This window comes from Brachypodium distachyon, chromosome 4 (genome assembly GCF_000005505.3).
Source record: "Brachypodium distachyon strain Bd21 chromosome 4, Brachypodium_distachyon_v3.0, whole genome shotgun sequence".
Taxonomy (NCBI): domain Eukaryota; kingdom Viridiplantae; phylum Streptophyta; class Magnoliopsida; order Poales; family Poaceae; genus Brachypodium; species Brachypodium distachyon.
The window spans coordinates 5,411,733-5,532,405 of record NC_016134.3 but is presented as its reverse complement, the minus strand read 5'-3'; the positions used below and the strand labels follow the sequence as shown (position 1 = coordinate 5,532,405).

The 120,673-nt window shown below is 45.1% G+C and overlaps 15 protein-coding genes and 3 long non-coding RNA genes across 25 annotated transcripts in view; 11 read left to right on the top strand and 7 right to left on the bottom strand.

Annotated features, from left to right (window-relative positions):
• Positions 1-6,229: 6,229 nt before the first annotated feature.
• On the top strand, positions 6,230-7,698 carry LOC100821427 (transcription factor bHLH84). Its single transcript, XM_003575440.4, has 5 exons — positions 6,230-6,755; positions 6,834-6,896; positions 7,199-7,264; positions 7,342-7,407; positions 7,504-7,698. Exons 1-5 carry the CDS (start codon positions 6,486-6,488, stop codon positions 7,573-7,575), a joined length of 537 nt encoding a protein of 178 aa, XP_003575488.1. The 5' UTR covers positions 6,230-6,485; the 3' UTR covers positions 7,576-7,698.
• A 14,862-nt stretch (positions 7,699-22,560) lies between these two features.
• Positions 22,561-25,756, top strand: LOC100821129 (anthranilate N-benzoyltransferase protein 1). The gene is made up of 3 exons (XM_003575439.3): positions 22,561-23,487; positions 23,615-23,715; positions 23,834-25,756. The coding sequence occupies exon 3, from the start codon at positions 24,102-24,104 to the stop codon at positions 25,578-25,580; it is 1,479 nt and encodes a 492-aa protein (XP_003575487.3). The 5' UTR covers positions 22,561-23,487; positions 23,615-23,715; positions 23,834-24,101; the 3' UTR covers positions 25,581-25,756.
• A 3,246-nt stretch (positions 25,757-29,002) lies between these two features.
• LOC100846634 (hydroxycinnamoyltransferase 1) lies at positions 29,003-30,762 on the bottom strand. The gene has a single exon (XM_014902267.2). It carries the CDS (start codon positions 30,748-30,750, stop codon positions 29,218-29,220), a length of 1,533 nt encoding a protein of 510 aa, XP_014757753.1. The 5' UTR covers positions 30,751-30,762; the 3' UTR covers positions 29,003-29,217.
• A 1,149-nt stretch (positions 30,763-31,911) lies between these two features.
• LOC100835351 lies at positions 31,912-33,138 on the top strand. Its single transcript, XR_732097.3, has 3 exons — positions 31,912-32,111; positions 32,260-32,418; positions 32,844-33,138. It is a non-coding gene; the product is annotated as an uncharacterized LOC100835351 (long non-coding RNA).
• A 1,291-nt stretch (positions 33,139-34,429) lies between these two features.
• Positions 34,430-35,793, top strand: LOC112268769. Of its 2 annotated transcripts, none has more exons than XR_002960219.1 (2): positions 34,430-34,902; positions 34,977-35,793. It is a non-coding gene; the product is annotated as an uncharacterized LOC112268769 (long non-coding RNA). The 2 variants fall into 2 exon arrangements; XR_002960218.1 differs by having other exon boundaries at positions 34,430-34,907.
• Positions 35,794-40,719: 4,926 nt separating this feature from the next.
• Positions 40,720-41,703, bottom strand: LOC100834735. The gene is made up of 3 exons (XR_732096.3): positions 41,448-41,703; positions 41,174-41,324; positions 40,720-41,025 (listed from the first exon to the last, which is right to left on the bottom strand). It is a non-coding gene; the product is annotated as an uncharacterized LOC100834735 (long non-coding RNA).
• A 1,475-nt stretch (positions 41,704-43,178) lies between these two features.
• Positions 43,179-45,774, bottom strand: LOC104584392. 5 transcript variants are annotated; one of them, XR_002966069.1, is made up of 3 exons: positions 44,297-45,774; positions 43,817-44,173; positions 43,179-43,539 (listed from the first exon to the last, which is right to left on the bottom strand). XR_002966069.1 is itself a non-coding variant. In XM_024462951.1 (2 exons), the coding sequence occupies exon 1, from the start codon at positions 45,552-45,554 to the stop codon at positions 45,174-45,176; it is 381 nt and encodes a 126-aa protein (XP_024318719.1). In that variant the 5' UTR covers positions 45,555-45,766; the 3' UTR covers positions 43,179-43,539; positions 44,297-45,173. The 5 variants fall into 5 exon arrangements, 1 of the variants encoding a protein (XP_024318719.1); XR_002966071.1 differs by having other exon boundaries at positions 43,817-44,170; XR_002966068.1 differs by lacking the exon at positions 44,297-45,774 and having other exon boundaries at positions 43,817-44,286.
• A 1,920-nt stretch (positions 45,775-47,694) lies between these two features.
• Positions 47,695-52,818, bottom strand: LOC100833510. 2 transcript variants are annotated; one of them, XM_010238927.3, is made up of 4 exons: positions 52,553-52,818; positions 48,816-48,924; positions 48,655-48,704; positions 47,695-48,127 (listed from the first exon to the last, which is right to left on the bottom strand). In XM_010238927.3, exons 1-3 carry the CDS (start codon positions 52,669-52,671, stop codon positions 48,690-48,692), a joined length of 243 nt encoding a protein of 80 aa, XP_010237229.1. In that variant the 5' UTR covers positions 52,672-52,818; the 3' UTR covers positions 47,695-48,127; positions 48,655-48,689. The 2 variants fall into 2 exon arrangements, with proteins under 2 accessions (XP_010237229.1, XP_003576029.1); XM_003575981.4 differs by having other exon boundaries at positions 48,651-48,704; positions 52,553-52,817.
• Positions 52,819-55,147: 2,329 nt separating this feature from the next.
• Positions 55,148-58,567, bottom strand: LOC100846330. Its single transcript, XM_003575437.4, has one exon. It carries the CDS (start codon positions 55,999-56,001, stop codon positions 55,330-55,332), a length of 672 nt encoding a protein of 223 aa, XP_003575485.1. The 5' UTR covers positions 56,002-58,567; the 3' UTR covers positions 55,148-55,329.
• A 1,991-nt stretch (positions 58,568-60,558) lies between these two features.
• Positions 60,559-62,377, top strand: LOC100829830 (LIM domain-containing protein WLIM1). Its single transcript, XM_003575978.4, has 5 exons — positions 60,559-60,961; positions 61,073-61,169; positions 61,268-61,311; positions 61,571-61,654; positions 61,888-62,377. Exons 1-5 carry the CDS (start codon positions 60,821-60,823, stop codon positions 62,110-62,112), a joined length of 591 nt encoding a protein of 196 aa, XP_003576026.1. The 5' UTR covers positions 60,559-60,820; the 3' UTR covers positions 62,113-62,377.
• A 1,815-nt stretch (positions 62,378-64,192) lies between these two features.
• LOC100828016 (F-box protein At3g12350) lies at positions 64,193-67,966 on the bottom strand. The gene is made up of 2 exons (XM_003575977.4): positions 67,072-67,966; positions 64,193-64,930 (listed from the first exon to the last, which is right to left on the bottom strand). Exons 1-2 carry the CDS (start codon positions 67,792-67,794, stop codon positions 64,493-64,495), a joined length of 1,161 nt encoding a protein of 386 aa, XP_003576025.1. The 5' UTR covers positions 67,795-67,966; the 3' UTR covers positions 64,193-64,492.
• A 1,054-nt stretch (positions 67,967-69,020) lies between these two features.
• Positions 69,021-73,955, top strand: LOC100846023 (heptahelical transmembrane protein 4). The gene is made up of 3 exons (XM_003575436.4): positions 69,021-69,615; positions 69,741-70,032; positions 72,973-73,955. Exons 1-3 carry the CDS (start codon positions 69,383-69,385, stop codon positions 73,642-73,644), a joined length of 1,197 nt encoding a protein of 398 aa, XP_003575484.1. The 5' UTR covers positions 69,021-69,382; the 3' UTR covers positions 73,645-73,955.
• Positions 73,956-75,359: 1,404 nt separating this feature from the next.
• LOC100845717 (putative disease resistance protein RGA4) lies at positions 75,360-80,038 on the top strand. Its single transcript, XM_003575435.4, has 2 exons — positions 75,360-79,209; positions 79,642-80,038. The coding sequence occupies exons 1-2, from the start codon at positions 75,474-75,476 to the stop codon at positions 79,722-79,724; spliced, it is 3,819 nt and encodes a 1,272-aa protein (XP_003575483.1). The 5' UTR covers positions 75,360-75,473; the 3' UTR covers positions 79,725-80,038.
• A 227-nt stretch (positions 80,039-80,265) lies between these two features.
• Positions 80,266-84,897, bottom strand: LOC100824931 (putative disease resistance protein RGA3). Its single transcript, XM_003575974.4, has 2 exons — positions 80,969-84,897; positions 80,266-80,850 (listed from the first exon to the last, which is right to left on the bottom strand). The coding sequence occupies exons 1-2, from the start codon at positions 84,502-84,504 to the stop codon at positions 80,844-80,846; spliced, it is 3,543 nt and encodes a 1,180-aa protein (XP_003576022.3). The 5' UTR covers positions 84,505-84,897; the 3' UTR covers positions 80,266-80,843.
• Positions 84,898-98,888: 13,991 nt separating this feature from the next.
• LOC106866799 (RNA-binding protein 2) lies at positions 98,889-101,129 on the top strand. The gene is made up of 5 exons (XM_014902610.2): positions 98,889-99,237; positions 100,192-100,262; positions 100,368-100,449; positions 100,619-100,741; positions 100,849-101,129. Exons 1-5 carry the CDS (start codon positions 98,958-98,960, stop codon positions 100,914-100,916), a joined length of 624 nt encoding a protein of 207 aa, XP_014758096.1. The 5' UTR covers positions 98,889-98,957; the 3' UTR covers positions 100,917-101,129.
• A 7,511-nt stretch (positions 101,130-108,640) lies between these two features.
• LOC100823089 (DNA replication complex GINS protein PSF1) lies at positions 108,641-111,485 on the top strand. Of its 2 annotated transcripts, none has more exons than XM_010238925.3 (7): positions 108,641-109,000; positions 109,568-109,635; positions 109,763-109,876; positions 109,993-110,155; positions 110,233-110,379; positions 110,458-110,507; positions 111,080-111,485. In XM_010238925.3, the coding sequence occupies exons 1-6, from the start codon at positions 108,926-108,928 to the stop codon at positions 110,482-110,484; spliced, it is 594 nt and encodes a 197-aa protein (XP_010237227.1). In that variant the 5' UTR covers positions 108,641-108,925; the 3' UTR covers positions 110,485-110,507; positions 111,080-111,485. The 2 variants fall into 2 exon arrangements, with proteins under 2 accessions (XP_010237227.1, XP_003576019.1); XM_003575971.4 differs by having other exon boundaries at positions 108,642-109,000; positions 111,074-111,485.
• Positions 111,486-112,080: 595 nt separating this feature from the next.
• LOC100821841 (protein CLT2, chloroplastic) lies at positions 112,081-115,985 on the top strand. The gene is made up of 10 exons (XM_003575968.4): positions 112,081-112,448; positions 112,564-112,709; positions 112,786-112,823; positions 113,876-113,991; positions 114,187-114,286; positions 114,369-114,404; positions 114,501-114,551; positions 114,655-114,778; positions 115,191-115,316; positions 115,440-115,985. Exons 1-10 carry the CDS (start codon positions 112,312-112,314, stop codon positions 115,592-115,594), a joined length of 1,029 nt encoding a protein of 342 aa, XP_003576016.1. The 5' UTR covers positions 112,081-112,311; the 3' UTR covers positions 115,595-115,985.
• Positions 115,986-119,115: 3,130 nt separating this feature from the next.
• Positions 119,116-120,673, top strand: part of LOC100845109 (indole-3-pyruvate monooxygenase YUCCA6) — a 5,660-nt gene continuing 4,102 nt past the window's right edge. The window contains exon 1 of the mRNA XM_010240632.3: positions 119,116-119,969. Coding sequence (XP_010238934.2) covers positions 119,151-119,969 — 819 coding nt within the window. The 5' untranslated portion in view covers positions 119,116-119,150. The remainder of the gene's footprint in view (positions 119,970-120,673) is intronic.

Below are 120,673 nucleotides of genomic sequence, written 5' to 3'. Positions count from 1 at the left end.
GGAAGACCTTCTGCAGATATAGTGCTTGATGCGTCTGGAGGAAGAGAAGGCATCTAGTACGCCACATCTGGCACTCAGGGCCCTCCTAGCCTGAACTGTCGTACCGTATAATAATACACGGCACGCTGCCGAGTTCATATACATGTATAGAGCATTGTGCTTCCAGACTCCATATATATACTTGTCCGTGCTCATAAAAAAAATCCTATTTACGTTGTGTTATGTACACATATATACTTAGAGTTGGATGTGTTTGTGTAAAACACATCCAACTAAGTATAAGTGGATGTAAAGAGTAAATTTCACAAAACCACTAATCTTGGGATCGACTAGGGTTTCACGGAGCTACCATTTCAGTGGTTCGTATCAGTTTACTACTACTCTAAGAGTAATTATTTTCTGTTTGTCCAAATCTGCATGATTAGTCTATTTGACAGTGAATCTGACAAAACGGGCCCACATAAGACAATTTGTGTCCACCTCATTTTTTTCAACCAGCCCCCTCTATACTTTATTTTTGCATTTCTTCTTAATTTTCACCGTTAGGCAGTGGTCAAGTCCACGTGGGCCACCCTTCTTTACCGTAGGCCTTTCTTTGCCGGCGGCATTTTTATTCTTTGCCCGAGGCCTTTTCTATTCTTTGCCATAGGCATTTTCTTCGCCGGAGGCCTCTTCGTTTTCGCCGTCGGCAAAGCCTTCTTTGCCGGAGGCCTGAAGAAAAGCCTCCGGCAAAGGCCCAAGCCGCCGGCAAACTGGGATTTTCCCGTAGTGGCTGCTATAAGTAAATCAATTCATATCTTTTCTTGGTGCTAATTAATAACATACATATACTTGTCCGTGTTTGTTTCCATAAACACTCACCAACAAATATCTTATTTAATTTGTGTTATGTACACATATATAATTATAGTCGAATGTGTTTGTGTAAAACACATCCAACTAAGTATATGTAGATATAAAACACATATGTTCATATACTTGGTTGGATGCGTGTGTAAAACTTTCCTATGTAAATTGTGTTATGTACACATACACCCAATTGTGTTTGTGTAAACCTTCACCGACAAAATTCTGATTTATATTATGTTATGCCCATACAATTGATTTATATTATTTATGCCCATAGAAATATCTCTCATGGCACGCTTGTGCCAGATGTAAGCTCTAGGGCTGATACGCCGCAATGGCGGCGGCTCGTCGCAGGCTTGACTCCTCCTGTGGATGGCGGTTCGTCCCGGGATGGCCTTGAGCTAGCCTTGAGGGGCTATGCCGACATGCCACCTAGGCTTAATTAGCTGATCCATGACTCTGTGGAGCATTGACGACACTGCTGGCTGCAGTCCTAATTCCTGAACTTATTTTAAAGACATAAACGCAAGCTTAAAGCCTACACGACATCAATCACACACTAACACACATGTTCAGGATAAAAACAAAAACACGACAAAAGCTGATACATTTCCAGATCCCTGTGCTAAGGTGCATGCCAAATAGACTAGTGATGCGGTGCGGCCCCCTAAATTTTCCTATGATCGATCAAGCAGCAGGAGTAAAATCAAAACAACTAACAGAGGTGGGTAATCTTGGGCAGTAAGCACAAACCAAAGTGATCAGAACGCCGGCGCTTGTGCGAAGGGGAGCCGAAGGCCAGAGGTGGTTGCGGCAAAATAGCAGGTTGGGGGAACCAGTCAGGGGACATGGGCACCACTTCCATGGGCAGCCCTCCCACCATCATCACCTCCACGTTCGCGCCCTGCACCGGCGGGACTATTTCCGTCTCAGCCACACCTTGCAGCGGCGGCGGCACCGTGACGGAATCTTTGGCCTGCAGGTCACGACGAAGGCGGCCGATTGTGTTTTGATGTAATTGATCACATAGACTACATTTTCAGTTGGCAATGTATTCAATGCACTTTATGGACTTGTAAGTGAGAAACCCACTTTTCGCCTTAAGACAACTTAGGTTAACTGTCTGATTTAAGTCTACTGGATTTGTTAAGTGGTCTCGATCAATGGCTTCCAAAACTAACGTCATGATGGAACAATACTTGCATGAGTACTACTCGATTACAAGATTTAATGCTGCATATGCAAATCCCATTTCACCACTTTCAGACCACTCTCAATGGCCTGAAGTTTGACATAGAGTTTACACTCTGCATGCGGGGGGAGGGGGGCGCAACAAAATTCTACACATTGGCACCATATATTTTGCCGCTTACCACCATATATTTGCCGCTTACTTGTTGCAGTACTCGTCTGCATCGAAGATGGCGGTCTTGGGTGTTGGAGCAGCAGTTGTCGGTCCACCACTCGCACCGGCCGCAGTGGACGAGGAGGGCGGTGCATCTGGGGCAGTAGTTGGGCTTGGTGCGGGCTGCCGGAGTTGGCGTCGCTGGGCGCCGCCGGCCTGCCGTTGGAGTCGCGCCGGAGTTGACATCACCGGTAGCTATGTACCGTATAATAATACACGGGTGTGCCGTTTAATTGCTACCGAGTTCATATACATATATAGAACATTGTGCTTCCAGACACCATATACTCGTCCGTGCTCATCAACAAATATTTACATTATGTTATGTACACATATATACTTATAGTTAGATATGTGTTTGTGTAAAACACATCCAATTAAGTATATGTCGATGTAAAACACAGTCTGTGTTAGATTGTGTTATGTTCGTATACTTAGTTGGATGTGTGTGCGTGAAACATCCTATTTAGATTGTGTTATGTACACATATACCCAATTGTGTTGTGTAAGTGTTGTTCTATCATCAAAAGCATCCAAATTAGTCAGGGATGAATGAAAAAAGTTTTAGAATGAAGTAGGGACTTGTTGGAGGGCATAGTCATACCCAGCGTATGACTACACATGCCGTACATAGGACTAATTATGGGTATGCATTCTCTTAGTGGGGACCACACGAGGTTCTCAAAAAAGTCTTGCAGATATTTGGGAAGGGGGACACAATTTCTACAGGGATACTCCCTGGAGTTCTACCTATACGCAGCATGGAGTTCTAGTGTTTCTTGTTTTTTTCAACCAGCCCCCTCTGTACTTTATTTTTGCGTTTCTCCTCTTTTCTTCTTCCCCTTCTTCTTCTCCATCTCCGGCCATGGCAATATCTGAAAATGGGCCGACAACCCAAAAAACATGCTCATTTAAGTGGGCAAAAATGTGTTTGTTATGGTCCAAAACTGACAATTCTGGCAAAACCCTCAAGTGCCTCCTCATCCCGTACACGGCCTCTAGCCGTCTCCGCAAATTCCTTACCAACGATGAGATCCTGTGCGGCGGCTTCCACAACACCGGCAAGGACGCAAGGCTGATTAACTAAAGCTGAGTTCTCCCTGCCCTGCGCCGACCCACCTGCCCGTGCCTCCCTGCCTAATGGACGGGCAGGATTCGGCTGCCATGGGCCTGCTGCCGCCGGATCTGGTCGCCACCCGCCGCCGCAGCTCTACGTATTTTCTCTCCCTCTCCCTCTTACTCTCGGATCTCTCCCTCGCTCTCTCACTCATGTAGACGAGAGCTCGATGATCGCCGTGGACGAGGAGGGCGGTGCATCTGGGGCAGCTGTTGGGCTTGGTGCAGGCTGCCGCCTGCCGGAGTTGGCGTCGCTGGGCGCCGCGTGCTGCTGGAGTCGCGCCGGAGTTGACGTCACCGGTAGCCGTCTATGTACCGTATAATATAATACATGTGTGTGTCGTTTGATTGCTACCGAGTTCATATACATATATAACATTGTGCTTCCACACTCCATATACTTGTCTGTGCTGATCAACAAATTTCCTAATCAACAAATTTCCTATTTACGTTGTGTTATGTGCACAATACTTATAGTTGGAAGTTTTGTGTAAAACACATCCAACTAAGTATATGTGGATGTAAAACACATACTCTGTGTTAGATTTTGTTTTATGTTCATATACTTAGTGTGTGTGTGTGCGCGCGCGTGGGTGTGTGCGCACACGCACGTGTGCTTAGTGTGTGTGTGTGTCTGTGTGTGTGACCGTATAATATAATACACGTGTGTGTCGTTTGATTGCTACCGAGTTCATATACATATATAGAACATTGTGCTTCCACACTCCATATACTTTTCCGTGCTCATCAACAAATTTCCTATTTACGTTGTGTTATGTGCACAATACTTATAGTTGGAAGTTTTGTGTAAAACACATCCAACTAAGTATATGTGGATGTAAAACACATACTCTGTGTTAGATTTTGTTTTATGTTCATATACTTTGTGCGCGCGCGTGTAGTGGTTTTATGAAATTTACTCGGATGTAAAACACATATTCTCTGTTAGATTGTGTTTTGTTCATATACTTAGTTGGATGTGTGTTTGTGAAACATCCTATTTAGATTGTGTTATGTACACATATACCCAATTGTGTTGTGTAAGTGTTGTTCTATCATCAAAAGCATCCAAGTTAGTGAGAGATGAATGAAAGAAGTTTTAGACTGATGTAGGGACTTGTTGTAGTCATACCCAGTGTATGAATACACATGTCGTACACAAGACTAATTATGCGTATGCATTCTCTTAGTGGGGCCCACACGAGGTTCTCAAAAAAGTCTTGCAGATATTTGGGAAGGGGGACACAATTTCTACAGGGATATTCCCTGGAGTTTTACATATACGCAGCATGGAGTTCTAGTGTTCTACTCATGGAGGAGGAGGTCACCTCCGTACTACCATCAGGAGAGAAAAATCTATAGGATCAATCAAGTGACTAGAGCTATAGAGTCTGATGTAGCTAATAATCTGTAGCTGCTAAGTTGCCTCCCAAATTGCACAACTACAAACCCGCATACTTGAAAGCTCATCACTGATGGTGCCGGGCAGACCCGTCAGTGGCGAGTGTCATCACTGACCATGGAAGGAAATAGCGCGCGCTTTGGCCGCTATAGCGGCAAGGAAGTCAGTTTAGATATGGCGCAATAGCGGCCGCTATTGTAGCTGGAGGATGCCGCCGCGAAATGATTTAGTGCGCGATTTAAAACCTTGTCACTGACGTGTCGTTATAAGACCCATCAATGATGGATGCCCATAAGCCGCCTTGACGAGTCATCACCGAGAGTCTATATATAAACGTGACCGCCAACCTCAGGTGACCCATCGCCGACAGAGCCACCATAGACGAGTCGCTAAAAGACCCACCAGACGTGTCCGAGTCACCACGGACACGTCCAATTAGCGAATCGTCAGTCGTGACTTTCGGCGGCTCAGCTAGTGTCAGCACTGACGGGTCTTAACCTGTCAGTGATAACTTCTCTATAAATCCCACTTCGGTCGTCTAGAACAGTACCCATTTGCGAGCTGCATTGGGTGTTCCTGGGATCCGTAGTTACAGCCGCTGCCCGCTGGCCGGGCACCCTCCTCTTCCTCCTCCAGAAAGATAACCTCCATCCATAGCTACCTCGTCTACCAAGTCCTGATAACGATGACACGGCCGTCGCGGGCACGAGGTTTCCCTCCATTCTGTCGACTGGGACTGGGAGTTTTTTTTTTTTTTGAGAGAGAAAGGGGACTGGGAGTCGAACACAGTGATAATCTATCCTACGCGGGGATCGCTGGGATAGTGGCAAGGCCCAACCTTTTTGACAATTTGAGCAGGCCAGTGACGTCCTTGAAGACAAAAGAAGCGAGAATGTGGCCCACGATCTGAACGTCAGCATGGGCTAGGCCGGATTCATGAAGAGAACCATGTCATCCGCACAGAAGGAGGCCCATATGGTCGCTGGGCCTGGTCGAGCAAACGGTACAGGGATCCCATTGACTAGAATCTTTGAGGAGGAAAGGATGGTTGAATTAGTGCACATGCAGTCCTCAGTTCTGGTTACCGGCCTCGCAGGATTCTGAACATCTCCGCCCCCTGATGAACACACAAAGTGGCTGTATGATCTGCACAAATTCAGGAATCCTGCTGCATGATCTGCACCGTCCTTAATCAGCTGGATTCTAACCGTGTATGTATTGTATCTTATAAAGAAGCAGCTGGAGTATTAATTTGGTCTTATAAGAAAGGAAGGCAGATAAGCCAAAACGGCGGCGTCATGATTCATGCAGCACGCCCAAGTAGCAGTACTCTGTGCTGTTTGTCGTAGCTGCGCTATTGTTATCCAAAAGAATCTTCAACTTACATATATAATCGTTTATGATCGATGGAACACACCAGAAATATATTCTGCAGTGTAGCATTTAATGACCTGCCAGGAGCTAGCTAGCACTTCCCCTACATGATCAATCAGATATCATCTTGTCTTACTGGCAGTTTTTGCATTTTCATATTCTTGCAACATCATTGCCGACCTCAAGTCAAATCCAAAGAATATCAATAAGAAAAAGACTTTGGGAAGCATATATATACAGTAACATTCACACTCCTTATCTATGCACAATACTAGCCAAAGGATTGCTCAGAAATCAGAAGCATAGATACCACACCAGAGAATTCAGAGATCAGCAGACATGGAGGCGGCAGAATGCGCATCCTACTGGAGCTCTCTTGACGCAATCAGCGAGGAATCGGAGATGCTCTTGCATTTGCAGTCACTGCTCCGGTGCAGCAGTGATTCCGATACCAGCTTCTTCTCCTCCAACAATGAGAGCGCAAATGCATCATTCGATCATCAAGTGGATAACCTCAGTTCACCGGATGAGAGGAACATCGGTATCAAGAGAAAATTTCAGGTGGATCAGGAGAGGGATCATGACAATGAAGTCCATGCTGCGCTATCGGTAAGCGGAGACTGGTCCAATTTGGCATTATGATTACGTAGTAATTCTTAAATTTCTTGAATGCATTCGATTTTGTAGGCCCCAAGGAAGAATGGCAAAAAGTCAAGAGCTGCAAAGGACTCACAAAGCCACTATGCAAAGGTTACTATTTACTTATGCATAAGGCATATTTCAATTGATTAACACAAGCCTTTGAGCAACAGTTATTCTGTTTAATGGGGATTGCTTGATACAAAATTACAATCATAGCCCTGTTTTGAATACGAAAGTAATGGCATCAATTGCTTATCACGTAAGTTGCATATGTTATTGTTGATCAAAGTCTTGTATTAACTCGTCTAAATACGCGCTGCAAAAAGAGACAGGATGGATTCATAGCTTTTGTTTTGATCAATTATTTACTTTTGGTGAGTTCTTGATGACACTGTGCAATTTTGGAACAGAAAAGGAGACAGAGGATCAACGAGAGGCTGAGAATACTGCAAAAGCTAATCCCTAATGGCACAAAGGTAACTTCTTACATCTTGCCATGGATTGTTAATTTGCACGTGGAAATGCCAAGTGTGTTTCTTACATGTTTTTCCAGGTTGACATCAGCACAATGCTGGAGGAAGCAGTCCAGTATGTCAAGTTTCTGCATCTGCAAATCAAGGTATGTACTCACCTATGAGACTGGACATCAGCAAGAAATTCAGTTTCCGTGTGCAACTGCCATCGACTCACTTCTTCCCATGTTTGTGGCACACAGCTCTTGAGCTCTGATGAAATGTGGATGTACGCGCCCCTCGCCTGCAATCAGGAATCCCTGTCACGAGAATGACCATTTGATCTGTGACTTGCAATTTAACCTGACCTTACATTATGTGGCATTCTGGATTTTGCTTGTCAGTTCATTCTTGATTGTTTCAACAATGACAATAATGAGAAGTATTTGAAACTGGTATTTCTTCTATATTTAAAAAGTTGGCTTTTTTATTGGCTCGTAGGCCGAGCCAAACTTTGACTCGGGCACAAATTTCTTTCACATCCGCAGTTGCGCTGGACAGCCGGTGGACAATTTTTTTTTTTTGAGAATATAAGTCAGTGGACAAATGAACCCAACTTGTCGAGCTGGACCGAGCCCATCACGAGCCGGGCCAGCTCAGCCTGAGCCAGGCCTCTGAAACAGGCTAGTTTGGCCTTCGGGCCGAGCCTGGCTCGGCTGCTCGGCTCAATCCAGCTAAGAAAATTTCGAAGCCCAATAAGGAAACAACTCTATCGCGAGCCCACCACAGTCCACAACTACATCGCGAGCCTGCACGTGAGGGGAATTAGGCCGAGCGAAAGACTCCACCCGACTACGGACTACCCAATCCCCTCCCAAAAAAAAACAGAAAATCTATTTTCCAGACGTACGGCAACTCACCTTACGCGCGTACGTCTCGTTCGCCGTTCGATCGCGATCATCCCGTCTACAAAATTCCCGAGCCTCCTTTCTTCCTTGTTTCTTCCACCCGCTGGCTTTGTCTTCCTTGTTTCTTTCACTGGCAGCCCCCAACCCCATTTCAAATGGAGGGAGCTCCCTGACCTGGCGGCGCGGTCGTGAAGCAGGAGCAGCAAGCGGCGGCCACATGCAGGCCCAACGCGCAGCTGTACTTCGGGGCATCCTTGTCTTCATCTTCTTCGTTGTGGCCTTCCTCTGCCTCGAAGATGTGGTCGTCACTCGTCAAGCATCACCCACTCACCATCCCGGGGCCGAGTGTGCTAGGTCTTCCCCCAACCTCCGCCTCCTCCAAGGGGACGCCCTGCCCCACGTGAGGTCGTCAGCTCCCCTTCTTTGCCCCAGCAAGAGGACGAGGAGGAGCATCGCCATGTTGATGTCCAACGGGGAAAGAAGAAAGGGCCAGCCGCAACAAGCAACAACGTGCAGCAGGCCGAGCTGACCCGCCTCCTCGACGCCCGTCCAAGCAAATCATGGGTAGCAGCAACAACAGGGCAGAGGCTCGTACCAGCGCTGGCGTCGTTGCTCAGCTCCCCAACAGAGTCGCACCGTACCTGTTTGATGAAATGCCAATTACACGGAACACACTGTGCAACCCATCCAGAACCTTCTAATTATTCTGAACGTGACAAAGAGCACCATACGAGGACACAGTGACTTGCGACAAGTTCCTGCGACTCTGCCACTGCACCACGAAGACGACGGTTGGCCATTTATCGCGTGTTTGCTTAACAAGTCCGGGTCTATCAATGTGATTAGCAAGACCATCTTCACCATGGCTGAAATTGTATGACTCCATTCCTTCTTTCTCTCAAACATTTCATTGCTTCAAATTTATGTGTGTTTGCTCAATTGGTGGACTAGGCTTACTTTGCAGTCGAAGACATGCTGTATTCTCTTTTCTGCACTATGGTAGTGATAATTGTGAAGTGACTGGGCTAGAGATTTCACAAGGTGTGTCACCTACACTTAATTTTTCATGGCATGGTGGTCTTCCTAGCAGTTATAATTCGGCGATTGCTTGGTAGTTAGCTAATTACTCGTGGAGTGGATCGAAGAGCCATGTTGTCGTACTAGCTTGTTTTTCTCCAACTTGATTGATCAAGACATTATTTAGCATTACCACCATACGATGATGTATGGGAAAAATTACAATGTCATTAAAGTAATCAAGTACCACCATAGCATGTCAAGCTAATAGTTACCATCATGGCACTAATTTAGTTACCGAGTTGTTCATGTTGCAGTTATTAACGCATCACCAATGTAGTTATCCACATGTTGTAGTTAGAGTTACCCAGATAGTACTCATGTAGTTCTCCAACAGTTTTAGGTTACAGTTACCATGATATCATTGATGTAGTTATCTGTCTGTTTGAGTTATAGTTACCACAGATGCAGTTACCAACATGTCTAGGTTATAGGTATACCATGAGCTGACGTAGTTACCTGATGTTCTAATTATAGTTACCATCAACGCAATTGATGCAGTTACCAACTTGTGTAGTTCAGTTACCACCATGACGCAATTCATTCATTTAGGTCACAATTACCACCATGACACTCATGTAGTTATCCAACCGAATAAGTTGTAGTTACTGTCATGACCTGATTCAGTTATCCAGCCGTTTGGAATACAGTTACCATCATGACACTCATGTAGTTATCACGTCGTGTAAGTTACAGTTATCATCATGGACTCACGTAGTTACCTAGTCGATTAGGTCTCGGTTGTCATCATGACACACATTAGTTATCCAATCCTTTAGGTTATAGTTACCATCGTGACACTCATGTGGTTATCCAGTCGTTTAGGTTAAAGTTACCATCATGTCACCCATATACCTATCGATCTATCTAGGTTTCAATTACCACCATATCACTAACAGAGTTACCAGGGTTTTTGTGTGGTAGTTACCACCTGCATCATAGCACTGATATAATTAACTAGGTTTCGTGTTACAATTACTAATGTGGTATTGATGTAGTTACTCACCATGGCACAGCTGTACGTGATAAAGAGTTGTCCATTTTACTGTTCATGATCATGGTACCGTTGTAATTATCGAGCTCTCCAAGTTACCGAGGTGTTCGAGTGATGATCTAGTTTTTTAAACCGGTAAGTACTTGTTCATATGTTGAGTAACTCACGTATTAGTGGTTGGTTACTTTTGAGCTCGAAAAAATATTGTCGAAATATACCCAAGTGGGATCTAGTTTTGAAACTCTCGTCGTCACAAACCCAACGGTGAAAACGAATCATAAATTCGTTGCACCGTATGAGCGCTAAAACATTTTCAATTTTCGGATCATGAAGGAATCTTGGCTGACATGAGCATGCATCATCATTCTTGTTTTTTTCATACGAGAGGGGTTTTAATTCTGTTGTGCATGCTTGGGAATAGATTTTTGCCGTGCGCTCAGCTCGCGGAACCGATTGGGAAGGGATTGGCGGGAAATGTGCGGTAGCTTATCTAGCTACCGCACGGCTGGCACATAGTCAGGTCAAAAAAAAGAGAGACTACCCGATCTCCTCCTCTAAAAAAAAAAGAAAAAAAAATAACTACCGATCTCCTCCTCTCGCCATCTCCCTCTAGCCCGCGGCCGCGCATCTCGTTCTGCAATATCCCGAGCGAATTTGGAAACCGATGGCGACGCACCTGAGGCTTCGCGTGCCGCACCGTACTGATCAAGCCATATCTTTACTACTACTTAATTTGCAGTTTGGTTGGTCGTCGGTCCGTCCCCCCAAATTCACATAAATTACATCCGTATGCCACCGCCCGAACTCCCGATTCGTTTTTCTCTTTCCTTTTCTCGCATCTCGCCTAGCCCGCATGCCACCGCTGCTCCCCGCCCCGCGCGCCGCCGCCACCGCCCACCAGCCTCTCCTCTCCCGAAATCTCTCCTCTCCACCGGAAATCACTCGATCCCTTCGTCTCCCTCTTGATCCCTTCCTCTCCCTCACCATCCCTCTCGCGCCCATCCCTCCATGTGCCGGTCCACGCCGCCGCCGCCATGGGACGCAGTCTTGCCGCCGCCGCCATGGGGTGCCGCACTACCGGTCCTCGTGGACGCCACCATGGGACGCAGTCCCGCCGCAGGGTAAGTTCCACAAATTAAGCCCATAGCAAGATAAGTTACACAAATTAAGGAAACCATGCGTAATCTATATTTGAGAAAATTAAGCCCATGTGAAAGGTAAGTTTCACAAATTAAGGTAAGTTCTGTGTTTGTCAATTACGTTTTGGAAAGAAAAAAATTCGATCGATCGATGGACATGCGTAATCTATATTTGAGATGTAAATCATTAAAATATTTGTGTCTCCGTTGCAACGTGTACTACTTTATAATTTGCAGTCTTGGTAAGTAGGTTGGTACGTCGTCCGCCCCGAACGCAAAATTGCGAGCGATGCCACCGCGCTAAATCGCCCGCGTGTCTCTTCAGTCTTCCCCGCCCCGAAGAAAGAGAAAAAAGACCTTCGTCTTCACCGACCAGCAGCCGCCACCCCTGCCCTCCTCCTCCAACGAGCCACCGGCCCTCTGCGGCTCTGCCACTCTCCCTCCTCCACACCTCGCCGTCGCCCCTCTGTCACTGGCATTGACCCGCGCCGCCGTGGATCTCGGATCTGGTGGCCGCCGCGCCTGGCATTGACCCGCGCCTCGGAGGAGGGAGGACACGCCGCGCGGGACCCGGGAGTGCTGCCGCCATACCGCCAGAGTGCTGCCGCCATCTCGCCCGCCCCCCTCCCGATTCCGCGCTCGCCAGCAAAATCGCCCCACTGCCCCCTCCGTCCCTCCGCCTTCGTCGTGAGGACGCGCCGCCGCCGCCGCCTGCCTCTTCCTCCCTGCTTCCTCCTGATCCGCTACACCCCCCCCCCCCCCCCCCCGCTTTCCTCGCGAGGACGTGCCGCCGCCTCCCTCCCTCCCTTCGCCTTCCTCGCGATGACGCGCCGCCGCCGCCTGCATCTTTCTCCCTGCCTCCTCCTGATCCGCGGCGCCGCCTCCCTCCCACCCACTTCCCCGCGGTGGTGCTGGCCGCGCGGGCGGAGGCAGCAACGCGGCGCTCTCCAAGCGGCCGCGGTGGCTATCCGACGCCAGAGGAGGATCGGACATTGACGGGGTGGCACAGCAGGCCATCGGCCGCTCCGAGGGCATGCCGCGCTCCTTAGCCGCGTCCCACGATGGGGCCAACTCCGGCAGGTGTAGAGTCTGGCCCTGCTCGCCCCTCTTTGGCTTCCAAGCAAAAATGTGGTTTATTTTTAGGTTATGAGTATGGATATTTTTCAACTGGAGTTGTTGAACCAGTATAAATTTCTGACAACTTCTCTCGCTGGTCGCTGCCATCTACAAAATCTCGATACAGGTATAGACATTGGAGCTACAAGAGAAGAAGTAAAAGAAGAGAAAGGTGTATGCATACTTCCTTGATTTTTGTCATGAACGAACACCTATATGCTCTGCCTTATAATTACAGTTTGTAGGCTTTGGAGTTCCTGTTTTTCATCTAGGCGTGGATGAGCTTCAGTGCTTCATAGCTCAGAGCTTACATATGAAAATAAATTTATACTATCTTTAGTTGTCTTCTCTGGAAAGTTCAGTGGTTTCATGTTTTATCATGATTGGTCTACTGTACTGTTTGAGAGCTACGGAAGTGTTTTCCTGCTGGTTCAACAGGTAACCACGTTGTTGATCTATTAGTAATTCAGTTAGGCATGCTACTTCAAAAGAATATGTTATGTTCTTCATAAAGAAAATACTAGTTTTCGTAGATGCAGTTCCTTGCATTCAACGGAAAAACATAATCTTAGAAAAGTTGGGGGCATGTATGTCTTATTTTAGAAAAATTGGGGGCTCACTTTCTGTGCTTTTTTTTGTTGTTGCTACATTTGTCTTACTGGAAATGTCAAGTGTGCTCAAGAGTGTTTATGGGCAGGCAAGAAAGGCATTTTTTTTTTGACTTTAAACTGTAAGAGCTGCGCGATTGCAGTCCGACAGTATATAGATATATAATTTTAACAAAGTGAGACACCGAATTGCGACCTTCGAGGATCGAACTCTGGCGGGCTGCCAGCACACCTGGCTGGCTGACCACCCAAGCTATGCTTGGTTCTCGCAAGAAAGGCATTTGTTCAGCAGAATAACGAGTTATCCGAAATGAGGCAGAGACTGCAAGCACATGCTGATTTTATGTGGGAGTTGAGAATGCAAACAAAATAGCTGTTTGAGGATCGAAGAGAAGCTTTGTGTCAAGATCAGAACGCTGACAGTAGAAGAGCTGTCAGCGCAGCACGAAGTAAACTAGCTACAGGTATTCAATTTTGTGTGCGAGATCGATAAATGGTTGCACTTTTTTCTTAATCTATGGGCTATCAGCTTCATGATATTATACAGCTGTAGTGCCAAATTTTTATCTAATGTCTGTGATTTATCTTCCTCTATTAAGAAACCATAAATTCTTAGCGCATCAAATTTTCTATAGAAAAGCATCTCCTTCTATGCAGTATTTTCATTTTTTGTACTGAAGTTGGAAATGTGATAAGCAAGCAATAACTCCAGGAGAACTGAACATTGACCATTTACTGATGTTTTTCCTTTAAGATTAATAATAATAAATCTATGAATACCTGATCAGTACAGAATCCAAAGGCTACATAAATCTGCAGCGGATTGAGGCATGTATGTTCCTATATTAAACGTTTACTTTGAGTACAGGAGAAAGGACATATTGTAAGTTATCATCTGCTCCTGCTCTTGTAGTAAATCTGGTATACAATATACATGCACCCTCATGATATGGATTCTAGAAACAGAAGTTTTATGTGCTTCCAAACTGGATTATGATGCTTTATGTGAAGTCAGAATAGTTTCTTGATCAATGCTTTCTGTGAAGTCAGCATAGTTGATGAAAAAGTTGTTTTCGTTTTATAACTTGATCAATGCTCAGTAATTTTTCCAACTTTTGCAGCAGAAGGTTTAGATGCACTTTGAAGCTTATGGGCCTATTAAAAGGGTAAGCGTACATGGCAAATCCCAGTAAAGCTGAAGTGATTCCTCATTGGTAAGGATTCCAATTTTTAAAATTGATAAAGCATGGTTGAAGTCTGCGGAAAAAATTGTTTCACTATATTATATATAGCATCCTGGTAGTTCCTGTGACAAAGTGCTATGGGAATGAGTGGTTCTAGGTTCTCTTGTTGCTTGCATAATTCTACACTAAAAGCTTTTCTAAAAGGTGTAGATTTCTATTTGCTTTGTTTTTTTAAGGTAAAAGGCTGGAAGTGTTCTTTTTCAGAAGAATTTCTTTCTCTTTTTTAAGCAAAAGTAGGATTACTATATGTTTAATTCTTTTAGAGCCGACAAAACATTTCTTGTATATGCATCGTTCGCCTTGGGAGGCTCTTACATCATTTCTCCATGTAACACATCGTTCGTCTTGGGAGGCTCTGACATCATTTCTCCATCGTTCGTCTAGGAAGATCGATAGACCTGAATGACTCGGTGGATATGTAAATGGAGTTCAGATGTGACGGAAGTTGGTTGTTCACAATGACGGAGCCTAGCAGATGGGCCACTTCTAGGCGCTCCAGCAGAATGTCCACTGTCTCCCTTACCCTAAACCCCTAAACTGTTCGATGAAGCTTCTTCCTTGGATACTGGATATTATTATACTGTAGAATCCCTCAAAACATCAAACTACAATGATTTTATACTGGTAAAGAGTAAAGGGAACCTGCTTTTTACTGGCATTAAAACTGTATAAATACATATTGGTTCCTGTGGTGAAAAAAACAGCACTTCCTTTAGTGGTGATAATAAACACGGTGAAATTTAGAACTAACTGATGATAAAACTGAATAGGGGTGAACCGTAAAATTGACATTGTGAAAGAAAGGTTCCCGGACACCAACCCCTTTTTTTCTTGTACGATTGAGTCCTTGGAACCTTTTAGATCTACGGAAAAAAAAGGGCAGAGCAGATTTTGCTGATTGTACTTCTAGACAGTGATGGCGGGTGAAATTTATTTAATGGGAGAGCAGGTTTTGCTTGCAAAAGTTTTCGGTTTCATTTCAATCAGTATAAGTATAACTGTTTCAGCTAAGTTATAGCCAGCTAAACATTCTCTTTCAGTGTAGGGAGCATGCTTGCACTGGATAGTCATTTTATTGCAAATTTCTGTGGAGAGTAATCACGAGGAGTTGATACCAAGGTCACCATTAGTAACAGGCTAATGGCCAACTATGGATTCATCAAACAAGGACTGCATAGGTTGATATATTTCACGTCACTATTCAGAGCTTAAACCGTAGAAAATATCAACATATTTACTTTCGACTCATTTTTTGTGGTAGAGGTGATGGGGTCAAATGAGTTGTCACTTGTGAACTGCAGGCTGCCTGTCTTGCGTATCCTCCACGTTGTGTCAAATCTGAACCAAAAGATCGCTCAACTAGAAACTAACTTACTGAATTTACACAAGCTCTGTTTGTTGGTCATATATTGACTTATGTAATCTCGTACATCTTGTGAAACTTCCCGTTATCTTGTGTGCTCCTGTATGTACACACCATTCTTCAATCTTGGGATATCTTTTAAAGTGTCCAGGTTACATGGTTCCTAAATCTATCCAGATTTGTTACAACATGCCATACGCATCTCCATCTCCAGTAATTTCCATACTTTACTTTTGCTTAGAGTTGGATGTCGTTCTTGCTTTTCATTTATACCTGCTGGTTCTGGTTCCACTTGAATTTTGACTTTTAGAAATCTTTACATGGGTATTTATACCGGGACTGCAACTCCTGCCTTAATAGAACTTAAAGAAAGGTAAGAAATAGTTCCAGTCCAGAGAGTAATTCTTTAAGATGGAGGAAGACTCATGATTTTGTACTTAACTGTTGAATGCAACATGCTATGTTTCATAAAAACTGTGGATTTATAGTTTCATTTGAGGTGTGTTGTCAAATGCCCTGTTCTTCGAAGTTTAATTGTGCCTACCTGGAATATGTTCTTCACCATGACACAAATTCTGTTGACTTCGAGCATTTGTGTCAATTTCTACATTGTTTCTTCACTTTGCATTTGCAGGGAATGGGCCGCTCTTAATGCACCATTGTTTGCATTGTTTGTTGAAGAAGTTTCCATACGATCTTGATTATATCGACCTGAGCAGAGATGAGTTCTTGGACTGCAGGAATGGAGAACCACCACGATATAGGGATGATGCTGTTGAAGAAGTTTCCATATGCTAGAGCCAGTATGTTCTTCAATTATCTCCGCTTTTTATTCTGGGAGTTCTCCTCACACTATTGTGGGTACCTTGTTGTGTTCCTTATGAATTTAAGGATCAGAATGGTTTGATACTGTCTGGTTACTTGCTAGAAATTAATCACTTTGAACGATACATCGGCACTTTGCCAAACAATTCTGGTGAATAAACACAAGCATATCAAGTTTTCTTATGAATGCTCAACTACTTTCTATTATTTTATATGTGGTTCAGAGCACGGGTACTCTGATGACTTCATTTAATTTGTCTTTACGTTTATTATTATACCTTTTTGCTTCTTAGTATGTTTGTTTGAGGTGATGTGCACAGTGAAGAATCATATTCCTCCGTCTAACAAAAGGATGTTTCAACTTTGACTAATTTTGAATGAATCTATACACCAAGTCTTATCTAGATACATCCAAATTTTGACAAATTTGAGATGTCTTTTGTTGAACGGAGCGAGTACATGAGTTTGTTGTTGATCCATAGCAACGCGCGGTCACTCCACCGACTCCCCGATCCAGGCCCACAAGAAAAACCAGCGAACGAAAATTCCACCGATTCCCCAAATCAATCACGCCTGCGCCTGATCCCGTCTCCCGATCCGGGACTCCTCCCCGCAGCCCTCCAGATTGGCGCCGCCGCCCCATCTCCTCCCGAGGCCTCCTTAACTGCATCTAGGCCTACAACACCGATGACTCCGGATGGCACAGAAGCAGGAAGAAGACAGAGGGAGGAGCAACAAGAAGAAGGAGCAGCCATCTTGCTCTGCCCCTCCCCCCCCCCCCCCCCCCCCCCTTCCTCCTCCTCCGGCGCCCCCACCCTCTAGATCCATCGCCGCTCCACCCAATCTGCTCCCGCGCGCCTCCCGGTCTCCTGCTCCAGTGTCTCCCCATCCCCCAATCCACCGCGCCGCCATAGTTGCTTACGCTTCTGGAGTCCAAGTCGTCCTCCCCCTTCTTTGCAGGTATGAACAACAGTTTTGAGAACTTCTCAGGTACCCTGCGCCCTCCAAGTAATCATTTGACATCTCAAAGTGCTTAGCCATCATAACTCAATTATGACATTTCAAAGTACCCTCCAAGTAACTCTATCGCCAGTAAGTTTGTGATGTGTTAATGAATGTCCATCAGTATCCTAGATAGACCTTTGATGATAAGCAGGCAAACAAAAAGAAAATAATAGGAGTAGCAGTTTTTCAATACATGTAGCTGAGTTATAATTTTGAGAGCATAAATTGACAAAAACGAAAGCTCGGATTCGGTTGACCACGCCCACATCCGCTTCAGACATAAAGGACCATGTTATGCCAGTCTATACTGCTAGCACGTGAAAGCTTGCCATTTCGCAAGATGGGAAATGGTTATTGATCAGACATTATCTATTGTGTAACATTCTGTTTCATTTTCTGTAGATGTGATAAATTCACAGCTCATGAGCTCATGCCCGGATTCGTATTTTTTAAAATGAATCCAATGCTCTTATTATGTATATGGTGGGAAAGCTCATCTGTGAAGTGATTTCATTGTGTGACTTTCATATGGACATGGTCTGGTTTTTAATTATCTTACCTTGTTGATAGAGCTTTGTTTCTGCAGAGAGAAAGCACCTGTATGTGATTACTTGTGAAGGTGTGCTTCAACAGTGGAAAGAGTATTCTTAGTTTTACCTTGTTATGCTTCTTAGTAATTTTTTCTTCCTACATATGTTAGTGTTTGTTGCCTTCCCGAGCTCTTGGTAGCTATGAAGAAATAAAAGCAAATGGTCAGAAAATTTCGACAGAGAACTCGAGGATATGATAGATAGGGTCATTAAGGAGTGCGAAAAGAAAATTCAAAGGGCGATCAACCAGGAATTGAACTATGAAGACGCAAAACTCTACACAGGCCACAGGATACCTGTTGTGCTTCTTCTTTGTTTACTGTTTACTATCGTAGCTTAAACTGGTTGTTCATACAAGGTGATATAATCTGAAACCTGCAGGTTTACATAAGTCTAGAGAATACTTATTGAGTAAGAAGGATCCATACAGATCCAAGATTCCTACGGATGCAATTTTTATTTTTTTTGCTATTTTTGAGTTACAATGTAAATTACGCAAATTTTCTACAGATTTTGCTCTGTTGGTATTCCTGATGAAGAGCAGAACCATGGTTTGAGGGAGACCCTCAAGACCTACATCAATTGGCCAACTTCCTGAACGGAACTTGTGGGCTGGTATTAATTTAGTACTGTGGACGGCTGACTCTGATTGCAGATATTCCACAAGGAACCATTTTTGTAACTTGTTAGGATTGCAAAGTTAAATGCCCTCCATATTTTCTCTTTTTTTTTTCCTTTTGAACTCTCAATGCAGAAAAGGTTCTTTATTATTTTTTCTAAACATCGATGCATATGCTGGATGGCTTCAGTAGCCATAGCAACACCTGAGTTTGTTTCAGTAGCCATTACATGATGATTTACACTGATTGCTCTATTTCAATCTTTTGTAGGTAGCTATGCTGGCTACCAGTAGCCTGATGGCAGCATGTTTTATCTTCAAGCTGACGTATGATTTCTTGATTTCCCCATCCAAAATCTCAAGCCGTGTTTCATTTGGTAGTTGTGTTGGTGACTGAAAAGTAGAAACACAAAGGAGATTTCCAAGTCATAATGACGAAGCATAGATGGAATAAAAACGAGGCAATGATAACAATGGAGCATAGCTGAGCGATGATGTAGCAATTGCAGAGCCTGACCACAAAGGCGATGGGCACATCTTGAAGGGTTGTGAGGGTTGAGAAGAAAACACACAATATAGTTGAAGAAAAGACCAAGACACAAAGTCACAGAAATATGTTTTTGTTAACAATTTTGTTAGTCAGATAACATGATACCATGTTTCTTGAAGGGTGTCATTTGCTAATGAGGTTTACGATGAACCCAATCATTTGCTTATGCATAGAAATCTGCTCGTTGTCAGATGGGTTGGTAGTATTGTATTGGAATTGATTGTCATTGAGTGTAACTGGATTGACCACAGAAATTTAAATTGAATACTGAATCACAACCTTATGTTACTCCTTACACGATTATTGCTGCCTGACTAGGCTATCGCTTCTCTGTGATACAGTTGTTTCTTTTTGAACAGTAATTCTAATGAAAAATATTTCCTGTGAAATGGTTGGCTATGCTTACAACCATGTACCAGTAGCTCACATGCATTTACATGTTGTGCTTAAAGAGGCTATTTCGGGAGCTCCCAATGTGTCTCCGTTGCAACGCACGGGCACTTAGCTAGTATGGTTATAATAAAGACTAAACACAAACTTTATACTACTAGCTCTTAACATGGATCACAGGCGCCGGCCCCGAATCCCCTTGAGGATCAGCTGAAGAAATCTTGGTGGTCGCGGGCTCCGAATCCCCACGACGATCAGCTTACTGGCGAAAGGAAATCTTGGTGTTCGCCGGCCCTGAATCCCCACGAAGATCAGCTAACTGGCGAAGGGAAATCTTGGTGGTCGCGGGCCCCGAATCCCTACGAAGATCAGCTAGCTGGCGAAGGGAAATCTTGGTGGTCGCCAGCCCTGAATCCTCAAGAACATCAACTGAAGAAATCTTGGTGGTCGCCGACCCCAAATCCCCACGAACATTAGCTGAAGAAATCTTGGTGGGAGCCGGCCCCGAATCCCGATGAAAATGAGCTGAAGAAATCTTTGTGGTGGTCGGCCTCAGATCTCGAAAAAGAACAGCTGAAGAAATCTTGGTGGTCGCCAACCCTGAATGCCCACGAAGATCAAATAAAGAAATCTTGGTGGTGGCCGCCCCCGAATCCCCACGACGATCAACTAAACAGCGAAGGGAAATCCGGGTGGTCGCGGGCTCCGAATCCCCATGAAGATCAGCCGAAGAAATCTCGGCATGTGAACGGCGAAGGGAAGTGGTGGTTGTCTCCGGCGGCGAATCCCCAAGAATATCAGCCGAAGAAATCTGGGCATGTGAACGGCGAAAGGAAGTGGTGGTTGTCTCCGGCCACGAATCCCCAAGAATATCAGCCGAAGAAATCTTGGCATGTGAACGGCGAAGGGAAGTGGTGGTTGTCTCCGGCTACGAATTCTCAAGAATATCAGCCGAAGAAATCCCGGCACGTGAACGGCGAAGGGAAGTGGTGGTTGTCTCCGGCTGCGAATTCTCAAGAATATCAGCCGAAGAAATCCCGGCACGTGAACGGCGAAGGGAAGTGGTGGTTGTCTCCGGCTGCGAATTCTCAAGAATATCAGCCGAAGAAATCCCGGCACGTGAACGACGAAGGGAAGTGGTGATTGTCTCCGGCTGCGAATCGGCATGCCGACGGACGTCGTCGTAGGTTTCCAAGTACATGTTCTGCACGTGAATATAGTAGACGATCACCGCGGCAGGAGCTTCGACGGCGAACCTAAGGTCCTCGACGCATGTGTCGATCTTCTTCTCGGCGGCCTCGAGCTTGGCGAGATCCCGGTGGTCAAAGCCGGAGACGGCGGCCAAGGCGAGGCCGACCACGCCGCTCTGGACGTGCCGGTCGCGGCAGGACTCGACAACCCGGAGCACGCCGCCGAGGGCGGCCTCGAACCCGCGCAGCGCCGCCGCCGCCCCCTCGTCTTCGGCCGCAGCCGACAAGTACCGCGGCAGGATCTTCTGGTGGATCTTGACGCGTTCCGCGAGGTCCTCGCACTTGGTCTTGACCTGGGCCGATGTGCTCCTGAGCCCTGCCACGAATTTCAGCGCCTTCAGGCACGCGGTCGCCAAGGGGATGATGCTCGTCTCGATGACCATCTTGATTCGAGGACCCCTGAATCGTGGCCGGTGGGCAAGTTATTTGGAGGATGGGATCGATCGGGAATTCAGCCGGGGTGAGGAAGGATGAGAGAAGAGGACGGGGCAGATTTTTCTTCTTCCACCACACGCAGACGGCTTGTATGTATAAACAAGACATGCACCAACCACTCTCATGGAACCCACGGCAGCGACCACTGAACCACTTTTGCTCTACTTTCTGTAAAAAAAATTTGAGAGGACTATACTTTCTGTAAAGAAGAGTCGTCCTCGTTCCTGCTCTTTCAGGCAGCAGGCCCGCGGGCCGGCTGCTGCTCTGGCTGGCGCAGCAAACAGGCTCTCTTTCAGTTTCAGTTTTTTTTCTTGAGAAAACTTTCAGTTTCAGGTGGTGTCGAGGCACGAGCATTATGGGCCTCGGGCCAGCGCTCCTCCGGCCTGGCTGCATCTTTGGGCCGTCATGTTTGTTTGCCTGGCACTGGCAGATGGGCCACACGAGAACCGAGGGAAACAACAGGCGGCCAATCGTTGCATGGCACATTGGCACCCAAGTTGAACTGCGTGCATGCTTGTCCTGGAGTGTCCATTTACCTCCTCAAAGGTTCTTAAAAAAAAAGTTCTCAAAAAAAAAAAAGCTGTGTCCACTGTGCACGGCCCCACTGTCCACTCCACCACATGCTCTCTTCTTCTTTTTGACAGACCGTATCCTGGTCCTGAAGCTTACGGGTCTCAGCGTCACCAAATAAGAGTCAATTCTATTTTCTAGCCCCCAAGTTTCAACTTTTTGAGAACAGCTTTTGCCCTATTTAGTGAGGTTTTCGGATTTTTACCTCATTTAACAAAACTTGTGACACTTTTTATCTCATTTTACAGTTTGGCCGAAATCCCCTTTTTCCCTGTCACTTGGGCTCCACTTGCAGGCCTATGTGGCGTGCCAACTAGGAGGCTGAAGTGGACTGAACCGGTCCAGCCCGTGATCCAACTGGGTTCACCCCCTAAACCGAGCCAATTTCACCCGGCCACAACGCCGACAAGCCTGGTATATAAAGTAAAACATTTCATATAGGGTTATATGTAGATACGGGGAGTTCTCTTCTCAAAAGAATGTAGAAAGCTATGAACTAGCTGTTAAGAGTATTAGAGTATTTCTTTTGTATGTATTTATGCTTTATATTTTCCTGTAGTCTAGTCAGGCCCAAGGCCCATGTAAGCTCTTGTATATGTTTCTAGTCAATCAATCGAGAAACTGATTTGGCCTTCAGACATGGTATCAGAGCGTTAGGCCATCTCCGTAGCTTCCCCTTCATGTCCGCGGCCGCTGCCTCCGCCGGCGAGTTGCTGGCCGCCGTCTCCCGTCACGCCGCCGGCCGCTGTCTCCCGTCACTCCGCCGGCCTCTTTTCTAGTCCCGCTGCCGCCACCGCACCGGCCGCTGTTTACTCGACCTCTCGAGTCCAGGTCGGACTTGGCCGTCGCCGTCTGCCTCCGATTGGTTTGCTGCTGTTCTGCTGAACCTCCGTCTCCACTGGATTCCCTCTCCTTTTCTTCCTTTTCCGCTGGTCTGCTCGTCCCCTGCCTCCACTAGATTCCGATTCCTGCTGCTGGCTTGCTCTGTTCTGTACATCCTTCACTCCTTCAGGTTCTTGTGTGGCAGATACAGGGCGATTAGGATTTCCTGCAGTTTGGTCTGTTCCTACACAAGTATAAGGTAGATTATGTGCTGTTGTTAGCCTTTGATTGCTGCAGAATTGGAGTGAGCTCGTTGCTGCAGTATGTGTGCTGGTTACGAGCAGAGAAGCAGAAGGTCTTTACTTGTGGGCTGATTTGTTTGGATAAGAAGTTTCATTACTGGCTGCACATCATGAACTCTGACGGTCAAAGAGCTGATGTTGTTGTTCCCATTTCAGCCCCACCAGTTTGCAATGTTTTGCAACTCAATTGACTCAGTTTCAGAACCAACTTAGCAATCTTCAGACCCAATTGAATCAGTTGCAAGCATCGTTGAATGGATCTATTAGTAGTCATGCTTAATCATGCTCTGTGTCAAGTGTTGGTGCTCCTTGGGTGTTCGACTCTGAGGCTTCTTTTCAGGTGACATCTGATAGCTCTTGCCTTACATCATGTCGACCCATTGTGGATGGTATATGTGTTCATACAGCTGATGGTACTCCATGCAAGGTCACTCATAAGGGTACTCTGTCCATCTCTCAGTTTGCAATTTCAGATGTGTTCTTGGCTCCTAAACTCTCAATGAATCTCATGTCCGTGGCTGATAAGAATTATTTATTGGATTTGATGATGTCTCTTGTTATGTGCAGGATCGTCAGAGCAAGAGGATCATTGGAACTGGCCGTCGTCATGGAGGATCCACATCCCTCTATGTCCTTGACACCTTGCACCTTCCTCCATCTTTTGCTTCGTCTGTGTTTCTCTCTGCTAAATCTATGTCGAGATCCATTTTGCCTTTTTCTTCCGCCCAGTGGCATCATCGATTAGGTCATTTATGTGGTTCTTACTTATCTACTCTTGTTCAGCAGGGTGTTTTGGGTCGTGTTCCCGTTGACACTAGTATCTCCTGGTTCTCCACTGCGCCTGCGTCGCTTGAGCCTGCAAGTTGGGCTCGCGAACGCCTTGGACCGAGCCCAGCTCGGGTCGCGTCCACTCTGACCAGGATTCATGGAGCCCGGTCCTAAACCCGGCTCGGCCCGGCGTACGCTGTTCCTGCTCTAGTATATGTAGGCGGCCAAAGAAAGAGACGCTCAGACGCAGGAAGTGCAACGCATACTTCGCCTACACACGACACCAATGGCGGGGACCGAGCACGGCAGCGTGTGTTCCGGCTCGTCCATGCGGGTCGTGAGCCGGCGTCTCGTCAAGGCCTCCGACACCACCACCACCACCATCTCGCCGCGCGTGGTGGCCTTCACCAACCTCGACCTCCTCAACGACATGCAGCTCTACGTCGCCTGCCTCTACCGGATGCCCGCCACATCAACCTACAGCGCCGTCGCCGCCACCTTCGAGGCCCACATGCCGTCCTTCCTCAACCACATGTTCCCCATGGCCGGCCGCATCGTGCGCGACCCGGTCTCCGGCCTCCCGGAGGAGCTCCGCTGCGGCAACCAAGGCGCCGAGCTGGTCCTTGCGGACGCCGGCGTGGCCCTGCGAGCCCTGGACTGGAGCCTCGCCAACGAGTCCGTGAGGAAGATCCTCGTGCCGTTCCCCGACGAGGTCCCGCTGTCGCTGCAGCTCGTGTCCTTCACCTGCGGCCTCGGCTTCGCCGTGGTGTGGGGCTTCCACCACCTGCTGGGCGACGGGAGCTTCGGGGGCATGCTCATGAAGACGTGGTGCGAGCTTGTCATGACCGGAAGCATCTCCGGCGGAGGGCCGAGCCATGACCGGGCCGTCTTCTTCCGGCCACGTGACCCGCCGTCCTACAGCGCCTCCTTCGCGGCCACGTTCACGCCGTGGGACCACGAGCACCAGGTGAACGGCCTCACCGCCGAGGCGAGCTTCGTGCAGCGGCACTACTACGTGGAAGGGCGCGACGTCGCAAGGCTGCGTGACACGGCGAGCACTACCGAGCCGGGCGGCCGCCGGCGTCGCGCGACGCGCGCCGAGGCCGTGTCCGCGTACCTGTGGAAGGTCCTCGCGGGCGTCGTGGCCAGCCTGACGCGGCTGGCCGACGACGAGAAGCGCTGCCGCATGGCGTGGCTGGTGGACGGTCGTCGGCGGCTAACCTTAACCTCGTCAACCCCGGAGCTCCGCCGCGCGCTGCGGAGCTACGCCGGGAACGTGACAACGCACGCGGTAGGGGACGCGGCGGTGGCGGCGGTGCTGAGCAGGCCGCTGGCGGAGGTCGCGGCGATGGTGCGGGACGCCATCACGGCGCCCGACTACGACGCGCTGTGCCAGGAGACGGTGGACTGGGTGGAGGCGCACAAGCGGACCGGGCTCAGCTATGCCCACACGGTCGCGCTCGGGCTTGGCAGCCCCACGCTGGCGATGACGGTCGTTTCGTCGGAGCACAACAGCGAGACGGATTTCGGGTTCGGGCCCGCCGTGCTCGGGATGCCCGTGGACGCGAGGGACGGGCGGCTGTGCACGGCGCATATGTATGTCACCACTCGCCCTGCCGACGGGTCGTGGATCGTCAATGCCTACGTGTGGCCGCGCCTCGCGGCGGCGCTGGAGGCCGACGAGGGGCGCGTCTTCAGGCCCATCACGGCGGAGTACCTTGGTCTCGGCGAGTGTTTGCCACCAGAGGCCAGACCTCGTCTCTGAGTTCTGATCTGCTCTTTTTCTTACTGCCTCATGAGTTCTCTACTCGGCCGGCCACTGTGGGCTGCAGTGGCCATACTGTTTGCTTTACATTTCCCAATCAATATTTTCCAGTATATGTTAGTAACTTTGTATTTTTTATGGAAATAACCCCGGCCTCTGCATCGGACGGATAACTATGTGCTTGATAATTCGCGAAAACATTTTACATTGCACATGCAATTTACAAGGCTATTGAAACCTGAGATAGTCTGGCAAACAGAGCCTGGCCTTAGTGATGGTTCATAGTCCAATGCAAACGTGTGTTAATTTGCAAATCATACATACCACCCGCGGCACCTACACCTCGCGCGAAACAACAAGTTTAATTTTAACAGTTTTGCTATATACAAGGCGATTGATTTTTAGTTAGAGATAACTCGACGTGTTAACCGTTAGATCTTAATTCAATGACGGTGCGTGAGAGATGAGAAAATGAGGATGACATATTTTGCGTTACCTCAGTGTGGGCGCTTTGCCTATCCGGCCACCAGGGTTCGGGTTCCTTTTACCCCATCTTATTCGGGTACGGGAAATAAACAATTTTTTTTGGTAAAAGCCAATAAAAATTTGTAAACCCTTTGTCGCAATTTTTTTTTTGTAAACCCGGACGGCCCAATTACCTGCCCTGAGCCCAGTCCGCCGTGCTCCACATCGCACTAACCCTTGACTCCCGAATTTCCAATTCTCCACTCGTCTCCGCTCTTCATCGTCAACGCTCCACATCTATCGCCAAGCTGCTCGCGACGGGCGACGATGACGGTGACCGCGACACCATCATGCAAAGCCATCTTAGCAGTAACCATCCAAGGCACGCTGGCAGCTTAGCCAGGAATCCTGCAACGTAAGTCCTTTAGCATCTACTCATCTTCTCTACTATCTTCTCTAGTCTTTGTTCCCGTACGTGGATGTAGTGTATGGATTCAGATGCATGGATGAAGTATATGGATTTTGATGCGTGGATACAGACATACAGTGTACGTATGGATATTATTTGTTGTCATGTTTGCATTGTACGTGTCGTTTGTTGTGGTATATTATATTTCAATAATAAGTAACGAAATATTACATGCATTTAAACGTTTTTTGGGTATCGATACATTCATATTTGGACAAATTTGATTCACTTAGTATGGGACGGAAGGGGTATATAAAAACTCTGCGGTTTGTTAGCAAACGCACGCGCACGCACACACAGTCAGGCTAGTTTAAATTAAGAATAACAGAAAAACACCAACAGTCCACACAAATTGACAACTAAACCTGCCGGCCGGTAACAGGGTCAGCTACGATCCTTACACCTCACGCCATCCCAAGAAAAAAGTCACATCGTGCCGACTGTCAGGGAAAAAAAAGTTAGATCGTGCCGTGCGGCAAAGGGGTTACATGGCATCGACCGATGATACCCAATTGTTAAAGAGAGTTAACACTATGCGAACAAGATTATTTTAACACAAGCAACCAATCCTACAAATGCTAAAGAACAAACAATCCAAACAATCCTTCCGTTTTTTCGCAGAAGAGAAGATGCCGAGACACACGAAGATTATACTCATTCCGAATATCATGCAACGGGAGAGCTTGAAAGAGACATTCAACGGGAGAGCTTGAAAGACTTCTATCCAAGCGATCAGATTGTTCAACGTTCTTCACATGAATTTACATGAAGAGTAAATTTCACAAAACCACACTTTTTGAGGACAGGGTTTCATCGGGTCACAGTTATCACTAAAGTCTCACAGAACCACATTTTTTGGGCAGTCTGTCTCACAGAACCCAAATCAGGTAGATTATGTTGTAATGGTTTTTTTATAAGTGGAGCCCACCTGTCACACGCCACCTCAGGCGGGACAACCCGTTTCGTTGCCATATCAGCTCCCGGACTCGACCCGAGATGACAATTTAGGTTGAGAAATAACCCTTAACGGGTCCGGACGGGTCCAGAAGCTGTCGTGACAACGAAATGGGTCTGACTTGGCATATGACACGTGGGTCTCACCTGTCAAAAATACCATCAAACGGCCCAATCTACCCAATTTGGGTTCTGTGAGACAGCTTGCCCCAAAAACTGTGGTTCCCGTGAGACTATTAGTGATAACTTTGACCCGAGGAAACTCTAGCCCCAAAAAATATGATTTTGTGAAATTTATTCTTACATGAATTTGTGTCGTCCGAGTGCATGGTGGACCAGTTGAGGCCATGGCTGGCCTGATGCCAGTGCCCGGATGGTATCATGTCCTAGAACAAGAGAAACCCTCATCCTTCTGCACATGCGTACAAATTGCACTTTCGAAAAGGTATGACTGTGTTGATTGTTTTTTTTTTTGAGATGGCGATGGCCCGTCGACTGGAGTTCTCAGAAATATGGATCCGATCCTCCTCCTCTTTAGCTAATTTGTCCGAAAAACCATGGTTTTTGAGTTACACTGTAACAAAAAGCCTAAAATAACAAGGTCAGACAATCTGACAGTATTCCTTACAGGTCGGGCTCACCTGTCAGACGAGACGTCGGACAAACCCGACCCGACCCTAGCCCATTCCTTCACTTTTGTTCTTCCACGAAGCATTAAGCGGATGTTGACCCGAAGCTCGCGTACACCAACCGCGTCCACTTCACCTCCAAGCAGGACATGAGCCATGCATGCCCGTCGCTGGTCAGCCTGCCGTGATTAATTGCGTGGGCAACAAGCTTACAAGCAGTAGATTGGTTTGCGCTTTGCTTGCTTGCTTTGCTTACCGAGTACCCGTTGCCGCGGGCCGCTCATGCCATGGGCTCCGACGCCGACCGCGCCTCCGATATTGCCGGTGCCGACCAGCCACCGCGGAGCTCCGCCAACAGCACCTCCGGTACCGGTGCCGGCGCCGCCTCCACCACCGTCGCCCGCGTGCTCGCGATCCAGGCCCAGCTTGCTCTGGACGCGAACGGGTCGAGTCGACGACGGCAGCGGCGACATCGGGGCTGCTCGCGCTGCAGGCCCGCTCGGCGGCTTGGCTTTGGCGTCGCCGGAACCGGAGATGAAGCCCACGATCCTCTTGGAGCCGTTCGGTATCAAGGATTCCACCGATGTGCAGTCCAAGAGGCTTGCCATTCCGTCGAACACCTACAGGGCAGTCCTCAAGGTGCAATGGGCAAGCCATCAGGCTATGGGGTCGGATCGGGTTTGTCGCGTCTTACATGTGGGCCCTGGCTATAAGAAAAACTGTCGCATGGTCTAAACTCGGTACTTTGGGCTCATTGGTACACTGAAAAATTGTGATTTTTCAGACAAATTAGCAAAATAAAAGACTGCATGAGAAGATTGCTCTGAAAAATGTGCTCTTCTGAAATTTACTCAATTCAAATTCAAAGGCTACTGGATGGGTTCTCGTCCTCTCGTGTCCTTCGTATCACTGTGTTTTGTGGCTGACTCCCTCTCTTCCTTACCCAACTGATGTACGGTCACAAAGGGCCGCCGGTGCCAAGTTTGTACGTGTACGCCCATCTGCAGATCAAGGCTACTCCTAACAGAGAAGAGACTTAAAAAAAAAAAGGGATAAACTTGGACACTATCTTCTCGATGTCGTTTCCTGATCTCGATGCGCAAGGGAAGAAGTCACAGACTCACAGGCGAGGTCTTTCGGCGTCTTGACGCAAGTAGTCGGCACCACCACTACACGTGAGCCCAAGGTGCTCTGCCGCGAGTGGCTGAAAGACTTTCTCCCGGTCGGACTCCAGCGCCGCGGCGAGGCGTGGCCATATGCAGGCGTTAACGACCCACGACCGGTCTCCGGTGCCCGGGCTCGAGCTACTAACATACAGGTGACCGGAGCACAGGCCTCCTTCCTTGGCATCCAACGGCACCGCAAGCGCGGCGTGGCCGAACCCGAAATCGGTGTGGATTCTGTAGGACGCCCACACCGTCTGGGCCAGCGTGGGGCTGCCGAGCCCGACGGCCGGCGTCTCCACGAAGCTCGCCGGCTTGTGCAGCTCCACCCAGTCCACCATGTCCTGGTAGAGCTCGTCGTAGTTGGGCGCCGTGATGGCGTCCCGCGCCATCGCCGCCACCTCCGCCAGCGACTTGCTCAGCACCGTGGCCGCGGACGCTTCGGCGAGAACGTAGGAGGTCACGTTGCCGGCGTAGTTCCGCAGCGCGTGGCGGACCTGATCCGGCGACGAGGTTAGCCGCGGCCGCCCGTCCACGAACCACAGCATCCGGCACCGCTTCTCGCCGGCCGCCGCCTCACTCAGCAGCCGTGCGGAGCTGGCCACGACGCCGGCGAGGAGCTTCCACAGGTACGCCGACAGCGCTTCGGCTCGTGTCGTCGCACGCCGCCCCCCGGCGGCCGCTGAAGCCATCCTGCGCAGCCTGGCTATGTCGCGCTCGTGCACGAAGTAGAGCCTGCGGGTGAAGCTCTCCTCGGCCGTCAGAGCGTTTACATGGCCGGCGCCGGCGCTGTCCCACCGCCTGAACATCCCGTCCACGGCGGCGCCGTACGACGGCGGGTCGCGAGGCCGGAAGAAGGACAGCGAGCGGTCGTGCGTCGGGATTCGCGCCGCGCCGATGGCCCCCGTCCGCACGAGCTCCGACCAGGTGTTCACGAGCATGGCCCCGAAGCTCCCGTCGCCGACGAGGTGGTGGACGCCCCAGACGACGGCGAACCCGCCGCAGGCGAAGGAGACGAGCTGCACCGACAGCGGCAGCTCCTGGGCGAAAGGCAGCGGGATCTTCTTCAGGGACTCGTTGGGCCGGCTCCAGTCCACGGCCCACAGCTCCGCCGCGCCGGCTTCGGCAAGGACGAGCTCCGCACCTTGGTTGCGGCAGTGGAGCTCAGGGAGGCCGGAGGTTGGGTTGTGGATGATGCGGCCGGCCAAGGGGAACATGTAGTTGAGGTAGGATGGGAGGTGGGCCTCGAAGGCGGCGCAGACGGCCTTGTAGTAGTCGCCCTCGCCGGCGCCGGTGGGCCGTCTGGGCCGCTTGTAGACGCATGCGATGAATAGTTGAATGTTGTCGTTGAGGAGGTCGAGGTTGGAGAAGGTGGCCACGTGTGGCTCCATGGAGGAGTCGGAGGCCCGCACCAGGCGCCGGCTCACGACCCGCACGGAAATAAAGCCAGAACCAGCATTGTTGGCATTGCCGTTCTTCGTCGCCGCCATTGATTTCCTTGATTTGCTGGGCGGCTGGTTGTGCGATCGATCGAGCAAGGATCTGTTTGATTCTTTTGTGTATGGAATCATTTGCATCTCTCTGGCCGCCTATTTATACAGGTATATCAGTATATGCGCGGCATCTCCCGTGCGAATGCAGATGCTCTATAGGCTCTAGCTGTATCTTTTTTAGAAATTCGATTATTTACTGCCTACCACTAGTAATGAGATACTAGTAGTACTCCGTACTATTTTTCTTGATTCGTGACACATTTTGCCATTTTCAGTCAAATTTTACCATTTGCGTGAGATACAAACTTTTTTTTTAGAACGCGTGAGATACAAAACTATGCAACCCATTCGGCGGCCAACTCGCAGAGCTCGGGGGTCGAGATGGGAAACACGGGAACGAGAGAGTTTGTATCGGGCTGTGCCCTGGGTTAGCCAGGCACCTGGGGCTGGGCCAACTGGCCCAGAAGGCAAGGGAAGCAAGGCTGACCGCCAGCGTGGGCTGCACCGAGCTGACTTGGGCCTCGGCCTGACGCTTTAACGAGCTGGAACAAATGGGCTTTGCTTAGGCTGCTTTGCTGCTGGGCTTACGCCAAGCCAAACTGTGACACCGAGCTGCCATCACCTCAGGCCGAGCCAAAAAGCTCGGCCTAAGCGTCCACCTTGAGTTCCACGTTTCAAATGATTTTCTTATTTACCATCTCAACATACCCCTAAAAAAAATTACCATCTCAACATAAAAAACATTGGAAAGGTTGTTCAACTTCAACCCACCTCACAACCCGCATGGACGGGCCAGAAAACATACAAAAGTGTAGATATGATTTATTTTTTAAAGTTGTGTTCACTTTCTGCGTATTTATTTTTAGTTGTTTTCACGTCATAGCGATACGACTTCATCCGTTCCCTCCTTTTAGGCTTTTAATCAAACAAGTTTAGATACTCAAGTTGCAATAAATTAACTAGGAATGCAAACCAAATATCATGCTGAAACCAAAAGACAAAAATGGCAGCGGCGATGCTTCCAAACATGAGGCGGCACACTTCATGCATGCATACCCAAAAGCGTAAAAAAAGTGTAGAGCTAGTCGAAAAGTCTTCAGCACTTTTGGGCCCTTTTTGGAATTTTATATTTCAATGAGAGCTCTTTAAATACAGATGTACAATGCACTCCAAGTAGCAAGTTAGCAACACGATCGAGAAGAGCTTGAGCGTCAGGAAGGGAGAAAAATTAGTAAGAAGACCAGCTAGAGAGAAAGATCATATATATCTTAGATGGGTCAGACTCAGAGTCCCTTCATGCGACTGCCGGAGGCGGAGCAGCTACTTGGGCCAGTGGTGGCTACCAGCAGTGGCAACAGGTGATTTCCTGAAATATGTTGAGTATTGCACAAACTGAGTCCGCTAACTGCAACAGCATCTGGTGGTCAACGACGTGTTCTACCTTGTTTAGTTCTAAATTGATAGTCTGGCACAATGTGGTGACATTTTATTGTTTGCAACTTGCAGGAACAGGAAAGAGCAGTTTGGCAAGTCTACAAAGGCTAGGAACAAGTACTACAAGAATTCAACCAAAGATGATTTAGTTCTTCGGGTGACGCTGGAGTCAATCACTAGAATCGGATAAAACTGTAAATCTGATGACAAGAAGAACGTACATGTGATCATGTGAGTTTCTTCCAATTCAATTCCCTTGGCCATAATACAGATACATATTGTGAATCCAGAAAGGGTTCGGATTTATCTTATAACAAAATTAGATCGTTTGAATTGTGCGATTTAAAACCATACTTTTTTTTCTTATGAATTAGCTTGCATGTGCAATTCGAAAGGAACTTTTTCATGAGATCCAACCTTACGGAATATTTATTTTGTTTCTACGAAAACCATAGCTAGCATCTAATCCTTCAAGTAATTTTCTGTATTTTTTGTGTTGTGCAATCAAACAGCTTTTATTGCAAATTCATGTGTTTTTTAATTCCTCTAAGACTCATCTGTGACATGACATTCAATTTTGATGTTTTTTTATTCCTTTGTTTTTAAATTTTGGAAATCAAAGAGGCTCTAAAATTATCATCTTGGTTCTCTGTCAGGCACTGGATCAGGGTGATCGATGGACATCGACTTGACTGCTTATACGGAGTAACTTCCAATTAAAAGGGTGCAGCTCACGGCCGGTCCTGCTTGCCATCTATTTCAACCAATAAAAGAAATTTCCAGTACTTAATTAAGGAGTACTGAACTAAATTATGTACTTGCAGATTCGCCATTTACTATTGTACTAGTTCATTGATGTATATTGTACTATATATAATCGATATGAAGCAGCAAATTAGAAGAAATGAAAAAAGTGTCATACAACTCGGCAATCATTTCTTTTGCCATTCACATCTTTATGTGCATTCCAATATATTTGGTAGACATGTCAACTTTATCAGAGAGGGTTCTTAAGAGCAAGTACAATAAGGGCATATCTTTCTTTTCCCATCATTTGAATTTTTGGTGAACTGGTTCGGTGCATGAAACTCAAATATGATGATCTTTTAAATGCACCTTACAAGCTTAATTTGTTGTGATTGGCCTTCAGAATTTGATCTACATCTCAGTGAAAAACATATTTACGAGCTTTACAAAATTGTGAAAACAAATCCAAACACGTATATTGGATAAACAAATTGACAAACACAGATTTGGTAAAATAAAACATAAGCATTTGCAAGTTGAAAATAACAAAATGATGTTACTGTACAGTTACCTACAATAAGAGCCACGTAACTTGCTCAATAAAAAATACTCATCTGATCCATAATAAGTGTCGCAGACTTAATACAAAATTAACTAACTTTGCACTAAATCCCCAACACTTATTAAGGATCGGAGGGAGGATAAATTTACTGCAAGTACATATGACAAGCAATCTTGTATGTTTACCAGATTCACATGTGTACTAGCTAGTTGTTTCTACCCGTTCTGTATGCAACATGTATGAACAGTAAAATGGTATAATTAAATCTTCCGTGAAACATATATATGTGTTTAAATTCTTAAAGATATGACAGGTGCATATGAATGGCACACCAACCGTCTCTTGCTACAGGGTTCCCCTTCGCCTAACTACATGTATGCAATACCTTTCATCAGCTCGCTGATATATATACGCAACAGGCTCGAGTGTTTCTCTCGGTGACACTTGACATACTTATTTGCTCTCACTCTTTCCACTGATATTTTAGTTTATGATAATTAAATAGTGTTGTGGAAGGGGGTCCACGCCCACCCTGAATCGAAACAAATTATTCCGACTCTAATGAATATATCCTAATGACCCGTGCTACGCCTCGGTGCGTCACGTCTGGCCTCGTCATGCCATGGTGCCCGGCTTCGTACGAGACCACGTCTCGCATTGTCTCATTGCACCACTACATACCACATCATAGTAGTTAGTTCCCAGAGTGGTATAGTTGTAATTAGATAAGAGGCAAAGATGTACTTCTCCCCATCCCTAGGATTTCTTAGAATATTCCCTAGATATAGAAAGGAAAAGACACAATTGCCTTGAGCCAAGCATAAGGACTGAGGGCATGAACGTAAATTGCCTAGGGGCAATCTTGTAATATTTCAACTTCTAAACTCTATAAATAGAAGGGCACCCCCTCACATTTGAGGTGGGTGGCATTTGCTTGAGGTCATGCCTCTTCTCTTGTCATCCCAGGTCACAAGACTCCGACTCCTGCAGTCGTCGAGTGGTGAAGCCTTCAGAACCACGTAGTCGTTCCGACTCTCAAGGTCGCTCGACTAAGACTCCGACTCCTGAAGTCGTCGAGTGGTGAAGCCTCCAGACCCACGTAGTCATTCCGACTCTCGAAGTCGCTCGACGTAAGACTCCGACTCCTGCAGTCGTCGAGTGGTGAAGCCTCCAGAACCACATAGTCGTTCCGACTCTCGAGGTTGCTCGACGTAAGACTCCGACTCCTGAAGTCGTCGAGTGGAGAAGCCTCCAGACCCACGTAGTCGTTCCGACTCTCGAAGTCGCTCGACGTAAGACTCCGACTCCTGAAGTCGTCGAGTGTAGAAGCTTCCCGACCCCCGTAGTCGTTCCGACTCTCGAAGTCGTGACCCAAGCTAAAGGTTGTCAGAGTAGCCGAACACAACGTAAGGTTGGGATCTTAATTAGATGAAATCTCTTCTTGGGAGATCTCCTCCTCTTGCATCTTCTTGGTGTGCAGGAGGCGACATGAAGAGCTTGGGCGCTTGTGATGTCAAGACCACGCGAGGCGGAGGCCACTTGAAGCCAGCACAACGCGGAGGCGACGACCGAAGCACAACAGAAGAAACACCAAGACCGCGAGGGAGCAAAGGAGCCATGGACGTGATGGGGACAAGATATTGGTGTGAAGCTCGTTTCCCCGTATGCACACCTTGTTGAGCCAAGTGTCCAAATCAGGGTGCTACAAGTTTACTGTTCGGGATTTACCCGCCAACAAATAGTTTGCAGTGGTCTACGTAAACACCATAGAGGCAGATAGGATGACCATTAAAACACACGATTAAACAAAATCTAGGAATTTGAGACATTGGGAAAGTAATGTCTGATACAAGTCTCCAGATGTGGAGTTGCGTCATCGTTTCTTGGAGAACTTCAGTGGCGCAAAGGAATCGTTTGATTCCTATCGGAGGAAGCTTATTTTGTCCAAGATTCTTGCAAGGGTTGTCGTCACACCTCAATGGCGAACAAGCAGGTAGCAGAGAGCGCCCAAGTTCCTCCTTTGATTCTGGACCAATCCCACAAGACGACATCCAGCGGAACTGCGGAAGGCCTGTAACCTCGAGCCTACCGTAGAGACTCAGAGGAGATGAATGGGTCATGTAACTAGGCTTGTAAACGGCTCTGCCGTCAGCTAGGAAGTTGACGGCATTTATCTATCACTAGACAGAAAGAGATCAATGGCTAAGTTGTAAACGGGACTGCCGTCACTCCGTCAGCTAGGACGAACAAGCTCATGTTCTTCTGAACTATCAGCATATCAATACGAATTCACCCTATTTCGTGAGCAATCAATAGCAGTAGTCTCGGGGTGAAGAATGACAGAAGGAGCAAAGTGGGCTACGTGGCCAAGGCCAACCTCTTTTTGCTTGATTGCCGGACAGATTGGTCGCAAAAATTTGAGCAGATCAAGCGTTTCAACCGGAATATGTAAACCGAGCTTGCAGAATACGCTCTAGCTGTAAACGTTCATGATGAACGAGTCGTGGAAGTCTTGTTCGCTAACTGCAACAGCATCTGGTATTCTGGTGGTCAACGACGTGTTCTACCTTGTTTAGTTCTAAATTGATAGTCTGGCACAATGTGGTCACATTTTATTGTTTACAACTTTTTGCTTGATTGCCGGACAGATTGGTCCCAAAAATTTAAGCATACCAAGTGTTTCATGTTGGGTTTATACGCTCTAGCTGTAAACGTTCATGATGAACGAGTCGTGGAAGCCTTTCATTCGTAGGGACCATGTTGACTTATATGGATAGGACGCCAAATTATATATGGTTTCCATTACCAGAAAGAGTTCACATGAAACTTAATTGATCCGTGGTGCCTGCGGGAGATAGATATGCTAAGATGATGAGTAATTCTTCTGGTCTAAAACCAATTGAGTGGGGTGGACCCAATTTCAATGTATGATGGGTAATTCTTCTGAATTGTGCTTATCAGAACAGAGCTGGCACAGGGTTTCTAATGTGATTGTTTTTATATAATGGACAATATAAAGAGTTTTTTTTTTGCACAATACAATATAAAGAGTTATTTTTAACAGTTACCGATCTATAGAAACTGTATATGTATATGCTTGAACAATTACTAGTCTACTGTCTACTATGACTTTTTCTTTGGGCTAAAGAGTTATTTTGAGTATGAATAATGGATATGCATGCAGCGATTTGCATGTTTCCTAGAATCACATTGCTGAATAGAAAAGTGTCATCGGTCTTGTCAAAATTTGGGATAGGACGAACAAACTGCAAATTTACAACGGCCTGTTTGCATTACCACCTTGTTCATTTTCTGTATTTCTATACAAATCTACGTCACTTATTTTGTAACCGAGGGAATAGATCCTTCATTTTTATTTTAAAGTTGTGTTCATGTCGCAAGGGATATGATTTTATCCGTTATCACATTTAAATCAAACAAGTTTAGACTTTAGATACTCAAGTTGCAATGATCTAGGGAGAAATGGCAGCGTCGATGCTTCCAAACATGAGGCGGCACACTTCACGCATGCATACCCAAAAGCGTAAAAAAGGGTTAATATAAAAACCAAAAGCATACAGGGGAGGGGATAGACTTAGTAGAAAAATCTTCATCACTTTTGGGCCCGTTTTGAAATTTATACTCCCTCCGTCGCATATCAAGACTTAAATTTGTCCAAACTTAGATGTATCTATGCATAAAAAATGTTTAGATACATATAATAGAAAGTCATTTGATATAGAACGGAGAGAGTATCTGAATATGAGAGCTCTTTAAATACAGTTGTAACATCCCACCATGACGGCTCCGATTCACTTTAACTATTCTTTTGCTCGCATTCACTACTACAAAACAGTGTATATGTAACGAGTCATCAGTGACGGGTATTTCACGCCCGTCACTGATGACTACTCATCAGTACGGGCGTACCACGCCCATCACTAATGTTTCAGTGTGAAAAATGTGAAAATTCACTCAAACACTCATTAGTGGCGGTCCTTTCATCCAGGCCCGCCACTGATAACCATCTCCTTAATTGGGCCGGCCCAACATTTTCTAGGGTTTGTGTGGACGGTATAAATACCTACTCTCTTCCTCCCTCTCCCTATCTCAGCGCTGTCTCCAACTCCCCCTCTATCTCTTCCCGAGCCCCCTCTTCTCCCTCTATCTCTCCTAGCTCGCGCGCGCCACCAGCTCTCGATCTCCCTCTCCCCGTTGCCCACTGGTCTCCCTCTCTCTCTTCCTCGTGCCGGCCGCTCGCTCCCGCACCGTCCCCGCCGCCGGCCGGCCCCGCCCGCCGACAACGGCCGCCGTCCTCGAGCCCTTCCGTTGTCATCGCCCTCTGCGCGAGCTCGCCGCGGCTCCTCCTCCCCACCGCCCGCCGCCATCTACAGCGGCGCCATCGGATCCCCCGAGCCGCCTCCGCTAGAGCCGAGGAGGGCGTCGCCGAGCCGTCGGTAAGTTCCCTCTCTCCCTCTTCGTTCTCTCTCTCAGGCTCTCTTTTCTCTCTCTCATGCTCTCTCTCTGCAGCCGGAGGGAGGCGCCGTCGCCACCGACGAAGAACCGCGCGCGAGGAGGAAGTTCCGGCTCCGGCCCGCCTCGACCGCACGGATCCGGCGTTCACGGCCTCGACCAAGGAGCCATCGCTGCCATGGAGGGCGATGCGGCTGAATCCGGCGAGGGAGAGCTTCGGATTTTTTTCGTTATTTGTTTGCGATTTTTACTGCTGTAATCCATGATGTGTGATTTGGGTTTTATTTGGCCACGATCAAAATATGCCGGCTTGTGGCCAGCTTTTTTTTTAAATCATGAAATATGTATTAGTGTCGGTCGTGGGGTGTCAACCGCCACTGATGGTGACATCATTAGTAACGGATAGAATGACCGTGCATCATCAGTAACAGGAAGTTAGTGATGGACGGGACGTCCGTTAGTGATGCACTTTTTCGACCGTTACTAATGACCTTTTCTGTAGTAGCGATTGCTCGTACGGCTCCACCGTACGTCCGTACCAAAAGAAAAATCTACCTTCACCACCCTCCCGTTCTGCTTGTAGTTTGCCTCAATGCTGATGGTTTTTAGTTTGATCTTCTGTGCACTGATCACAGTTGAGAGATCCCAGTAGCCGCAAACAATATCTGTTCTTTCACTAAGATAATTTTTTATTAGAGAAGTGCTTCTATGCTTTTCCGAAAATAATTCTGCACAACTATTATAAGCAAATGAACGACTACGATTAAACAGGACAGATCCGCCAATCAGTTTTAACCAGGGGTAGCATTTGGGTTAACACCCAATTACCCATAGCTATAGCGGCAGTCCACTGCGCAACATGCATGAACGGTGAAGTAGTAAAATTAATCATTCGTGTAAAATTTGTCTTTAAATTATTTATGAGATGACAGGTGCAGATAAATGTAACACCAACCTTCACATGCTACAGGGTATCCCTTTGCCATACACAACTATCTTTTTTTTGCCGGGAGTATATACACAACTCTTGATCATATACTGATATATATGCAACAGGCTCAGCTTCTTTCAGGGACACTTGACTTACACTTATTTACTCTCATGGCTCTTTTACTGTTGATATTTTAGTTTTCGAAAATAGGTTGGAGTAGTCTACGTAAACACCGGCAGAGTATTACAAAAACGCATGTGTAGGGATTTGAGACACTGGTAAAGAAGTGGCAGGTACATCACTGAAACCTGTGCAACTTCATTGAAGGAGGAAGCTAGCAAGTTGGAGATTGTTGCACTTAGTGCCTTCTGAAGCATCCAACATATAAGCATGACCTCGACTTTCGATCACTTGCCCCTGCACTGCACTCGCGGTGAAGTGTGTGGCAACACTATGATGTTTAGGCAAGCCGATGGAGGGTTTTACGTCACATTTCAGCGATGCTCCAACGTCGTCTTTCTTTGGGCCTCTAGATCCAGTTCTCAACCTCGGAACATTTAATGACAGATCGGTACTCTCTCATGTTATCTCACCTCTCGAGATTGTAATTTCAGAAGATTGTGCAGACCTTGCGTTTGAACCGAAGTCGGTAAACCGAGCTTGCAAAACATGCTCACTTAACTGCATGAGGGAGGAATCGTGGAAGCCTATCAATCGTAAGGACCACGTTAGTTTATATCGATACGATGCTGAAAATATGGAAATTGCCGGCACAAGTAGTACGTGAGGATGGTGAGCTGGGCACTCTTGAATGCTGATGCACCTAGGCCTAAAAGGAATCGAGTAGGAAGGTCCTAGATAAAAATTAGTTTTGTTTTTGAGGGACTAGATAAAAATTAGTTTGTTGAACAATCAAAATTTATTTATTTTTTCTTGAAAAGGAGGTTGAAATTATTGGCATTTACATCAAAATAATGCACACAACTATTTTTCATTAATTTATTTAACAAGTCTGACAAAAGCCACCACGCTATGCCTACAAGCCTGGTAGAGGGGGTGATCATTATCCGGGCCGTATGCCTTGGCCACACATCACCACCCAACATCTAAATCCGGAGGCTGAACCGGAACACAACAGGTCAAGCAAATCCTCGGCGTGTGTCCATGCGCACGCTTCAAAATCAGCCGTCACCGTCTTCCACCAATCCTTCTTCAAAGACAGGGATCGAAGCATTGAATTTGCCAGGCCTGATGACGACAACGCCAGAGCCACCGACTAGCACACACCCACCTAGACCATCTCACCCACTAATCTAGCGTTCCCTCGACAGTGCCCGGCCCAAGAGGAGGAGCGAATACATATAGCTATCTCGTCTCTTTCTTATACACCCATTTACGAGTTGAATGAAGGCCCGGATCAAGCTCTTTTGGCAACCAAACTAGCCGGTTGGACCCACTGATCAATAGTCACCTGGCAAAAGAACCTAGAGACATGGCTCTGTACCTCGAACCGCACTGAGACCCCTCTTTTATCAAATGACAATTGACTGTCTTTTATTCACACAAATGGCAAAAGAGTTGTGGTTATATGAAAAGGACAAAACTTGTCGTTTTCTGAAATCAAACATTAAGGTTGTAGTTATGTGATGTTTATTCAAACATACACCCCCGATCCTAAATTCTTGTTCAACTTTGAACTAAAACAACGACGAGAATTTAGGATCGGATGGACTATTTGTCAATATTAGCATGCTGCAGACTGCACACTTCTGAGTAAATCTACTGAAGTATGGAGTTGGAAAAAAGGGATGTTTGATGCTTTTTGTCAAAAATAAAACTCATATGAATTATTTATCTAAGTACAATAGGCGAAGAGTAGCAAAGTACATTTAAGTAGTAGTACACATTATATTCCATTATAAGTACTGATGAGTCTCTAAAATGCCTGAATTAACACGCCAGTTGTTAATAAGCCAAAAGCTTGAGATTATAAGTACAAAAGGCCATAATAGAGACACAATATTTTTCCTTTTTCTTGATAAACTAATAGATAACACACGGGCAGCTCCATCCTCTTAGAAATTATCAGTAGACAAGGTGATATTAGTGCGATCACCATGATTTCCTGAAATAAGGGAAAGATGTCATTGTTAACACAAAAAATAAACGAAAAATGTAGTGACAGGAAAAAGATAAATAAAATCCAATTAAAACAAATAACTCGATCAGAAACCTCTCTGTGTCCAATAATACCAGAAGAGAGAAAAACTCACGTGTTCTTTTCTTTTGTTTTTTGGACCAGATTTTCACTTTTATCCAAGTCTAGTGATCGACTCCAGCGTCGCCCTTAAAACAAGGTCGTCTTTGCTTGAGTTCTTGTAGTACTTATTTGCAGATTTTGTAGACTTGCCAAGCTGTTCCTTCCTGTAGGCCGTGGACACAAAATTGTTAGCATAGTGCCGGCCGGACTATATGTCGGAGAAGAATTAACGCCTTAATAATACTAGCTCATCTTGTATGTGGATAAACGAAGAATTTGGGGATCACCTGTTGCTTCCACCGGTCGTCGCCTCCACTGGCTGGACCTGCTCGGCCACCGCCGGTAGCCGGAGAAGAGGACTCTGACCCATCGTCGCCCGTTGCTCTCTTTATCCCTCACTCTAACTTTGGTGCTCTTCTATGACCGGTTGCTGTTTTCTGCTTTGCAGAGCGCTGCAGGTTGCATCTGTATATAAAGAGCTTTTATTTCAAGTAGATTAGAATATAAGATTAGGGATAACGATCAAAAGTGCAGAGCCTTTTTGGACTAATTCTGGGGTTGTTGCTTGTGCTTTTTTGTTTTTATAATCTACTCTTTTTACGACTCTCCTGCGTGCAGGCATGAAGTGTGCCGCTTTGGTTCAACTGTCAACTGTGTCATTGTTTACCAAGGGCAGTGCCATATGTTTCTCAGTTTTTAGCCTGACGTAAACAGGATTTGAGATTTCTAATCTGTACGGCGTCAAGTTGAGATTGCTGCTGCCCGTTAGTATTGTAAATATAAACTTTGTGCATCCACATAACTCCAGGTTTCTCAACAACAACATGAGCTCTTCCGTCCTTTTCTGAGAAAGAGGATAAGCTGGTGACTCTGCTTGACAGTTCGTCGATGACTTAAAATACCATCGCTTCCATGCAAGTTGGAGGTGTAATCAACTATCATCCAAAAGAACAACAGCACGGAGACTTAAAATACTCTTCCATTGGCTCTTTTGTGGTTGAAATTTACAATTATCTCAACTAACTCCAACCAGTTATATTGGCAACTTGCCGGCCTCCTTGTGAAAACTTGCTCTAAAATAAAGAGACTTCCCTAACTATGACCACTTCATTGTGAACGATCGCTTGGCATGAGCTGTCCTTCATGCACTTTACTATGTATGAACTATGACGAATGAATGCCAAAAGATTTCAATATGAAGATTAATTTGACCATTGATTGATTCGCTGCAAGATCACCATGGATTGTTTTCTTGGCCTCACAAGACTGGATGGCATAAGAAAACGGATAGCAGATAAAATTATAGGTTCCAGTGGCAAAGAGTACGGTTCCTTTTTTTCGAAAAGTACGGTGCCTAACAGCCTTAAACTAGATCTCTATTCGCAATATTGCCAGCTAGATCGACCATGGCAGCAGAACAGAGGAGGGTCAAGGGTTTTTGTTTAAATATAAGTTTTTTTTAGGAAATTTAGTGGATTGAAATCCTTCGAATGTTTTTCCTATTTGTGTCGTCTGATTTGTAGGATTGTATCCTATAGAATTTTTTACACAACATTTCATAGAAAACTACAATCCATTCCATCCTCTCGGTAAGAATCAGTTGTTTTTCTTATGGTTCAATTAAACAAATTTTGGTGCAGCGGGTTGTTCTAATGTATCTTCCATACCATCGGATTGTTCTAATGTAGCTCTGGTGTTATTTGACAATTTACCGATGTATTTAGGTTGCGAATCTGTTCGAGTGCTAGTGTAGTTGTTTGGCAATTTGCACCTGACCAACCAGGACGCGAGCCTATTTTTATCATGCCTGCCCTTATTTTCTTTGCAGGCATGATAAAAATAGTCAGACAACCTTACTGGTTGACACGGTGAAGGGGGATGCAAAAACTTAACAGCAAGAGTGTTTATAAACTGTATGGTTTGGTTTACCAAACTGTATGCATGGCCTAATTATGCCGTTTTAATGTTCAAAACGGAGATGAGGTCAGTCGAACCAGAATCACATTTAAAGTCATGTCTGAATCACATCTAAAGCATAGATTTATGATAAAATTCCCTCAAGTATTGTATTGTCTGATACATGAAATTGGCACAGTGGGGATTAATATTCTAGCAACATACATGATTAGCATGAACCAGAAAAGTGTTGCGTATTTCCTACATTTACACCTCTTCTCTTGAACGTTTGCGTGACAACATAGAGAGTCAAGTTGCTTCTCTAATTGTCAAATTAGTGGTTCCTTCTCTTTCAGAAGGTCGACGGTGGAAGCCAACGTTTCATGGAAACTACTGTTTGAAGCCTTGTGCAGTAATTGACCATCTCCTCTGCATAGTTATTAAGAAGGTCCTCCCTGAATACCTGATCGAGAAACTACAACCCTGCAAACATTAATAATGTACAAAATGTTAGTGGCGGTGCCACATTTAGAGCTGTCACACAGTTTTGTCAAATCCTTTGTATACAAGTATAAATCATGAAGAAAAATTTATAAAATTAGTAAAAGCACATGTATTTGACATCATCAATTTGAAATGACATCACAAGTTTTAGATCCTGGCACCGCCAGCAACAAGTGATAATTAGTGACAATTAATAACAAGGAAAATTTTAAATTTTAGAACGAGGTATTATTTACGAGTAGAAACAATTAATCACCATAGGCATGTTGCATTGTAGAAACCATCAGCATGTCTTATTGTCGGTGTAATACATAGCGCGGGCTGCAGACTTATGGCAAGAGCATTGTAAGTTTGTAACACAGGCAGATCACAACCACCTTCTGTTGACATTGGTAGTACATCTGATTTTGTAAATACACAAGGTTAGGTTATTACTGAAAATGTTCTTGAATATGAATTCCTCACCCAGAGGGACTAAATTTCAGAAGCTGCCATGTGTTATGTGTAGCATCGGAGCCTCATACTTTTGTGGCCTGTCTATGCCAATTTTGTCGATCTGATCCAATGTTTGATGACGTTCTTGGTTTCATCTGAAATACTCCGTGAATCTCTACTTAAACCAAGGTTGCATGACTAGTCATTTGACAACATGGAATTATCGAAGCATATGGCTACAGGAAAATGCGAAAGAAACTGCATAAGAAAAGCTTCAGAACTGACATAGGAGTTTCCGTACCTAACCGTAATGGTGATCACGCTGCGATGACGCCAACACAGCCGTGCTGCCGCTGCTTGCCGGGACGCGCCGCCGCTGGCCGTCGCGAGGCTCGGGCCACCGAGCGCTGCCGAGCACCGCCATCGCCGCACGCACCACTGGACACTCCAGCGCGCAGCCGCAACCGTGAGTTTTTAGCTGCGATCCTTTCCGTCTACGGCGCAGCGCCGCTGGTCCTTAGCCCTTGGGGCCTCTGCAATGGGGGCGGGAGGCGTGGCAATGGGTACCTCGACGGACAGCTTGGCGGCCTTGAGTGCCGGGGTGGGGGCCGCGGCGACGGACGCATCGAGTACCGAAAGTAGGCGTGCCGGCCTTCGGCGCCGGAGCAGGGGGCGGCCTAGGTCGCTGGGTGGGCGCGGCCGCACCGGCGGTGGTGGGATCGGGGGAGAGGGGGCGCGGCCGCGCGGGGACGACGGGTAGGAGAGGAAGCGTCGGCCCAGTTTCTCACCTATTGGGCCGTGCGGAAACGAGTGTTCCGAAAATACCCCTCTATTTGATCCGGCGATGCAATATACTGCTGACCTTGTGAGAAACGGTATAGATCGATCTGGACCCTTAGATTGACGGAAACGGACGGCCCGTATCGATTTCAGGGTACCAGAGAAGAGCTCGATAAAAAATCTCGATATATGAGATCATCTGGTGCATGCTACTCAGAGAAGAACTTGTTGCGCGCATCTCACATTTGCTAACAGAGAATGCATAGATCCAACAATCCGATCCAAACCACCATGTTGCATGCCATGCGACGCCTAATGCAACTTTATATATTTCCTGCCACAGGAAAGAGCTCTTCTCTGGTCGATCGATCCTCGCGCTTTATTTATCAATCAATCAATCAGCAAGCCGGGGCAGCGTTGAAGACGCGGAAGTTGACGGGCACCGCCGACGAGTACTTGAAGACGGCCGGCGATCCCTTGGAGACGGGCCGCTTGAGGACGCACATCCCTTCGTCCACCTCCACGACGCCGGCGTCCAGCGGCACGGCGCTGTCCTCGACGCCGCCGCACCACACGCGCACGTCCTTGAGCGGGCACGCGCACGACGTCCTGATCGTCGCCACGTACTCCCGCTGGCCCCGGACCACGTTCCCCGCCGCCGCCGCCGTCACGGATATGTCGGACTTGCCGCAGGACGACGATGGCTGCTGGGCATTGCCTGGGTGGCAGAGAAGAAGGGCGGCCAGGAGGAAGATCAGGAGAGCTGTGGCGTTGGCCATTTGTTAGTTCTGAGGTTTCGAGGATATACTATCGAGGATATACTAGCCGGATAACCTCAGGCCGAGCTAAGGATAGGGACGACTTAGTGTCCAAGTCGGCCCCCTAGGCCGGTTTAGTAGAAATCTTGTAAAAAGGATTCCTAATAGATTAGGATAAAAAGAATCCGTGTATGAGCCATCAAACTATATAAAGCTGGGCTAAGTGCTCTCGATAGGGCTGACAATTTACAATTTTACAGAATGTAGGTTTACATCAAGAAAAAAGGTAGCCGAACCTGGATAAATCTCGTGTTTCTTGCCTGATAAGCCTCGGGGATGCCGCCGTCCGAGATCCCCAGGCCAGCCACACCACGAGCACCCTGGCCTAGTGCCCCTGCCGGGCAATACGAAGGAGGATGTCATGGGTCAAAGCCGAAAACCTAGGGCCTGGGCCGCCTGCCGCCTGCCGCCGCGGCCAGGAAGACATGCCGCCATGTTATGTCACAAATTTCATTTCCAAATTCAAACCACATATCAAGAATAAAAAATAACAAAGTCAACTAAGTTCCAACGAAAATTTTACAAGTATGAGGTATATGAAATTTCTACAAAATCTTCAGAAATGCACTATCTAACCAAGTACGTACCGGAATCGATATGCATCAACAGGTGAACGTTTGGAGGTTCTCGTGAGCCGTGATATAAACAATCATGCTGTAGTGGCATAAGTTAATTAGTGACACAGCTAGCTAGCTTGTTGATGACTTGAAAATACCATCAGCAGTTCAAGTTTTGACTTAAAAATACCATCAGCACTTCAGGTTGGAAATCATCATGACATCATCATCGCAGTGTTTTTCTTTTTAATGAAACACGCTTAATTGATCAGTTTAGACCCGTAGAACACGGGTCCTCAGAAAAACAGATGCTGAGGCAATCTTACACAGCGTCATTCCGTTTATCTTATGTCGAAGCAGGATACTAGCTTATCAATATCAGATAAAGCTTATCGGAATACATAAGCTTATATCAGATAAATTTGTGCGGTCGAATTTGGCCTCCTTATGAAAACTTCCTTTAAAATAAGTACACTTTCCTCACTTCATTACGATGAATCTGTTGGCAAGGAACATATGGTTGTGGTTCATGCATGAGTTGTCCTTTATGCACTTTAATTACATGGACATTTCCAATGATCACTTTAATTATAGAGTGAGCGTTTGGAGTGCTCGTGAGTCGTCGTATAAACAAGCATGCTATAGTAGCATCAGGATAAGCTAGTGACGCAGCTAGATAGCTTGTTGAGGACTTAAAAATACCATTAGCAGTGCAACTTGGAAGTCATCATAGTTGTTGTACGGACCAGTATTTTCCTTTTCAATGAAAGCGCGCTTAACTGATTATTTTAGAGCCGTAGAACACGGTCTTCAAAAAACTCGATGCTGAGGTAATCTTAGACAGCGTGATTCAGTCTATTTTATGATGAATCAGAATACACAAAGTTGACAAAGAAAGTTGACTTGAGACTGGAATCTGATCATATCCAGTCCATATAGGCCCTGTTTCTGTCGTTACAGTTGCCACTTACCAGCCTCCAATTAAGTTCCGTTGCCCTTAAATAAAGTTTTTGACAACATTTCATTCGATCAAATTTGAATAGTGAATTAAAAAATTATGTTTGTCTGCGACATGGATTTGTAAAATGCAAGACAAATACAGAGGAACGTTGCATTTTAGAGCAAAACAGGGGTCAGGTAAGAGCACAACCAAACAAGTTGATACGTTGAATTGAAAATAAAATTCTAATATTCTAGGCCCAGCCCAAGTGATGAAAAAAACTTAGCCAGAGAATGTTTCAGAATTGCTGGAAGAAATTTTCAGGAGTTGAAGGGCGAAGCTAGCCGGTTTCAGAGTTCAGGGAAGAATCTACAATCAGAAAGTGTTTGATAAACCAAATATACACCTTTTCTTTCTTCAATGGGAAAAGGGACAATTCGGACTGACACGCTTGCACTCTCCCAGGATAGGAACAAAACTGTATCTGAAATTTCTTGAACATGTTTCTCAAAGGTGTGCCCTGGATACTGGGAGCAAAAAAAAGGGCACCATCGGTGTCAATTTGCAGTAACCCTGTATCTCATATCGTGAATGGCCTAAAGACGAAAGGCATGAACCCTCACCGAGTTTATTATTTTAAACAGTACGGAGTAGATTCTTGAGGGGTCTTACTATCTATACATTGAAAAGGCCATGGCTCAAATGGCAGCCATTTGCATGAGTTTTCTGCATACTTCAGCAACAAAAACTGCAGTACAGTACTACCAGTCTTCGGTATAAAGAACTGGGTTGCTCACAGGTACCCTAATAGCTAGAAAGAAAAGATACCTACTTTGCCAGACAACCACAGTCTATGGAATGTACAGTAACACAAAACACGCTTGTAGTTGTGGAAAACAAATTGGGCAGTGCATAAGCTATCCCTGAATAGCAGATGACTAAAACGATATGTACACTTCACTGCCAAACATCACAAATGAGTTAGGAGACTAAACTGCATCACATAGTCAGCAGGTAACAGAAGGTCCATCAACAACCTGAGAGAGGGCACAGAACAAATTGTAAAGACAAAGGCTCAACCCTGAACCAAAAATATATAACGTGCAATGGAGGAGAATTATGGAACTCATAGAACAAAACAGTGACAAATCGTAATTGAAATTCTGTTCTAGACAATCTCCATCATTCCCAATTTTTGATTCATAATTCGTGATAGGCCACAAAATCAAATACTGTTACAGAATTTCTCCTGACAAACTTTACAAAACAAGCTGGTCAATTTTGCTCCTCTTAAATATATTGACCCCTTATAGTGACAAAGTAGACGAGAAAAATAATGGAAGAACTAAATTCCAACAATTATGACACACCACCCTTAACTGCACTACTTGTTTTCCCTCCTAAACAGTTAAATATCCGAAAATGAAAATAAAACATGCTTAGACAGGCAATGGCTAACTATGAATGTTCTTTTACACTTTTTTTACAGTACTAGTGATCATATCACCAATCACCATAGAAAAGAAAGGACGACCTTGAGTATTGACTACGTATACTTACTTACACGCTGAGGTATGCAAGTCAACACACATGAAGAATTTAACCCATCTGCCACTGCAAAAATCAAGAGATTAAGAGATAAATACCCAACCATGCAAGAAAGAAGTCTCATAATGTTTTAAGTATTTACTTCAACCTAGTCAGTACTCGGTGGGACAATGATACCTTAAGAACCGGCTCTCCTTGCCCTTGGTTTGACGTCTTGGATTCCTTCATAGCCTTTATCTGTGCTCGCGCTGCTCTTCCAGCTGCTGACTTCTCATACTCCTGCTGTCTGAAGGTTGAGAAAAATGTCACAATTGGGACCAGGCTACTTTAGATTGGATTAATCAAGCATGGATAGTCGAAGTTGTCATCTGACTTTGATGACAACGGAGACAGTAAGTCCAACCTATTTCTAACTCAAGTCCACTCAAGTGTGCTACAGGTAAACGTGAGTCAAATTTAGGGAAGTCCGACTACTCGTATTCTAGGACTTCATCTATTTACGAATGGTGGGATTATTTAAAAGTAAGTTTATCAATTTCAAATGTTAGTAAATAAAGAGACTAGCAGACCAGAAAAATTAGTTAACATATAGATCAAGAAATCTCAAGACCATAAGAAATTGCACGCCACAAGCCTCCTTTCTTGTGAGCATGACATAGCAAAGAGCATCCTTGCTTGCGAAATGCCTTTTAGCACATGGATGCATTTTCTCTCAGGTAAAACGTTTTAAAACATCAAGAATACCATTTTTTATAATAAAAAAAAACTACTCCTGCTTATTATACTCAATGCTCTTTACACGATCCTTGGCTGTTTCTTGCTGTGGCTCTAGCCAACTCTTTAGTACTAGCTTGTTCAAAAGGAAGACCAAGGGCGCAAGGCAACAATTCTGGCATTGATAGGAACAAGGTACCGTACTACTTATTTTAAATTGTACTGGTTGCAGCAGCAATATGATTCACCCTGCCCTTAGCCCCTGACAGGTCATTCAGTTGATAACTGCTCCCGGAACATAACATGTCTAACAATTTTAAGGGCACGTGCTAAAAAAAGTACCCCTAATCCCAAGACGCCCTAAAGGCGTGTAAATACCATATTGTATGCCCAGTCCAGTAGCATCTAATACAACTGACTCATAGCAAACTCAAAATCTGAGAGCGCGACGACGGCGTCCATGGACGTCGTTTTCCTTCTTGAAGGCGTCGTTGTGCAGCTCCGCCACAACCCACCCTTTGCAAGCGAGGTGCCTCCGAGCGAAAGCTCTGAGGCGTATCCTCCTTGGAGGCGTTGCCTTTGGAGCCCTCGTTTGGCGGCGGAGTTTGCTCGCTGCGGTGGGCTTGGTTTGTGTCTTGGCCAGGGAGGGCGACTTCGTGCTACACGGGCTTGCCGATGCGCGAACCGCTCCCGTCGAGGCAACCTCTTCTATCTCCTGTCGTCGAAGAAGCCCCGCTCTGCCTACCTTCTTCTGGCACAAGGAGCGGTTCCCTGTTCAGCGTCGTTGGGAGCGGAGGAGGTCTTTGTCTTTGCGGTGGCGGCTTGTTTATTCGGTCCCCATGTATGCTCTTTGTCAGGGTTTTTCGCACGGCTTTCCTAGAATAAGCCGTGCATTTGTATCGGTTTTCGGGCCCGGTTTTCCTCATAAACAGGGCCAATTCTATTCTTCTAATCGAATCGCGGGGATCGACCGTTGCATCCTCAAAAAAAAAAATCTGAGAGCAATTCTGCTTCAATACTTTAGTTACCTGATACCTCCAGTTAACCCCATTGCACCAATTAGAGTAAATTTCACAGAACCACACTTTTTGTGGCAGTGGTCTCACAAAACCACAGTTGTTGCTAACAGTCTCACAAAACCACAACTCTTGGGGCAGGGAGTCTCAAAAAACCCTAATCTCAATGATTAGACGGCTTGATGGTGTTTCTGACGATCCGGGCCCACAAGTCAGTTGCCACGTCAGCCTCCCCGACCCGTCTCCAATGCCACCCGGGCCCACAATTCAGTTGCCACGTCAGCTTTCCCGACCCATCTCTAATGCCACGGCCCACAAGTCAGTTGCCACGTCATCCTCCCCGACCCGTCTCCAATGCCACATTGTGGGCCTGGGTCGTCAAAAACACCATCAAGCCACCTAATCATCGAGTTTAGGGTTTTTTGAGACTCCCTGCCCCAAGAGTTGTGGTTTTGTGAGACTGTTAGCAACAACTGTGGTTTTGTGAGATCACTGCCACAAAAAGTGTGGTTCTGTGAAATTTACTCCACCAATTATATGGATGCATGTAGTGTTTAAAATTAAGTTTACCAAATTCATGTCTCCATTTATTAAGAGACTAGCTGACGAAAAAGAAAAGTATAGTGCAAAACTAACTTGATTCATTTTGACAAAACATAACAATGAGTCGATAGGAACCACTGACCATCGGAAATGACCATACTCTACCATGTCAAACATTACAGAGTTTTCTTGACACAAAAGTATTGAACATCTACACTTGAACAATGAATTCTTAATTTTCTTCATAAGCATATAATACAACTGCAGAATCTTTATGTTACCATCTAATTCTGCTAAAGATAATACAATGAAATGAACTTAAATCAAGAACCAGATCCACATATCCTCTGAAATTAGTTCAAGCATCCAAACACAGTGGCGAAGCAACACTTGGGCTGTGTAGTCGCTTGACTACACAAGTTTTTGACAAATTTAAAACCCTCAACTAGATATGCTCAATAGATTAGCTATGAAAATTGACCACGCAGCCCTATTGGACCATTAGGCCATATAGCTTGACATAACAGAGTTTGAATCCTGTCACCGCCACTGTCCAAACATAATCATCTTAGCAAGTTCCAATCCTAATCATTAGGCAATTTCCAATATACGATTTGGAACCATCTGCTAAACATAATAAAATTAAACAATGCAACATAAATCAAGAATCAGCTCCAGAAATGCATTTTTTTTTCAAATCAGTTCAAGTACCCAGCACAGCCGTATTAGCAGGTTCAATCCTAATCATTATGCAATTTCATGTATATGATGTGACAGACCATAAACACTACTCCATGAGGAAACTAAAGAGCCGACGATAACAGTCGACAGAATATTTGAAGAATTGGAGACACATAATCACTACTCTTAGAACTTGATGACATGGCTGAACCATCTTGTGATCGGTACCATTAGTGGAACAAATGCCTCTTGCAGCACCAGCTGGTAAGTTGTACATGCCGATGTGGTTGCCAGAGCAGTTGGCAAATGTGAGGCCAAATATATTTGCAGATACAAATACAAGGGATGGCACGATAAAAGTTGTTGCTCAGAGGAAATACAGGTAGAGTTTCAGCCCCCCATTTATGGGCAAGCCTAGCATTGACATCTATGAAGGATTAGGCCTACCACAATAGGAACTGAACCACGTATGTGGTAATTAGAGAGTATATGGCCTTGCAGTTGTACCAATGATGAACACCAACCAATCCATTTTAAAGGAAGATTGGTTGTAACATTTTCCAAGCTCTCCAAGAATGATGGCACTCCGATTCCTCCCTTCGTCCTGCAGCCATCAGCTTCACCTGCACGAGCATCGGCTCATACCATATAGGACTAGTAGAACACACCCATTTCTGGTTGAGAAATCTCTCTAACAGGGGCGGTGCGATTGAAGAAGGGGGCAATTCTCGACCCAATTCAATGACCTGCTCCCAGCACGAACAACTCGATCCAACCTGGTAAACCCTCGCAGGATCGAACCAATCCAATCGATAAACCTCCAATCCAGCCCGGATTCTTCGTCCTACTAATCAATAACGAAACCTAGCTGACCGGTCCCAAGAAATCCGAACCAACAAACCGGAACCAGGATTTGAGCTACAAGCAGAGGTAAAGAGAGGGAGAGAGAAAGGCGGTTACCTCTTCTGGGCGGCCTCGGCCGCCCTGGCGCGGGCCTCCTGCGCCTCGAGGCGGTCGGCCTCCGCCCGCTGCTCCTTCTTGGCCGCCTGCGCCGACCCGAAGCACCCGCACTGCCCCATCGTCTGCTCCCTCCCTCGCTGGTCCACTCCTTGGCTGCTCCGCCGCCGTTGGTTGCGTGGATCGGTGGATTGTTTGCGCTCTGCTTTTGGGATATGCGACGGATGCACGAAAATGCGAGAGACGATTCGGTAGAAAGTAGGAGGGGGCCTTTTGGATATTCTAGAAAGCCAGCGCCGGGGCCCACATGCCAGCGTGCACGCGGTTTTGGCGGCGCTTGGGCCGGGTTGTTTAACTGCTCGGCCCTGTTTGGTTCGGGGTTGGGCCGCTATCCTGGGTTCAAGGAAGGAGAAACGAAAATATATCCCAAATAGGTGACGCAGCAGGTCTTTTCGGCCGTCCAAGCATGTATCCTCCGCTCGCACTGACACGAAGGACTGTAATTTCGACAAAGGCGTTAACGAAAAAACGCTCTGGCTATGTCTCAATTGTTTGATCTTGAAGTAAAAAACTCAATTGTTTTTTTTCTTTTGAGAAACATCTAACTTTATTATTCAATAAACAGAATACAAAGTATCGAGAAAACTTAAATAAAAACCAACAACAAACATCCTAATGAAACTATAACACTCAATTGTTTTTAAACATTTTTACATCTTTTCTCATTAGTTTTAGTCAATTTTAAATATACTTTTATATATTTGTTTTAAAATGTTTCTGCAGCAATGCGTGAGCACCATCCAATTAAGAAAAACAGGGAGCACATTGTTTCCATAAGTTGTTACCGTTCTTTATAAAAAGAATTATCAGAAACACGTTGGACACTGCTACTATAGCTGGAGTCGTTGGAAGAAAAGACAGATCTCACGTAATCACAATTTTTGGGATGGTAGTCTCACGAGTCATAATTTTTGCTAATTTATCCATAAAACCACACACATTTTTGAGTCACTAAGAAAAAAAAGGCGTGCCGACGTGACCTGACAGGTGGGACCCGCCTGTAAGGGATCAAACGGGCTTAAAATATGTGTCATTTGCCACAAAAGTGTGATTTTACGAGATTTACTTATTCATTCAAAGAAAATGAAAAATGTCTAATGTTCACCCACAATTCAGCGACCTCTACTGCTCTGCTCTGCGCTTGTGGTCGCCGTACTACGCTAGTAGCAACGCTGCCACGGGATCCGCCGTCCTTTGGCCGCCTCCACGCGGAGTCCTCGTCCGACGCACGGCACCCCTCCGCCGCGCTTCCACCGCCACCGCACCACCACCAGGCGGCGTAGGTGCCGTCGCAGATGGCCGGAGCCTTGACGAGCACCACCACGCACGCCAGGGCCACCACCAGCGCCAGCGCCGCCGCCGTCCACTTCGCGTAACAACGAGCTCCTCCCCCGGCCCCGGTCGCTGTCGCAATCGGCCTCCCACCGGACTTAATAAGATCATCACCATCCGAGGTACCGGCGGAGGCGCCGCCGCCGCGTCCCAGCGGATTGGCGATCATGCCGCGCTCTGCCTCCGATGTAGGAGTAGTAATTTTCCAACGGATCAGCGGTGTCCCGTCAAAACGGGCTGGAGCTACCTGAAAGGCCCTCGAGCCAATCTTCCCGGACACTCTTTGTGTTGACGAACAACCGGTACGCCGATCTGATCGTGGACACGCCGTTTTTCTCAAAGTGCCATGCCCAAAAATCATCTTGAATTCTGGTCGAGAGGGGGATGGACTTGATAACATCGACATCCATTGGAAGGAAAAACTCTTTGAGTTTCAGAAGGTTCCAGGACATCGCAGAAAAATTAATAAACTCACTTACAGCGATCGGCGGATCGTCACGCGGACATGCCGTCGGGCGCCAACGTGTGGACCTCGGCAGCCAGTTCTGGTCCCACGCGTGCTTCGTGGTGCCATCCCCGATTCGGCGAATCAATCCCTGCTTCAGCATGTCCCGCCCCTCCACGATGGATCGCCAAACCTGGGAAGGATGGTTGCCGACCGGCGCCTCTAGGAAATCGCCGCCAGGAAAATAGACCGCTCTGAGCAATCTAGCACTCAGAGTATTTGGCTCCTGGAGTATCCGCCATGCTTGCCGTGCAAGGAGGGCGAGATTGAAAAGCTCCATATCACAAAAACCGAGACCGCCATCGAACTTGGGCCTCGTCATTGTGCTCCAGGAGACCCGGGCAGTCTTGCTAGCGCCTGCCTTGCTTCCCCACCAAAATTTCTTCATGATAGATTCCAGGTTGTTTTTTTTTAGGGCAAGATAGATTCGAGGTGAAGGCAGAGGCCTCGAGGGGCCAATTGCTGCACGTGTACCAGAGAATTAGACTAGCGTTGCTGGGCAGGGAGTGTTGATGGGCTGAGCGGATGAAAACGCACGCGGAAAACGCTGTTGGGCCAAGGAGCGCTGCTGGGCTAACCGGACGCAGAGCGCGGAAAAAAAAAAGGAGCGAGCGCAATCGCCGCACGCTAACTCGCCTGGGCACGGTCGCCCCATAGTTCGGTCCATGATTGTTGCGGCCAGCTGCTTGTATGACGATCAATTAAGAAAAAAAAAAGAACATTCTTTCCACGAATTATAGCGTTCTTTATAGAAAGAATTAAACAAAACACGTTGCACGGCTGGACGCCCTGCTACTCTGCTAGGCTGCTGGCTAAAGAAAAAATTCCAACGTTCACCCACAAGCGACCTCTACTGCTCTGCTCTGCGCCTGTGGGCGCCGTACTACGCTAGTAACGCTGTGCCATGGTATCCGCCGTTCTTCAGGCGCCGGCAATCGGAGTCGTCATGAGATGCGCGGCGCCTCTCCGCCGCGTTACCGCCGCCGCCGCACCACCAGGCGGCGCAGGTGCAGCAGCAGATGGCCGGAGCCTTGCCGAGCACCACCACGCACGCCAGGGCCACCACCAGCGCCAGCACCGCCGCCGTCCACCTCGCGTAACAACGAGCTCCTCCCCCGGCCCCGGTCGCCGTCGCTATTGGCCTCCCGCCGGACACGATAAGACCATCACCAGCCGATTCGGAGGCACCGGCGATGGCGCCGCCGCGTCCTAGCGGATCGGCGATCATGCCGCGCTCTGCCTCCGATGTAGTAGTAATTTTTTCCCCACCACCAGATGATGGTGATGTTGATGGTCCTGTGCGGCCGCCGCTGCCGGCGCGGTGTCCCGTCAAGACGAGCTGGAGAAGCGCGTTGGTGTCCCGGGCTTTGGCGGCCACCTTGAGCTCCCGCAGCGCGGCCGAGATCCTGGATCTCTTGCTAATCCTATTCTTCTTCTTCTTCATGGCGTCGCTCCTGCTCAGCGACGGCCTCACCGGAAAGCTGTCGACCCGCCGGAGAGCTCTCCCGCCGCCGCATCCGCCGCCGCCCACCATGGATGATGGATGCAGATGCATATATAAATGGACGGTATCAGTGTGCAACTCGGACAATGCTGCTGCGCGATCGAGCTCGTCTCTCTGTGCTGTGAGCTGCAGCTACAGCCTACAGATGCATCCGGCTCTTTTTATACCACAGCTACTAGCTTGATTAGATATTTAGATCTAAACGGGGGGACAGGAGTGGGGTGAGTCAAAGCTCAAAGGGGAGACGCGTGAGAAAGCACAGTGCGGTGCACGGCCACGCGCAGCTCAGCGGCTCCATTGCGGCAGGGGAAGCTTCGCGGCGGGGCACTGTGGTATCAAACGGGTGGAGGGCACTCCGTGCACGTGTCCCAGCAGTCTGTGAGTTGTGTGACCCTCTCACGTGGGCTGCCTCGGGCTTTGTGGACTTTGCTGCCTCGCCAGTCGCCACGCCGGCCGGCTATCTAGGCCTGGCCCGTGAACGGCCAGCAGCCACATGCCTCTCTCATAGTGGGCTAGTCTTGGGCAGCGTTGTTTACCCCAGGCGAACGAGTTTTTCATATCGGCCCGGACATGTGTTGAGTGACCCCAGGCCCTGGGTGACACGATGGAAAAAAAAGGTATATACTCTTCGCTAAGAAAAAAGGTGCTGTATACACGATTTATTTCCGTATATATACTCCTCCAGCCCCTGGGCGACACGAAGTCATCGAGACTAAAGTTCCACTAGGACTATCCTCCTGGACAAGAAGTCGCCTTTGGGAACGGTATGAAGCTCTCGATCCATGTTTGACACCGTTCTTCAAGGAAAAAACACGTGCCGTCCACACCCGTGTGTTTTCATAAGATTTTCGGGATTTGCATCGACGCTGAGTTAGCATTGAAGCACGAGAAACAAAACCCAAAATTATGCCACCGCATCATATATATATACTCACTCCGTCTCATATTAAGTGTCTCAAATTTGCTCAAACATGAATGTATCTATACATAAAAAGCGTTTAGATACATGTAATATTTCGACACTTAATATGGGACAGAGGAAGTAGATTCAAACAAGGAAACATATATCCTCACTGTCCAAAAAGACTAATGTCTGGCAAACCTTTTTTTTTCCTTGATCTTTACCTCAATGGAGCATGCTTATCGTGACCTACACCATTGCCCGCTTAATGAAAAGGAAACGATGACCAAAGAAGAACCTATAAAGCATATCAGAATATCTCTAGTCTAAAAAAAGGGTGCAAACTGAGAGACCAAGACGACGGCTCTCCCTACCTCACAATGTCAATGAGATGCCGGAGACGGGGAGATCGGAGAGATCTGAGGAGCTACGACAATGAGAGCTAGGGCACGTGTGACCACTTGGACGAGAAGATCTCCATACTTCAACTTATTGACCCTATATAGGTACATTGAACCATGGGACCCCATTTCACACCTTTGCAATGATGCTTACGATTGTAATTACCAGGTTTGGAGTAGTATTACGGTGGTATGCCGACAACTATCCCTACATTTAAATTTGCATCCACCTAATTGCATGTTCCTGTTGTTAAATTAACTCAATATATTACCAGTGACGAGCTAAATGCCCGTGCTTTATTACGGGATTAAGAATATGTGACTCATATTTTTAAATTTTCTGATAAAAAAGACTTATCTTAAAATATTATTTTTGAAAAAAATATCTTGAAAGTCAACAAAACCAATCAAGAATAGTCAAAAGATCATGATACGTATAAAATAAGTGGCAATTATATGAATCCGTAGCCATTGTGGGTAGTTTTGTTGGAGTGAACTCACGACCACCAACTCAGATTTCTATGAGTGTAAAGATATTAGTCCGACAAAACTTATTATTTATTTGCTTTAAAGAATATAATTTCAAACAATGGTAAGAAGATCAGAGGTGGCACGATATGATGTTCTTTTTTTGCGGAAAAACCTGAGCTTTATTACTCCAACACAAAGTTACAATCAGCCGCAATTTACATATAAAACACCCAGAGGAGCCCGAATCAACTGAACCTTTAATTTGAGTCTCAAGAAATCAATTATAAAGCTACCTCATTAGTTTTAGAGACTATTATCTGTATTTTCCTCTCATTTGCAGGGAGCAAATTACCCAAGGAGATGTTTGCCGCTTCAATTCCTATTTGGCCCAAAGGACTTTTGCAGAAATAACAGAGGACTATAATTCTAAGGAAAAATCCACTGCATGCCTTGAATCATATATCCACCGCCACCTACATCTCACTTAGCCTGTCCCACCCTCGCCGCCATCCGGGGGGGGAACCGGGCAAAGCACGCACAGCACCGGCGACGCCGATGCCTTTTTTGTCACTCGATTGGAGAAAGGTGGGAGAGACAATAAACGAGACTGAGAGAAGAGATGCATTTTAATTGGAACTCCAAAAATGAAATCTTTTAAAAGATCATACGTCTGATTTCGTACAAAATCTTTTTTTTTTGGCTGCATCAGTTGATGCATACACCATATATTACTCATGAGTGAATTTCATTTTTTACACTCTATTTGGCATTTGTGACACTACCCCATTTTAAAATCTCGGAAGAACACAAATCCAGCGTGATTTCAACAAGGACCAATGGTGCCACCTTTGATTACCTTTGATGCCAGTAATGCGTACAGCAACAAGGAAGACAAGCCTCCGTCCCCCTCGTCTTCTGGCCGCCGAAGTCGCCGGAGAGGAGACGCGGGAGCTTGAAAGATGGGTACAGGAGACCTCATTTCACGGAATTGGAAAAGAGACCCAAACAACTTTATAAAGAAGAAAGAAGAAAAAGAATGTTTTGCACCTACTTGTTACCATAAGTAGAGAGGCACTGATGCCTAGCCAAGTACCCAAAAAGGCATGCGTTGATCATCTGAAAGGCACAAGATGAAATAATTAAAACGAGTTGGCACAAAGATAGATCTGTACATGCCACCCAACCCGGGAATATCCTATTGCTACATGATTGAATTGAATAATAACGGGGTCATGCACCAGTAATGAGTACTCCCTTCCATACTAAATTATTGTCGATATTTTAGTCAAATTTAAAGTAAAACAACAATGATCAGAATTTATAATTGGAGGGAGTAAGTGTGAAGGTTGTAAAAGTAAGAGAATCCGAAAAATATGGAGACTTATCTTTTCTATAGCTGTTGTGATGGCCTTGTCCATCGGGATCTGTTTGAGCATTGCACTCGACGTATGATGGCTGTGGTTTGATTAGTAGTCACAAAAAGGAGTTAATTCTGTTTGGCATGAAGGATCAAGATATCAGAAGCTTTCCTTCTCCCGGCCCCTGAGACCTCTTTTCCCGGCCACTTGCCAGCATCCTAAGAAAGCTGCCGACAGAGAGGGACAGATGTGACATTAGAAGAATGATTTCCATGCTGAAGAGAGGCTAGGGAACGCAAAGATACGCATAAAAGTGTCTGGAGATTTTAGCCAGCAGGACATGTACGGTCTCACCTATAACATACAGAAAACTCTAAATGCCAGTCGTCAAACAGAAATCCAAATGTATATGATAGTCTTGATATACATAATCTTGCCAAAGTTTATACTCCCTCCGTTATATATTAAGTGACGAAATATTACATTTATCTAGACGCTTTTTGGTATCCACATTTATGTAAATTTGAGTCACTTAATATGATACGGAAGGAGTATAATGTGAGTAGAACAATACAGGATTTGCCACCACTTCTTTTGGCACTAAAGTGAGCTCATTATCTGGCATATGAACTTCTAATGGATAATCCAAAATAGTTTTCTCATTTATAATGTGTGATCATCAGTAACCCTGCCAGATGGGTCCGTGTGACACAAAGATCCAAGAATTTGTATAGTAGTTGGATTGCTCTGGAAGACTGGAACAGGTATTTTCTTTTTGCGAGGACAAGAAATACGTTGTGTGCATGTGCACCCACTTATCTTTTGTTGAAGGAAGTGCAGACTCGAAATCAAATGTTTACGCAAAACAATAAGGCCATTTGGCTTTTCCTGTGTGTACTTTGACCAGAAGCAACCTAGAAAAAATTACCAGTGTCTTGTTTTCGCTTTCACAAGAAGAAACCGCGGGCTAGGAACAAACAAAGGCTGCAGCAGACCCACCGACTACTGAGCTTTGTTGGTCCAGCCTCCAGCCAGTGCAGCATATGGTGTGCTGGCAGGCAGCATGTTCCAATCAAAGCGGCTTCACTCACTCAGTGAGAGAGCCTTTGTCAAAGAACTGTCACAAGCTAGCTTAGCATAGGAGTGTCTCAAACTCCCAGAGGTTGGAAATCAGCTGCCCGTTTGTCTTTCATCACAACTTGCAAAATAATGCCTTCTCCCTCTCGCAGTAGATTAATAGGAGACATCCTCTCTCTCAAATTATTGTCTCTGGCTATCATTTGAGATGGAGAGAGAGAAATGATTTGTCCAATGACTATTCTCTCCTTTGCACATGTCATCATCAGTCATCGCCATCAGGGCAGCAGGTCTGCTACAGCATGTGTGTGTGCTGGATTTTGCTTAGCCCCTCCGCAACATTCCGGCAACCACCAGCAAATCCTTCGGTCCTTCCCTTTCCTTCTCAGTTCTCAACCCCCTCGTTTTGCCACCCCCAACCCAAATATTCCTTCCCATTCTCTCGCCCCCAAGCTGTCCTGCCTGTCCTGCAGGAGCAATACCTGCAGCTGCAGGCCACACCACCACCAACCACGCCAGTACGCCACGCACTGCCTTTCACCATATAGCTAGCCATCACTGCCCCCCCAAAGGCTTGTTGGGAGCTTACAACGCAAGCGCGTGCTAATTTCTCTCCTTTCAGCAGCGCTCTTGTAGATCGAGAGGGAAGAACAGAGGAGGCAATGGCGACTTCATTCCAGGGGACGACCACCAAGTGCAACGCCTGCGATAAGACCGTGTACCTTGTCGACAAGCTCACCGCCGACAACCGGGTCTACCACAAGGCCTGCTTCAGGTGCCACCATTGCAAGGGCACCCTCAAGGTAACTCTCTCTCCTTCCTCTAGATGCTGACACACCGTTAAGTTCAAGTGACGTGCTGTTCTTCAGCTTCTGCAATTGGTGGGTGTATGACCATGTTTCTCTCTGGTGCAGCTTGCGAATTACAACTCGTTTGAAGGAGTGCTCTACTGCAGACCTCACTTTGATCAGCTCTTCAAGAGGACTGGAAGCTTGGACAAGAGCTTCGAAGGTACCTACTGCATCATCTCCTTCGTTCCATTGCGATATAGAAAGAGTTCAGTTGTTCTTGAGACCTGACTAACACATGTCTTCGTCTTCCTGATTCAGGAACTCCAAAGGTTGTCAAACCAGAAAGGAATGTTGAAAATGAGGTATGCAGTATGTTAAAAAAAATTAGTACTTATTTTAGGAAGATAATTCAGAAGCCACAAACAAAGAAAAAATAAGCCACCCAAAAGATGAGTTGTAGCATGTGGATCTGCACGGAACTTAGTTCAACTGAAAGTGACATTTCACAAACAGATGTGCAGAATATGGACAAAATCGCATTAGTAATCAGTATTATTAGTCTTTGTTTTTCCTGTCAACTACCACATTTGGTGATGCTTATCATGAATGTATTCTTGGCAGAATGCTATTAAAGTCTCGAGCGCATTTGCTGGCACCAGAGAGAAATGTGTTGGATGCAACAAGACAGTCTATCCAATTGAGAGGGTACTACTATTTTATACTCTTACATCTTAACTGTCTCAATTATTATTTCTGGACTTTCCTTTACTTAACAACGTTTAGCTGGATTCATATCCATGTGCTGCATTTCCAAGCTAGATATCCAATTATTGATCTTTATTTATGATGAGAGAAGGCGATGCGGACACATCGATCGTACCTCTTTAGTTTGAATGAATAACAGTGCTCTGATCTTGACACCTCCACCAATTCTGCAGGTTACTGTCAATAACACTATGTACCACAAGAGCTGCTTCAAGTGCTGCCATGGAGGATGCACCATCAGCCCTTCAAATTACATCGCGCACGAGGGGAAGCTCTTCTGCAAGCACCATCATATCCAGCTGATCAAAGAAAAGGGTAATTTCAGCCAGCTCGAGAATGACAGCGAGAAGACATCACAAAGTGCTGGGTCAGTGGACGATGAAGAATCAGATTATTAACCGTCGAGAATATCAGAAATACCCTGCCCTCTTCATGAGGTTCGTCAATAAAAGAATATCCAGAGATGAATCATGAGTCTTCTTGCATTTGCTCCAGAGCAGTATATCTTTCTGTGGCGCTGTTCTTTTCGATTATTTTTTTTCAAACGGAGATCGTTTGCATTCAGAGAACAATGATATTATTGTCTTGTAAGCATGTAAACCTTGTTGTATTTCGAGTCAAAATATCTCTGGCTGGTTTGAACCACTTGATCATTACTTGCAAGACCTTTCATTGTATTTACAAGCAAGAGAACTGTAAGTTCTTGACTACAGAAACTGACCTGTTCTATTTCATTAAGTCGCAAGAGGGGAGCCCTCTGGACGGAATAATGGATGCATAAAGTGAGCTCGTGTAAATAAATCAAAGGATCCTTTTGCGATTAGTTCCAGGTTAGTTTGCTCCCATATAATCTGGTCCCAGCCTGCACTACAGAAGGCCATCAGGCAGGATGAAGGGATTAACCTGTCCCAGGGAAAAAGAATTATGGCAGGACCAGAAGTTATTACTAATTTTCTATGTAATCCTCAATCATGGCAGTCACTGCCCAGCTGCTGGGATTGCCAGGCACCCAGCTTGAATATCCTGACACCCTCAATAGCTGTCCTTGGACCAACTAACATGACAATTTCCTACCCATAAACCATTTCCATTTGCTTGCTTATAAAAGGACAGCAGACGACAACAGTGAATTATTTCACAGGTACGGGAAGAATAATGAAGGAAAAAAGTAACAAAATACCCATAGGTAGTACCAAAAATGAAGTGTGTCCTGGGGTTATCATAACTTAAAATGAACAGGAATAATTAATAAAGCGGTACGACAAGATTGCAACACATACCAATACAAAATAGCAGTTGAAAAATATATGTAAAGTATTTGTAGATAATTACATGGAAGCTATTGGAGCATTTTACATAATGAAGATATTTTAACATAAAGCCTTTCTTGACGTACCATAACACCGTGTAATCAACCAATTTTAGGACATACTAAAATTAGCAATTGCAAAGGGATCTTTGTATGCCTACTTTATGATCGCGAATCAGGAAAATGAAAATAGGGAAAGCGGGGAATCACCCTTTATCGCTATTGTAATATTGCAGTGCAGCTAAACAATAGGACCTGTATGTACTTGCTGCTCTTAGATGTATATATTCCTGACATTGCTCAAAAGTCAAAAGTTACCAGACAAGTTAATAATTCCTGCAGGCAGTGTGGTAGATTAGCAGTATCATTATGGCATTGTCTAGCAGGGAAGTAATAACTGCAGAGAGTGCACACAGTGGTCTTGATTCGCACATGAATGTGATCTACAAGGACTTCTACAATAAAAACTGCCCAGTGTCCTTATATCTCCACTGGGTTCCTACAAGAAATAGATCTTGATAAGTCTCCACCTAGAGCTGAAAAGATAGACGATACGAGCGTGTATTAGAAAGAAAAAACACATCACTGTTATATACAACAAATTGGAACTTCTCATTATGTCACTGTTGACACGATATGAAACCAGCTGAAATTACCACTGTAATGCCTTGCATTGGATTCCAAGTAATAAATATGAACAATGCTGAGATCTGACGACAATCAGGCAGGCACACTATCTACCTAGGGAATGAAGCACAGGAATATTTGCTTGGTAATGCAACTATAATGAGCACAGTAACTTATTAAGAGATATATGAAAGAGTAGAAACCTTTGTACCTTCCCCGCACAGAAAAGGTTGAACAAGAAAACATAGATGATACGTGGAGGAATCAATCATCTTGATAGCCGAGGCCTGAGAAACAGCTGGCACAACTATTACCATTGGAATCTCATTTCAGGAATACCAACAGAACTCAAATGAGCAGATTAGCAAATGTACCTAGTACACAAAAAGCAAAAGACAAAAATAGCATAACAGGAAGAAAAGACAACGATTAACATTTTGTATTACCATGAGATAATAATAGCCTTTATTGTTGGATAGGACTACAAACGTTATAAAGTTAGCAATAAGGGCAAAGCAGTAACCTAAAATAGGACATAAACAGCCCTAAAATGTATCAACTCCAATTTATTAGAGATTAAATTGTGTAATAATATTACAAGGGTGTTCTAGCAACAAGCAGTTGCCATAAGGGGCCACCATTTAGTGCAGTACCAGGATACATGGTTATCCTGGCAACAATTACATGACAGAAGGGGGCCAAATTTGTGAATTGTCATCTAGAGTACAACTGGAGGCAACAAGCCAACCACCAACTATCAAATTTGTGCAAACAATGCTGTACAAAAGGTTTCCTAGTCCTAGCAACAATTACATGCCAGAAGGACCTATATTTAGTATGAACTATGAAGAGTCGATACAACCATCCAAGGAGACATGCCTCAGATCTATAACGGAATTAGTTCCAATGAATCCAAACCCAAAGGTTCCATCCTCGTAAAGCCAAATCCTTCCTTCCACATTCCTCGTATCGTCTAAGGGGGCTGACAGATGAGGATCAACCACATCATAACTGGAATTGATGCACAGTATCCGAGAGACAACCTTGTTCCGAGTCCCTTCATGGCCAGAAGTCACGCCTCGAATATGCTCACGGCAATTATAATGATCCAGCTCCTGTTCAGAGAATGGTGGTGCAAGAAATGTAGCGTCTGTAGTCCAAAAGATGGGGGAGTAGCCTGAGCTTTGGCCCCCAGTCTCACTAACTCGTCGACAAGTAACTCCACCAATGTCATCATAGGTGACAACGTAAAATTCCATAGTCCTATTCTCGCATATACCCTGTTAGGGAAAAAGAAAGGTTAACATCATTTTTGTGAACAAACATATTCCGTAAGCTAAGAAGAAGAGGTGATTTCAGGAATCAGCAGATGATTTCTAATCGGATAAATATGTTTCAAGAAGATGCAATGCTGAATAGTAATAATGAACAATGATTTAGATGATACAAATGCTACCATGGAACACATTTACTTATGAACAAAACCAATAACAATAAAAAAGAGCAAGCGTGGAATCCTATAGTTATTGAGCTACTTTGTTACAAAGGAGTGAAAGGACACAGTGAGATACAGAGATTCAAGCAAATGAGATGCACAGATCCGTAAACCTTGTCTGAGATCTCATTATTCCAATTAGCAACTGCTACGTAGATACATGAAGGTTCTCTTCAATTCATGCTCTTAGTCACAGAAAATAAAGAGGATGCAAAAGATTGAACAGACAACCAGTTGTCAAATTTCGCATTGAGCACCACGATTATGTAGTACATATGTAGTTACTTGAACCACCAATTCTGCAGCCTTCTCTATGGGTTTTCAACTAAACCAGTAGTTGGTAATAGAATATAGGAGTATATCAGAAAAGTTGAACTGGACAAGTGGCAGCTTTCATTTACAAAACAAATACAAATATCCATGTTTATTTGAGATTTTAGGATTATAAAGTCCTAAACATCCCAACAAAGTAGGAACAGGAACCAGTCAGGGAATAGTATCATATCCTGAGTAGTTATGGCAGCAGCACTAAATGGAACTTCACAAAGCTTTTGAACTAGAGGTCAGTAATATAGCATCCACAATCCCTAAGGTTTTGCCAGTATGAATTTGCACATCAGATTGGACAGAGCTTCGTAATGGTGACATAGCCTCCACACTCACAGCAGTATATATGCATGGGGACAAATGCAACACTGAAGCATGAAAGGCGCAAGTTGCAATGCTAGCAAGGAGCTAACTTTTCTTATAAGAGATGAAAGTCAACAGTGAGCAAAATTCATCACAAAAACAAGCCAGAATATCATCAAATGGCCTTTTTTTAACAAACAGATACAAATCAAAACTTCATGACATATAGCTTACTCCCTCCATTTCACAAAGGTTGGCGTATTTTGTTTCGTTAAGACAAGGCTTTGACCAATGAAAACTCTATTAATATGTGTTTTTACATATATGAAATTTATATCAATAGATTCGTCTTTAAAAGTTCTTTCTAAAATCATGATTTTGTATCATATAGGTTACATATTAATAGTGTAATTCTTGATCAAAGCCTTGTCTTAACGAAACAAAATACGCCAATCTTTGTGAAATGGAGGGAGTAATTCTCAAAGAAAGAGCCTCATGCTCTGTTTAACGGCAATCATTCAATCAACTCCAGATGACCACCTTTGCTAGTCATAGGTGTAGTCCACTGTAGCAACTAGCAAGCATACAACTTCAACATGCCAAGCAGGTGCATGGTCAAAGGTTAGCAGAGGGCCTGGGGAAAACACTATCTATGTGCATAATTTGTACTTGAACAGACCACTCAAACTCCATCAAACTGAAACTGTGCTTCGTACAATCGGGCATGCATTTTTATTATAGAAAAAAGCGATTTAAACAATAACTAATACATCCAGTTTTCAGTACCAGTCTCTGACAGATGCTGCTGCTATGCTATTTCAATCCAAGAGATATCTCTTCTAGTCTATTTCCAATCCAGATAATGGCTGTGATCATCTTACCATGTGACTGCAATATAACAATCAACTGTTTTGCTTGTAGTACATACTAATCATTTCAATGCACAGACCTTGAGAAGGAGCAACCATCCAACATGAATAAACCTTATACCCCGCAATATCCACAAGGCTGCATGCTACATTCTGATCTTGAATGCAAGACCATCAAGATGGGGAAGCTTCCCAAAAGAGAGCGGGGAACCTCAAGGGAACTCAATAACAAACAATCTGTGCAACAACCAACATCTCATCTATGACAATTCCACGCACAAGCAACCACACTTTGCAATACCCACAACAGTATCGCCTCCGCATGCACTCCATGGAAGTATATATCAATCAACCATTTCAAATAAAACACTAGTGGTCAGGTGCTATGCAAAAACAAAGGAACAAGCTGTGTGTGCAGAGGAAGCACCTTCCACAGGCCCTGCAGCGGCCGCAGTTTGGTCGGCTCAGCATCTGGGATCCTCACAAAGTGTTCAGCCTCCATCCGGCCCCCTTTCCTCCTTCCATGCCTCTCCCTCCTTCTCCTCCCTGCCCCAGGGCTCCTACGGTTGGCGAAATGCATGTACATCTCCTCCGGTGGAGAGCCCCCCTCCATCCCCTCCTCCTCATCTTCCCCCGACGCCGCCTCCACAACAATGTGGTTGTCCCCGACGAAATTGACGCAGACAGGCACCTCCCCTAGCGCCGCCACGGTATCACCGGACTCCGCGATGGAGAGGGTCACGAAAGGGGACTTGGACACGGAGAACCCGTGCTTGGAGGGCGCGAGGAGGGAGGCGGCAAGGGTGGCGCGAGGAGCCCATTCGAAGGCGGCGAGGGAGGGCGAGGCGGAGTGGGCGGAGGGGAGGCGGCGCCAGAGGCCGAGGAGGCGCCGCAGGCGGTGGAGGGAGCGGAAGAGGCGGCGCGCCGCCGCGGGGCAGGCCTCCGGGGTGGGCCGCGGGGGCGGGAGGCCGAGGCGGAGCGCGAGGGTGAGCGGGAGCGACGGGGAGGACGCGGCTTTGGCGAGGGCGCGGCAGGCGCAAGCGGCGGCGGCGGCGTCGGGCGGCGCGAGGAAGGCCAGGATCGCGAGCAGCGCGTCCTCCGGCAGGTCCTCCAGCGCCGTCCCCGCCGCCGCTGCCAGTGAGGTCGCCATGGTGGATGAGCTAGGGTTAGGATTCCCTTGGAGCTTCGGTGCTATGGAGATCGGGATCTTCGGGGTGCGTTTGTGTGTGTTGGGAAATGACGGAATCGCAGATTTGGAAATGGGCGGTGGTCGGAGGCGTGGGAGAAAGAGAAGCGACTCAGGCGAGGATGAGAATGGGAAATCCGGAAATGGGTTGGGGGGATGCGAATATTCGCGTGTAGGTCCCGTGCGTGAGCGTGCCGTTTGGCTAGGGCATCAAGAAGAAAGCCCACCAAAAAAGCCCAGCGACCAGGTCTTCTTCCTACGAGACTCGTGCTCATATTGGCCCAACCAATACTTTGGATCTCTCAAAATAGTGTTTGATTGTCTTACGAAGTATACTGTATTATTTTTGTAACTTTTGCCGAAATGTTGACAAAAAAAGGGGTGTGAAATCTCTAACAATTGTTGGTTAGAATTGTAGAGCATGAATTGGCATAAACGGAGTAAATATCAAAAACGAAAAATCCGACTAAATTTATTGATTTGAAAAATTCGAAAAGCACAGTTCAGAAAATTATGCATCTGTTTTTATCCTATATTTCAGTTTTAAAATATGGGGAATGAACTTATTTTCCACATGTTTCTTAAAAATAATCAAAAGCAATAAATCTAACAAGAAACAATTTTGATTTTGTTGACATTTTTATTTTATTAAATATATTTTCGCTTCGTATTTAGTTTCCTGGTTTTTGTACCGCTTGATACTGCTTGGGAAATATACTACTTATCTCGTTTCGTGAATTGAGAGTTAGATTTGTCCAACTTTTGAGTTTTACACTCAAACAAGAGCTATGGAATGAATAATACGGTTTACTTTTGCATGCAACAACGTACATGGCACAAGCTAGCAATAACAAAGTTTCTTGATTCAAAGGATTTCAAATAAAACAGGGAGCATTGAAATTCATAAGATTTTTTCCCGTGTGGTTTATTTGATTTGTAGACATAACTCTCTATATGAAATTATTCCTATGTTTTATATGAAATTCTCTACTGACTCAGACCTCCTAGAAACATGACTTCACCTTTTCTATGATTCAATCAAACAAACTTTGAAACAAATTCAATTTCTTATACATAAAGTGGACATAGCATTCCAATACTAGTACCTTTTTGTTATTTTCGGAATCAAAGAGCCCCTCCTCAGAACCAGGGAAACAGTACCCCTGCCCAAAATCAACTCCCAACCAAATATTCCACCAGCCACTGGAATCTTGGCATCTTTTTGGAGGGATCAACTTTGGAATATTATTAGAATTAGTATATGACCTCTGTGAGGATCCCAATATCCCAATTGCTGCCCCTTCTTGTTTGGCCCCATAGACAGAGTTCTCTAATTGTCCACACACAGATGACAGAACCTGAACCTTGATCTTTACTCTCTCTCTCTCTCTCTCTCTGTCTTCTGTTGCTTGTATATACTGTCCCATAATCCATTCATATACTGTCCCAACACCAACAGCACCAACATCTTTTGTTTCTGCTGCATATATATTGTCTTGTTGGTTGTAAAGCCTTCTCGAGAAGCACGTATGTACGTCGAAGAATTGCAAGCATGGGTGAGAGAATGAGCTCCGAGGAGGAACCAATGGCTTCTTCTCCTACCTCTTTCCGTGCCACCAACAAAAAGAAAGAGAAGAAGAAGTGCGAGCTGATCGGCTACGAGGCCTTGCCGGAGTGGCTCAAGGACAACGAGTTCATCCATGGCTACTACCGCTGCGAGTGGCCCATGAAGGAGACCATCCTCAGCGTCTTCTCCGTCCACAACGAGACCCTCAACGTCTGGTCGTAAGTCCCCTTTAATCCCGCTGAATGAATTCGAACTCTGTTTCTCAATTTGAACTCCTCATTGGCATGCTTGGATCAAACTTTTTCTGAATTTGAACTCTGTTTCTGGCTCTGCATGTGAGCAGGCATTTGATGGGATTCCTGCTGTTCCTGTGCCTGACGGTCCTCACGGCAGCGGTGATCCCAAGGGACGGCAGCGGCAGCAGCGACAGGTTTGATGATGCTTCATCAGTGAGGAGCTACTGGGGAGATCTGATGGCGGTGGCCAACGTGACAGGGGCCTTGAGGCATGAAGCAGCCTGCAGCCTCCTGCTCACTCCAGCTGCTGCAGAGTTGTGTGGAGACGAGGAGAAGATCCCAACCAGCTGCCCGACCAACGCATCCTCCTCACTCCCTCACAGTCAAGCCATGATCCAGGTACTACAACTGACCCTATTAACTGATAATAATGCTACTACTCCGTTAGTTTATGATTGCTCGTCACCACAGTGCTCAAACCATGTGCACAGTACTGTTTTTAGTGAACATATTTTGGATGTTTTTTAAATTACTAGTACTAGGTTAGTTGAGTTCCTTTGTCATTTGTTCATGTGCTCTGCTTAACTGGACCTCTCATGTTGAAGGTAGGTAGAATTTCCTAATATTGATTTTGAGTTGGTTGGCAAAAGTTTTTAATGGGGGCCGGTGGTGAGGCAGGGCAGCTGCGTTGCATTTATGTTTGAGAGTCTTTTTTGCTTTTGCTTTCCTGTGCTAATTAAGCTCAAGGGGTCTTGAGGTTGATCCATGCATGTCATGCTTTGTTCGCTTACTTACTGGGTAACTGGGCTGTTTGCTTTTGAGCCAAATCTAGCCCTGCCAAAATATTGGCAGCCCACTAAAATTTGGTGCTTGTTTGTTTTGTTGCCAAATATTTGGTTGCTAATGGAAATCTAGCCATCTCTCTCACAGATTTTTGCTAAATCTTTGTCCAAGTGTGGACTCAAGAATTGTTGGCCAAACAATTGGCAAGCCAAATTTTGCTAATATTTGGTTGGGCAACGTTGGACATGAACCAAACATATCCGCGCATATTGGCTATTGAAACGATTAACTATGGTTCTTCTCTTTGCTAGACCTATATCGAAATACTTGCTCTGTCCTTGATTATCGTCCTTTGCTCTGTCAATATTCAAGAGTCGAATCCTTTTTATTTTGACATGATGTGCACGTGTGAAAAAAAATTAGAATTAGCTATTTTTCTCCACTTGAACAGTATGTCAGCTAAACAAAACCACATGTTCAAATGAAATGATTTACAAGAATAATGCGCACCTATGTCCTTTGCGTTTCTTCGGGCAGGGCTCACACACCACAGGTAGGATTGAGGAGATGGTTGGGCCAGATTTACAAGAATAATGTGCACTTATTTCAATACTTTTCTTCGGGTAGGGCACAGGTAGTACTTTGATAGGTTGATGCACTTTTGGTGCATGGTCTATTCATGTGGTAACCAAAATGTTTCCCGAAGACAGCTTCCATGATTATGGTTCTTGCCAACAGAATAATGCCAGCGTATTCGTCTAAAGCTTCCATAATTATGGTTCTTGCCAACAGTTTGAATAATGTCAGTGTAGTGGTGTAAATCTGACTAAACCATGTTGTTTCTAGATGTTTTTTTAATACAACTTGATATGGACAATAGTAAGTGTAGAGATCTGCTATACTAATATTGGTCACTCATATTCACAACGCAAATGTCTTTCCGTATTTTTACTAGACAATTTTTTCTTAGTTTATTCACCATCTGTACAGATAGAATTATTAGCAACAATGTACCATCTATACTACTCCCTCAGTTTCGAAATGTCTATATATTTGGGTTTGCCCTAAATCAAACTTTGTCAACTTTGTAGAAGAAACATCAATATATACAACACTAAGATAGTATTATTAAGACTATTATCAAATATATTTTTGTGTTGCATTTGTTTGTTTGATGTAACATATGTTGGTATTTTTTCTACAAACTTGGTCAAAGTTAATAAGGTTGGACTTAGGACAACCCAGATTTAGAGATATTGAGAAACATAGACATAGATAGTACTGGATTCATCTGCACAAGATACTTTTAAAAAAGGTATATGGTTTTTTGACCAGGAAATGTATATGTATTATTATGTGAAGCAAGGTGTTAGCATCAAATTAATGGTCAAAATGACACCATCAAGATTGTGTCACCATCATGGAGTTGTTTGTAATTTAGCAGCAATAGGAGATTAGAGAGTACTACACCGTGCAACGTTCTGCTTTTCCATGAATGTGATGCACAACCATTTAGCTTTTGGGTGCGCAAGCCTTGATTAGGTCGCTTTGGTCAACCAATCCAATCGCGTTAGTTGTATGCTGCAGTTCTGCATTGCACTGAGAGATACTCTATCCGTTTCAAAATATGGGACATATAATTTTTGTTGACAGTTAGATTTTTAAAATTCGACCAAATTTGACAGCAATAGCTTTACACTTATAAATATCCAGGTTGTTATACTATTGGTTAAACTTATAAAATTGACTGTTAACAAAAGTTATAGGTCCGAATGAGTAGCAGTACTTCGATTTATACTTCTTTTTAACAAAGTTGCATTTTCTTTGACATGCTTACATTTTCTCCTAGTACCGGACCAAGCATTTTATCGCAAAAGAACTCAAATATATATGGTCGTTTTGGTCGAGTTACCATCTTCAATACCACTTGTAAGTTGTAAATATATGGCCGAATGGACACGGTTTAAGCTTCATTGGCTTTTACTCATAATAGATATTAGCATGTTTATGAAAATATTTTACATAATATATACTGAATTTTCTGTAATATATATTTCAACAACCACAAAGTAAGTCTTTATATACTGAGTTTTCTATTTAATTTTTGTTGCTTTTGTGTTTTGGCTTTCGAGAAAAATAAAATGCACGTTTAGTCGACGAATCGAGTTGATCGTGCAATTTAGTCTTCGATTTCTAAAAATGCTCATCTGAATCGTATAATTTTAGTGACGTGGCGTTTTTACGACAAGCGCACTTGCTCACAATTGTGATCGCCGTTTTTCTAGAAAAAGAACCTCAATCTCTCCCCCTCCCAAATGACATACAGGCCGTTCGAGTCCTCTGCTCTGTTTTGTTCGTCACTTTTGTAAGCAGAGATCAACATACGTAGAATTTGCTACTCCCTTCGATTCTAAATCTTGTCTCAAATTTGTCCAAATATGAATGTATTTATTTTTAAAAGATGTCTAGATGAAATATGATGTAATATTTCGACAACAATTTAATATCGAAGGAATACTGTTTGATTCATAACTCTGCGGCCATGCATGAATGCAGGAGGCCAGCGGCGGCCCACAACGAGCTGCCGCCGCCGACGTCGTCTTCATCACCGCCGACCCAAACCCAATCACGCGGTGGCCGCTGTTCGCGTACCTGGGCGGCGCCATGGCGTGCCTGCTAACCAGCAGCGTCTGCCACCTCTTCCTGTGCCACTCGGAGCGGGCGGCGTACCTGACGCTCCGCCTCGACTACGCCGGCATCGCGGCGCTCATCGTCACCTCCTTCTACCCGGTCGTCTACTACTCCTTCCTCTGCCACCCGGCGCTCCGCACGCTCTACATCATCTCCATCACCTTGCTCGGCGCCGCCGCCGCCGCCGCGTCGCTGGCGCCGGCGTTCCAGGCGCCGGCGCTCCGCCCGCTCCGCGCCGCGCTCTTCGCCTCCATGGGCGCGTCCGGGCTCGTCCCCGTCGCGCACAAGCTCGTGCTCTATGGGCGGAGGAGGGAGGAGGCCGTGGTGACGGCGGGGTATGAGGCGCTCATGGGCGCGCTCTACGGGCTCGGCGCCGTTGTGTATGCCGCCCGGGTGCCCGAGCGGTGGTTCCCTGGGAGGTTTGATCTCGTTGGGCATAGTCATCAGCTGTTCCATCTCTTTGTTGTGGCTGGTGCCTACGCGCATTACCGGGGTGGAGTTGAGTATCTCCGGTGGAGGGACGCCGACAAGTGCTAGCAAAGGGCTGCCTGCCAAGCCGGTGAAGTCACATCTCATGCAACGATTCTGGAGATGCTTTCCAAGCTGGTGAAGTCACACATAACAAGAGGAACTGGGGAACTGTATTGATTAGGTGATTGGGGGTTTAATCTTGAGATCAAGGTAGAACTACCGGCAGCGGGAATGTCAAGACAGTCATGTTCAGGAAGATCAGATTCAAGTAATGTATGTACTGATGTACGTGTATAGTAGTTTGGAGTACAAATTTGAAAAAACTTGTAATTATTCTTGCAGGGACCGGCACTTTCGTACTCCTGTTGCGCTTGGAACATCTCTAGCAGATCCCGTAAAATGCCGATCCTGAAAACGAAAGTTTGGTACCATTTCTTGTCGGGAAGAACAGATACTGGAAATGCAAACCGAAAATTCGAAAATAACAACATACTACAACATTTCGTGCGTCGAATCGCATGCACAAGCACAACACATCAATGCACAAATTTCATAAAGAGTAGCTTAAACTTGCGATTAGTTAGAAAAATTCATACATACTTCGACCTAAAGTTAATAACCTACTCCCTCCGATCCTAAATTCGTGTCATGGTTTTAGTTCAAATTTGTACTAAAATTACGACAACAATTTAGGATTGGAGGGAGTAAGATATTGGAAGAGGAGCTTTTCATCAAAAACCAAAATCAATTCCTCGGGACGGCCTACTTCTCGCCGCCGTCGCCTACTCCTTGCCGGAGTCGGAAGAGATGCAATATACCTGCATGTCGGCCTCGATCTTCGCCTTCGCCTTCTTCTCTCCGTCCTCCATGGAGTGGTTGATGGCAGTCGTACTCCCCGCGGCGACGGCCCTCTTCCGCCTTGGTGACGATGGAGGCGGCGAGGACCCCTTCACAATGGCCTCCTCGTCCTCCCGAGTGGAGGACGGAGGCAATGCGACGATACGGTGGCAGCGGGAGGCAGAGAGGGAGCTCTCCACCGCCTCCCCATGAAGGGAGACGGAGCGGGAGCTAGCTTCTAGGAGAGCCAATCGACGGCCACCTCCTACTGGCGCACTAGGGTTTTGGGAAATCATGCGCCGAGCCCCATCAAGTTGGAGGTGTGACATGCGCGCTTCCGCGCCGCCTCAGAGCGGACGTGGGCGTGGCACCTCCTCACTCAGCAGGTTCCCCCGGCGTGGGGAAGCCGTCCGGGCTCCGTGGCGAGAAACTGACCCTAAAGAGCTATTCACCGGGTACATAGCGAAGAGGGGAGGTGGGGATTTCTCGCCGGAGAAGAGTGGATTTGATAGCGGAAGTGGGGTGGGGGGATGAATCTGGATCTGATATCGAAATGTATGTATTTATGTCTTTTCCATGTGGACAACACATCAAAAAATTTCTCAATGAAATGCGTGTATGTAATTTACGCGAGCCAAATCGAACATGAAAAAATCAGGGTGAATTTTAGTTGATTTTTTGCAGGATTCTATGGCTTTGAAACCGAACTGTAATGTTCCGTGGTGACAATAATCGCCAGAGATGAGGTGGGTAGGTCTTTGTGGATTTGCAAGGAATCGAAAGGGGTGGACAAGCAAGACGGGAAGGAGATCACGAGAGCAGTCCGGACTTCATTGATTCTGTGCCTTTCACTTTGGCCCTTGTTTCTTGTCCATAATACAAATGACCATGTCCTCGGAGTCTTTGGAGAAGAAATGGATAAGCGGAAGGACTTCCGGGCATTTGGTCCCTTCGTTTTCATCGCCAGGACACCAAGTAGCGGCTTCCTTCTCCAGCCCCCCTCTTCCCGTTGACCCCTCTCTCTTCTCTTGGTCCATTTCACATCTGACACCTCAAACATGGAGGAAGAGCATCTGAACCTAGGGAAATCGACTGTAGCGCAAGCCATCTTGTTGCTGGACAAGGCCTTCTCCTACTTGGGTGGCCGGTCTGGCTACAGCGAGGAGGAGAAGGCAAAGCTGTCGCAGGATCTCCATACTATCCACCGAGGGTATGGGGAAAAGCCTTTGCCACGATGTCCGGGTCCAAAGGTATGGCACTTCAGAAGATTAGTTGAATATGTCGAGGATGCCATCGACGATATCGAGTACAAATATTTGAGCCACCGATTGGAGGAAGAGGTTCGTCATCCCATCTCCAAGTTTGTCAAGACAAAGATTTTCAACAAAGTTGCAAGAGTTGCTGTTCGGAGCAGCAACTTGCAACAGCTAAGGAGCGCCATCAGGGCTTTAGATTATTTTGCATCAGGATATGCAGAGAATATAGCTTTGGATTCTTCCGGTGCATCTCAGCAGCCCAGTCTCCAGAGACAGAGAGCCACAGGGGATGTGTTTGGCCGGGACAAGGAGAAAGAACAAATAGTACATTGGGTGACTCAAGTTGCTAGCTCAAGTCCTATCTCATGTTTTGCAATAGTAGGTATGGCTGGAATGGGGAAAACTGCACTTGCTCAACTCGTTCATGAAGATTCGAGAGTCTCAGTGAATTTTGACTATGTTGTCTGGGTGCCACAGGCTGTTGATCTTGGAGCAGAAGCAATAACAACTGAAATATTGAGGTCGATTGGTTTTCCTGCTCGTTCTAGAATCGACTCTATGCAATATTATCTTGCAGAAAAACTCAGAGGTAAGAAGATCTTGCTCATTCTAGATGATGTCTGGGAAGATGAGAGCACAGAAAAATGGGCGAATTTGGTATCTCCACTAAGATCTGCTATGAGAGGAAGCAAAATCCTGCTGACCACTAGAATGCAATCAGTAGCAGATATGGCTGCTGATGTAGTAGGAGGCGAGGCTGAGTTTTTGACACTGGATGAATTAGATGAACACAGCAATTTCTTACTCTTCAAAAGCGAATTAACTCCTCACATAAAGTTTGAAGATCATGCCGACCTTCTCTTGGTTGGCGAACAAATAGCACAAAAATTTGGAGGATGCCCCATCCTTACATTAGCTATCACTTCACAGTTGAAGGACAACATACTTGCAAGTTATTGGCGCACAATATTGCATGAAGAAATGCACAATATCACTGGAATGCATGGCATTCTAATGCGTGGCATTCTTCAAGTTCTCCAATTGAGCTATGATCGCCTGCCTAGACAACTGAAAGCTTGCTTTAAGTACTGTGGTATATTTCCAAACGGATACAGATTTAGCAAGGAAGAACTGGTAAACATGTGGGTGTGTTCTGGATTAATACCTTTTGTTTCATCAAAACCAGGGGATATTGGCTTACCTTTCGCCTCACCAAAGCCAGGGGATTCTGGCTTCCCCAGAACAGAAAATTTCAGCCTACCGAACCCAGAGGATGTCGGGCAACAGTGCTTTCGTGTATTGACAAGAAAGTCATTCTTTTGCCGTGTGTTAGGAAGAGATCCTTCTAATGGAGATCAGAAAGAATATTATGTTTTACACAGAATAATGCATTATTTTGCAGAATTTGTCTCTCAAGGTGAATGTGCAAGAATTAATGGTTATTTCAGAAACTATTTTATGGAATCTAGTATCAGGCTGGAAATCCAGCACCTGTCTATTGATCATTTTAGCAATATCACTGAACACAACATAAAGTATTTGATCGGAACATTTTGGAGATTAAGGACACTTATCATACGAAGTGAGACTTGTCTTGATCAACAGACTGAAGTTTTACTTGAGAAATGGCTGGGGAAGTTAGCAGGATTGCGTCTACTTTACTTGGATGTGCCATCCCTTTCTCATGCACTTGTTGGAGTATCCAATCTAACTCAGCTCCGTTATCTATTTTTGTTCTCATGTGATGGGTATCATATTCAAAAAGCCTTTAAACTATATCACTTGCAAGTGTTCAAGCTAAATTACTTGACTGGAAAAGAAGCAGGCTTCCATGGCATATACAACTTGCATTCCCTTCGTTGTTTACATGTTCCTGACAACATGCTATCTAATATCCATGATGTTGGAAGGTTAACCTCACTTCAGGAGCTACGTGGTTTCGATGTAATGGAAATTGGTGGTCACAGATTGAATGCATTGAGTAATTTAACAAAGCTTGAGAAGCTCAGCCTCAAAAATCTTCAAAATGTCAGGAATTCCGAAGAAGCTATGGAGGTCAAATTAAAGGAAAAACAATGCATAAGGTTTTTGTCCTTATCGTGGAACAAGTACAGTAATGATCCAGAGAATTTATCTTCTCGAGTCCTAGATAGTCTTGAACCAAACAAGGAAATTCAGCATTTGCATATAAATGGATACAATGGAGTCCTACTTCCACAGTGGATTGAGAAATCGCTGCCCATCAATTTGGTGTTGCTAGAGCTCGAGTATTGCATGAAATGGAAGACCCTGCCCTCACTTAAGGACCTAAATTCACTGAAGTATCTAAAGTTGGAGCATCTTTCTCAGTTAGAATATATAGGTGAAGAGGAGCATTTTGGGACCAGCGAATCAGAAGATGCTCTTTTACCTCCATTTCTTAACACTCTGATAGTTCGAAGCTGCCCTAGCCTGAAGAACCTTCCTGCCATACCTTGTACACTCGAGCAGTTAATCATAAAGCATGTAGGCCTGGAAGTTCTCCCGAGAATGCATCAGAGGTATACTGGTAGTCTAACATTTGATAATTGGGAATCAGCATCAGCATCGTCAGTAAAATCAGATCTTGCTTTTTTGCACATTGAAAGTTGCGCACGTTTGACTACTCTGGATGAAGGCTTCCTAAAGCAGCAGGAACATCTTCAGTCCCTTGCAACATTGATTATAAGGCATTGCCAAAGGCTATGCCATCTGCCAAAAAAGGGTTTCACGGAACTGCCTCGCCTGAATATCCTAGAGATGGTTGGATGCCCAATCCTAAGAGATGCCAAGACTGAAGGCAGTGTACTACCTGTGTCACTCACGAACTTGGATATAAATCCATGTGGTGATATTGAAGTTTCAGTTCTCATGTCACTGCAAAACCTCACCTTTCTCCGAAGGTTATCACTGTTCAGTTGCAGTAATTTAGAGAAACTTCCATCAGAGAATGTGTTTGCGACTCTGAACAATCTCTATGACGTGTCAATAGCCAGATGCAAAAACTTGTTGTCCTTGGGTGCGCTTGGAATTGTTGCCACGCTGAGAGTGCTGTCAATACTATGCTGTGACAAGCTCCATTTTTCATACTCACAACAGGCTGGCTGCTCCTTTAAGCTACTAAAGCTTGAAATTGACCGTCAAGCCTTGTTGCTGGTGGAGCCAATAAAGAGCCTCAGATATATTGAAGAGCTGCAGATATGTGATGACAATGCAATGAAGTCCTTGCCTGGGGAATGGTTGCTACAGAATGCTGTTTCCCTCCATTCAATTGAAATTGGAGTTGCTGAGTCCCTATGCTCCCTGCCATCCCAGATGATATATCTTGAATCGCTACAAAGTTTGCATATAGAAAGAGCCCCTCTGATTCAATCACTCCCACAAATGCCCATGTCACTCAGAAAGCTGACAATCTGGGGTTGTGATAGAATGTTTCTGAAGCGCTACGAAAAGGATGTTGGTCTTGACTGGGGCAGAATTGCTCACATTCCGGATGTGGATATGAAGGCCTATTCTGAAGGTGAACTTTATTTCTTTTCCTCTGTTCATTTTGTCAAGTGACAATCAAGTCTATAGTTTGCACTGGTGCTCACACTCCTACACATAGTAAGGATTATATTAGATATTCAAATCTCAGTCTACTGCTACTGTCTTGCATGTTGCTACATCACTGCAAAATTTTGTATAATGTTGTACAGTAAGATGTGATATTTTCACTGTCTACCTGCTTCCTTAGAAATTCCATATTTTTCTGCTGTTATACTTCAGCCCCTTTTTATTTGCGAGAGGAATTTCAAACTTTGTTTTGTCACATTTTTGGGAAGTTTTATAGTGGGGAACATTCAGCCATAGTTTGCCTGCTGCATCTTGGATGTGTTTGCTATCTATATACAGCTGCTCATACCTTAGTACCTTACGCTCTGCATACCATGACGTACGTTTTTTCATGCAGGCATGAGCTGCGGTGGTGATCAGACTCAAGAGTTCAACAACAGCACCAGTAATCCTTGCTGCGAATTTGTTGTCGTAGACTGAACACAACAGGACCACAAGATTTTAGAGATGTCTCTTTGTTATGCCTGCTTTGGAGTGCCTGGAGTAGATGCTGTTTTCTTCTATGCCTGGATATCACTAAGTTTTGAGATTTGCATAAAAGAGCCGAGTTTTATAGTTGTACACTAGATTTTCTTTTTTGCTTGTGCGAAGGTCCATCTGTAGTGCAGAGTAGGGATCACATTTGTGTTCTCCATTTGGGAAATGGAATTATAACCTTAGTATCATATGAACTTATCAATGAGATACTGCATTTTGAAAAGAAATCCATTTTCTTTTCATAAGCTTTTTTCCTACATGCATCATTCGACCCATTCAGAATGCCAAAATGGGTCACCTAGATAGAAGTGCCAAAACGAAGAAGATATGTACGGAACTACGGATTGTAGGGATAAACTGATGATATACAGGCGATTTCCCCATTTGAGAGATGGCCAGACGAACAAACCAATGCACATCACCGTAAAAGCATACATGCTGTCCAACAGCGGTTTCACGTCCCAAAAAGGAGAAGAAAAGCATAGACAGGCCAAAGTCCATAATTTTTATTGAACACTGATCCAGAACCAATAGAAGCTTTGCACCAGTGCACGACACCTCTATTCTTCCAGCACATCTTTTTAGAGAAAAAGTGTTCTTCCAGCACAAATCAGAAATACAAATCTATTGGCAGCAAAACAAACTCTAGAGCTCATATGTACTTTGTACTAGTATCCAGATTGGTTCAGTTCTTGGGATTCTGTACATAGAAGTTCCTGACCTACGCATGACTAATTAATCACCAAATACAGCGTTGTGAACAAGTACTGTACCTACTATATTGTTTGAGAAAATAATCAATTACTACTATTACAATAAGTCCTGACAAAGTCATTTTTTCTTCTTCCATGTCTCCGTCCATTCAAATTGGCCCAGAACAAGTAATCATCTCTGTAAACTATACATTGATGGATAACTTGGCTTCTTTGGACCCTTTTTTACTTCTCATAGGCACTTCTTATGAGTCTGCATATGCAAAACCTTGAACACTTGTTGATTACCTCAAAGGTTTGTGTTTTCTAGCCAACATCCAGTTGAGCTCTTCCCTCGAGAATGTATAACTCATTGTCTGAAATTGTACACAGAAATGTTAGCCTCTTATGTGTGTCCGTGTGTTATTGAGGCTTAAATGTTTAACTTCAGAAGTCAAGAGGGAATACATATATGGGAAGACAAAAATTGCATACCTTTCATTTACTCTTGGAGATATGCGACAAATAGGGATCCGACTTATCTTTGACCACTCAGAACCACCGACCTGGCAATTTTCTTTCAACTCAAGGCAGCAACCATGGATGGTAAGGACCCATAGGTTCGGTGGCATGGATGGGAAAGATTGAAGGATGTGAGTGTTATGTACAGAAAAACTCCGAAGGGCGTGCAAATCGTTCATCTTCAAAGGCAGAGATTTCAGCAGTTCTGCATTGCTTATTTCTATGTGCTCTAGGTGATCACTGTTCTGCAGCAACCATTCCCCAGGCAACTCGGCCATTGTAGACCTGCCTGATATTATAAGCCTTTTAGTGAGGCATAGGTTCCTTAATGGAATCAAAAGAAGTAGCAGATGGTCATCAATTGCAAGCATGTCAAGCTTTAGGTTGGTACTTTCTACAGATGCTGGTAGGGGCCTTGATGATGAACTAGTAACCAGATTACCACACTTCTCTATTTTCAGTGATTTAAGAACAGAAAGAGCTCCTAGACCACCCAGAGATGACAGGCTATTACATCGAACAATTTCAACACTCTCCAATTTATATATTCGTTCGAAATCTGCTGCAACCGGAAGGGACCTCAGTTCATGGCAACAGAAAAGTTTTAGTACGCTGAGAGCTTTGTAGTGTTCCTCTTGTAAGAAACACCCATCTAGAGAAATCAAAAGATCACACGACTCTATATGCAGAATAGAAAGCTGTGGATCGATTGTGGAAACACCTTTTGATCCCTTGTGATGACACATGTTTGGCAGATTAGAGATTCCAACTGCATCTATCCCCAAATGCCGCAGACTGAAGGGCAGATCAGGTAGCTCTAACAGCTCTGGGCAATCTTTCACAACAAATGTAATTAGATGAGGAGGCAATCCCTCAGGACCAGATCCTTTCATCCATTTTCCCCTATAACTGTAAGCATCGGAGCCATAGAATGACCTAACAATATATTTCAGTTTTGGGAGGTTCTCCAGAAAGACATGCCTCAGAGTAAATAACCTGCCAAGAGAAGGGAGATTGTCCCATTCCAAACATCCATCAAGCTTCAGATGTACTAAATTAGAAAGGTACGGAATTTCCATCCACATTGGAGGTTTAATGCCGCCGTATCCAGAAATAATCAGATGCTTGAGATTGCTGTTAGGAATAAGCTTATTAAGGATCTGATCATCAGTTCTAGCTACATCGGACCATCCAAAAGACAATACCTTCATATCCGTCTTCTTATCCAATTCAGCCAAAGAAGCTTCTGTGTCATCGCTAACATTTTGGACATCAAGCACAATAATTTTCTGGATCATCCTTAAATCCCTCAACTCGGTTATTTTGTGGCCGTCTATTTTTCTCACACTGAACCCGTTCAATTCTCGAAGAGTAGTCAATCTTCCAATGTAGGGTATCCTCGACAAAGAATTTTTAGGAAGATGCAGTTTCTGCAAGTGACGTAGGCTACTTATATCAATGGGGCTCTCTTTTTCTTCTTTCTCTATCTTCAGGATTTGAAGGACCTCCAAGTGACATAGCTTAAACAAGTTGCAGAGATTGGATTCCTTGGTAACCGACATAGAGATGTACCTCAGGTGCTTCAGTTCAGAGATAGCATTGTTCATCCCAGTAAAAGCATTTCCACATAACTTTAGGAGCCGCAAACTTGTTCTGCCTTTTATGGCATTCCTAAGATCATGCAGAAGTTCTTTCTGAATGGAGCTTTCCTCACTTGATATGATAAGAGTACGTAGGTACTTGGACTGTGAAATGATGTTAATACTTTGAGAATTTACACCTTCAATGTACAAGTGACGCACTTCAGGAAGTATGTTGGTGTTGTTGTTGACAGTTTGAAACCTTGAACATTCATCAGTTGAAACAGAACAGGCCAATTCATAAATCAAGTCATGCATGACATAGTAATCTTCAGAAGGATCAGCATTCAGTTCTCTGGGTAACAATGAAAAGAATGATTTTCGTGTCAGAATATTGAAGTGCTCTCTAGCAATATCCTCCCGGTTCTTCAGACCATTTTCCCTTCGCAAAATTAAACCTGAACTCACCCACATCTCGATCACTGCTTCCATCTTGAACTTGTAATGTGGAGGAAATATGCTGCAGTATCGAAAACAAAGCTGCACCTCATAAGTCAGGTCTTCGTAGCTCAACCTGAGCATCTCTATAATTCTAGGTGCAATTTCATCAAACTGGTGGATATCTTGGTTTAAGATGTTTTTCCATTTTTGACAATCTGTATTGTCCCTCAGTTGCTGACCAATTACTTTTGCTAAAAAAGGACAACCCCAGAGCCTTCTAGCAATCTGTTCACCAATCAATCGGATCTCTGAATTATCATTCTGAGTCGAGCTACCGAACGCATGATGATTGAAGAGCTTTAGAGTGTCTTGCTGATCTAAACCCCTCAGTTCCATACATTTATATCCAGCTGGCATCTGGCGTTTAACTGCATCAGCCACAGATCCCTTTCGGGTTGTGAGCAAGATCCTGCCTCCCATTGGGGCACTATTTCTGAGTGGAGCTAAAAATTGTTCCCATCTCTCATGTAGCGTGTCCTCCCATGCATCATCCAAAACCAGCAGAAACCTTTTAGTCAGCAACTCTTTAGTAAGATCTGATTGCAGAGGGTCCAAGGCCTCGGCACTAGCTTTGTCTCGGTTGATTGATCCCAAGATCGTCCGCACCAGCACTTTCGGATCAAAGCGCTTAGAGACATGCACCCAGATAATCATGTCACCAAAATGGTCCTTAACTTCCCTATCTTGGCAGACAAGCTGGGCAAGGGTTGTTTTCCCCATACCTCCAACGCCGACTATTGCGCACACCGACAATTCATAATCTCTGGCCTGCATAGCTTGAATGCCGAGCCATTCGACTATGGCGTCCTTTTCGCTCTTCCGCCCAAAAGCAACCGTTGTTAGCTCCCTCGTGGTCTCGCGCCTGCTGGCCAGATCTTGGACATACCCTTGATCATCAGAGGAAGAAGGATGGAGACGAAGCCCCATGGTGGCGACGAATTTCTCAACATCGTCAAGGACTGAATCCAGCCTCTTGAGAGCATCCTTCAGCCGACCCTTGGTGGTGCCGCCGCCGCGAGCGGTGTTGAGAGACCGTCGCAACCCAGCGCCGATGCTAGGGAGGCGGGAGGACATCCTCACGCTCCAATCCTTGGCCTCCTTGGCTCTCAGGTTCCGGGCCTCCTTCTCCAGATCCAGGAACTCCAGCTCGTCCAGCGCGTCCTCCGCCTCCTGCATAGCGGCCCGGAACTGCCACAGCCACGGGCCCAGGAAATTGTCCTCCCGGACCCGCGGCTGATCTGCGGCGCAGAAGACGGCCTCGATGGCCGGCAGCTTCGCCGTCAGCCTCCCGCGCAGGTCTTCGTCCTCCGCGGAGAGGCGGCCCAGGGCGGTCTTCACGAGATAGGTGATCGCCGCACCTGCGCCTGTCTTCCCCACGAAAAGGGCAGCGCCCTTGGCGAGCGCGGCGGCGGCGGCTGCTTCCGCCATGCCGGAGAGACGGAGTTGACGAGGGCAGGGGACTGCGAGGTCAACGCTGAAGCGCGCGGAGGAGAATGGGAGGCCGGAAGCGGCGGACTCTGTAGACAAATTCAACAACGACAAATTGCGAGCGGCCCCTCCACTTGGCGAAAATTAGAACATCTGAAGAGAACGGCGCCGCAAACTCTGAAATGGCGTTGGGGCAAAGACGGCACACCGGCGGGCGGCGGTGAAACCAGGCTGCGAGCTTCGGAAGCCGCCGGTGACCGGTGTACCTGGGGCGAAAGGGAGGAACTCTTCGTAGTCGCAGGTGGCCGTCGCAGGGTCGGCGTCGGTCGAGGTGTCCTACGGCCGCTGCCAATCGCTCCTTGTGCACCAGCCGTTCGCGCTCGCTGCCTGCTCGCGGAAATGCCTCAACCAGGGAATTATACGAAAAATAAGTGTAAGCATCATGTGCCGTTCACCAAACGATAATCTTCCTCTTACACGGAGCTGCCCCCCACCCCCCAAACGGCTCTCATTTGCAAATAAAAAAATTCAAACAAGTTCATTATTTAATAATTTTTGAATCACAAAATCAAGTAAACAAATAAGAAGAACTAGACGTTTCATCTGAGCCACCACAAATGCTCCACCCAGATCATCTCTTGAAGTTGCTGATCCTCGAACTCCCCTGCCGGGCCGCTGTGCATCTTGGGCGATCAAACCAAGGATGGTAGAGAGGACCACATGATGCTCCTCTTCGCCGCCAGAGGCCGCATCATCGGCAGCGGCGACTTCCTCGTCAAACAGCGCGGCGAGCATCTCCTCGTCTTTCGAATCCATGGCTTTGGCAAATTATCGAACACCTCCCACGCAGGGTAGTCGCGGGGTGGGCTTGGAGCTGCCGGTGGTATTCCAACGACGGCAGAACTGGACGTTGCGGTGGTGTGGGAAGATCTATGCGGCGAACGGCCTTTCTATCTGCTGCAGACCGTTGCCGGTGAGAGGGGTGGTTCCGGCAGCGATTTGGGGGTGGAGGTGGCCGACGCCCGACGGAGAGGGTGAAATGGGGTTTGTTTTTTGGTTGTGCCATTGACAGGGCTGGCCCGCCCAATCTAGGTTCGAGCCGGCGCCCCGCCCCCCCCCCCCCCCCCCCCGCGGGTTGGGTTCTGCATGGGGGCGCCGGACGAAAAAACAAAATGGGGTGGGGGGGGGGGGCTGGGTCATTTTTTGGGCGCCGGTGCTCCCATAACCGGTTTGGGCGGTCTTTAGGGGCGCCGAGTGGAGATGCTCTCATAGCCCAAAGTTGCTTCCACTTATGTTCTCCTAGGTTAGGTTAATTAGAAAAAGACCCTCTTGTGCACCCCCCCTCCCCCTCTTCAGTGGCGGGTAAATTGGAACAGCCACTGGAGACGCACAGTGGCGTAGCCAACTAAAATTTCCAAGGTGGTCCAACATGAAAATATTCATAAAAAATTATTTATTTTGATGCTTTGAATATATTTTTATCTATGTTGTATAGATGATTGAAAATTTTCCGAGTGGTCCATGGACCACCTGACCACCTCCCCAGCTACACCATTGGAGACGCACCTCCCGTAGCAGTTTGCTGTGGCGAAAAGATATAACCGCCATTGAAGGTTTGTCCAGGCTGCCCTGGCCAATCCTGCCCCAACCTTCAGTGGCGGCTCCCCATGTCATTCAGACGGAAATTCCAAACAAAAGGCGGTTTAATCATGGGCGAGTGATGTCGAACCCACGATGCCTTCAGATGGGAACTGGATAGACCAACTAGCCAGGTGGGATGTGTTTAAGGATATTAACGCAACCAAACCAAATGACTTTTCACACAATAAGTCTATAACCCATCAGTGGCGGGTTACACAGAGAAAACCGCCACTGAAAGTTGCTAGACTTCTTTTTCCATTTTTCTCTAGTTGGGCAATTGTGTCGGTTCTTGTCTAGGAAACCTACCACTTTTGATCCCCTGATTAGTTTTTTATTATATAAATTTCTATTCGCCCTAAAATAAAAAGACCTGTGCTTTTGAGTGTATTATTACATGTACTTATCACACTAAATTTGCCAATCCAAAATTGAAAAGCTTTCGACGAAAAATTATATGATTATGTCGAGCATTTCTAATAATTTATTTAAAAGATATACAGTGTTGATCAGGAAAATATGAAATTTGGTATGGTAACTTATTTCATGCCACTGAAGTCACATACAAAAAATTCAAGTTCAAATAAAAAAGCGAATTGTACAACATGTTCAATTTTGCTTGTTAGGGTAGAAGGCGTAATAGAGATCCACTCAGATGGACCCAAATTGAAATTTTTTAAGTGAATTGTAATATGGTACAATGACCTGTCCAAGTGGACCCAACGAGGTTCAGGCGGTGGCGCGACATAATGACTGGCCTAGGGTGAGTGGTGGCTTCATCGACAGTCATCATATTTTTTTGTGTGGATCTAGGGCCGAGTACTTCAGATCAGGCAGCGACCCATCGCAACTTTACTCACTTCCAACATTTTCTCTAACACCGATGGCGCCCTATGTGTCATGATTGGCCGGCTAGCTAGCGCTAGTCATGCGCCAAACGGTAGAGATGGTGGATGGAGGCATGCATGACAAATTAATATAAGCATACTTTAATTTCACTGGGGTGAAAACCCTTGATCTCGCATCTTGGTTTGATGAGGCAAAATTGACGTACGTGCGTAGTGTCCTTGTTAAAGGTGCTGGCTTGAAGTTTCATCTCAGGGATGCGATAATCCCATGTTTGACCTATTTAGTTAATTAGACTCGGTAACAACGGTGTATGTACAAACGTCGGTCCCTTCTTGATCGAAGGCATTGGCATTAACAGTCTCAGAGTACGGCGCTTTGCGTTGATCCCATGTTTGTGCTAGTGGATTTGGTCCCCGACAATTTGTTTTGTGGTTGGGGTGGTGGAGAAGATGATGAGGGTTAATCTAAGAAGATGGATCTCTGAATTTTTATTTTTATTTTTGTATGCTGATGTGTTCATCATTGATGTGTAGCATCTTTCTAATAAAAATATGGCTATGTTCATCCGAGAGAATATTGCATATGCCGGGAGCCTTCTTTTTGGGGAAAAAAAACGCTGCATGCCTAGCAACATTATTATTACCTTACCTGAATCACACACCTTGTTGTCAAGTGAATTTTATATAGTCGAGAGGATGAAAGATATGCTTGCATTAGCTTTTCAATAATGGAAGATTTATTGAACTGAGATGTTTTATTTTTTACGCAAAATTGAACTGAGATGTTGGTATCAAGATGCACACAACCAAAAAGATCCGAAAAGTAAAAAAAAAAAACACAACGGGATTATTTCAACCGGACAATAAGCGGATTAAGGAGCCTGCAAACGTAGATTACGCCGTCACCCGTCGCTCATTGTGAATAAACACCTCCTTGACCACCAGCTCCACTTACATATATGAAGCCGTAATCATTAGGGCCTGTCCCTCATGGGTCAAAGCTGAATCATGGATCAAATCTAGGCACATCTACACACCTCCACCGTAATTAAAAACTGCTTTGCATGGATGTGGAACATGGATCTGAAATTTGAACGCAGAGTACTGATGCTACTATTATGATTTTTGACCCCAAGAGATCGAGTACTCATGCTACTATATATGATGCATGTGGCCATCAAGGGAGGGTTGATTATGAGATCGCGATGTTTTTGGATTTTTCTTGCGCGCGGAAAAAGAAAAAGGGGAAGCAAATATATGAAGACGGGAACTCAAGAAAATGCTGATTATTTTGATCAGGGCTGTTATAACTCCGTCCCACTGGATTGACGTATGTTATTTTCTTATTGATCCCTCGCTAATTAAATCCTAGCCATAAATTACAAATCCAACCATACAGCTTTATGTTAATTGGATTAGCCGGTGTTTTGTTGAATTACAGTATACATGAGTATCTATACAAATTTGCGACACTTTATATGGGACGGGAGAGTATCTAATTTTCTTTTGCAGCGTGCACTTGGTTGACAAAGAGTACGCCCGACCAGCCCACATGGGTTAAAAGGATACGTGTACACATCTATGATGAAAGTTGTGACAGACCCAGATTCGTGATAACTTGCCACTTGTGACGACTGATTTTTTCGTCACCAAGGGCTACTAGTGACGGTCAACTAATGAAGAAGATATAATCGTCATGCAGTCATCACGAGCAAATTCTTCGTGACCAAATTTTGATAACTTCTAACAAAAGGCATTGGTGAAAAGTAAATTAGCATATCTGTTGTAGTGTTATTGTATAGATAATGTACAAATTATAGTTTCATGTTTCAATATAAAATACTGGTAAAACAATATTATAAACTTGGAAGATTCATGCAAAAACACCTGGGATACTATTACATGGAAAGTAACAAATTAATTGATGTGGAGAACCAAATAAATAAATATATTGAGGCTTTAATCTGGGAGTAGACATCTGGAGAACCAATCTCAAGTTAGCTGCATCAAATGTCTGAACAAATTGCTATATATAAGATTTGATTATTGAGAATAATGTTTTCGAACAACATTAATTAATGACTGAAACACATGATTTGTATGTGGTAAAACGATTATCAATGTATGGATTCACATGTCAGATCTGAATGCAAATAATGCTGGATAATTTGCATATGCTACTGTTTTTTTTATCAGGTGCATATGCTACTCTTTAATTGGTGAGTGACGCTGACACTTCTTATTGCAATTTCCAAGTAAAGTGAGAAATTAAAAATTATAATCACATTCGACCTTTTGGAGCCCATCGGGATATCAAAGGCTGAGCAATGCCCTAATCATACTAAAGAATAGAAGATTAGAAGTGTCCGTTTTCTAGCTTGTTTTCTTCTTCTAATCTTCCATACTACAAATGTTCAACATATTAAATATGTAACATGTTCCGCAAGCACCTGCAGTTCTGAACCTAATTATCATATGTCCGAAATCAGCATCCATGCACATGGATAACAGCCCAAATTTTTCCAAATTTTATACTGCTAGCTACAATGGGGAATGGCCATGAATTCATGGAGTCAATCCATATAATGAATTAACAAGTATTTTCAAATCAAGCGAATCAAGCAACAGTATAGTCAGATCATAGGTGAGCTAGCACTACGCCAGAATGTGGTTTTGGCGCATGACCTTTAGTGGCTGTTCGAGCGGGGCAAAAAAATCACGGCTACTACTGGTGCTCCACGTGTGGCGGTGGCCAGCCACAGCCACCGGTGATCTAGCACCAGTGGCGGTGAAAATGGTGACAAGAAAACCACCGCCACTGGTGCTCCACCACCCGTGGCGGTGCCCGTCCACGGCCACCGGTGTTCAATGGGGATTCCCCCAATGGTTACCAGTGGCTGTTCTAAGTTCAAAACCACCACTGGTAACGCCCCACCTCCAGTGGCCGTTCTGAGTTCAAAACAGCCACTGCTACTCAACAAAGGATTACCAATATCACAAAACAACACTAGTGGCACAAGGAACCCGCCACTGGTAAGTAACTTTGGATGAGGTTTTAAATTCATATTATATTCTGTGTTTTTCAAAAAGTTAAACCACCTGTCCTTTTGAGTGTAAAATAATAATATCTTGTCCCATTCAAAGTTTGAAACCTAAATAAAAAATTATCATCAACCATTTATATGATTATGTTGTTCATGTTTAAGTTATTAATTGCTATTCTTTTTTTGAAATTTCGTTGACCAAGAGATAAACAAGACGCATTCTATCACAAGCCGTTCCAGCCAAGAAAAAAAGTGTAGCGCTATTAATTGCTATTCTTTTTTTGAAATTTCGTTGACCAAGAGATAAACAAGACGCATTCTATCACAAGCCGTTCCTGCCAAGAAAAAAAGTGTAGCGCCAATAAATCCGTGGGATAATATTTGTAAAATAGCTCCATTGAGCCCAATGTTGGTTATGGAACCAATTCCTATAATTATGGAAGCATGTGAGATACAGAGGAATAGGCTATTCTTTTTTTGAAGAAAATTCAGTTTTGCTCAAAATGATTTGAATTTTTGCATGGAAACTTAGTATACAACAAGAAGCTTACGTATAATTTTTGAAGACAAAAATCCAAATTGACCACAACAATTCTTCATTTTGGGGTCATCGAGGTAGAACTCTCTGAAACCATCTAACCCAACCAACCAAATATGACTTGAATTTTTATTTTGAACTTGAATTTTTGTATGTGTGTTTCTTATCATTAGGGAAGTGTCCAAACCAAATTTGGGAAGATTCTGTGTAAAAATGAATTTTATAGATTTTTTAGTACACAAAAGCCACACATAATCACACATAATTATCCAAATTAGTGTACAAAGTTTTTCAATTTATAGTTTAAACTTCACTTTCAAATAAGTATCCTTGGTATACACTCAAAAGTACAGGTTTTGTAATTTTTTTAATACTCATAAAATATAATACGAATTTAATACCATTTTCAAAAATCAACACCAGTGGCAGGTAGTTCAGTAGAGCCCGCCATTGGTGCTGGAGAGGGATTTTGGAAAACTCTAGCTCATCACCAGTGGGCGGTTCGTAGTACTACCCGCCAGTCCGCCACCAGTGTTGTATCTCGCTCGCCATGGAATTGAAAAACACGGAATACGTGTGCTTGCGTGCGATTGGTAGAGCTGGTGTGCCATGGATCGGTGACGTGTATCTCGCTCGGCCACTCGTCTTCTTGCCACAGCCCATTGGACAGCCCGATCCCCTTCCTCTCTTATTCCAACACGTGAGCCTCTCTCCCTTTTCTCTCTCTGCTCACAGCAGCCTCCCTCATCCTCTGCCCTCTGCAGATCCACGCCGCCGCCCTCCTCCTTAGCTCCTCGGCACACTCGGCCGCCGCCCTCCTCCCTACTCCCTGCGGCAGGTGGACTCCGCCGACAAGGCCCCCACCCCCGACTCCGCGTGGCTGCTGCTATGGCGCTCCCGAGGTCTCTCCTCCTCCTGCGCCATGGCCGGATGGGGTCGGGTCCGGCTGCGCTCGGCCCCGCCGCCTCTGGATCCGGCGTTTCTTGGTCCTGGCGCCGCGGATCCGGGTGAGTTCTCTCTCCCTCTCACACACCCTCCCTCTCTTAACTCCGTTGCAGACGAGCGAGGAGAGAAGGACGGCGCCACTTGCAGGTGGGAGGGCGGCTGCAACTCGCAGGCTTCACCTCCACGTCCAGTCCGCGCCGCCGCTGGCATGGAGAGGAGGGCGGCTGCAACTCCTCTCTTCTTTTATTCTTTTTTTTTCTGGATCCAAAGGTGTTCAAGCACACTTACTCCGAACTGGTCTTAGTGCTTAGATCTGAAATGTTTTCTATAGTTTTGATTGATTCTTGTTGTTGGAGCCACACGGCCTGGGTCTGATTTGTATCTGTGTTTTTGTATCGGAATTGAATCTATGTTTTTTCTCCAACGTCATCAGTGACGATGCAGTGCAGGCGAGGGTCTGTTTTTTTTTAATTCATCTAAATCTTATCAGTGGCGGTGATTTTTCACCGCCGCTAGAGAGAGATAGCACTAGTGGCTGTGATTCTTGACCGCCATAGGAGAAAGGTATTACCAATGGTGGTGGTCGTACCGGCCACTGGTGCTCGTCAGCACGAGTGGCGCAGGCTTAGTGGCGGGCCGGTCCACCGCCACCGGTGTTGAAATTGGCCCGCCACTGCTGACCAATTCCGTAGCAGTGTAGTCAACTTTCTTGCAGAAAATGGGTTGAGTTTCAAACTCGAAAGGAAAGGAACCGAGCCAAGCGACTGGGCTCAGATCGGCCCACGCGAAATCTGCAAAAACCCTTTCTCACTCCTCACGCGTGGCATCACGCTTTCGCACTGCCTCCCCCGCGCGCTCACTCGCCTCCCCGCGCTTGCTCGCTGCTGCAGTTGTTTCAGCGGCGATTCCCAGTCGATCCCCGACTGGGCATAACGCGGAAACCCTAGCCGGCCCCGCCGCCTCTTCCTCCTTTCCCAGCTCCGATCCGCGCCCCAGACGCCGCCCACCGAAACCCTAGCAAGCTTCGGCGGACAGTCCTCCCACCGCAAGCCGCGACAGATATATGGCCAGCGCCGATGGTAACTCCTCCCCCATCGTCGCCGATCGGATCCACCAGTCCGCTGTGCCGCTGTCTTCGGGGATGGAATATGTCCCGGTGTAGGGTGCCCTAGCCGGCTATTTTGCCACGGCCACCTCTGGCCTTTGGTCCCCCTTCGCACAGGCGCCGGCGTTCTAACTACTTTGGTTTGTGTTCACTGCTCAACACCCCGCCTCTGTTATAGCTTACTGTTTTGTTTTTATTCCTCTCCAGCTTGATCATAGGAAAATTAAGGGGTCGGCACCGCTAGTACATTTGGTACCTTAGCTCAGGGATCCGAAAGTGTATCAGATTGTTTTTCATGCTTTTGGTTTGTAGCCTATACATGTGTCTGATTGATATTTTTTCATGTAGGCTTTCGTTTATGTCAAGAAATCTTAGGGCTGCAGTCAACAGGCACTACCGGAAACGTGGCCATATTTTTTCTAGAAAGATTAATATATTTTTTTAGAATGCAAAAAAGATTAATAGTTAATCCTGCAATTGAGTCTAGTTTGACATAACTTCCTGATGTATTGTTTTTTATTATTAATTTTTACCATATCACTGCATCAGATTGGTAGAATAGTGTTTGCATTTGTTAATGATAATCTAGAACAGGAGTGGTCAGCATAGAAGATTATTCTTTCTTCAGCCTAAGGTTTCATAGTAAATCTAGGAAGCAATCCAGAAAACAAGCACTCTCTCCGTCCTATATTAAGTGACGAAATATTACATGTATCTAGACGCTTTTTGAATATAGATACATCCATATTTTGGCAAATTTGAGCCACTTAATATGGGACGGAGGGAGTACTTATATGATAAAGTTTGGTCAATTTTTACGGTTTTGGCCCCTAGCATTCTTAGCGTTACTGGTTAGCTTCGCATTTGTTTTGTTAAACAGCACGTTAATATAACATAATGCTTATACTATTTTTCATTGATGGGTTCCAAATTTGATGGAAGGATTTAAACTGCAATTTGGGGCTTCGAATGATTTTTTTGTCATAAAAAATATCACAAATCCTGCTACTTGGAATTGGTCGACGGCGCGTACGCTGAACTGGTCGGTCTGGCTTAGGGTTTGCATGCTGCTATTTCGTTTCCCCGCGCCGTTACTTTCATGGAGATATTAATAGTTTAACTCATTCTAGATGGTTTGGCTTAGGGTTTGCATCTTGCTACATCATTTTCTGCTCTTACTTTCATGCAATTAACTATTAGTGGTTCAACAAAGCTGCTTCCTGTTTCTCATTTCAGTACTATTTAATATCTTAAGGGAGTACTGTGATTTCCTGCATCACAAGCTATCTTCAACAAATATACTTAGCAAGCGCTACCGACTGCAATGCGGGCAGTAGTTGGATATTTGTTGTAGTTCGAGCCCCATGATAGGTTAAATTACTTGTTATCTCCTTAGTTGACACTTGCATACATTACTTGTTATCTCCTTAATTAGTTGACACTTGCATACATTACTTGCTATCTCCTTAGTACTTGTAATTTCTCAGCTGAAAAGGCTTTTACACTTTGCTGGTAGACCGGAGCCTAAAATGGATGGATTTGACGATGCAATGGGAGTATGGGACTGCCTTCTGGGACTTGCATACAGAATGGGGTAACATAACAATTACTTGTTTCTTAATAAGATTCGCAGCTTCAGCTTTGTCAGTTAATGTGAGTACTGGATTATTAATTAATTTTGACCTTGGTGCATGCTAGCTTACAGATGTCTTCTCTTCCTCCAGGCGCATCAGACACTATATATGCAGAAGGTCTTCCCTCCAACTATACTAGACGAGAGCTTGCACGTATCCTTTACGCAGGATTCTATTTGTATTATTAATTACTTTAAGTTTGTTTTTGCAGGGTATTATTATTTTTAGTTGAATAGTCATCTAATATCAAGTGGTATCTATTTCATATTTAATTATGTTAATCTCTCCATCTTTTTGTGTGTGTTTTATCTTTTAGATATTAGTGCTTGAGCCCCTTGACTCTTGTTTTTCTAGATATATTTCGCCCTTTCTCTGGGTTTCGTGAAGTAAGGATATCGATTGGCAACAATAATAATCATATAATTGCTTTTGCTGAGTATGCCACTCCTTTCCAAGCTTTTTCTGCCATGCAGGCTTTGCAAGGTGAATATAACTTCATTGGTCAGCCCAAGTCGTGTCTCCTACGGTCCTACCTTCCACTTAATACTAACTCGTGTTGAGATGTGTATTTTGTAGGTTATAGGTTGGATATACAGGACCGACACTCACACCGTTTGTACCTGCAATTCTCTCGTGGTCGGCATTAAATCTTGTGAGTCTGGATTATTTCTTCTATATCAAACTGAAAAACTTAACTTGCAACTTCTTCCTTGCTTCTGTTAACTCGTGAATGAGAATTTCTCTGGGGTCCTGGCAGACTATATATGATTAGTCTGCGTTAGAAGTGGAATCAATTTATGAAGTTACTTGTGATATTGATTCTTAGTTATGCTGTAATGTAACTTGTCGACTATGTTGTTGACCTATATATACATGTAATGTTATATTGGATGCTAAACTTTTCAAAGTACCTGAAGGTTTCTTATTACATGCTTAATTACAGTAATTGGTTATGTTGGTGGGTGTACCATGCATGTCAATATATCTTTTTGTCGATTACTCATGGTACATGACATGGTATGTGAGTGTACTCTTTAAGGTGGTGTTTTTATTCCGAGAAAACGCAAAAGCATTGTGACTCGTTATATTGAATAGACAGAAAGATTATTTAAAAGGCTAGCTAGGGAGAACACACACTCAAAACTCCGAATAAGTGCCACACCGCAAGTGCCTGGCAAGGATACCCTAAGGCCTATATTGCACCTGCTCTTGGCATAGCTTGGCCTCCTCTATGATCCTTCTAAATAAGGGCAACACAACATGGTCATGTCCCTCGAAGGTGCTTTTGTTCTACTGACCAATTGAACCAGGCTCACCACCTTGTGGCTTGTGCAAAAACAAAGAGTCCGGTTATTGAGAGAGCCAGGAGAGGTCGAGGGCTTACCAGAGAGACAAGAACTCGAGAAGGCCCAGCTGTGCTTATCATTGTTAGTGTCGTTGACCTAGCGACGATCAAGAAGCCCAACAACAAGTTGTTTAAGATAGAATGAATCAAGTGCCATTCCTTCGTAGACGTTGATCGAGTATATATACAAGCCCAAAAGGGTGCGCTCAATTACAACTTTTGAGAGAGAGAGAGAGAGGAAGTAGTTACAGTGTGGGACAAAATCCCAACTGATGGCAGTTGCTAACTGAAGGGCATCTGCTAATTTTATTCCTAACACTTCCCCCCTGTACAACACCGCTTACAGACTAATCAATCATGTCAGGCCTTGGCTAGTGGTTGCTTAGCTTTTGTCTTGTTAAACAACACATAATTGTAATTTGTAAGCATAATACATATACTATTTTTCATTGATGTGTTCCAAACTTCACCCTGGAAGGATTTAAACTAATTAATGTTCTGAAGAGCTATCTTCAAATGGTTTCCTCATGATCAAATATAATATTATAAATCCTAATCGTCAAAATTTGGATAATCTGGTTATTTGGCATGCTGCTCGTCGTTTCCACTATTACTTTCATGAAGCTATTAATAGTTGAGTAAAATGCACCCCAAATACGTCAACTTGGCACGTATGTGCATTTTAGTAATTAGCTTGTAAAACATGCATCGGTGAACCAAAACTTGGCAAAGATGATCACTTGAGTACAAAATTTACACGCAAATAAAAAATACGCAGGGAGTGGCACTGATCGGTCACCTAGGATCTTGATGGTGAGGGCCATTGCCTTTCGTCGTTCGATCTTCTCCGCTGGTCGCCACGATACCCACCGGCATGAGTCACCGCCTCCTACGCCTTGTTTAGGTCAACAAACGGAGAGTGTTCAGGGGGCCGGGGTACAAAAAATGAAGCGACCAAATTAAAGGTTCAGGGGCCATCTGCAAAAACAGAAAACAGGGCCAAACAACCCCCTCGACTTTCTCACGTGCTCCTCACGCATGAGACACGCTGCCAAAAAAGTCCCTACCGGCCACATCAACACCATCGTGGCATCTTTTTCTTAGCCTTTCAACCTGGAGGCATTCGACCACATCAGCACCACTCATGGCGTCTTTTTCTTAGCGTGTAAAAGTTTGTAGTAAAGTGATCGTCTTTGCCAAGTTTTGGTTCTCCCGATACAGGTTTTATAAGTTGATGTACTAAACTGTACACATATTCCAAGTGGATATACTCTGGGTGCATTTTACTCTTAATAGTTTAACTAAATCTGGTTGGTTTTGCTAAGGGTTGCATGCTACTACGTTGTTTTCCGCTCTTTTGCATCGTGCGTAGACTAAACCACTGCTTGAGACCTGGGACGGCACGGCTCGTGTAGGGTGCGTTTATCGTGGTAACTGCGTTTGCCGGGCCCCCACAGTAAAAAAAGCAGTCGGTAACCAATACCTTGGTCACAAGCTGGTCAAGCTTGAAAAATCACATGCACATATTTTGTTCACAAAAGAAAATCACCAGTCAACCAATGAAAACACGTTACCCTTTCAAGGACAGACAACTGCGATTAACTGTGAGGGGTGACCCGGCACCCAAAAGGAGCCTCAGGTTTTGGGAACAATATGGGATGTTCAACTTATGAGTGAGTGAACCAAAAGGGAGGAAACATCTGAAGGAACATACCTTGGGGTTGTGGTGATATGTTTAATAGTATCGGACACCATTCTCATTACAAGGCCCATTTACAAGTTCTTGTACTATCAAATATATATGAATTGAACTGTGCTTATAATGGAGTGACTACGCCACTAAATCAAACATGGAAGTTGCAAGAAATTAGTTGCTAACAGTGTTAAATAACTAAATGGTTGTTTGAAATAGTTGAATGTGTGTGTCATCATTTTCTCATTTTTGCTTTTCCTAATCATTGTTGAATTACATAAATACTAATATATAGACCTTAGATACCCGTCATACTTGGATATAAAATCATATAACATGCATGGTATTTCCAGTTGTAACGGTCAAGTTGGGATGATGGATCAAAATCAGAGGAGCCTCAGTTTTGGGATGTTCAACGAATGAGTGAGTGAACCAAAAGGGAGGAAACATCATAAGGAGCATACATTGGGGTGGTGGTGATATTTTAATAGTACGGGACACCATTCTCATTACAAGGCCCATTTACAAGTTCTTGTACTATCAATTTATATTTAAATATGAATTGAACTGTGCTTATAAGAGTGACTAGGTCACTAAATCCATGTAAGTTGCAAGAAATTAGTTGCTAACATGTTAAATTAACTAAATGGTTGTTTAAAATAGTTGAATGTATCATCATTTTCTCATTTTTGCTTTTTCCCAATCATTGTTGAATTACACAATTAAATAATACTAATATACAGACCATATATTCTACGCCATACTTCGATATAAAATCATATAACATTGTATTTCTAGTTGTAACGGTCAAGTTGGGATGATCCCAAAATCAGAGGAGGGAAATAAGACAAAATAGGTTTTTTCGACTCAGAAATACTGGAAATATACATATATAGATCCTTCATCAAGCTATATTCGAAGTGAACGTTACAGAAAAAGATAATAAATATTAAACATACACCATTATACAACAATCAAAATATTATTATCAAAATAGCGGTCATTATTTGTTAATGATATCTGATCTGCAAGAGCTCGGAGCAATAATCCATCTAATTTCATGAACATAATGGGAAAAAAAAATAGCCATGAACCAAGAACCAGTTTCTCGAAATTTCATACTGCTACAATGGAGAATTAATGGCCATGAATTCATGAGACATATCAATATAATGAAAGAAAAATAGCTTCGGATCAAGCAACAAGAGAATCATATCGATCGGAGGGTGAGCTAGCATTTATACCTCAGTTTTCTTGGTGAAAATGGGTTGCGCCGAAGGTTGGAGCAAGATTTTCTAGGACGGGAAAAGGAGATAAAAGGGCTAGGGGCGCCAGTACTCACGCGCGGCATCTATCACGTTTTGTTGCCTCCTCCGCGCGCCCACACCCGCTCGCCAGCACACGCTCCGCCGCGCTTAGCCGGAAAGGGAAAAACCGTGGGCATAACGCGCGTGGAAATGCAGGAAGAAAGGACAAAACCAGCAGCCCGGCGTTCCGGAGAAAGCCATAAAGATGCCCCGATCCCGGCCCATTTCCCACGCCTCTTCCCGACTTGCTCCTTCCCCAGCCCCCAGCCCCCGGAAACCCTAGCCGGCACCGCCGCCGCCTCGTCCTCCTTCGTCCAATTCCCCACCAGCACCCAGCACCCGCCGCCGCCTCCTTCATGGCCAACGCGGACCCGAACTCGGCCGCCTTCCTCGTCGACCTGCTGGCCGAAGAGTCTGTCACGGAGCCGCCGCCGCTGCAAGAAGGCGCCGCCGAGCCCGAGACGGAATTCGTCCCGGTGCAGGGCGCCAACGTCGAGGTCATCATGGTGGGAGGGCTCCCCATGGAGGTGGAGCCCATGTCCCCGGACTGGCCATTCCCCCAACCTGCTAGTTTGCAGGAGCCACCTCGGGCCTTGGGATCCCCTTCGCACAAGCGCCGGCTTTCGGATGACTTAGGTTTGTGCTTGCTGGCTTGCTGCTCATTATTCTTTCGATCTGTTGCCTAAGATTTCATGGTAGATCTGCTCTGGGAAACAATCCTAGGAAAACAACTATTTACTTATAGGATAAAGTTTGGTTATTTTTAGGGTTTTGCCCTGTAGAATTTCTTAGCTTTGATTACTGGTCGCTTATATAGCTTTTGTTATGTTAAACAACACATAACTGTATGAATATAATACATATACTATTTTTCATGATCGGTTCAAAACTACAGAGAATGGATTTAAGCTACTGTTCTGAAGAGCTACGGATGTTTTTTTTTTTGTGATCAAATATATTATAAATCCCGCAATTTGGAACTGGTTGACAGTGCATAATTGAATCTCGCTTAGGGTTTGCATGGTGCAACTTTGCTTTCCGCTGTCACTTTCATGCAGCTATTAACCTGAGCGGAGCCAGAAAAATACACCGTACGTTGGGGTCACTCTTTAGAATTTACTGGTGCCATTGCATATTACTAGAAGATTTTCTCTATTTCTAATTAAGAAGTATCAGCAAGAAGTCATTGGTGTCATTTGACACCAATGCTTACATGCTAGCTTCACCCCTGCCTATTAATATAGTTTAACTCAATTTGGTCGGTTTGGCTTAGGGATTGCATCTTGCTACATCAGTTTCCGCTCTAACTGTCATACCCCAACCTGCTATTATTAGTTTAACAAAGCTGTTTTCTGTTGCATTTTTGTACTGTTATAATTCTTTAAGGAGATCAAGTGAGATTTCTTCTGACACACACTATCTTCAACAGATATATTTAGCAAGCGTTACCGACTGTCATCCGGGTAGTAGTTAGCTATTTGTTGTAGTTGTTGAGCCCCAATGCCCCATTATAGGTTAAATAACTTATCATCTCCTTAGTTGACTATTTGTAATTTCTCGGCTGAAAAGGCTTTTACACTTTGCTGGTAGACTCTGAGCCCGAAATGGCTGGATTTGATGATGCAATGGGACTGCCTTATGGGACTGGCATACACAATGAGGTAACATAACAGTTACTTGTTTCTTAATAAGATTTTCAGCTTCAGCTTCAACAGTAATTGTGAAGTAACTAGATTAATAACTTTGAACTTGCTGCATGTTTACAGATGCCTTCTCTTCCTCCAGACGCATCAAGCACTATATATGCAGAAGGTCTTCCCTCCAACATCACTGGACGAGAGCTTGCACGTATCCTTTCTTACTTTGAGTTTGTCTTTGCAGGGTATATTATTATTTTGAGCTGATTAGTCCTTTAATCACAAGTGATCATTATTTTGTATTTATGTTAATCTCTCCATATTTTTGTGTCCTGTCTTTTAGATATTATTGCTTGAGCCCCTTGACTCTTGTTTTATAGATATATTTCGTCCTTTTAATGGGTTTCGTGAAGTTAGGCTTGTCAACGATAATAGTCATAAAATAGCTTTTGTTGACTATGCCACTCCAGCCGAAGCCTTTTCTGCCATGCGGGCACTGCAAGGTGATGAATATAATTAACATCGTTTAGTTGCATCATATAATTGAATATAACTCGTGTATCCTACCTTCCCCAAAATACTAACTCTTGTTGAGATGTGTATTTTGTAGGTTATTGGTTGGATATAGATGACCAAGACTCGCGTTTGCACCTTCAATTATCTCGTGATCAGCATTAAATCTTGTGTAGGTCCAGATTATTTCTTTTATATCAAAATGAAATTATTCAAATTGCAACTTCTTCCTTGCTTCTACCAAATCATGAGTGAGAATTTCTAGGGCATGTCCTGGTAGACTATGATTAGTCAGCGCTAGAACTTGAATCGATTTATGAAGTTAGCTTTACTATATGAGATATTCTCTTGTTATGTCCTAATGTAACCTATCATCTCTCTGGATGCCAAACTTTACAAAGTACCTGCAGTTTTCTTAATTATTACCTTGCTTAACTAAAGCAAATCGTTTATGTTGGTGGGTGTACCATGTCAAATATGGATTTTTGTTGATTACGCAAGGTGGCATGTGCGTCTACTTGTTATGGTAGTAGCCTGGTTCCACGGAGTGCAGGTGGATGTGGATCCAATCATCGAAGATAACACGTTTAACTCGCCATGTCCATCGTGATTCTTGTATATGCATGTTCAGTTTTTCGTTCATGCATGTAGTTATGATCCTGTAGGTAGTGGTAGACGTACCGGTAAAGCATGAGATGTGAGATACGTTCGAAGTTGGACCAAGTTCCAGCTCCAACAGCAACGGTTCCTGCCGCGGCTGACAACAGTACATGAGTAGGTGTTGTATATGTCTCGGAGCGTTGGTCACAAATATGGCAGAAGGACTCGTATGGTAGAGCTCGACGCATGAGTATGTCCGTTTGTCCAGGAGCGATCAACATCGGCTAGCCAGTAGAAGAATTTCACCTTGTTGAGCACCCAAGTCTTCCAAGTGAGGTTCCAAGAGTCGCGGCAGCTGACCATGCATGCGGAGAGTTGCTTCCGGATATGTCCATCACTAGATCAAAGAGTGTGGTTGCTGAGTCAGCCGGGAGAGGTCGACGGCTTATCATTGTTGAGTAAATTTTACAAAATATATATGTGCAGTTCTCTCAAAAGGAAAAAAGGTCCGACCGGGTCGGTTTTATGATGACGTGGCACCTGACAGTGTTCTACCTGTAAGGAATCCTCTCAAAAGTTTTCTACGCAAGATAATATGATTATGTCAAGCATTTCACTAATTTATTTAAAAGATATACAATTTTGATCAGGAAAAATATGAATTTTTGTATGGTAATTTATTTCATGCCACTGAAGTAACTTAAAAAAATTCAAGTTCAAATAAAAAAGCGAACTGTACAACATGTTCAATTTTGCTTGTTAGAGTTGAAGGTGTAATAAGGTCCACTCAGATGGACCAAATTGAAAACAGTTACGGTGATAAGGGTCGGAGGGAGTAAGTGATTTGTAATATGGTGCAGTGACCTGTCCAAGTGGCGCCGATGAGGTTGAGGCGGTGGCGCGACATGATGACTGTCCTAGGGTGAGTGGTACGGTGTGGCTGCATCGGCGGTCATCATATTTTTTGCGTGGATATAGGGACGAGCGGTCCAGATCAGGACGACACGACCCATCGCAACTTTACTCCCTTCCAACATTTTCTCCCACTGCTCCAGAAAAGGTTAGCAGTGGCGGTCCGAATTACACACCGGTGGCGGTAACCCGGACCGCCACTAAGCCTGCGCCACTGGTGCTAACGAGCACCGGTAGCCTTGCATGATGCTACCTTCCGGATGCCCTCTGTTACAAACATACCGCTTCAGCACCCCGTTGTATCGTTCGGGCCCATACATTTTGTGCAGAAAGGAGGGCCCTAGTAGGATTATCTCGTCGGTGATGTGTACCATCAGATGTACCATGATATCGAAGAATGTTGGAGGGAAGAACATCTCACATTCACACAAAATTTGTATCATTGAATCCTTCAGCTGGAGGCAGCGTTCCACCGTGATGGATTTTTGCCCGATTGTGTCAAAGAAGTCACAAAGCTTCATCACCGTCTCTCTGACCCATGGCTCCATGGCACCTCTTATTGCAACTGGAAGTAACTGCGTGATAATCACATGGCAGTCATGAGACTTCATGCCAACAAGCTTGTGACTCTTCATGTCAACGAGTCTCTTGATGCTGGACGAGTAGTTGGATGGAACTTTTATGCTGTGGAGACACTGGCACATTCTGTGTAACTAGGCTTTGCTCAAGGTGTAACACGCAGGTTTACATCGTATCGTTACCGTGACTTCACCATTGTGGTCTTCCGTTGACTCTTCCTCTACCGCCCACAGCTTCTTCCTTATGCCCAAGAACTCAAGGTCCTTCTGTGTCTTTGGCCCATCTTTTGTCTTATCTGCATTGTTTATTAGCAAGCCCAACAAGCTATCGCACACGTTCTTCTCGACGTGCACGACATCTATGGCGTGATGTCTTTGTAAGAATTTCCAGTAAGGCAGGTCCCAAAACACCAACCTCCTTTTCCACACAGGTCCATCGCCATCCTTCTCTTTCGCTTGCGGATTTGCTTTCCCGGCAACAACTTCCAAGTTCCTAACAATTTCATAGATTTCGTGCCCAGTCTTTTCCCTAGGCTTCGGGCGAGGCTCTGTCCTCCCATTGAAGTTTTTCTTGTCCTTCCTCCATGGGTCATCGCGTTGCAACCACTTTCAGTGTCCCATGTACACAATCTTCTGTGAAACTGGCAGCCTCTGTGAGTTTGTTTCATCCCCGCACTTTGTACATGCTTTGTACCCATGTGTGCGTTGGCAAGATGAGTTCCCGTTCGCAGGGTAGTCATGCACACATGTTAGTAGAGCTGCCCGAAGGGTGAACTCCTCCTTCTTGTGAGCGTCCCAAACCTTTCAACCCGTACTCCAAAGTCCCACAAGTTCATCTTTCAGTAGCTCCAGATACACGTTCAGATCAGCTCCCGGTTGCTTAGGACCTTGTATGAGCATGGATAGGTGGATGTACTTCCTCTTCATGATAAGCCACGGAGGAAGGTTGTATATGAACAGGATCACCGGCCATGTGCTGTGTTTGCTGCTCATGTTTTCCAAACGGATTGATTCCGTCCGTACTCATCCCGAACCTGATGTTCCTGGCCTCTATGCCGAAGTCTGGAAACTCCTCGTCCAGGGTCCTGCATTGAGCCGCATCGGCGGGGTGTCTAAGTACACCATCATCGTTACGGTACACCCCATCAGGATTGATATCCTTCTAAGTCGCGTCGTGGAAGATGAACCACCTGGCCTCCTTCTCGTTTTGAAACCAACGCTCCAGCCGGCTACCACACGGGAGGTACCATACTGTCTTCGCCGCTGGACCACGAGTCACTTCTTCCTCCGGGAGGCCCTCAGGATTGGGGTCTTTCTTCCTGTATTGGGATGTTTTGCATACTGGACAGTTGTGCATGTTTTTATAGTTACCCTTGTATATGATGCAGTCCAACGGACAAGCATGGTATCTGACAACCTCTAACCTGAGGGGACATGCAACCTTCTTCGCTTCGTACGTGCTCTTAGGCAACATGTTGCCCGCAAGAAGAACTGTAGAAAGGTAACTCAAAATATCTGTGAATTCTGAGTCCACGATGTTATATTTTGCCTTCATTCGGAGAAGTTCGAGCGTTACTTCCAGCACACTTTTGTCCGGCCCTACATTTTCATACAACGGCGTCTCTGCGTCCTCCCTCAGCTTCTGGAATTTACGGGACACTAACTCATCGTCAGCGTCATCTAACTGTTTACGCAGGTGCACATCATCTAGCATTTCGGCCACCATGTCTTGCGAAACTTCTTGATCTTCGCCACGGCATGGTTCGTCGGGTGGATCATCATGCTCCATGTTCTCCATTTCTGGGTCGCTTTCAACTTCAATGGCATCCTCGCCGTGACAAGTCCAACGTGAATAACCCAACACAAAACCGTGTAGGAGCAAGTGCAACTCCACATCGTTTGGCAGAAGCATCATTGTGTTACGACAATTGCTACATGGACAACATGTCATGTCGTCCCCTTTTCTCAGCATATGTTCCGTGGTGACATCAGTGAAGTCCTTCAGTTTTCTTATTCACTCTTCGCAATTTCTTGTCTCCTCGTACATCCAAGCATGGCTCATCGAGCTAAAACACGATAAACAAACATAAATCAAGTTACATATAGTATCACACAAAATTTTGGCATGACCTTTGCTATAAAATTTACAAATTTTGCAAAAAATTGCCAAATAAACACCCACCCACACCCACACCCACATGTGAACACAAACAGCACGATGGCCCGTATACATGTACAAACAAAAAAATTCACAAACACGGCACGATGTCTGAGCGGAACATGCACATTCAACACATATTTTATTGAGAGAGAACAGCTTAATTAATCACACAGGGAAGCAGAGAGAGAGAGAGAGAGAGGGGGGGGGACCAAAGAGACAGAAGGGAGGGGGCGCACGCGCAGCAACCAGAGAGACGACAGAGGGGAGGGAGAAACGGAGCTAGGGGAAGAGTGGGGGACCTCCCAAGCAAGGGGGCCGCCCGGGACAGCTCCTGGAGAGAGATCGAGCTCTCCCGGCCACCGACGCCATTTCAGCCAAGTCGAGGAAGAAGAGAAGAGAGGAAGGAGCTAGAGGAAAGGAGAGGGGGAGGAGGAAGAAGGAGAGGGAAAGGGAGCAACCTTCCGGCTGCCGGCGCCATGGAGTTTTGGCAGGGCTTCCCCGTCGCCTGTGTGTTCAGGAGCCGCAGCTGGTCCAGAGACGCGCGAGCTGAGGAAGATAAGGCCACAATATCTTTGCTTTATAGATAACTTACTAGTGGCGGTTCGAAGAATCTGCCCGCCACTGGTAAATGGGATGGGAATCTCTGGGGAGCACTAGCGGCGGGTAAGTGATGCGGCCATTGGTACTAGGAGCACTAGTGGCGGTGAAAGCCGCATGAGTGCTGGCACCGCCACTAGTGCTCTATTAACAGCGGCGTTGGAAGCTAACCGCCATTGGTACTCGTTTCCAGTGGCGTTTTGTTTTTTCGACCACTTTAACCGCCACTAGTGTCGTGCGCCGTTGACTACTAAGGAGCTCCAGTGGCGGTGAAGGACCACCGCCACGGGTGCTAGAGCACCGGTGGCGGTGCTAGTCGTGTGAGTGCTTTCACCGCCACCGGTGCTCCACTAGCAGTGGCGGTGGTTGCTCACCGCCACTGGTATTCGTTTTGGATTCCTCCAACGACGTCCAGTGGCGGTGAATTTTTTGGACCAGCTATACCGTCACTGGAGCTCGTGTGCCAGTAACCCATTCTGGCGTAGTGTCCGACGCCTATGGAGCCCTGTATATGTATCACGATCGCCGGCTAGCTAGCGCCAGTCAGGTGCCGACCGGTAGAGACGGTGGATATGACGGCATGGCGACAAATTAATAATGAACATACTTTAATTTTTTTGGGGTGAAAACCCTGGGGAGGGAGAGGAGGAGGCTCAGTGGGGAGGGAGAGAGGACATAGGAGGAGGCTCGGTCAGGGAGAAAAGAAAGCGATAAGGAGAATAGTAGGGTCACGGGGATGGGATAAGGAGAGAGAGAGAGTCAGGGGGTCTCCTGCAACCTCATCGATCCATGGCATCTAGGCTCGGCCAATCACAGATGAGTATCGGGTTTCACCTGGATCGTGTGCTTTCTACCTCTAGCTAGTGGCGGGTTTAAATGTAAAACCACCGTTGGAGTGTTTCAAATTCATTTTTATTTTTATTTTTAGCATAAAATAATTGTATTTTGGACTACAATTGAATTGATTTATAAGTTTGTAAGTATGATCCATTTTGTGCAAAAATCGGGTGGCATTTTGAACCATACTAATAGTACTTGCTTCACAAAATACCTCATTTTTGTGTTTAGAAATTGAAAAACATATTTTTAAAACTTAAAATTTCTAAAATCTTTGACAATATTGTTTGGCATGCAAATATGCACATTTGCACAACAATTGGATTCATTATCACGAACTATGATATAGAAATGGTCGTGACTTTGCTCATCTCGCTTGAAACTCATAAACATTCATACTCGATAGTCCATTTTGTGAAGGATTTTTTCGAAAATTTGTCAAAATTGAAGTTTATCATTTTTCATGACAACTAGAACACATAAAAGGACTCCATGCGAAAGAATGGACTTTTTTTACATTTTCTTCATATTGTTGGAATTTTCGCAAGATGGGTGAAAATTGTCGGCACATCTTTTCATAGCAAGGTGTTGAATATTTCAACACCCTTTATGAATCTTGCATAATTCTAACTTGGGGTAATGTAAAATGTTTTTTTATTTTCTACGAACAAACTATCACACACTTGTAGTACAACTTTGAATTACTTTTGGGAAATCGCTAGAAATTCATTTAAATGGGGAAAGTATAAATAAAGATATAAAATTCAAAACCTTTGGACACAACCAATTAAATATGGTCTACTTTGTGTGAAAATTGTATAGGTGCCATTTTGAACCACAAAACTTGTACTTGCTTCACAAAATACTTCATTTTTTGCATTGAAAAAATAGAAAATCATATTTTATCAGAAAGACCATGTGATATTATTGTTCCAACGTGTTAAGGAATTGAAATGAAGACTTTAGCAAAAATAACCACATTGTTTTGATTTTTTGTGAATTAGTTATGATTTTTGCAAGTTTCAGCGGTCTTCGGGAGGTCACCCGTGGCTCGAGCACCGGTGCGGTGATTTTTTGAATCAAAATAACCGCCACTGGTGAGGGTTCATGGAAGGGGTATTTTGTAGTAGTGTTTGAATGCATTTATACACTAAGTCATGTGTAGATACATTCAAATTTTGACAAACTTGAGACATCTTTTGTTAGACGGAGGAAGTACCAAATTCACGCTTGCGTACAAGATTGGGAGAAATCGGGTGGAATTGAGATGGATTTGGGGATTTCAGTAGGAGCCGTCACCCACTGGGACCGTCTTTCAGTTTTTTTTAGGGAAAGCCATCCGTCACAGTTTATTGATTATGAAAAATAGTTACAACGTTTATCAGCATAGGAAAAATAAAACTAGGGGATCATAGTTCCGAGTATAAGATAAATTTTCAGAAAAACTATGTTATGCGCCACCATGTTGGCCTTCCGAGGACAAAACTCAAAGGAAACAGAGATAAAACACGAAACTAAAATCTTACGGTCATAGAAAATTGCCGCAGCCGGAGTGGCGGACAAACCATCATCAAGCATTATTCAATGACCGCCGTACTGTCCGATTGGATTATGAACTCGTTACATCCAATATGTGGAGCCAAGCAAAAACCTTCTCGAAGAGCATATACGTCTTTCAGTTAGTTCTGGTCAATCAACAAAACTGGCAAGACAATCGATCGTCTAAAAAGCACGGGACGCAGCCCGGCGACAGCTCACGTGGTCCACACTCCGACCCTCGTGGATTTTCTCATTTTCTGGAAGGCTGATTGTAGATGCTAGTAAAGTACCCAGCGCGCCTCTCCTAGATTCTGGTCAGTTTTAGCTCAATTCTTAGCCAAAACTTGTACTCCTTACAAAATTTTCTGTCCAGGACTGGGAAGCAACAGACATAGGACGTGTTTGGTTCAACAAAAATAAATAATATAAAGGTAATGGCAATAGGACTGCACTGGTACTATTCCAGCCCAAGCCTATTTTCTTTCTTGTTGCACTTCTGTGGTACGAATACGATGGGCTCGTGGGCTGGACCTTCTGGTATCACGAGACGGCCTAGTGATTTGTGGTTCTCTTTTAAATAGAGAAGCCCATATTAACCCCACCCGCAACCGCAAGGCCGCAAGCCACGTGATACTCTCCAACAATGTCGTACAAAACGCCCGCCACGCATTCCCCTTCCTTCCATCCCCAGTCCCACCTCCCAAAACCGAGCCCCCATAATTCTTCCCGCGCGGCCGCACCAAATTCCCCTCCTACTGCCGCCACTGCCCGCGGCCCCGCCACAGACTACCGCCGGCCACAGCGGTCGCGCTATCCGCAGTTCGCTCTCTGACCGTTCCCCTGCCGGCCCCAGCCCGCCCCCGCTGTGGCAGATCTGGCCCTCTCTCGCGGCGCCATTCCGTCGAACACGTCCCGCGCGTCGGCGGGCGTGGGGGAGGAGGAGGAGGAAGATGTACGGCAGGCGCGCGTCGCAGCTGCTGAAGGAGCTCGACTCCTGCGAGCCCGGGCAACTGGTGGTTTTCAACGTAATTTTCTTCCCTTCTCCATACGCACTATCGCATTTACTAGTTGGGGAATCTGAGTGGTTCAGTCTCCTTGCTGCGTGTATATTATGGGCCAATTTGTTTGCTCTGGTTTGTTAGGTATCAGTTTGGGTGGAATTCGGCATATATGTTGTATAATTGACATCTAGTGCAAAGTGTCATGTTCGAGCACCTGTCTCGTCTCGTCAGGGCAGATGTTAACGATCTGGCCTTGTGATCTGCCCTGAAAAGTTCATGCGATTTTAATTTCTGAACCAGCATCCGTTTACTCAGAAGAGTATCACACCCCTAATTTGTAATCCTGTGAGCCTGCCTGACAGTTAAATTGTTAGGTTCATGGTACCAAATTCCATGGTATCTTGTTAAAATTATCTGTTGCTTACTTGCATGACATATTCTGCTTTTTTCAAATCTTTAGAAGAGGTGGTTACTGCAGCACCGCATAATAATTGTATACCGCTTGGGTAAAATGGTTATGGTAGCTATAGATCCTGTTAAGTTTGTGTAATATATCTGGACACCTAATTTGCTGTCTAACGGAATGTGCAGAGTGATGTGTTTGATCAGGTCGTTAGAGAGTGCAATGAGCACAATGCACAGTTTCAGTCATTGATCAGGTAACTTGCATGCTTTTAGATTGTTGAACATCTTCGTCTAACTTTGCCTTATGTGCATACATCACTTCCTTACCAGCTGCAGTTGATAAACTTTTCGAATGCCTCATATGTTTTGTTCTTGTGACAGGAAAATGGTGGACCAAAACTTAGACATTGAGACAACCAGAAACGAGGACCACTATGGTGCAGCTATCCACCATCTTTCACTGCTCCGGAACAAAAGATGCCTCATCGCTTACATGTACATGATTCATATCCTACAGCTGTGCAAACTTTTAGTTTATCTCTGTTCTATCCATTGTCTAGGCTTAACCTGAATTTGGCTGGACGTTAGCTGAAAGCATTCTATCCAACCAGGTACAACCGAGCAGAAACTATTCAGAGTTTTAGATGGAAACTTGGTCCTGTTCTTCCTCATGAAATACAAGAAAAGCTCCACTTTTCAGAGAAAGAATACTTCAAGAACCACTCTGCAGCCATTAAGTCATACATTTCGGAGATGGATATAGATTTAACAGTGGTATGAGACCCCTCTATACCATGTACTTTTTAAAGGGAGGAAATGCAGTCACCAGACCTGCTATATAAATTTTATAGGACATGGTACCTCCCAAGGACCCTTATATCCAGGTTCGAGTACTGGAGGACATTGGTGAAGTATCTCTAGGTGACCATTCCATATCATTGACCAAGAACTCACTACATTTCCTAAGGCGTACAGACGCCGAACAATTTATATCACAGGTTTGCTGTCTTTTACTTCATGATCTTCATGCTTTAAGCATTTCCTGTGATAACAATACACTGTTTAACTTATAATAGGGCCTCATGGAAGAGTTTTTGGAGTAGGGATCACATATGGTGTACGATAGGTATCATTCCTCACTGTGATCTTATTACCTTTTTTTTCTCGGACCAACCCCTGGGGGTGGGTCATTTTCATTTGGAACAAAACACCGAGACGGCGTGAGTCTTACAAGCCCCAACAAAAGCAAAAAGAAAACAAACAAAGAACAGAAAGTGAAAAAAAAAGGAAAACATAAATAAAACCCAAGAAGGCCAAAGAACAGAACAAGGAACTGCACAGCTAGACTACTGGCATAGTGTAATTGTGATGTCATGGCCAAAGCACATGTCCTACGGAGAATATCAGAAAAGGCTCAATGGGGACAAATATTTCATACTACCTCTGTTTCAAAATGTAAGATGTTTTGGCTCACCATTTTAGCCTTCCAAAATGTCTTGCCCTTTTTTTTTTACTTTTCATTTCTTGAGTTAAAAGTTAAAGTTGCATCACACTATAGCTTTTCATGTCTTACATTTTGTAACAATGGTAGTACTTGACATATGGCTAGTTCAGCTACTGCCCCTACAAACTTGTGTTTTTTATTTTGGATCTCATTTCTTGAACAGTACGTCTAAACTTGTGTTTTGTCAGATGCAGATTATGATTGAGGAGATAATCACCCACTTATTTTCTTCTTTGCTGCTGTGTGATAGTACAAGCACTCTTCAAATTCTGACAGACTGCAAAAAGGAAAGAAGATATCTTGTCTTAGATGTGAAGGAACAAGGCAAAATGAGGAATGCCTGTGCTCCTACATAGCTGTTAATGATGGCTACTAGCCTTAGATGAATGAATTACATTTGTTCTATTTATGTTGCTGTGGCCATTCGTTACATATTGTAATGTTCATTGGTATAATTCAAAATTTGTAAAACATGTACAGGCAATCTTCCTGAATTTCACTGCAGTTGGAAGATTAGCTTTCTGTTAACTGATGATGACAAGCTCGACCTGAACCTGAACTCCTGAAGGATCATAATGTTTTCCCAGATATTGTGATTCACTCATGTGTTCATTTTACTAGAACCACAGTTATGACATTCAGAGGTTCGACTCTGGCTGACTATGTTTTCTTGTCAGAAGCCACAACTTAGGCCCATTCCAGGTTTGTACTCCCTCCGTCCTATATTAACCGACTCAAATTCGTCCAAATATGGATGTATCTATACCTAAAAAGTGTCTAGATGCATGTAATAGAAAGTTAGTTAATATGAGACGGCGGGAGTATTACTGTTTTTTCTTTGAAAAGGAGGAAAGCTCCATGGCGTTTGCATCGATGGATGCACACAACCATAGGTTTGTATTACTGTTACAATTGACATTCCCTTTCCAGGAAGCAAGATGGTATAATTTCGAAACACACAGCTGTGTATTTCGGAAGTCTGAAAGTGAAACAGATGATACTCCTTTCCATGACATGATCAAGCTAGTCAAATTACACTCGAAAGCATTTGGGACGACTGGTAAAAAGTGCATGGTCAAAGGATAAGATGAAAGTCTCAAGCTAGTCAAGTTTTATTGAAGGACCCCGCTCCAGTTTTCTCCTCCATCGGCTCATAGCATCTGAACGGAATCTCACACGCGGCCCTCGTTCCGAAGGAGCAGCAAAATCCAAGGGTGTAATTGTAAAACGCCGTAGACCATGGGGGTTGAAGAGCAGAGACAATTCCCCAAGCTCACGGCAAGCAACCGGCAGCTCGCCGCTACAAGCACGGTACCGCGATTCCCAATTCCATCTCCACCGGCCTTCCTGAACTGAAAACCCTAGCGCTAGACAAACCTCGCGTAGTAAGCTCTTGCTTGCCGTAGCATAATACTAGTACGTTGCAATGAGCTCGTCGCCGGCGATCGCGGCTGCGTCGGCGGCCGTGGTGGCCCTGGCCGTCGCCAATCGCGTGCTCTACAAGCTTGCGCTCGTGCCCCTCAAGGCCTACCCCTTCTTCCTCGCCCAGCTCACCACCTTCGGGTAAAAGCTTTTTTGCACCGCTGAGGTGTTCGACGAAATGCGCAGGTCGGTTTTAGCAAGCTCGGCGTGCGGTTCTGGGCTCTGACATGTTGTATCTGCAATTGGAACGTTGCAGGTATGTTGCCGTGTACTTCACAATACTATACGTGAGGTACCGTAGGGGGCTGGTGACGTGGGACATGCTTGCGTTGCCAAAGAGTCGGTTCGCCGCCATCGGCCTGTTGGAGGCTCTTGGGGTCGCCGCTGGCATGTCCGCAGGAGGTAATTTCGGAAACCTTTTTTACCGTGTTTCTTGCAGACATTTGTGCTAACTGATTGTTATTGGTGAAACTTGCAGCCATGTTGCCTGGCCCTGCTATTCCCATATTGTCTCAGGTCTGAATTTGACTTATTTCAGCTGTGCTCTATTGTGTAAGATTTACATATCATGTCCTTGTCCTCCTGTCTTGTTTTCACTAGTATTTGATTAAAATAGGGAAAACCAAATGTACACGCAGGGGTGGATGCTTGAGATTAGTGTTTACATACTTTTTTTTTAACCGGGACATCCCATTTTTCCATTCAACGAACGGAACTGTTTCAAGGAGGCAGGAAAAGCGGGAATATCGAGTTCGTCACCAGCAGGAGACCCACTATGACAAAATCGTCTCAATCCAGCCACTATGCAGCAAAAACCTGCTGCCACCCAAAGTTTTCATTTTTTTCAAACTACAGAGCCTATAACAAAACAGGACTCCTAAAAGATGTTTAAGTACTTGTGCATCTCCACTAATTGACTGATAAACACTCTAGTTTTGTGATGTGATTTCAGTTCTTATAACTAGTGGAATTGTTTTATTGTAATTGTTCAAGCATTTCAAAACCGTGACCGTGATGTTATGGCGATGGGTGGACAAGGCACCAGGAGTTAGGTATAAACATGAAGGCATCGGGTAGATCATATTAGAGACTGGAAGGTTAGGAAAAGGAATAAACTAAGTAGTAATATCCTTGTTGGATATATTTATGTGTATTAGAAAGTGTCCATTTAAATTAGGAAGAGTCCAACTAAACTTTGAACGTAGAGATATGGTTGTCTTGAGTTTATATCAGGATCCGACTCGTGGATCAAGTTAATTGTCCTATATGAACGATTGTCACAGTTTTAAGCAATTAGCATCAAAAGTTCCAACAATCCCCAGAGCCTCTCTTCCACGTCAGGGTCGAGCCCTGCCGCCGGTTGTTGAGGGCGAGTGCCCCTATCCCTGGTTTACGGACCATCGTCCTACCAATTTAACTTGTTCTGGACCGGTCCATAACATAACACATGGGGTAACATGTGCTTGTGATTGTACTAAAATGCAAATTATATTTGGTTATTTGTGTTTGTACCTCCTACCTATGTACTTCATTGTCGAATAATAATCTTCTGTGTGTGTGTTCTGCAGTCTTTCCTGGTCTGGCAGCTTATTTTCTCGGTCTTTCTGTTGAGAAGGACGTACTCATTGAGACAAATCACTGGTTGCTTCCTTGTAACCTCTGGTGTGATTATTGCTGTTGCAAGGTATATCCTTTGAACTATCTCGTAAATTATATGCTACTTGTCACAACAAAGTTGTTTAGAGAGAAATCGGTAGTTATGCTCTTGTCTATTCATAAGCATTGACTCTTATTTGAGTAAAAAGTGTTGTTGTGCTATTTTCTACGATAGGCAGTTATTTCCAGGTTATGACTGACCATCTCTATACTGTTATTATAGTGGAGCGAATGAGGGTCACATTCTATCTGGCGTGAAGTTAATTTGGCCAGTACTGATGATTGCTTCATCAGCACTTCAAGCTGGTGCATCTATTTTGAAGGTTTAGCTACTTTTATTATTACATTATACACCTTTTATAATTTTCTGAGACTTCAATCAAATATATGAATTGTGTTTTGCAGGAGTCAGTCTTCGTTGATGGCGCAAAACGTCTTAAGGTTCTATCTCGCACTTTATTTTTCTGTATGTGCTAGTATATGTGTGTGTGGTGTAGTTTCTTCAGAAACATAACCTCAAAACGAAATATTGTGCAGGGGAAGCGGCCAGACATTTTTGTGGTCAATTCATTTGGATCTGGATTTCAGGTGAGATTGTAAATTCAACATTATTCGTTTGTTACACTTAGCATTATCATATCCATAAACCTTGATTTATATCATGTATTGTACTTCCTTTTATGATTTACAGGCTCTTTTTGTCTTTCTACTTCTCCCATTACTTACTAATTTACGAGGAATTAAACTTGCTGAGCTCTCAGCCTATTTAAATGGTGGTGCTGAGTGCTTCTTAAATGTTGGAGAAAGTCTGATCGGTAATGCTTCTTTCCTGTTCTAATACATGCATTTACACACTGGGAAGTTCCTCAAATGCCGTGAAATGCTTGTAGTACAATAGTTGCACTTGATAATTGGGAACCATAATTGCTTGATCTGGGCTTGTTTTGTCAAACTCCTTAAATTTTGATCTGGGCTTGATAATTGGGAACCATAATTGCTTGACACACTGGGAAGTTCCTCAAATGCCGTGAAATGCTTGTAGTACAATAGTTGCACTTGATAATTGGGAACCATAATTGCTTGATCTGGGCTTGTTTTGTCAAACTCCTTAAATTTTGAACTAGTCAGTTGAAAACCTGGGACTTATGATTTCAGGTTGGTTATGTAGCGGTTCTATAGTGTTTGTACATATAATTTTTCTACCTGATTGCCTGTATTTTCTTATAGATTGCGGTGGAGCTCCATTCCTACCATTGCTTTTCATATTGGTGAACATGGCTTTCAATATCTCGTTGCTTAATTTGGTGAAGATGTCATCTGCCCTGGTTGCTTCACTTACCGCAACATCAGCAGGTATTTCCTTCTGTCTTTCTTTTCCTGCATTTGCATTTGCATTTATTGTTCTGCTGCCGCTGTGTATGGATCAAACTGAACTAGTATTTTCATGACTGCTGATGATGTTTGTTTTCATTGCAGTGCCAATATCAATTTATATCCTTTCTCTTCCTTTGCCTTACATCCCTCAAGGCGCAAAGTTAAGCGCCTCTTTTATCATAGGTGGTGTGGTATTGCTGTCGGGGCTGATTCTATATAATCTTCCCCAATCATCGAAAGAGTCAAAGACTGATTGAAAACTGCATAGGACAACAGAGTGTATATCACCACTGCTATTGAAACTTAATTATTGGCTTAGTCCTGAAGCTGAAGAGTGGATTTTCAGGCTGCTTGCACTCATTTGTAAGTGTTTCGAAGGTTTGTTGCATCAATTCTTGATATGTCTAACAATTCATCAGGCAGTAGTACATGCATGTAACTTAGCAGATTAACTAATCTCTTTACTCAATTTTGTTTTCCAATGTACTATAAATGTGTCATCTGATAGAGCAGTGCACATATATACTTCAAGTCACCGTAGTGTAAAACACACGTGTCAATGTAATATGTTCTGATGTTCAGAAATAAGAACACTTACAGAATAATTGTTGAACTGTAATTTATATGAGGTGTCGTCTGTTTCTCTATTATCTTGTCCTCTTCTTACATGTGGACAGTGTTTCTGTTATGGTTGATCTTTGAGACAGGAAGGTCCATATAAGTGTAGCTTTTGTCCATTGCATCCTCCCGAGTTTTTTGTTTTTCAGCCAGAGATCCTGAGAGATTTACAAAATCAAGTTAAAGCAACTACTGCACATATCAACCCCAAATTGGAGTATTTAAGACGACCATACATGCCTAACAAATTTGACTTGAAAAATGCTCTGCAGGAAAATATTTTGTCAGCCTACTTGTATATAGAAGCAGAACTAGCTAGTACTTGGATGGAGATCTCAATGATCCCATGCAAGGCAGCATTTACTCTATTGCATAAGTTTTTTTGGTGTACTCTGTAACTCTATTGCATAAGTTTTTTTGGTGTACTCTGTTGCATAAGTTTTTTTGGCGTACTCTGTTTCATGAGTTTGCACTAGGAGATCAAGGTCTGGGTAGCTTTTTTTTTCGAGGTCTGGGTAGCTTTTTTAAATGGACTCATTGGATCAGGTAGACCGAGCTTGTCTTCACGGGCTATACACATAGCCCATATGAGTATAGGATACATGTGCACTTCGTCATCTGTATTCGGTTGTCCTGTCGAAGTGATGCTTTAGTACTTACTTCCAGCCATTTAAGATTCGTTCTCTCGCCTAGATGGATTCGACACAAGTCAAGACTTCCTCAATTTTCCATCACAACTTTATGACATGATATCTCGATTTGTTGCCAATGCTATTCGTTTAGTACCTCGCAATTTGCTTATGATCGGTTGCACCGTGTATATATTCCCTGCCTCGCAACATGGTGGCATATATATTCCATTATTCCACACACTTTACCTCAACCATTGCAGCCAGATGCTCCAAAAAGGATACATTTAGACAGCAACCTGCCACGCTATTATTCCGACCATCGTCGCACTGATCCTCTCTTGGAGTCTTTTCAGCGGGAGGCTGTCTGAACTGGTTTCGGACACCATTTCTCCTACGGCCACTTGTCACCCCTCACCGCCTCACCATTTCAGGGACCTGGCGATTGCGTTTGATTCTTGTTCTTTTGTTGTTCGTATCTACACCTGCTTTATGCCATATGCTAAATTTAAATCAAAACAGTTCCGATGCTATATTCCCGTAGACGTCACAAATAATAACAGAAGCATCTCATCATTCTGTTGCGGTGAAATAGGTCAAATCAGCCAATCATTCTGTTGCGGTGAAGTATGTCAAATCAGCCAATCATTCTGTGGGGGTCGACCAGATCAATCGTTGAGTAGCTTAACAAAGTGAGCAGGGCAAAGTACTGTGACCAACCAGATCCAGAGCGGGACGGCGGCCTGACGGAGTCAAAGCCCCTAGCTAGCTAGTTAAGAGTACTGCAATGGATCTAGCTAGCTTGGGGATTACATACTGCTTGTCTGATCCAAAGGTAACTTGGGCGCGTGAGTCGTGACGGGTCTCCGGCTTGCTAGCTATAGTGCAGACTGCACGCTCTTTGCTTCTTGCTAGACACAGTTGGAGTAGGCCGTACATGGTCAGTGGTCACTCAATTTATTTGGTCCTGTTCTCCTAAAAACACTAGCACTGTAATCACACATTTATTTCTACTTCCTCCGGTCCACGGTAACTGTCTCAAATTTACCCAAATATGGTGTATATATGCCTAAAAAGTGTATACATATAATATTTCGATAATTAATATGGATCGGAGAGAGTAATAGAGTTGGCAATACTCTTGCCCTTTTGCTCTGGAAAAATAGTAAACCCAACTATGTATTAATAACTTACTAGATGTCGCGAAATCCTCCCCATGGGCATGGTGACATAGCCAAACTCACAAGGTTACAAACTTGTACTTCCTTTGAATTATGGATCGGATGGAATATATATCATTCTGCAAAGGAAGCATGTGAAATAGCAAGAACAATGCTGAAGACGCAATATTTGGCGACGAGATTCATCCGAAGTCTATGTCCCTTGAATATATGCACTACTACATTATAGGCACATAGACGACCCTATCAATAACTGTTGAGGTTTCCTGTCTTTAAATGGACTTATCTTAATTAGACGGGTAGAAATCACTACCTATTTGTGATAAGGCAGGAAATAGAAACCATCTGCGATATGGGGCAGCCAATTACATGTTTTTTGTTACTTCCCTATCTTCATTGTTCGACCGCCAAACCCTCCATGTTTGTGCGCAAACCGCTAGCACCCAAAGACGTCGAGAATGACGTGTATAGTCTTGAGGTCTTCAACCTGTAGACCTAAGAAAATGCCAACATCATCGACATGAAAGAGTGGTGCCCAGCATTTGCTCGCACTATGCTAGCCGCAATTTGTTCAAATGTAGTTAATTTTGAGTTTTAACCGCACTTTTAGCACTTCAACCGCATATTTTGTCAATAAAAGTGTGTCAAATACTTTTGCCAACACGAACATATTCAACACTTTTAAAATGCCACAAATATAAATTTGACGCACTTTGAAAACAAATTGACGTACTTTGAAATGCATCCGGTAATCTACCGTGACGTAGTGGTGGTGGCGGGGATCGACCGCCAAAATGAAGAGCATGGGGGAGGGGCACCGCCATCTATCTCCCACTGTAAAGGACCGCCATCTATCTCCCACTGTAAAGGACCAAAACCTTTTGCTTGTACCATTTACACAGACTACACGAGCATTTAAACACCTACACGGCTAGCAGCGACCACGCAAGCTTAATTTGGCGTCTAGACGTACGTCACTGCGTATCGATCGTATGGATCCATGGATCGATAGCTCTTGGGTTCATACGCGGCCCATGCCCTCCATATGCGTTAACGTTCCTCCATACAACTTCCATACTCTCCCGTCTAATAAATTCCTACCTCGCTCTCCCTCTACTCGATCCATCCATCGCAATATGGCATTGCACCATATTCATATACTCCCTCCGTCCAACAAAAAAGATGTCTCAAGTTTGTTAAAATTTGAATGTATTTAGACATAACTTAGTGCATAGATGCATTCAAATTTAGTCAGAGATCTTTTGTTGGACGGAGGAAGTAGGAGTATATAGACACACGCATATATATATAGCTCTAGGCCCCTTTAGAGCTAGAGATTCGACGCGTCAACAGCTCTAGCTTAGCCCAAGATCTCTCGTACGCATATGCTTGCTCGCACTACATCTCTAACTCTAAGCTCCGGCTCCGAACGCGCCATGCTCGACGGCCACCACCAGCAGCAGCAGCCGCCCTCCTCCTCCGCCGCCGCCGCGGCCCTACAGGACGAAGGCGGCGTTGATGGGCCGGCGAGGCGAGTGGTGTGGGTGCCGGGCCCGGTGATCGTGGGCGCGGGCCCGTCGGGCCTGGCGACGGCGGCGTGCCTCAAGGCCCGCGGGGTGCCGTCGCTGGTCCTGGAGCGCGGGGGCAGCGTGGCCCCGTCGTGGCGCCACCGGACCTACGAGCGGATGCACCTCCACCTGCCGCTCTGCTTCTGCGAGCTCCCCATGGCGCCCTTCCCGCCGGGCACGCCGCCGTACCCGAGCCGGGACCAGTTCGTCGCCTACCTCGACGCCTACGCCCGGGACTTCGCCCTCGAGCCCCTCTTCCGCGCCCAAGTCCGGAGCGCCGCCTATGACGCCGCCATCGGCTTCTGGAGGCTCCAAGTCGATGTCGATGCCGGAGCCGGAGACGGAGAAGAAGACGGTGGTGATACTACTACGACGACGACGACGACGGAGTTTGTGTCGAGGTGGCTCGTGGTGGCCACGGGCGAGAATGCGGAGCCGGTGTGGCCGGAGGGGATGATGGCGGCCGGTGACGGCGTGTACCGGGCCGGCCCGGTGATGCACACCAGCGCGTACAAGCGAGGGGACGGCTTCGCCGGGAAGAAGGTGCTCGTCGTCGGCTGCGGCAACTCGGGGATGGAGGTCAGCCTAGACCTCTGCGACAATGGCGCCAAGGCCTCCATGGTCGTCAGGGACAAGGTACGTTGCAGTTACACTAGCCAGACAGATTGCACACACACATTAAAGTTGATTGCTTGCTTATAATTGCCTCTTACCGGAGAAAATATAGTGGCATTGTCCTTCGTGCATCAGCTAGCCGTAGCAACCATTTGTTAATTAGCTGTAGGATCGATCGTATAGTTTTCAAGATTTTTTTATACAATTCGTAAAATCAAAAATTACTGTAACATAATAGTAAATCTATATCTCAAAAATGCATTGTAACTTGTAAGATCCAAGTAGACACTTAAGATTGAGCCAAGTAACAACAGAACATACATTTGCTAATTTGCCAATTCAGGGTGCGTGCAGCGGCAAATATTCCTTTGCATTTCAGGCTCAGGGTACCATTCTGTCATTTCTGTGTGCGAGATCTTTTGAGGGGTCAATTCCATAGTGCCGCGTGTCCTCCTTGTTGCCCCTCTTACGAATTTCATTGGTTCTGTCACTTTCCCGTGGGAATATATTAACCCCCCATAATTAATAGAATTGGCCAGAATATAACAATGTTGTTGGACACAGCTGGAATATATATAGTTCAACATCAGATTCTTCCCCTAGACAATTTCTTATGTATACATAAATATATGCCGTTATGCAGTCTTGCTTAACTGCCAACGGCAAAATATCAGTTTCAGAGTACGAGGAAATTAATATGTATTTCTTCTATTACATATTTAGGG

Coding starts and splice junctions, on each gene's coding strand:
- LOC106866799 (XM_014902610.2), top strand. CDS start 98,958: ATGGCCAACGCGGACCCGAACTCGGCCGCCTTCCTCGTCGACCTGCTG. Junction 100,263..100,367: donor GGACTGGCATACACAATGAG/GTAACATAACAG, acceptor GCATGTTTACAG/ATGCCTTCTCTTCCTCCAGA. Junction 100,450..100,618: donor CACTGGACGAGAGCTTGCAC/GTATCCTTTCTT, acceptor CTTGTTTTATAG/ATATATTTCGTCCTTTTAAT.
- LOC100845717 (XM_003575435.4), top strand. CDS start 75,474: ATGGAGGAAGAGCATCTGAACCTAGGGAAATCGACTGTAGCGCAAGCC. Junction 79,210..79,641: donor TATGAAGGCCTATTCTGAAG/GTGAACTTTATT, acceptor TTTTTCATGCAG/GCATGAGCTGCGGTGGTGAT.
- LOC100821129 (XM_003575439.3), top strand. CDS start 24,102: ATGGCGGGGACCGAGCACGGCAGCGTGTGTTCCGGCTCGTCCATGCGG.
- LOC100833510 (XM_010238927.3), bottom strand. CDS start 52,671: ATGGGGCAGTGCGGGTGCTTCGGGTCGGCGCAGGCGGCCAAGAAGGAG. Junction 48,925..52,552: donor GCCGAGGCCGCCCAGAAGAG/GTAACCGCCTTT, acceptor CTCAACCTTCAG/ACAGCAGGAGTATGAGAAGT.
- LOC100823089 (XM_010238925.3), top strand. CDS start 108,926: ATGTACGGCAGGCGCGCGTCGCAGCTGCTGAAGGAGCTCGACTCCTGC. Junction 109,001..109,567: donor GGCAACTGGTGGTTTTCAAC/GTAATTTTCTTC, acceptor CGGAATGTGCAG/AGTGATGTGTTTGATCAGGT. Junction 110,156..110,232: donor TGGATATAGATTTAACAGTG/GTATGAGACCCC, acceptor TAAATTTTATAG/GACATGGTACCTCCCAAGGA.
- LOC100846023 (XM_003575436.4), top strand. CDS start 69,383: ATGGGTGAGAGAATGAGCTCCGAGGAGGAACCAATGGCTTCTTCTCCT. Junction 69,616..69,740: donor GAGACCCTCAACGTCTGGTC/GTAAGTCCCCTT, acceptor GCATGTGAGCAG/GCATTTGATGGGATTCCTGC. Junction 70,033..72,972: donor ACAGTCAAGCCATGATCCAG/GTACTACAACTG, acceptor GCATGAATGCAG/GAGGCCAGCGGCGGCCCACA.
- LOC100824931 (XM_003575974.4), bottom strand. CDS start 84,504: ATGGCGGAAGCAGCCGCCGCCGCCGCGCTCGCCAAGGGCGCTGCCCTT.
- LOC100828016 (XM_003575977.4), bottom strand. CDS start 67,794: ATGGCGACCTCACTGGCAGCGGCGGCGGGGACGGCGCTGGAGGACCTG. Junction 64,931..67,071: donor CGCTGCAGGGCCTGTGGAAG/GTGCTTCCTCTG, acceptor TTTCCCTAACAG/GGTATATGCGAGAATAGGAC.
- LOC104584392 (XM_024462951.1), bottom strand. CDS start 45,554: ATGGCCAACGCCACAGCTCTCCTGATCTTCCTCCTGGCCGCCCTTCTT.
- LOC100821427 (XM_003575440.4), top strand. CDS start 6,486: ATGGAGGCGGCAGAATGCGCATCCTACTGGAGCTCTCTTGACGCAATC. Junction 6,756..6,833: donor AAGTCCATGCTGCGCTATCG/GTAAGCGGAGAC, acceptor TCGATTTTGTAG/GCCCCAAGGAAGAATGGCAA. Junction 6,897..7,198: donor CACAAAGCCACTATGCAAAG/GTTACTATTTAC, acceptor ATTTTGGAACAG/AAAAGGAGACAGAGGATCAA.
- LOC100821841 (XM_003575968.4), top strand. CDS start 112,312: ATGAGCTCGTCGCCGGCGATCGCGGCTGCGTCGGCGGCCGTGGTGGCC. Junction 114,287..114,368: donor CTGGTGCATCTATTTTGAAG/GTTTAGCTACTT, acceptor TGTGTTTTGCAG/GAGTCAGTCTTCGTTGATGG. Junction 115,317..115,439: donor ACTTACCGCAACATCAGCAG/GTATTTCCTTCT, acceptor TTTTCATTGCAG/TGCCAATATCAATTTATATC.
- LOC100829830 (XM_003575978.4), top strand. CDS start 60,821: ATGGCGACTTCATTCCAGGGGACGACCACCAAGTGCAACGCCTGCGAT. Junction 61,312..61,570: donor AAAGGAATGTTGAAAATGAG/GTATGCAGTATG, acceptor TATTCTTGGCAG/AATGCTATTAAAGTCTCGAG. Junction 61,655..61,887: donor CAGTCTATCCAATTGAGAGG/GTACTACTATTT, acceptor CCAATTCTGCAG/GTTACTGTCAATAACACTAT.
- LOC100846330 (XM_003575437.4), bottom strand. CDS start 56,001: ATGCATCTGCATCCATCATCCATGGTGGGCGGCGGCGGATGCGGCGGC.
- LOC100846634 (XM_014902267.2), bottom strand. CDS start 30,750: ATGGCGGCGACGAAGAACGGCAATGCCAACAATGCTGGTTCTGGCTTT.